Source organism: Pan paniscus, chromosome 10, assembly GCF_029289425.2.
Source record: "Pan paniscus chromosome 10, NHGRI_mPanPan1-v2.0_pri, whole genome shotgun sequence".
Classification (NCBI taxonomy): Eukaryota; Metazoa; Chordata; class Mammalia; order Primates; family Hominidae; genus Pan; species Pan paniscus.
The window spans coordinates 98,932,944-99,077,122 of NC_073259.2; the positions used below are offsets into that span (position 1 = coordinate 98,932,944).

General features: G+C 35.9%; 2 protein-coding genes and 1 pseudogene across 6 annotated transcripts; 1 reads left to right on the plus strand and 2 right to left on the minus strand.

The window, feature by feature from the left end:
- Window positions 1-4,409: 4,409 nt before the first annotated feature.
- On the minus strand, window positions 4,410-55,594 carry CCER1 (coiled-coil glutamate rich protein 1). Of its 5 annotated transcripts, XM_055095979.1 has the most exons (6): window positions 53,737-55,497; window positions 53,077-53,217; window positions 41,312-41,350; window positions 37,864-37,907; window positions 19,205-19,292; window positions 4,410-6,137 (listed from the first exon to the last, which is right to left on the minus strand). In XM_055095979.1, exon 1 carries the CDS (start codon window positions 55,029-55,031, stop codon window positions 53,820-53,822), a length of 1,212 nt encoding a protein of 403 aa, XP_054951954.1. In that variant the 5' UTR covers window positions 55,032-55,497; the 3' UTR covers window positions 4,410-6,137; window positions 19,205-19,292; window positions 37,864-37,907; window positions 41,312-41,350; window positions 53,077-53,217; window positions 53,737-53,819. The 5 variants fall into 5 exon arrangements, with proteins under 5 accessions (XP_054951954.1, XP_054951953.1, XP_054951951.1 ...); XM_055095978.1 differs by lacking the exon at window positions 37,864-37,907; XM_055095976.2 differs by lacking the exons at window positions 19,205-19,292; window positions 37,864-37,907 and having other exon boundaries at window positions 4,416-6,137.
- On the plus strand, window positions 18,297-48,198 carry LOC100971724 (putative uncharacterized protein encoded by LINC00615; annotated as a pseudogene).
- An 8,388-nt stretch (window positions 55,595-63,982) lies between the features above and the next one.
- EPYC (epiphycan) lies at window positions 63,983-105,304 on the minus strand. Its single transcript, XM_003823404.4, has 7 exons — window positions 105,279-105,304; window positions 102,733-102,910; window positions 78,396-78,570; window positions 73,121-73,279; window positions 72,100-72,302; window positions 70,372-70,467; window positions 63,983-64,633 (listed from the first exon to the last, which is right to left on the minus strand). The coding sequence occupies exons 2-7, from the start codon at window positions 102,895-102,897 to the stop codon at window positions 64,463-64,465; spliced, it is 969 nt and encodes a 322-aa protein (XP_003823452.1). The 5' UTR covers window positions 102,898-102,910; window positions 105,279-105,304; the 3' UTR covers window positions 63,983-64,462.
- Between the last annotated feature and the right edge of the window lie 38,875 nt (window positions 105,305-144,179).

The following is a 144,179-nucleotide window of genomic DNA, read 5'->3' on the forward strand; positions in this document are numbered from 1 at the left end:
AGAATGTTACATGTGTAGAAGCAAGAAGTTGAGAGAATACCTGAACAAAAGCACAGATGGACAGTTGGGTGGACATTTGGAGTTTTAATGTGATTAAAGAGTGAGATGGAATTGTGCAGTAGGAAGGGCTAGAAAAGGTTCTTGCATCCATCAGACTACTTTTGGCTGTGAGGAATGAAACCATAAATGAAATGATATCCCAAAGAACACTGACCTAAGCAATTAGATATTTACTCTGTGTTACACTTATATACCCACAGCAGGGATGAGTCGAGATGAGTCAGCAGCTCAGTGATATAATCAAGGATCCAAGCTCTTTCCACCTCTCCACTTCCTTTGGTCTTTGCATAGGTTTCCTCCTAGGCCTGGTTCAGTCATGACTGCTGAAATCCCAGGTCTCATAATTTTAACATAACTGCATCTAGAGGAAAAAGAGGGATTCTTGTTTCTTCCCGTGGGTCTACCTTAGGTATGGTGAAGCTTGTTCAGAAAAATCTTAAAACACTTCCTCCCACATGTCATAGACCAGAGCTGTACCATGATTCCTGAGTGGTTTATCCATTTAACAAACATTGAGTGAGCCCATACAATGTGCAAAGCATAGCTCTGGGCACTTTTAATACTACAGCATTAAACTAAATAAAACCCTTGCAGTCATGCAGCTTATACTCGAATTGGATAAACTGAAAATACATAAATGAATAAAAATGTATAATGTCATATTATGACAAGTTCTGTGAACAAAATCAAAGTAGAGTACAAGATAAAAAAGAATAAATATAACACCAGGAAGGGATTTTAAGTTGGGTGAATAGATACAGTGGTCAGAGAAGGACTCTTTGAGAGAGGGACTTTTAAGTAAAGACCTTAGTAAAATGAGGGAGGGAGCCATGTGAATATTTGAGGAAAGCTGTTTTTATACAAGGAGAATTATAACTCCAAAGCCTTAGGACAAGAATGAGCTTGGTATGTCCCAGAAACATTGTGGAAGGCCAAGTGGCTAAAAAAGAATGAGAAAATAGAGTATGTAAGGAGCTGAGGTCAGAAAGTCAGCAAGAAGAAGAGATCGTGAAGGGTCTTACAGTTCTTGGTAAGGACACTTTATTTTATTCTAAAGGAGATAGGAGGGCATTGCAGAGTAGATAGGCATGATCTGATTTACATTTTGAAAAAAAATTCGTTCTACCTGCAAAGAATAGACTGTAGGAGGAAAGTGCAGAAGCAAAGATAAGAGGCTACAGTAGAAGCACAGATAAAAGAATAGTGTGATTGAAGTAAGATGATACTGACTGAGATCAGAAGTTCAGGACAGATTTCTGGGTGGCCTTGGATCAATGTAGTTCTCATCCTTTTCTCCCTGGTAGTTGTCAAGAAAAACTGTAGAATGTTCTGGGAATGCAATGTCCTGAGGTAAGGGGGAACTAGCAGAATAGCCTAGGTTCTGTTCCGGTCCCTGAAATCCTTTATTATAATGTATCATGCTGCTCCAGGGTATAAAACCAAGAGCAGGATGTTTTCCCAAGTCTCTTAGCTGCAGTGCAAGTGGAGCCCATGCAGATGAGATTCCATCTTTTCTATGCAACTTTCCTGAACTTTGGGGAACCAGCTTCTAATGCAACTTGCTGGGTTTTTTTGTAATTAATAAACTTGTTTCACTTAACTTGCTGTATATGAGTGTTCTGTCTCATCAGACTCATGCAAGTGATAGAAATTGGTAAAACTCAACGTGTACTGGATGAGGTGTTCACAATCCCTTTCCCCCTTAGCCCCCAGGATTGATGCCAGTGCACAGTGAACTGCTTCACAGGAAGTTGTTGGGGCTGGGAATACATTGTGAGAGTAGTGAAAGGACCGACTCCAGCCAAGGGAGTGGACTAACTCTGACGGTCTAAACGAATCATTGGTATGGGAGGGATACAGACTGGACTAACTCTGATGGTCTAACTGGATCATTGGTATGGGAGGGATGCATACTGGGAAGTCAGGCATAATGTTTGCTACAGAGTGTATTAGTATCAGATTATGAGAGAACTTTAGCTATGCGCATTTCAACAAATATTGGTTGAGTAGCTAGTATTCATGTTGTGGGTTGGTGTGTTGAAGAGGCACTGAAATGATGCTTAAGGTTCAGGATGATGATTAGGGCATCCCGTGGAATGTATACCTATGATAGCTGGACTTTCAGCTGTCCCTTTAATAGGAATTTCCAGTGTTCTATCAGGCTGCAGTATCTGGGTGGTTTGATATGTGATACGACTATAGTAGTTCTCGTAGTAATGAGCCTACTCCTTCTTCTTCTTTGATATAAAATGCATTGCCCTGATCTTATAAAATGATGTGTGGGAACTTGTGCTTGTGCATCAAACACTCTATGAGCCTTAAACTGAGGCTCTGCATGTGAGGAAGGAAAATCCGTATCCCAAATTAGTGCCTATTTCTGTTAGAATAAATTGCTGGGCCTTTCAGAGTAAAGGAGCAAAATGTTATCAATTTGACACCCTGTGGCTAGTTGGTCTCCCTGAGAGATGGTTTTACATGAGAGATTTAGCATTAGTCTTTGTTGCTGGCAGGTTGGCATTTGGTGGCAGCATTTGCTAGATTGGAATCAGTGAATGGAAGCCCACGCTACTGGGTTCAGACATAGCTTCCATCACTAACACTACCGCCAGAAGTCGGGGATAGATGGTGTCAAAACCGGGCTGCTTAATGACCAAATCTGAGTAGCATCAGTTGGTTAGGTTATTTTATCTACTTTCTTTATTGTGTCATTTCAATGGAAGATACTGCTCTTACACTCTTTGGAAGGCATCAGCATGTAATAGAAAGACTTGAAAGACTTTTAAACTTTTTGATCACTATCATATACCCATACACTCACCTTTAATCCTGGTCCACTTGTTTCTAATATTGCCGTCTTTCATCTTTCGGTTATGTCCAGCCAGCCGAGCCATTCACCATTGCTCATGGGTGTGACTATAACCTCAGTCGGTTCTCTTTTCACACAAAGTAGAGGGCCAGGTGCACCATTCAAAATTTTGCCAATTGGAATGTTTTTCTCATGCTTTTTTCTATCAAAGCCACCCTTGAGTGCCAAACATTTTTAACTTGTGAACACATACTTGGACTATCAATCCATAATCCAAGCTGGATATTTTTCTTTCACCTTCATCTGATAATAAAAGATCCCTCATAAGGCCATGTGGGTCACCTGGGGAAGTTCATTATTTCAACAGTAGTGAAAAATATGATAGTCTGTGCTACCTGCTCATGCAGTTTGCTTATAATCTTTTCTTACTTATACTTTATCTTGGGTGTGTCACTTCCATTCTTCCAATGTATGGACTATTTCTGGGTCTGCTAAATCTTATGACCTGGTAGGTCTGACAAAATGCAGCTCATAATCACTTGTTATCCTGTGGTAAGATTTTCCAACTTTACTAGGGCCCAGTAGCACTTCAGGAATTGATTTTCAACTAGTATTTAATTGTCCTCTATAGAAGGCATCACCTTACCCCAGAATCCTAAAGGTCTGTCTTGTGATTTTGTTATTAGGACTTGCCATAAACTCTACCAAGTATTTTTTCCCACGTATAATACTATAAATACTCTGCTGGGTCAGGGTCGTGTGTCAATTCAAAACTGGTGGCCTACCAGACATTGTGCTTTCTTCTTTGTGAAATGCTTCAAACCACTGTATTCCTTAAAAATTTGACTTATTCGGCAGACCTCTGAATTTTCATACATTTTATCTTCCCTTCTCTGGAGTGGGTTTGTCTTATCAAGGCTCCTAATGAACTAGTCACTTTTTGCTCCATAGGTCTAATTAACATGATGTCTGTCATCAATAAAATAAGTTTGATTTTCAGGATAACCAGATGTCAAGTTCCCTTCGTATCATATTATGACAGAGGATAGGGAGTTGACATAGCCCTGGGGCAGGACTCTAAATGTATCTTATTCTCTGTTTCATGCAAATGCCAACTTTTACTTTTTTATTTATAGAGTCAGAAATGAATGTATTCACTAAATCAATAGTCTCATAGGATGTACCTAATATTCTTCTAATGTGCTCTAACAAAGATACTTTAAGCACAGTACTATATGCAAATGGCACTACTGTTAGTTATGTTTGACAAATTAAATGGAGATATGACTGACAACCAACTTTGCATCTTTTAAATTTTTAAGACTAGTATTTATTTCCACCATCTGCCTGGAGGCATAGTAATTTTTTATTTGCTATTTTGGAGGGAGAAAATTTTAGAGGCTTCTACTTGGCCTTCCCCATTATGATAGCTCTTATCCCAATTATAGGAACTTGTAAATGAAGGTTATCCCAATTACCAAATATATCTATATCAATTATACATTGGGAGAGTTGCTAAATAACCACCATTCATACGCTTGGTCTCAGTGAATCCACTGGATATGTTTATTGGCCAGAACTCCATTTAGTACTTGGCTGACCCTGTATGTCCATACTCAAACAGTAGGGCCATGATTGGTATGTTTAATAGTTCTTTGAATGTATTAATATTGCATTTTTCACAGTGCACACTTATCTGAGTAAATGATTATAGTTATCTTTGGAAATAGTTGGAGAAATTACTACCGTGTTTATTTGTCAAAGCAGTGCAAGATCTTTCCTCTTGGCAATCCTACCTCTTCGTCAGACAATAAGGTTTGGTTTGAAATCTGGCTCAGATACAGAAAGTGGGCAATTGCTGTAGGCCACTGTCACGCCTGATCTTACAGAATTGTCACTGAGCTTCTGAGAAATGCTGGTGCCTTGTTCCTCAGAGGATTCCTTATGATCATCTTAAATTTTAAGTCACCTGACCACTCGTAATCATCTGGAGAGTCTTTTAGCTGGATATAATATATATATATATATTCTTGCATGCCCACTTCCTCAAGCATTTTAATCCCATCTCCTATCACCTGCTGTAGCAATTCTAGCATTCAGCTTCACTTAATGTACTCCATCATTTTTTTGTCTAGGAGCCATTCTATTAATGAGTTTGCACCATCTCCTGGGGTTCTCTCCAAAGTAGTAAATCCTGTATCTTGGGCAAATATTCCCAAATCACAAACTCTCTCTTATCAAACTATGTTCCAGCCCCTTTGATTAAACACCTGGAAAATCTAGTCCCACATATACTCTCTGGCTTTTGCTAGGTCCTTAACCTTCTTTAGTATGTAGTCTTTTTTATGCCTTCTCAGCCCCGATAGGTCCTTGCTTGGTTATTCTGTGACTTAACACTAACAATAGACTTAGCGGATAAGAAAGGATGTGGAGGCATATGGTGGTTGTTTGGGGGGACAGTGCAAATGTCTTCTGTGGAGGAGGATCTGTATTGTCTCCAGGGGAAGGGAGAAGCCTAGACTTTGATAAGGAGAGGTAACCATTTCTTGAGGCTCAGATACTTTACGGGAAACTATGGATTCAAAATTCAGGCAGAGTGTCAATCCAAGTGTCCCTGTGCCATATGTTAGAGCATGCGTTAAGGCATCATTCCTCCCCAGCAAGGGCCCTGACCCTTATAGCAGGCCTTTTCTGTTAGGGAACTTAAACTATTTTCTAGCTCAGTTATTCTAAAGATCAAGTCTCTAATCCTCGGTTTCTGGTCCTCAGTATTGCTTGCCCTCCTTCTACAGGAGATGAGAACTTCCTTGTATGCTACCAAAGAGGCCCTCCGATATTTATATTAGCTTTCAGTTGGTGAATAATTGTTTTCCACTTGTTATTTTCTAAAGTGTCAATTTAGCTTAGCAAGAACCACTCAATTCCATTGACCTTATAATTAACTGTTTTTTCATGGTTATCAAACTATTGACATAACGCACCAGCCAGTGCATTCTTTTCCACTACTATGCACCATTCCAATACACACTAGTGGAACTTTTAACAACTAGACTACCATTTTGTACCAGAGTCTATCTGTACCCATCAAATTAAATATTAGGATCCTATTGCTAGCTTGATGGTGAATAAGCATATTTTCCAAATCCCTATGAATCTCCTGCTGCTTTGAATTGTTCCTAGTACCAGTTGTTACTTGTTGAGTTCTTCAGGAAGTAGACTCTGAGATGGAGTGTCTCATGCAGATCAGTAGGCAGTGTTTTGTTATCAACACCTGTACAAGAAAGAGTAAGGAAAAAAGATTAGTCATGGGGAAAATTAAAAAGCATTCCACACCCAGTGACAGCTTCAGATAATACCACAGGAAGCTCTAAAGCTAAGCCTGCCCTTAGAGTTCCCTCAAGTTGAAGCAAAATGATTAGGGATTTATACCCTTTCATTGACTATTCACTGGATGAGGAACCCATGAAAGGGACATGATCTTGGCCAAGGTGGCTTTCTACAGCTAAGTCCATTCCTGAAAGTGCTGACAGCTGAACACTGTCATTTTCTCTTTCATCAGAACAAGTCCTTCAGTGAGTCACAGTGTTCAGAATAATGTGCAAGGTACTCAACTGGAGATACAAAGATAAATAAGAAATGTTGGGCCCTTTGGGAGGAAGACATATATCATTTTGCCAAGTTATAGTGATGAATAAAGAAAACACATGTTAAAAGTAATGGCAAAAACTGCAATTATGTTTGCACCAGCCTAATATAGTGAAGATTTGTAGATGGCCCAGAGATATTTGCTTCTCTAAATTTAATTTATTTCAAATTACTGGTCTCCTTTTAATTCATCTCTGACTTGAGATTTTACTTATCATGTGAGCTCTTCTTTATCTCGATACACGATACATTTTACCATGGCACGCTCTAGCAGTTAGTTATTCTACATCTCATACCACCGATGCTATATTGTAAAACTGGAAGAAATAAAAGAAGCCAAATACATAAAATGTGGCTATATCCTAGTGCTCAGTGAAAAGAACTCTACAAAGCAAACATAATGTAATCATGGGTCAATAAGCATAAAATTAAATGGTGAACTGCAATAGTATATTAGTATAAGGCTTCTCTGTGAATGAAGAATTGAACTTTATGCACTTGACCTCTAGGACAAAGGATATGGAGGACTCATGACCCATGTCTGGGTACCCTCTGTCTGTCATTTCTCTGTAGTGGACCACAAAGTGGTTTGAAATGCACAAGTGAAAAGTAAAGAGAATGCCTTAGAGATTATTAATCCTGGGTTTACACCCTACTCCTGCAAGAATGGCCATAAATAAAAAATAAGAAATAAAAATAAGAGATGTTGGCATGGATGCAGTGAAAAGGGAGCACTTTTATATTGCTGGTGGGAATGTAAACTAGCATAAACAGTATGGTGGTTCCTTAAAGAACTAAAAGTAGATCTACCATTTGATCCAGCAATCCCGCTACTGGGTATCTACCCAGAGGAAAAGAAGTCATTCTATGAAAAAGACATTTGCACACGCATGGTTTTAGCAGAACAATTCGCAATTATGAAAATATGGAACTAGCCTAAATGCCCATCAACCCACAATCGGATAAAGAAAATGTGGTGTGCGTGTGTGTGTGTGTAAGTGTGTGTGTGTATATATATATACACACACTATATATATATATACACAAACACTATATGTATGTGTATATATATATACACACACACACACACATACAAACACAAACACCATGGAATACTACTCAGCTATAAAATGGAATGAAATAATGGCATTTGCAGTAACCTGACTGGAGTTGGACACCATTATTCTAAGTGAAGTAAATTAGGAATGGAAAACTAAACATTGTATGCTCTCGCTTATAAGTGGGAGCTAAGCTATAAGGATGCAAAGGCATAAGAATGATATAATGTACTCTGGGGACTTGGGGGGAAAGGTGGGAGGACAGTGAGGGATAAAGGATGACCTATTGGGTGCAGTGTACACTGCTCAGTTAATGGATGCACCAAAATCTCGGAAATCACACCTGAAGAATGTATCCATGTAACCAAACACCACCTGTTCCCCAAAAACTATTGAAATATTAATAGTAATACTAACATAAATCCTGGGTTTAGCTAATGTATTCAAAGTTAAGGATGTAGGGATGTGGTGTTAATCTTGAGCCTGCAGGAATCAGTGGCTAATTTCTCTTCCTTTGGAAAGAAGTGAAGTAAAATGTCTATAGTTCTTGGCAAGCTAATGAGAGACCTGCGAAGCAAGCATTAGATTGCTGATGGACTCCTCAGAGCAAACCAACCTTAAAGAGAAGACCATTGTAGGAGCCAGGAGCAGAGAACTCAGAAATTCCCAGCTAGGAAATAACCAGTTCAAGAGATCCTCTTAGGATAGGCCAATCTAATCCTCTAATTTCTGTGGTGTAAAGAAGTCATTCTAACTTCTGCAGAGAGGCCATTTGACAAAGGCCATCAGCAGAGTGTTGGGAAGGTGGTACCATCACCAGCAATACAAGAAAGGTGTCTTCAAAATACTTCAATTCTAATTATTGAGGAAAAGCATTTGGCAGAATAAGAACATTGATAAATCTCCAAACACTGTAAGGAAAAAGAGGAAAGAGAAAACTTGTAGAGAATGTTCCAAGAAGGATTAAATAGTTCTTTAAAATATATATTTTAAAACTTGAGGGTTTTTAAAAATCAAAATTGATTGAGAATGCATATGCTGCTACATAAAGATCTGTACATATTATAAGTGAAAAACTACAAATAGCTTATCATGGGGATCACTTGTTCTCTCCTCCCTCAGGTCCTGCCTGCTTTTCTCTGCACGTCAGCTTTCTCATTATTTTCTGCTCTGTCATAACTTCAGTTTTTCTATGGCTTCTTTAGGCCTTTTCTCTAAGTCATATCTTTTCACTTTAAACTCCCAATGTTAAGTAGAAGACATTTAATGTTTTTCTTATTCCAAATGTAATCTCATAGAAGCAAGAATCTGACAGGCCTGAGTCATCTTTTCAAGTCAGTTCACAGAGGTCACTGTTGCCTGGTCAGCCCATAGTGAAGGAACCATTTGTTACATAATTACAGTTTGGGCAGCCAGGGCTGTCACAGACTCACTTACTTTCAGAAGTGAGTGTGGTCAGAGATGGTGTTTCAGCCCATATCTATGTAGCACACTGGCTAAAGTTTTATACGATGTTCTCAGAACCCTTTGATAGTATATATATGTAGATAGATAGATAGACACATATATATATACTATCTATACAATATATATAGTCTATTATATATATAATCTCTATATATAGAATATATATTTATATAATATATAATATATAAATATACATAATATATAATATATAAATATATATAATATATATTTTATATATATACACACACACACACACACACTCAGGCCATCCATACCTTTATTTATTCATACACTGGACATTGCAGGTAGAAAAATCCATTGACTATATCTTACAAATAAATTATTTCTTCAAATTGAGGAAGGTTTATACTGCATCTGCTCCCTACTCCCTACCATCCTCCACACCTTTTCTGAAACCCTTTCTAGAATAAGCCTCTGATTAAAGCAGCCTCAACGTCCCATGGCTATCCACATGGATACCAAGCAATTTTCTTTAGGAAGATTCAGGTCTCACTGCCCTCTAGTGGGAGTGGAACATGCAGCAGTTTTGCTGCTAATAATAGGGGTTGAAGTTTGGATAAATGGGATACACTTTATTGCTCACGAAGAACCACGTGAGAAAAAAGAAAGAAGAGGGCTTTCGTATGGAAGCATAAAAAGGCAATGTGTATAGAAAATCCACAACACTCTGGGAAGAAAGGAAGAACAAGGAGAAAAGCCCACACGCCAGGCAGGAGCCACAAGCTTAGAGAACAAACTCAAGTGAAGATGAAGTACAGCAGGTATTAGGCAATGAAGAGTTATCTGGATGCCCAGGAGCTGTGTGGGAGCAAAGTTCTCATTAGAGGACTGCCTTATCATCACATGAATAGGGATGTCAAACTCAGCAGTCACTCATTTTCAGTATTTTCAGACTTCAAACCACCTGCATTCAGGTATGAGTCAGATATAATGTCAAATTCATGCCACCTTTGATTTTCCCTTGGGATACTTCCCTGCAGTATCACCTCAGGTCTACCAATACCTGGAACATAAATAAATGCTTCTCAAAAGCTGGCTTCATGAGCTGTAAGATCAACAGGGACCTCTAGACCATATATATATATATATATTTAAGATGACCATACTGCCCAAAGCAATCTATAAATTCAATACAATTGTTATCAAAATACCAATTTTATTTATCACAGAACTAGAAAAAGCTATTTTTAAATTAACACGGAACCAAAAAAGAGCGCAAATAGCCAAAGCAATTCTTAGCAAAAAGAACAAAGCTGGAGACATCACATTATTTGAATTCAAATTATGCCACAAAGTTCTAGTAATCAAAACAACATAGTACTGATATAAAAATAGACACATAGATCAGTGGAACAGAATAGAGAACCCAGAAATAAAACCACGTATGTGTTACCCACTGATCTTTGACAGAGCTGACAAAAACATGCACTGAAGAATGGACACCCTATTCAATAAATGGTCCTGGGAAAATTGAACTGACATATGCAGAGGAATAAAACTGGGCCTTTCTCTCACACAACATATACAAAAATTAACCCAAGATGGATTAAAAACTTAAATGTAAGACTAAAACCTGTATAAGTACTGGAAGAAACTCTAGTTTCTATGAGAAACTCTTCTGCACATTGGTCTAGGTAAAGAATTCACGAATAAGACCTCAAAAACACAAGCAACAAAAATAGACAAAAGTGACTTAATTAAACTAAAAAGCTTCTACACAGCAAACAAAATAACAGAGTGAACAAACAACCTTCAGAAAGGGAGAAAATATTTGCAAACTATGCATTCAACAGAACACGAATATCCATAATTTATAAGGAAATCTACCCAATGACAACAAAAAACAACTCTGTTAAAAAGCAGGTAAAGAACATGAGCAGACATTCAAAAGAAAACATACAAAGGTCCAACAAGCATATACAAAAAAATTCTCAACATTATTAATCATCAGATAAATGCAAATTAAAACCATAAGGTGATATCACATTACAACAGCCAAAATGGGGAAAAAAAAAAAAAAACATACACTGGCGAGGATGCAGAGAAAAAGAAAATTTACCTACTGTTGGTGAGAATGTAATTACTACAGCCTCCATGGAAAACAGTATGGAGATTTCACAAAATACTAAAAATAGAACTATCATTGGATCCAGCAATCTCACTACTCAACATCTTCCAAAGGAAAAAAACAAGTCAGCATATGAAAAAGGTGTGTGTATGTTTATCATTTATTGTGGCACTATTCATAATAGCAAAGATATGTAATCAACAAATCTAAGTGTCCATCGATGGATTAGATAAAGAAAATGTGGCCTATGTACACAATAGAATACTACTCAGCCACAGGAAAGAATGAAATCATGTCTTTTGAGCAACATGGATGGAACCGGAGGCCATTATCTAAGTGAAACAACTCAGAAACGGATAAAGACTGCATGTTTCACCTATGACTGGGATCTAAATAATGTGTACACCAGAGTGTGGAATAATAGACATTGGAGACTTGGAAGATTGTGGGAGTGAGAGGGGAGTGGATGATGAGAAACTTCTTAATGGATACAATATACATTATCTGAGTGGCTGATACACTAAAAGCTCAGACTTCACCACTATTCAGTATATCCATGTAACAAAGCTGCGTGTATACCCCTAAAATGTAGATAAATTTTTTAAAAAGTTTAAAGAGGTTTGTTTGGTTCACAATCTGGGTGTAATGGCTATCTATATTTTTCTTAATAGAATATTGTGGGTTATACAAATGAAGGTTACTTATGTACTAGATGTCAAGCCTCAGTTGCTAGAGATGAAACATCACCCTACAATTTTGATCTTATTTTACTATTAATTATTTTCCAAAAAGCCTCTTAATTTCCTAAGTGGTTTTGAAACTCTAACCCAAGTGAATTGTGTGCAATATTGAAAATCAAACAAAACAGGAAAATTATATAAAATCGCAGCAGTTCTCAGGATAAAAGCTATTAATGAATCTAAATTGAGACCCTCCTCACTCATCCTAAGTCACTAACAACGACGATTTTATGATGGCATGTTCTGTAAAATTGTGGTGGTCTTCTTCTTTGGAATCTGACACTTAAAATATCATATGTGGATAACTGAGATCATAATGAGTTTGTGCCAGTGTAAGACACAGCTCTTAAGGAGAGAAAATAAAAATATTTTTAAAAAACCTCCATGGACTCTTGAAGATCAAAGTTTGTGCTTGTATATAAAAGATAACATTAAACTGTTATCTCTAGAGAATATTTCTCTTGAGAATCTGAAGAAAATTTTGAAGAAGATACAAATATATGTTGGTGTGAAGACATGCGGAAAAGAGGATAAAAGAATCCATGCCCAGATGCCGTTTGGCTTCATGCTCTTTATTGCTCCACTCTTATCATCTCTCCTACTAGCTCCCATCACAGGATTATTTCTATTCTTATAGTGGATCTAATTCGCCCCCTACCTCCTGGACTGGTTTAGCTCCAAGATTGTGTTCCCAAAAAACTTTATTTGGCATCAAGACTATTCTTGCTTCTGAGCCTTATATTTTGTTCAGTCTGTGCTTAACAATGCAGTCACTTTCTCTGGATATCAGTAATGAAACTTCCTTTCCTTGGTCCCCATCCCATGTTGTCAAGTCCCCATGCTATGGCTTTTGAGATTCTCAAGTCCCTGAAGGTGGATCTATTTTACCGTCCAAACCCATTTCAATGAACTGATGGCCTAGAATACTTTTACTGTCTTGGAGCCCGAGCTGAAAGCTCTCAAGGCCTTTATGAACTGCACTGGAGTCATGATCCTTGTTTCCCACGCTATGACCACCAGTTAGAATCTTGTAGTGAGACGTGCATTCTAGTCCCACACTCCTTTATTTTATAAAGTACCATCAAAAGTCTCAGTGTTGACTGCATGTGCCAAATAATCCCATCTTTATAAAACAGATCTAAATGTCAACTATAAAGATCCAAGGAGTCATGAAAATGAGAACTTCCGATGGTGCTTTCGAAGACATGGAATGAAATGTATGGAAAATTCACTGGGGAATGAAGAAGACATGAATAAAAGAGAACCAGGCAGTGGCAATGACCAGTTGAAAATAGAGGGCACAAATATCTGATTGTTTAGATCTTCATTATGTTTTCTTTTCCCTAAGGATTAGTGTGTGGGCTTGTGTTGTGGACTGTATGTTTGTGTCTCTCCAAAATTCATATGTTGAAGCCGTGTATTAGTCTATTTTTATACTGCTATAAAGAACTGCCTGAGACTGGGTAATTTATGAAGGAAAGAGGTAATTAATTCACAGGTCAGCATGGCTTGAGAGGCCTCAGGAAACTTATGATCATGGTGGAAGGTGAAGGGGAAGCAAGGCAATTTCTTCACAAGGTGGCAGGAAGGAGAATTGCTGAGTGAAGGGGGAAGAGCCCATTATAAAACCATCAGATCTCATAATAACTCACTCACAATTATGAAAACATCATGGGGTAAACAGCCCCCATGATTCAATTACCTCCAACTGGTCTCTCGATTGACATGTGGAGATTATGGGGGTTACAATTCAAGATGAGATTTAGGTTGGGACACAAAACTTAACCATATCATTCTACCCCTGGCTCCTCCTAAATCTCATGTCCCTTTCATATTTCAAAACTAATCATACTTTGCCAGCAGTTCCTCAAAGTATTTATTCATTCCAGCATTAACCCAAAAGTCTAAATCCATAGTTTCATCTGAAAAACAGGCAAGCTTCTTCTGTCTATGAGCCCATAAAATCAAAAGCAAGTTAGTTACTTCCTAGATACAATGGGAGTTTAGGCAATGGGCAAATACACCTGTTCCAAATGGGATAAATTGGACAAAACAAAGGGATTACAGGCCCCATGCAAGTCCAAAATTTTAAAGTTCCAAAATGATCTCCTTGATTCCACGCCTCACATCCAGGACATGCTGATGCTAGAGATGGGTTCCCATGGTCTTGGGCAGCTCTGCTGCTATGACTTTGAAGGGTACAGCCCCCCTCCTGGCTTCTTTCATGGGCTGGCATTGAGTTTCTGCAGCTTTTCCAGGTGCATGGTACAAGCTGTCACTAAATCTACCACTCAGAGGTCTGGAGGATGGTGGCCTTTTTCTCACAGCTCCACTAGTCAGTGCTCCAGTGTGGACTCTGTGTGGAGGCTCCACTCCAATTGCACATTTCCCTTCCACACTGCCCTAGCAGAAGTTGTCCATGAGGACTCCACCCCTGCAGCAAACTTCTGCTTGACATCAAGGTGTTTCCACACATCCTCTGAAATCTAGGAGGAGATTCCCAAACTTCAATTCTTGACTTCTGGGTACCACAGTCCCAACACCACATGGAGGCCACCAAGACTTGGGGATTGCACCCTCTGAAGCAACATCTTGTGCTGTACCTTGGCCCCTCAGGACCAGAGTTGGAGCAGCTGGGACACACAGCACCAAATCCTGAGACCACATAAAGCAACAAAGCCCTGGGCCAGGTCCATGAATCCATTTTTTCCTCTAGGCCTCTGGGCCTGTGATGGGAGAGGCTGCCATGAATACCTCTGACATGCCCTGATGACATTTTCCCCATTGTCTTGGTGATTAACATTTGGCTGCTTGTTATTTATGCAAATTTCTGCAGCTGGCTTGAATTTCTCCTCAGAAAATGGATTTTGTTTTTCTATCACATTGTCAGCCTGCAAATTTTCCAAACTTTTATGCTCAGCTTCATTTTTAAACCTCTTTCAATTCCAAACCATCTCTTTGTGAATGCATAAAACTGAATGCTTTTAAGAGCACACAAGTCACCTCTTGAATGCTTTGCTGCTTAGAAATTTATTCTGCCAGATACCCTACATCATTTCTCTCAAGTTCAAAGTTCTTCAGATTTCTAAGGCAGGGGCAAAATGCCACCAGTCTCTTTGCTAAAGCATAGCAAGAGTCACTTTTATTCCAGTTCCCAATGAGTTCCTCATCTCCATCTGAGACCATCTCAGCCTGGACTTCATTGTCCATATCACTGCCAGCATTATAGTCAAACCCACTCAACAAGTCTCTAGGAAGTTCTGAACTTTCCCACATTTTCCTGTCTTCTTCTGAGACCTCCAAACTGTTCCACCTTTGCCTGTTATCCAGTTCCAAAGTTGCTTCCGCATTTTTGGGTATCTTTATAGCAGCACTCCACTCTATGTGGTACCAATTTACTGTATTAGTTCACTTTCATACTGCTATTAAGAACTTCCTGAGACTGGGTAATTTCTAAAGGAAAGAGATTTAATTGACTCACAGTTCAGCATGGCTCGGGAGGCCTCAGGAAACTTACAATCATGGCAGAAGGTAAAGCAGAAGCAAGGCACCTTCTTTACAAGGCGCAGGAAGGAGAAGTGCTGAGTGAAATGTGGAAGAGCCCCTTATAAAACTATCAAATCTCATGAGAACTCACTTGCTATCATGATAACAGCATGGGGGAAACTGTCCCCATGATTCAATTACCTCCAACTGGTCTCTCCTTTGACATGTGGGAACTGTGGGGATTACAATTCAAGATGAGATTTTGGTGGGGGACACAAAGCCTAACCATATCATACCCTAGCTCCAAATGGCATGATATTAAATGGTGGCATCGTTGAGAGGTAATTTGCTTATGGGAGTGGAAACTTCACGATGCAATAAGTGCCCTTATGAGAAGAGACAGGACATAATTTGCTTTCTTTCTTGGTTCTCTTTCATGTGAAAATAAAGCAAAAAGAAAGCTATCTCCAAACCAGAAAGAGGAACCTCAGTAGACAAAGAATCTTTTGGCACCTTGCTCTTTGACCTCCTGGCCTCCAGAACTGAGTAATAAATGTTTGTTGTTTAAGCCACCAAGTCTATGATAATTTGTTACAGCTACCCTGACTAAGATAGCTGGTTAGGAGAGCTGAGGCAGTGGTTAGAAGGAAGGAATTCTGGTTTGAAATTGAAATAGATGGCTTAGAAAGTTTCAGGAAGGTAAGGATATTGACTGTGCAAGTCCTGAAGTAACTGAGCCAAAAGGTAGAAAAGTTAAGGGGTTACTGCTGCAGAGATCTCTAACTGCTATCTATGATTCAATATGTTTTCATTATATATTTTTGTTATTTAATTATAAAACAGCTGAGTGGGAGTATTAAATTGAAAGTAATCTGTGGTTGAACAGACAAGATGCTGAGCTGGAGATCTCAGAGAAGACACAACACCTCGATTGGCTACTTCTAGTGTCATGTGACATGAGAACGAAGTCCTGTGAGGGTTAAGCAGGCTCATCAAAATTGGAGGCTAGAATATATAAAACTGATGCAATGAACAGGCTGAGGAGAAACACATGAGGAGGTAGTGCCAATAGTGGTTCTAAAAGAATGATCCAAAAGAAAACATAGGCTTTATCATATATAGATAAACATATATCTATATATGGCATTTCTAATGCCCTGAAAAACAGTAATAGGAATTGAAGAGAAATTTGAGAATAGATTTGAGAGGTTTTTTTTTTCTTCAACCTGCAATGGAAGAGAGACAGTAGAAATAAGGTGAGGTGAATCAATGCAGATGCTATTTAAGTAGCAAAGTTATAATTGGGGTTGCTTATTTTCATAATAGAAATGACAAAAGAATTGAGGTGGACACATAATGTGAGACAAAAGCAATAGTTATTTTGGGGCTTACTGGAAATGCTTTTATACAGAGCCAAGGGGCGGGGGGTGTTTGAATATTGGAAGAACAAAAGATAGAGTAGATTCTATTAATGTCTGAAGTTGTGACCTTTTTCTAATGTAGAACTTGTGCTTATAAAAATTTCTTCAGTGTTCACCAATGTTTCAATTAATTGTTTCTGGAAAGTATATTTCCCCAAATCATCACATCTATTTAATTTTGCCCAGTTCTGTAACAACAACAACAACAATCTACTTCATCTTTTGTTCTTGCCTATCTTGGAAAAATTCCTAGAAAGTGCAACATACAAATTGTCTTCAGTAGTTTAACTATTTTTATACATGTTTGCATTAGAATCTGTCTACATCATAAAATTATTGCTTTGTAGGAGAGCCTGGAAAGTCATTTTTACTCTGGTTGAGATAGTATATGCTGGATCTCATATAAATATTTTAAAAAGACAAAAATTAAATGCAATTGAACAGCTGGTAACTCTAACAATTTCTGTGGCATGTATTGTGTTTTCATTAACATAGAATTCTTTTCATCAATTTAGATAATTCAATTGGTAGGCAGTTAACCAACTTGCTCAGGGTTCATACCTATTGAGTAATAATAAAAAGTTCAATCAATGAAACTGAAATTGCATATTAAGCCTTGTCACAAAAGAATCAAACAACACTACTATTATTCTAAAACATAATATTGATACAGTTGCTTCAATTAAGAAATAACCTTATAGACTGTATTCGTAATCTGACTGTGAGTAAGCAACAAAGAGGATCTAATTAAAGGACCATACTTTACAATCTTTTCCATAATACATTGAGATTAAAGCAGACTTTTGTTTGCAGGAAATTTGTGCTGATGCTAACATTCTTCATGATTTTCTTCATGTCTGAACAGGTTTATGTTGTGCAGAATGCAAAAATAGTGGTTGCATTTTGATAGGTTTCATATATATCCGAGCAATTTTCAATAAAATCTACTCTGATGGTATTAACATAGACACGACTTCAAATTTCTAATATCCTAATGTTACTGGGAAGTGCAGAAATCCTGGGTCCTTTGTCTTTCTTGGGAGAAAGAATTTGGCCAAGAGACAATTTAGCCATAAAAGAGAATTTATTGAAGGAAAATAGAGAGCAGAGTTTATTTAAAGATACAGCACCCTTTGAAGGACGAGGCACAGCTGGCTGCTGAAAGAGAGTGAGCCAGCAGCCCTCCAGAGAGCTCTGCATTGGGGTTTTTATGATGTCAGAATCTTTTTTTAAGTTCCTACCTCGGTCTGGGCTTCTTTTGTCTAGTTTTTTCCATTTCTGCCTTTCTCCACATAGTTCCCATCCCAGGTTTGTGGGACTCTCCCTTACTGTTGATTAATGAGCATGCTTCAGCTTGTGTTGACTACAAATTTTAGGTAATGGTTGCCTTGCTAATTACTGCTACCCAAGGAAGGTTATATAGCTGTTAAATCTATACTTGTTGCGCATGTGCATTTCTTAGGAAATTCTCCTTTGCCCTTTCTCCTCCATATCAGTATGTAGCTAGCTACAGTTTGACGGTTTGACTGCAGAGTGAGCCGTTACTGGGCATCTTAAGAGGCGTTCCTTTTTGCATAGGTATTTTCTCTTTTCCTTGCTTACACTTGACTAATTGCCCGCCCACTTCATCATTAGAGATACTATTAACATGCAGATTTTGGGTGGTCCCTGGGAGTGAGTGAGGCTTCCCAGACCTTCTTTTCTCAGGGCTTCCTCTCCTGCTCACGTATATCTATCTGCCTACTCTAACGCTAATACTTTTGCTAAAAACAAACAAATGGAAACAGTTATCTCATTCATGTTAGGCAAAAGAATCAGACTTGATAGGCTCCCATGAACACCAATATTCAACTATATTATTAATCCAACATCTTCCTGGGCTGGCTACTTGGGCAACACAGGACTGAATATCTACTTAGATGATGGAGATGAGCAAAGGGTCTCAGGGAGTAGCATTTGATCTGGAAGTTGTAGATTTCAGTAAGATTTTGTTAGGAGTGTTTGGTAGGGAGTAGGCTCTTGGACAGACAGCAGAACATTTCCACAGGTCTAAACATACTTTGGTAAGCCTGGGAAATGCCAAGTGCTCTGAAGTGAGTTTGGAGTCCAAGTTGGTGAGAATGAAATTAGATGAGACTTTAAATATTTTTATAAGAAAGGATGGACCAACAGACGTGTTTAAACAGAAGGGAAAAAGGTTATATCTAAAGTTATAAAAGATCAGACTGGCCTCTGAATGGAGCATCAGTGAGCTGGAAAACAGGAAAGCCAGTTAGAATCCTATACTATCAATCCAGGTAAAAATTAATAGACACCTGAATTTAGGCAAAAGTCAGGAAAATATTCTCTCGAATTTAATAGCCATTTCCACCACCCTCCTGGCCCATTTTCATCCTTCACATTCATATTTCTTAGAGGGAGAGAGTACATACTTCATTATTATTCTTTCTTTTCCAACTTCTGAGTAAAATAGTTCTTGTCTTCTTTTAAATTCTGTGGCTCCTGACCCACAGTATCGCACTGAGAATCCAATGAAAGAGCACATTTGAACATATATACTAACATGTATAAACTATCTATTTTATATATGTATATCTACATATATAACATACAGTTCAGTTGCTTTCGTTTTTTAGGATTTAGTATTATTTTTAAGAACATGTCTTCAAAATAATCCCATTCCAACCACTCTCATGATACATATTTACCAACTGTCCATTTAAATGTTTTCACTTTAATGTCTCTTGTCCCTTGAAACTTAATTTGTATAACATGAAACTCAGTCAGTTGCTTCTGAAGTTCCTATGACCATGAATGGTGCATCCATTCTTCTAGTAACTCAGACTGGAAGGTCTAGCTGACTATGTATGCAACCTCTGCAAAACTTCACACCTGTCCTCTTTTTCATTTTTAAATCCACCACCATTATATAGGCCACAAAATCTCTCCTAGGAACTACATCCAGAACCATTTACCTGTTGGATATGCTTCTTCCTGCACACTACCTAATAAGATGAAACTTCCTGAAGTTCTCCTCATAATTAGTCCCCTGCTCAAGAACCTCCAATTGCATTTAAAAGTGCAACCTGCTTTTCTAGTCACAATTCCTGCTTCTTGCCTTTAAAAAGTTTATAATAAAGCCAAACTGGGTGCTTTCTTCACTGAATTTAATGCCTTGGGTTTTCCTGACTTTGGATATGCTCTTTCTAAAGTATGGTGGAATATCATCTCCATATGAAGATTTTTTTGTGATATTCTTCTTCCCACTACCAAATAGGGTTTCAGTCACCATTAAAAGTTCATAGTACTTTAATTCATTCTCTTTAAGTTTTCTACTTGAATTTACATCTTGATAAGTAATTGTCTTAACATAAAAAATTCACTATATTGTAAACTCTTTGTGGGAAGAGATTGTTGTCCATAATTAATACTAGCACAGAGACGTGCATGCAGAAGCAGTTCAATAAACATCATATTTATATTTACTTAATTTTATGGACATGCCCTCAAAGCACATATTTTCCCAGCCTAGCTGCATTTGCTCTATTTTGGTTGAACATGCAACATTCGCTCATGCAACTTTTTGTCTTTCATTGTTAACATCACCACCATTATGTTCATCATCAATAAAAATTCATTGAATTAATGCAAATGCAAGACATTCCTATTTTAGTAGAGTTGTATGTAGTCAGCAGAGAATCAATACAAATAATAACTTGCACTCCAGAACTTCACTGATTGTGATGGTCAAAGTTAAGTATGGTTTGGCAATATTGGCAATGCATTTAAATCATGAAATATCTTCAGGTACCCCTCATTTTGATGGAATTTAGAAGTTTAGGCACTGCAATGCTTTTGTTTGGAGATGCAGCTCAGTTCTTGTTAGTTTAGCCTTTTTACTTGTTGTTTTGTTGTTGTTGTTGTTACCAGCTGGTATGTTGCACAATATGCAGTTGATTCTCCTTATTCATGGTAGTTATATTCTATCACATTGCTGAAAACACTGAATTAGCAAATGCTGAACTATTGCTCCTAGGGGAAATACAAAATTAGGTTTCTGCAAACTCTGGTCACAATATTTTTGGCAACCGATCAATACATAACTTTGTTTTACATATGTTTCTGTTCAAAGGCAACTAAATTTAATGTATATTGTTGATTTATTAAAATTAAAGTCACATCCAACAGTGTTTTAACTCAGGCCCAAAGGAAGCTTGTCTAACATACACATAGCATTTTGTCTATAAAGCACATTGCTACCTTCTTGTGCTTATGAATGCTAAACAGCACTTCCTATACTTTGGGGCCATTTTGAGCAAACAAATAAATAAATACATAAATAAATAACCAAAAAAAGTACAAAAATGCAAAATGTATGGCACAAAAAAGGCCTTGCAGAGGATACTTGTTTACAGTCTCAGAGCTGCAATAAGAAGATGGAGCATTGCCTTGTCTAATGTTCAATGGGAACATGCAAGTTGGGCAATCAGATTTTTCACCACTATGCGCCATGTACACTAATTCCCACAGAAGTGCTGGCAGTATTGATTGGGGAATTACAAATAAATTTTAGTATGTAGGTGAACTTACAAATATGGAATATATGATAATGAGGATTGACTGTACTAAAGACAATTCAACCATGAGACACCAAAGATAACATGTTATTAGGTTGGTGCAAAAGTAATTGTAGTCTTTGCTAGTACTGGTTTTTGTTTTCTTTTGTTTTGTTTTTATGCCTATCCTCTGAGGCCTCTCTCCTTTGCTTGTATGTATTTATTTAGAGACAGAGTCTCACTCTATCACCCAGGCTGGGGTGCAGTGGCATGATCTCAGTTCACTGCAACCTTGCCTCCCAGGTTCAAGCAATTCTCGTGCCTCAGCCTCCCGGTAGCTGGGACTACAATCACGTGCCACCACTCCCAACTAATTTTTGTATATTTTTTTAGTAGAAATGGGTTTTTTGCATGTTGACCAGGCTGGTATTGAACTCCTGACCTCAAGTAATCCACCTGCCTCCACCTCCCAAAGTGCTGGGATTACAGGCGTGAGCCACCATGCCCAGCCCTGCCATTACTTTGAATGGCAAAAATTGCAATTACTTTTGCACCAACCTATTATTAGTTCTTCAGTGAGGTTGAAATAATGTTTTTAACTTTTTCACCATTTTTCAGCTTGCATTTTACACTAGTGGTAAGAAGCTGTTTACAGTTTCCAGATACATTTGTTCTTACAAGCCTCTACATTTTTTATTGCATGGCTCCCTCTGCCTGGAATGCTGCAGTCCTATTTTCTCTCATTACTTAATTTTCATGAAATCTTTAAAGCTCAATTCAGCATAATCTCCTCCAGGAAGCCTACTTCCAAGCTGACCAAGGGTACTCTGAATTTTTGCATTCCTCTATTTCGCACTTGGAATTTAACAGATTTTTCTGTCACCTCTACATTGAGAACTTCTTAATAAGGCCTGTATTTACAATTTTGTAGACTTAATATCTAGCACAATGCCTGGCTGATAATAGGTGATAAATATTGACTTGAACTGAGCTGAATGAGGAAAAGCATTGGAAAAAAACTGCTAATTTAAAAAAGGATGATAATTCAACTTAAATATGTTTTTAAAAAACCTAGGACTGAATTAAACAAATTTAAATTAAAGATTACAGTGAGGAACAAAGTATAAATTTGACTGATTTAAGAAAGGAAAGATTTTGTGTGCTCAAGTACAGAAGAAAAAAATGACTTACACTCATCATATAATACAAATCAGATGAGTCAGCTGCATAAAGCAATTATTTATAAAGGAAACATTATGCTGGAATATATTAATAGCAGTATGACTAGCTTATCATGAGTGAGTAGTAATCTTTCTTCCATATTTGGCAATAATCAAGCCTTTCCTAAAGTATTTATGAAAGTTGTAGAGAAATTGGAGCACATTCAAAGAAGATCAACAAAAATGAAAATAAGACTATTAGAAAAGATGAAAGGGACTCCAGGACTCCAAGCAGGGCAGAGTACAGCAAGAAAGATCATGAATTAAAACTTGTCATCAAGCCCAGCCCAATACTTGGCACAAAGCTCAATAAGAAACTTTTTGATTAATTAAAGTACTTAAATTGAGTCTCAAAGGACAAAGATCAGTAGTCCTACATTAGCATAGTGGCCAAAACTGTATGAAATATATTAAAATTCAAGAAATAGATTAAAAGTTATTTGAAGGAGAATCTCCTGATGGTACCAAGCAATTAAATACTGGAACAAAAACTTCAGGGGAATCATGAAATATTTCTGCATCCATATCAATTAGAATCATTTAGATGATAAACCGCTTTGAATGGTGTAAGTTTAGCCTAGAAACAGAGAGCTGGGCTAGTTGCCCTTTTAACCACTCTCTCAGAATGATAATGTTGATTGGTATACCTAAAAATCTGTTACTATAGTTTTATTTAATCAATTTAACCTGTATGTTAAAGAAAGAAAGAAACAAGAAAGAAAGAAATATTGATTGGGAGAGTAGACTATATCTCTTGTATAAATAGAAAAAATAATTATTTTTATAGTGTCTATTAAGAACATAATTTCCAGGCCCTATGATTCTGGCTTTATATGCTTCATCTCCTTTAATCCTAAAATAATCTGAGAAAGGTACTATTGTAACCACTTCCATGGATAATTTTAAGCAAATTAATCTAAGTCGCAGGAATTAAGAGAAAGAGTGAAGATTGCAATATAGATTTTTTTGACTCCAGAACACAGATTCTTAACATTTTCTATTCTAGTCCATTCTTTTCTATTCTATTTTATTCTCTATTCACCCATTTATTCAAAAAGTATTTATTGAAGCATCAACTGCACATCATGCTTTTTACAGGTGCAAGGGTATAGACTGGGTTCCCCAGGAAACAAAGTCTGAGATGGTTTGCCTGCAGGAAGTTTATTGAGGAATTCTCTCAGGAACAACATTTGGAGGGAAGTGAAAGAAGCAGATGTTGGCAGAGGGAGAGCTGAATCATAGCACAGTTGCAAAAAAGACCTCCACCTTTGAGCTGAGCTCATGAGCTTGAGCTCCATGCACCTTGAACATTGTCCTTAAATGTGGCAAGGAGTCTTGGCCTTCATACTCTCATCTACCAGTCATGGAATGGTGGCTTCTCCCAGGGGAAGCACTTACCTTGCTGAGGTATATCCTATTTGGCCAAGGGCATTTACAGGGAAGAGATTCAACTGTGGGCCCACTCCTAAGTGGATACCACAATGCACCAAAACAGAAGAGTACCTACCCTCATGATGCTTATTTACCAGTGGGGAATGGGATAAACTATCAATTAATCAGTATGTTGTTTTGTATTTTTCCTATGGCAGATGGTGAAATGTTGTAAGGAGAAAAAGATGAGAAGAGGTAGTTTAAAAGGAGAGGGCTGAGTGTGATAATATTTAAGTAAAGCTTCATTGAGAAGGTGATATTTGAGCAGATTTGAAAGAGATGAGGAGGAGATACATGAGTACATATGGGGGAAGATCATCGTTGGTGGGGAGAATAGCTCCATGCACACACTCCAAGAGGGAGCATGCCTAGAATGGTTGAGGCACTGCAAGGAGGTCAGCTGGCCAGTGTGGATAACAGCCTAAAAGTAACAGAATTATAAGAGATAAAAGTCAAAGAAATAATAAGAGACAGAAGCCTAAATAATGCAGGAACTCTATGACACATTAAGGACTTTGCTATTTATTCTGAATGAGGGAAGTCCTTTGAGAGTTTTGAGGAGGGGTGTGAATGATCTGACAAATTTTAGAGGGCTCCCTCTTATGTGTTAAGAACAGACTCCAGGGAGATGGCAAAAATAAAGTATGAGTTGAACTACTGCAATAGTTCAGGCAAGAATTGGTGGTAGCTTATGCCAAAGTGGTAATCGTGAAGATGGTGAGAAGTAGTTAGATTCTGGACACATTTAGAAGATGGAATCAGCAGAATTTGCTAATCACAGCTCCACAATTTACTGTTTAGCCTTAAGCAAATTAGTTAATTTCTTAGAGCCTTAAAATCTTCTCCTTAAAATAGGGATAATATGTCCATTCTACAGAGCATATTGTGAGGCTTAAATTGAAAAGATATGTGATGTGCTTGGCATTGTGCCTGAAATACAGCAGATGTCCAATAAACACGACTTTCTCTCCTATCTTGTGACTTATATTTTTCACTGTGCTTTTTCTTTTATCACTACATGTGGTCTTAAAAAAATACTCTAAGGTACCAGAATACCTCAATAATACCTTAAAAATAAAATACTCTAAGGTGCAATACTCTAAAATACCAAATCAACCTTGATTTATAAATAAGGCAATCAATACCATTAATTTAAATGATTTATATAAAATTGCATCTAAAGTTAATGAAAACATCTCCGGACTTAACTCCCCATGCAGTGTACATTCGAGTGTAGAGTGAGATTTCTTACACGTTGATGTTTGAATCTTTTCAGATATCTCAGAAGAAATTAAACTCACTCTGGTGGATTTTAAAAGAGTGCTCTCCAAATTTTAAATTTTAAAGGTTTCTTTTAAAGAAACATATGCTATCCCAGCTGTCTACATCTAATAAAGCAACCACTGACATAAGGGGGAGAAAAATGGAATATAACATTTCAGAGGTTTTTCAGATACACTGGGGGCTTTTGAATAATATGAATGCCATTAAATCAAGTTAAAATGTATGTATAGGAATTATGGAAGGGTGAAAGTCTCTAAAAGGCACATAGTATCTAAGACTTTCAAAGGCAATACTGTCTACAATGCATATATTATTAATGAACTAGAAATATCACAGGTTATTAAAAACAAAATCTCAGTTGTTTCAGCTATTGACACATTTAAAATAATGTGTTTTTCAAAAGATTCTTATATAAGATTTTATTATAACAAGATTTATAATCTTGTTCATCTAACTTTTATTCACTATGTGAATAATTATGCAGAGTACCAGTGCATATCTCTGTGTGTTATACTTGCTCCTGGTTAGAACTAGAAGTATTGCAGCATTCTGTTGGTAATATTGCCACCAAAAAAAATTTTATTGAAGGCCACAATGGTCAAAATCTGTGGTAGCTCTCCTCACACCGGGTACCAACTGTGGTAGCACTCTTATATAGGCCTAAGACTAACCTTCTTCCTACCACAGATGCTTAACTGCCTCCTACTGGGGGGTCGGCAGAAGTTTATTACCCTCAAATGGTGTTTGCTTTAGGCCTCAGGACCTGACCTTTAATCTTCACCCTCTAGTGGTATTTACTCACGACCCTTTAATCTTTACTAAATAAATGCAAGTCTCACCAATGAAGGCTGAGTTGCAACTGTTTACAGGACTCTGCTGGAGTCTGTAAGTGGCTCGGACACACTCAGTTGGACTGGTAAAGCCGAATATCTGTGTGTCTGTGTACTTGATTCATCAGTCCCTGGGTCAAGGGTCTGCAAGGGACAGAACCCCCGCAGCTGTTGCCCCCACGAGAGGAGCGCTACCAGAAAAATCAGTTAAAAAAAAAAAAAAGTAACAGTATTATTAGACTTGCTAATAACTAATGCTTTGCTTTCAAGTTGAGTCAATAACTTAAGTAAAACAATTTTTCATATAACTGATTGATCATGAGAGCTAATATTTTCTGTTATTCATTGTATGACTTAGTTTTCAAAGTCAACTTAGTTTCTGGCACAAATAATTCTAATCTTAATTTGCTCACAAAGGGCAAAATTAATGAGCCAGGGCTGAAAAGAAAGAATACGGGCTCCCCAAGCTGTCTACTCCCTCTTGATAGTCTTTCTTCTGTTGGGCAAGTCCAAATAAAGACCTAATGAAAGGAGCGTTATGAAAGGCCCAAGTGAGCCTCACTATCAGAATCATTTGGAGGTTTATTAAACATACAAATTCTTATACCACACCCACCCGTCCAAAATCAGAATCTCTAGGGTGGGACCTAGAAATATTACTCAAGATTTTAGATGGTGTTGGTCTACAGAACTCTCCACCCCAAATCAACAGAATATACATTCTTCTCAGCACCACATCGCACTTATTCTAAAATTGACCACATAATTGGAAGTAAAACACTCCTCAGCAAATGAAAGAGAACAGAAATCATAACAGTCTCTTAGACCGCAGTGCAATCAAATTAGAAGTCGGGATTAAGAACTCACTCAAAGGCGCACAACTACATGGAAACTGAACAACCTGCTCCTGAATGACTACTGGGTAAATAACGAAATTAAGGCAGAAATAAATAAGTTCTTTGAAACCAATGAGAACAAAGACACAATGTACCAGAATCTCTGGGACACAGATAAAACAGTATTTACAGGAAAATTTATAGCACTAAATGCCCACAGGAGAAAGTAGAAAAGCTCCAAAATCAACACCCTAACATCAAAATTTAAATAAATAGAGAAGGAAGTGCAAACAAATTCAAAAGCTAGCAGAACACAAAAAATAACTAAGATTGGAGCAGAAGTGAAGGAGATAGAGACACGAAAAGGCCTTCAAAAAATCAATGAACCCAGGAGCTGTTTTTCTGAAAAGATTAACAAAATAGATAGACTGCTAGCCAGACTAATAAAGAAGAGAGAAGAATGAAATAGATACAATAAAAAATGATAAAGGACATATAACCACTGATTCCACAGAAATACAAACTACTATCAGAGAATACTATAAATACTTCTATGCAAATAAACTAGAAAATCTAGAAGAAATGGACAAATTCCTGGACAGATACACCCTCCCAAGACTAAACCAGGAAGAAGTTGAATCCCTGAATAAACCAATAATAAGTTCTGAAATTGAGGCAGTAATTAGTAGCCTCCCAACCAAAAACAGGCCCAGGACCAGACAGATTCATGGCCCAATTCTACCAGAATTACAAGGAGGAGCTAATAACGTTCCTTCTGTAACTATTCCAAACAACAGAAAAAGAGGGAATCCTCCCTAACTCATTTTATGAAGCCAGCATCATCCTGATGCCAAAACCTGGCAGAGACACAAGAACAAAAACAAAAATTTCAGGCCAATATCCCTAATGAACATCGATGCAAAAATCCTCAATAAAATACTGGCAAACTGAATCTTGCAGCACATCAAAAAGCTTATCCACACAGCCAAGTTGGCTTCATCCCTGGGATGGAAGGCTGGTTCAACATATGCAAATCAATAAACGTAATCCATCACATAAACAGAACCAATCACAAAAACCACATGATTATCTCAATAGATGCATAAAAGGCCTTCCAACATCCCTTCATGCTGAAAACTCTCAATAAACTGGGTATTGATGGAATGTATCTCAAAACATTAAGAGTTATTTATGACAAACTCACAGCCAATATACTGTATGGGCAAAAGCTGGAAGCATTCTGTTTGAAAACTGTCACAAGACAAGGATGCCCTTTCTCACCACTCCTATTCAACATAGTATTGGAAGTTCTGGCCAGGGCAATCAGGCCAGAAATAAAGGGTATTCAAATAGGAAGAGAGAAAGTCAAATTGTCTCTGTTTGCAGATGACATGATTGTATAATTAGAAAATCCCGTCGTCTCAGCCCCAAATCTCCTTAAGCTGATAAGCAACTTCAGCAAAGTCTCAGCATACAAAATCAATGTGCAAAAATCACAATCATTCCTATACACCAATAACAGACAAACAAAGAGGCAAATCATGAGTGAACTCTCATTCACAATTGTTGCAAAGAGAATAAAGTACCTAGGAATACAACTTACAAGGAAAGTGTAGGACCTCTTCAAGGAGAACTGCATACCACTCCTCAAGGAAATAAGAAAGGACACACACAAATGGACAAACATTCCATGCTCATGGATAGGAAGAATCAATATCATGAAAATGGGCATACTGCCTTAAGTAATTTATAGATTCAATGCCACCCCCATCAAGCTACCATGGACTTTCATCACAGAATTAGAAAAAACTACTTTAAATTTCATATGGTACCAAAAAAATCACATGCATAGCCAAGACAATCCTAAGCAAAAAGAACAAAGCTGGAGGCATCACACTACCTGATTTCAAGCTATACTGCAAGGCTACAGTAACAAAAACAACCTTGTACTGGTACCAAAATAGATATATAGACCAATGGAGCAGAACAGAGGCTTCATCCCTGGGATGCAAGGCTCGTTCAACATATGCAAATCAATAAACATAATCCATCACATAAAGAGAACCAATCACAAAAAACACATGATTATCTCAATAGATGCATAAAAGGCCTTCAAACAGAATGCTTCCAGCTTTTGCCCTTCATATTTGCTGTGAGTTTGTCATAAATAGCTCTTATTGTTTTGAGATACATTCCTTCAATACCTAGTTTATTGAGAGTTTTTAATCACATGAAGGGATGTTGAATTAACTCCACACATTTACAACCATCTGATCTTTGACAAAGCTGACAAAAACAAGCAATGGAGAAAGGATTCCCTATTTAATAAATAGTGTTGGGAAAATGGGTAGCAATATGCAGAAAACTGAAACTGGACCCCTTCCTTATACCTTATACAAAAATTAATTCAAGATGGATTAAATATTTAAATATAAGACCTAAAACCATAAAAGCCCTAGAAGAAAACCTGGGCAATAATACCATTCAGGACATGGGCATAGGGAAAGACTTCATGACTAAAACACCAAAAGCAATGGCAACGAAAGCCAAAATTGACAAATGGGATCTAATTAAACTAAAGAGCTTGTGCACAGCAAAACAAACTATCATCAGAGTGGATATCCAGAATCTACAAGGAACTTAAACAAATTTACAAGAAAAAACAAATGACCCCATCAAAAAGTGGGTGAAGGATATTATTGGAGGAACCTGCCCCCAATATTTCAACATAGGTTCTTTCTATTTTCCATAAGTGTTGGCTAGCTGAGAAATAAAGAGAGACAGTACAAATAGAGGAATTTTACAGCTGGGCAGCCAGGGGTGACATCACATATCGATAGGACTGTGATGCCCACCTGAGTCTCAGACCAGCAAGTTTTTATTAAGGGTTTCAAAAGGGGAGGGGGTGTAAGAACAGAGAGTAGGTACAAAGATCACATGCTTCAAAGAGCAAAAAGCAGAACCACTAATAAGGGTCTAACAAAGATCACATGCTTCTGAGGGAACAGGACAAAGGGCAAAAGCAGAACCACTGATAAGGGTCTATGTACAGCGGTGCATGTATTGTCTTGATAAACATCTTAGACAACAGAAAGCAGAGTTCGAGAGCAGAGAACCAGTCTTGACCACAAATTTACCAGGGTGGAGTTTTTCCCCACCCTATTAAGCCTGAGGGTTCTGCAGGAGACCAGGGCGTATCTCAGTCCTTATCTCAACTGCATAAGACATACATTCCCAGAGTGGCCGTTTATAGACCTCCCCCTAGGAATGCATTCCTTTCCCAGGATATTAATCTTAATATTCCTTGCTAGGAAAAGAATTTAGTGATATCTTTCCTACTTGCACGTCCATTTATAAGCTCTCTGCAAGAAGAAAAATATGGCTCTTTTTGCCCAACCCTGCAAGCAAACAGATGTTATGGTTGTCTTCCCTTGTTCCATAAAAATCGCTCTCATTCTGTTCTTTTTCAAGGTGCACTGATTTCATATTGTTCAAACACACATGTTTTACAATCACTTTATACAATTAACACAATTATCACAGTGGTCCTGAGGTGACGTACATCAGTTTATGAAGATAACAGGATTAAGAGATTAAAGTAAAGTCAGGCATAAGTAATTATAAAAGTATTATTTGGGGACGATAAATATCCATATTAATATGAAATCTTCACAATTTATGTTCCTCTGCTGTGGCTCCAGCTGGTCCCTCTGTTTGGGTTCCCTGACTTCCCATAACAGGATATGAATAGACACTTCTCAAAAGAAGACATTTATGCAGCCAACAAACATATGAAAAAAGGCACATTATCACTGGTCATTAGAGAAATGCAAACCAAAACCACAGTGAGATTCCATCTCATGCCAGTTAGAATGGTGATCATTAAAAAGTTAGGAAACAATAGATGCTGGAGAGGTTGTGGAGAAATAGAAAATGTTTACACTGTTGGTGGGAGTATGAATTAGTTCAACCATTGTGGAAGACAGTGTGGCAATTCCTCAAGGATATAGAACCAGAAATACCATTTGACCCAGCAATCCAACTACTGGGTATATATCCAAAGGATTATAAATCATTCTACTATAAAGACACATGCACACATATGTTTATTGCAGCACTATTCACAATAGCAAAGATTTGGAACCAACCGAAATGCCCATCAATGATAGACTGGATAAAGAAAATGTGGCCATATACACCATGGAATAATATGCAGCCATAAAAAAGGATGAATTGCTGTCCTTTGCAGGGACATGAATGAAGCTGGAAACCATCATTCTCAGCAAACACAGGAACAGAAAACCAAACATCACATGTTCTCACTCATAAATAGGAGTTGAACAATTAGAATGCATGGACCCAGGGAGAGGAACATCACACACTGGGGCCTGTTGGGGGGTATGGGGCTAGGGGAGGGATAGCATTAGGAGAAATACCTAATGTAGATGATGGGTTGATGGGTGCAGAAAACCACCATGGCACTTGTATACCTATGTAACAAACCTGCATGTTCTGCATATATATCCCAGAACTTAAGTATTTTTTAAAAAGAAAGATTTTAGATGGTATTTTCTTTTTATAATATAATATCATATATTTATTATTTTTCCATAATTTATTGGGGTACAGGTGGTATTTAGTTACATGAGTAAGTTATTTAATGGTTATTTGTGAGATTTTGGTGCACTCATTACCAGAACAGTATACAATGAACCATATTTGTAGTGTCTTATCCCTGAATTGTGCCCCTGTAAACATCCATGTCCAAGTATTCTTTTTGAATAATGACTTATTTTCCTCTGCGTAGATATGCAGTAGTGGGATTGCTGGATCAAATGGTAGTTCTACTTTTAGTTCTTTAAGGAATCTCCACTGTTTTACACAGTGGCTGTACTAGTTTACATTCCCATCAGCAGTGTAGAAGTGTTCCCTGTTCACCGCATCCATGCCAACATCTACTGTTTTTTGATTTTTTGATTATGGCCATTCTTGCAGGGGTAAGGTGGTATCTCATTATGATTTTGATTTGAATTTCCTTGATCATTAGTGATATTGAGCATTTTTTCATATGTTTGTCATTTGTATATCTTCTTTTGAGAATTGTCTGTTTACATCTTTAGACCACTTTTTGATGGGATTGTTTGTTTTTTTCTTACTGATTTGTTTGAGTTCACTGTAGATTCTGGACATTAGTCCTTTGTCAGATGTATAGATTGTGAAGATTTTCTCCCTCTCTGTGGGTTGTCTGTTTACTCTGCTGACTGTTCATTTTGCCGTGCAAAAGCTCTTTAGTTTAATTAGGTCCCAGCTATTTATCTTTGTTTTTATTGCATTTCCTTTTGGGTTCTTGGTCATGAATTCCTTGCCTAAGTCAATGTCTAAAAGGTTTTTCCCAATGTTATCTTTCAGAATTGTTATAGTTTCAGGTCTTAGGTGTAACACCTTAATCCATCTTGAGTTGATTTTTGTATAAGGTGAGAGATGAGGATCCAGTTTAATTCTCCTACATGTGGCTAGCCTACCATCCCAGCACCATTTGCTGAAAAGGGTGTCCTTTCCCCACTCTATGTTTTTGTTTGCTTTGTCAAAGATCAGTTGGCTGTAAGTATGGGGGTTTATTTCTGGGTTCTCTATTCTGTTCCATTGGTCTATATGCCTATTTTTATACCAATACCATGCTGATTTGATTACTATGGCCTTACAGTATATTTTGAAATCAAGTAGTGTGATGCCTCCAGATTTGTTCTGTTTGCTTACTCTTACTTTGGCTATATAGGCTCTTTTTTGGTTCCATATGAATTTTAGAATTGTTTTTTTCTAGTTCTATGAAGAATAATGGTGATATTTTGATGGGGATTGCAGTGAATTTGTAGATTGCTTTTGGCAGTATGGTCATTTTCACAGTATTGATTCTATCCATCTATGAGCATGGGATGTGTTTAAATTTGTTTGTGTTGTCTATGATTTCTTTCAGCAGTGTTTTGTAGTTTTCCTTGTAGAGGTCTTTCAACTCCTTCATTAGGCATATTCCTAAGTATTTTATTTTTTCTGCAGCTATTGTAAAAGGGGTTGAGTTCTTGATTTGATTCTCTTTTTGGTCACTGTTGGTGTATAGAAGAGCTACTAGTTTGTGTACATTAATCTTGTATCCAGAAACTTTGCTGAATTCTGTTTTCAGTTCTAGGAGCTTTCTGGAGGAGTCCTTAGGGTTTTCAAGGTAAATGATCATATCATCAGCAAACAGTGATAGTTTGACTCCCTCATTGCTGATTTGGATGCCTTTTATTTCTTTCTCTTGTCTCATTGCTCTGGCTAGGACTTCCAGTAGTATGTTTAAGAGGAGTAGTGAGAGTGGGCACCCTTGTCTTGTTCCAGTTCTCAGAGGGAATGCTTTCAAGTTTTCCCCATTCAGTATTGTGTTGACTATGGGTTTGTCACAGATGGTTTTTATTATATTAAGGTATGTCCCTTGTTTGTCGATTTTGCTAAGAGTTTTAATCATAAAGGGATGCTGTGCTTTTAGAATGCTTTTTCTGCATCTATTGAGATGATTATGTGATTTTTGTTTTTAATTCTCTTTATGTGGTATATCACATTTATTGACTTGCATATGTTAAACCATCCCTGCATCCCTGGTATGAAACTCATTGGATTATGGTGGATTATATTTTTGACATATTGTTGGATTTGGTTAGCTAGTATTTTGTTAAGGATTTTAGCATCAATGTTCATCAAGGATATCGGTCAGTAGTTTTATTTTTTGGTTATGTCCTTTCCCGGTTTTAGTATTAGGGTGATGCTGGCTTCACACAATAAATTAAGGCAGGTTTCTTCTTTCTCTATCCTGTGGAATACTGTCAAAAGGATTGCTACAAATTCTTCTTTGAATATCTACTAGAATTCTGCTGTGAATCCATCTGGTCCTGGACTTTATTTTGTTGGTAATTTTAAAAATTACCACTTTAATCTCGCTGCTTATTATTGACCTGTTGAGGGTATCTAATTCTTTCTGATTTAAGCTAGGAGGTTATATTTTTCCAGGAATCTATTCATCCCTTCTAGATTTTCTAGTTTATGTGCATAAAGGTGTTTATAGTAACATTGAGTGATCTTTTCTATTTCAGTGGTGTCAGTTGCAATATCTCCTGTTTTGTTTCTTAGTGAGGTTATTTGGATTTTCTCTCCTCTTTTCTTGGTTAATCTTACAATGGTCTATCAATTTTATTTATCTTTTCATTTATCTTTTTGTATTTTCATTGCTGTTGCTGTTTCAATTTCATTGAGTTCTGCTCTGATCTTGGTAATTTCCTTTCTTCTGCTGGGTTGGAGATTGGTTTGTTCTTGTTTTTCTAATTCCTTGAGGTGTGACCTTAGAATGTCAGTTTATGCCCTTTAAGTCTTTTTGATGTAGGCACTTAGGGCTATGAAACTTTCCTCTTAGCACTGCCTTTGCTGTATCCCAGAGGTTTTGATAGGTTGTGTCATTGCTGTCATTCAGTTTGAAGAATTTTTTGTTATCTTTATTTCGTTTTTGACCTAATCCTCATTTGGGAACAAGTTATTTAATTTCCATGTATTTGCATTGTTTCTGAAGGTTCCTTTTTGAGTTGATTTCCAGCTTTATTCCACTGTGGTCTGACAGAGTGCTGATATAATTTCAATTTTCTTAAATTTATTGAGGCTCATTTTATGGCCTATCATATTGTCTATCTTGGAGAAAGTTCCACGTGCTGTTGAACAGAACGTGTACTCTGCAGTTGTTGGATGAAATGTTCTGTATGTATCCGTTAAGTCCATTTGTTCCAAGGTATAGTTTAAATCCATTGTTTCTTTGTTGACTTTCTGTCTTGATGACCTGTCTAGTGTTGTCATTGGAGTACTGAAGTCCCCCACTATTGTTGTGTTGCCGCCTATCTCATTTCTTAGATTTACTAGTAATTGTTTTATAAATTTGGGAACTCCAGTGTTAGGTGTGCATATGTTTAGGATTGTGATATTTTTCTACTGGACAAGGGCTTTTACCATTATATAATGCCCCTCTGTCTCTTTTAATTGCTGTTGCTTTAAAATTTGTTTTGTCTGATATAAGAACAGCTACCCCTGCTAATTTTTGGCACCCATTTGCATGAAATGCCTTTTTCCTCCCCTTTATGTGAGTCCTTATGTGTTAGGTGAGTCTCCTGAAGGCAACAGATAGTTGGTGGGTGAGTTCTTATCCATTCTGCAGTTCTGTATCTTTTAACTGAAGCATTTAGATCATTTACATTCAATATTAGTATTGAAATACGAGGTACCATTGCATTCATTGTGCTTTTTGTTGCCTGTGTACTTTGGGATTTTTGTTTTATGTTTTTGCTTTTTAATATTTATTTTTGTTTTATATGTCCTGTGTGATTTATGCTTCAAAGAGGTTCTGTTTTGATGTGTTTCCAGGATTTGTTTCAAGATTTAGAGCTCCTTTTGGCAGTTCTCATAGTGGTGGCTTGGTAATGGCGAATTCTCTCAGCATTTGTTTGTCTGAAAGCAACTGCATATTTCTTTCTTATATGATGCTTAGTTTTGCAGGTTACAAAATTCTTGGCTAATTGTTTGGAGGCTGAAGATAGGGCCCCAAATCTCTTCTAGCTTGTAGAGTTTCTCCTGAGAAATCTGCTGTTAATCTGATAGGTTTTTCTTTATAGGTTACCTGGTGCTTCCGTCTGACAGCTCTTAAGCTGATAACATCAGATGAAGCTCTTAATCTGATGACAATGTGCCTAGGCAAAGATCTTTCTGCAATGAATTTTTCAGGTCTTCTTTGTGCTTCTTGTATTTGGATGTCTAGGCCTCTAGCAAGGTCATGGAAGTTTTCCTCGATTATTCCCCTGAATATGTTTCCCAAGCTTTTAGAATTATCTTCTTCCTCAGGAACACTGATTATTCTTAAGTTTGGTTGTTTAACATAATCCAAGACTTATTGGAGACTTTGTTCATATTTTCTCCTTATTTTTTCTTTGTCTTTGTTGGATTGGGTTAATTTGAATACTTCGTCTTCGAGCTCTGAATTTCTTTCCTCTACTTGTTCAATTCTATTGCTGAGACTTTCCAGAGCATTTCACATTTCTAAGAGTGTGTCCAAAGTTTCCTGTATTTTTAATTGTTTTTTCTTTAAGCTATCTATTTCCTTGAATATCTCTCCCTTCACTTCTTGTATCATTTTTTTTTTATTTCCTTGTGTTGGGCTTTATCTTTCTCTCATCCTTCCCTGATGAGCTTAATAACTAACCTCCTGAATTCTTTTTCAGGTAAATCAGGGATTTCTTCTTGGTTTGGATCCATTGCTGGTGAACTAGTGTGATTTTTGGGGGGTGTCAAGAAGCTTTGTTTTGTCATATTACCAGGCTTGGTTTTCTGGTTCCTTTTCATTTGGGTAGGCTCTGTTGGAGGGAAGGTCTAGGGCTGAAGGCTGTTGTTCAGAGGCTGTTGTTCAGATTCTTTTGTCTCATGGGGTGTTCCCTTGATGTAGTACTCTCCCCTTTATCCTGTGGATGTGACCTCCTGTGAGCCAAACTACAGTGATTGTTGTGTCTTTTCTGGGTCTAGCCACCCAGAGAGTCCTGGCTCTGGGCTGGTACTGGGGGCTGTCTGCAGAGTCCTGTGATGTGAACCATCTATGGGTCTCTCAGCTGTGGATACCAGTGCCTGCTCCAGTGGAGGTGGTGGTGGGGTGCAATGAACTCTGAGTGTTCTTAGCTTTGGTGGTTGAATTCTCTTTTTTTGTGTTGGTTGGCCTCCTGCCAGGGGGTGGCGCTTTCCAGAAAGCATCAGCTGTAGTAGTGTGGAGAGGTACCAGCAGTGGGCGGGGCCCTATAACTCCTGAGATTATATGCTCTTTTTCTTCTGCTACTAAGTTGGATAGGGAAGGACCATCAGGTGGGGGCAGGGCTAGGTGTGTCTGAGCTCAGACTTTCCTTGGGTGGCTCTTGCTGCAGCTGCTGTTGGGGAAGGGGGTGAGATTCCCAGGTCACTGAAGTTGTGTACCTAGAAGGATTATGGCAGCCTCTGCTGAGTCATGCAGGTTTTCCAGGAAGTGGGGAAAAGCCAGCAGTTGCAGGCCTTACCCAGCTCCCACACAAACCAAAGGGCCTGTCTCACTCCCACCGTGCCCCCGCACAACGGACCCAAGTCTGTTTCCAGGCAGAGAGCAAGTTGGGCTTGAAAACTTGCCTGAGGCTACCTGCCTCCCAGCTGTGAAAGAAAAGGGCTTGGTTCTTCCCATGCCTGTGGAGTCTGCACACCAGATATGTGCCCTCCCCCAAGTTCTGGCCAGAAGGCTTCTCACCTTGTTCAAATTGTTACAAATTTCAGCTAGAGAATTCTTTCTCTGTGTGGAGTTTTACCCCCTGCTCCTCTGGTCACCCTCCCTATGGATCCCTGCGGTGCCAGGCAGGAATGGCCTGCTAGGGGATGCAGCAAGCTCCCAGGGCCTTTCTGCTGCTTCCTCTACCCCTGTATTTCACTCAGCTGTCTAAATTGACTCAGCTGCAGGTAAAGTCAGAAACTTGTCCTGCAAATGGACCTTCAGCTTCTCCAGTGGGGGTGTGTGTTTGGGAGAGAAGGGTCTCCCTTTCTCAGTTCTGCAGCTGGGGCCTTCACAATATTCGGGGTGTTTCACAGGTCCTGCAGGGGCAGTCTGCTTCATTCAGAGGGTCTGTGGGTCCTCTCGGGATTGCTGGTTTGTTCTCACAGTCGATCTGGAGCTAAAATTCATAAAGTGAGTTTCCACAAGATGCTCTGTCCTGAGCTATAATCTAGTCCTTCCTCCTGTCTGCCATGATCACTTCTAGATCACTTTTAAATTCTTAGATGGTATTTTCACATACTAAAGTTTGAGAGTCACAAATCCTAACTTCAAAAATAACACAAGTCATTGAAATTTGTTAATGCACAATTACCTTATATGTAAATTGGGGATAACTGCATTCACCTCATAAGATCACTGTGAAGATTAAATCAGATAAAACCAAGATAAAGCACATGAAAGATGCAATGTTTGGTACTATTTTTTGTCATTATTATTGACTTCGAGTTTATGGTTTCCTGGGCCAGTTCAATGGAAGAGAAGAGATAAGATATTTTGAAAGACAAGAGACAATATATTTTTAAGAAAGCAATTCGAGTAAGATTGTGAAATGTATACATTACTGATTACAGTGAAGCCAGAAAAATTTGGCAGAGTGAAATAAAAATGAGTTCTGGAGGGTCTGAGACTCTTAACAATTTCAATTTCAAAGAAAATTTGTAATGAACTTATCTGGAGAGTTAGCAGGATGGAGAGTGGAAAGAAAGCCTGTGCTCCTTCACCTTAAATTTCCAGAATCAAAGTGTGTGTGCATGTTTGTGTGTCAGTAGTATGCATATAAATTTGTTGGAAATGTGATAATACTATCAAACGTACATGAAATCTACTACAAAGATACAAAACATATGACATTGGGCATTTGATATGTGATGATTTAAAATCCTTGAGAGAAAATAAAATCCTATCTCTATTGCATCCAAATAATCTTTTTCTCTCCCCTAAAAAGTTGTGTCAGTCTTTAGGACAGTAAAGGGTTAGAGAACACAACAGGGGAAAATTGTCAAAGAACAGGAGGTTAAAATGTAAGATTTCCTAGTTCTAGTGCCTCTTGGCTATGTCAAGGTGCAAGATATAACCTCAAAATTAAGTTATTAAAGTGGAGTTGAAGAGCAATGGGGCTGCGGTCAAAGGCCCATGACAGAGATTGTTGCATGGATTTTCAACATAGCTGGAGGATGACAAGGTTTGAGGGTGAGAAGAAGATTGTACTCTAGAGGCAAAGAAATAATCAGTGAAAGGGGGAATAGAATACAGGAGGCTGACTGATGAAAAGTCGTAGAGTGTAGTGGAACCACAGTCAGGATATGCACCTCATTGACATTAGGTAGAAAGAGTAATGCTTTATAAGTGAGTAAGCATTGTGAAGTTGAAAATTCTTCCTGCTTCCCTTTCCTCCAGTTCCCATGAGCATGAGAGAAGAAGCAATGCATGCTCCGGCAGATTCCTAGGAACCAAATACCTCTGAGGAGCACCAGATTTCAGTAAGACAGAGATCTGATCTGTAAAATGGTTGAGAATGTGGGGAAAGCCATTTATTGTGGAAGGGGCAGGCACAATTTCTTGACTGCTCTCAGTGCCCTCAAATAGAGCCTCACTCTATAAAAGGGACCCTGCTTTTGGGGCTTAATGCTCTGTGGACATATCTTGAAATTCTTAACAAAATTATCTTGGAATTTGTGTTCTGTAAATGGAATCTGATGGAATATTAGTGGATGTGCCAGAACTTGGAATCTTGGCTCACCTGTGGTACTGCCTTTCCACTGCTTTCCCGCCTCCTCACCTTCTCAGGACAGAATCACAGCTATCTGCTCCCCCTCACCTGCGCAATGACCACTGCTACCCATAGTGGAGGCCTAAGCATGGGTCTGGGAAGGGACAAGATCAGGTGTATGAGCCCCACAGTTTGAGTTGTGGGCAGGACCCAGGTACCTGTGAGGGTTTGCACTTGCCTCGCATGTATTTCCATGCCCCAAAGAGCATGAGATTAAATAACAAAACAAAAGAACAAAAATGCCACATAACTGGTTTAGAGATAAATCACAGGAGGAAAGTGAATTTTTTTTTTTTTTTTGCCTACTTTTTGTACAAAGAGGCTTGCGTCGACATTTTGCGCTGGGCTCCACAAATTTTGCAGCTGGTTCTGATTGGAGGTTTCCAAAGGTCACAGTGGAAAGAGTAGAGAAGGCAGGCAATGGTGAAGAGTTGGGAAAAAGGAACATCAACAAGACTTTATGAGAGGATGGATTCATACATTGAGATAATGGAGCTGATGAACTTAACATTTTGAAAAGTGGCCAAGGGTAAGTTTGCAAGATACAGGAAGTTAGTCTGTCAAAGATCCAAATGGAACTCTGGCCAAAATTTTAGTAAGTACACTGAACTCCAGTGCTTAATTCTATTGCCCATGGCCTCTGCTCAGGGTACCAAACATAGAGTTGAGAGGTTCTTATAAGTTGCTTCAATAAATCCTTTCCCAGGGGCTATTTAGAGACTTCACTTCAAATTTGAAACCACTCCTCATAGTGAATACAGGAGTAAACTCATGTTATTTGTGAGCAGGATGAAGCCATGGGAAGGCAGTGGAGACATAGTATGAGTCTCATTGTGAAGAGCTGGTTACAGCCAAAACATTAGTGAACTTACAAAGGAATCAGAAAATTCTTTGAGTCTTGGGTTTCCAGTGGCCAACTTTTTAACTCTAATGAAAGACCTTAATTCTTCTCTGGTTTATCTGTAAAATGGGGATGATGATGATTCCTGCTTTTTGACTGCTCAGGGCTGTTGCAAATGTCAAAGTACATAATTAATATAAAGTTTCTTTGCAAATAGCAAATATCGTTATTTTAATTCTATACCTTTTTTTTTTGAAGGCTTATGGGAATCTTTGATTGCTCTGTGGCTGCATTTAGGAGAAGGAAGCTGCAGTCATGCGTCATCACTGCCAGCCTCACATCTCTTGACAGTTAAAAGCCTTAGGGTGGAGAAAGGGAAAATTTAAAATAACAAATGAAGCAAAAGCAAGAGGTGATGTTCCAAAGCAGAGGAAGGCTAAGTTTATATATACAAATGTCAAGTGTGTATAGGTGAGTGTCTCAGAAGGTTTATATGTTCTATATAAATATAGAAGTAAGGAGACTCCCTGAATAGGAAGAAAGGTCTTTTTCTTCTGAATTTTAGAATATTTTCTGCTCCATATCATTTATCTACATCTAAGTAGTCTGTTTTTCTATTTTAATGTCTCCTCCTGTCTTTCAATATATTACGGAATGGGCTAAGATGTAAGCGGGCTTAACCTTTCCTAGTCACCTGTTTCATTCACCAGTGGGGTATCCCACCTAAAGGAGCTGTCACAAAAGAGCAGCTATGAACAGCATGAAAAACAGCAATAACAATTATAACTCTAAAGAGGTGGATGAAACCCATTGTTATTTCATTAAACAACAATGTTGGAGTTTTAGGAAAAAAAGCTGTAAGCAATGAGTCCAGAAACTAAAATTTTAGTATGATTTATCATGCTACATCCATAATTAACCAATATCCCAGAACTAACGTTTTTGAAATATCTTTTCTCCAACAGACATTTAAGTTCTTAAAGTAGATAATATCTATATATCCAGTTTTATAAGGTTTTTGAGAAGAGACTTTAAATTTATATTGTGTCCCCACCAAAAAATTGTATTTCCCTTCTGTGTAGATGAAGGTAGTATTATTAACAGCTAGAGTGGGGTATATATACATTTATATTAACTCAATTTTCTTACATGGAAGTGCCTGTACAGCTTCTTTGAAAAGATCGCCACCTAGGGGAAATTAACAAGAGTTAATGTAACATCTGCAATGCACCACATATGCTGCGTAATATCTAATGGCGTATGTATTTAAGGAAAAAAAAATATGCAAAACTCTGTCATATTTCAGCAAATGCGGTGGGCCACCTAGGAAAAATAGACTACCTTGTAGACCTAGAAAGTGTGCTTGTGCACAATTTTATTGTTATTTCTAACACAGAACTGCATGTAGCTTTTGTTTATTCATTAGGGCTTGATTTTAATGACTTTCTCCATATCCAGAGAGATTTTTGAATATAGAATTTTTTACAAAATAGATGTCCATTTGATTATGAGTATAAAACTTATATTTTTGACAATTTTTACAATTAAAAATAATAGTTGTAATTAGTACAATTGTTAAGATTCTTACATGTAAAAGAATTTCTATCTCAATTAAGCCTCAGAAATTAACAAAGATGTTTCTCCTTAAACTCATTTATTTGTTTCTGAGAATTTATAACAAGATCTCCAAATGAGAGCAAGTAAAGTGGGAAATAATTTAGTTGGTTCATTCAAGTAAAAATGGGTTATTTTACTGTACTTGAATTTCTGATGTTTTTGATAAATGTCTTAGAGAATCACTGCATTTTCTGTAAGCACATTTAACATAAAATATGATCCACGTTATAATCTTTACATGCTATGTTGCAGATATGGGAACTTGAAAGAATGCAACATATCTTTAAGTTGAAATGGATACTTTAGCAGCCATGAAAAATTTATGTTTTGTTTTATAAAAACAAGCTACTAATTTCAAAATCAACTTTCTAAAAAGTCAAAGTATAATTTTAAATTAAATCACATGCTCTGAAGATAATTTTTGGTTAATTAGATACTTTTGGATCATAAATTTTAATGCATCAAGATTATAAAGTAGGCAAGAGTCTAATAGGGAAAAACTTAAGGGATTATTTGAAAAAGTTTTATGTATGCTGTGTTTACAATTATTAGAACAGTTGTCAAACTGTCTAGTGACTGCCTGTTAACTCAGTCTTCCCCATTAAGTGGAAAACCTCTTGGTAACAGTGAGTATTTTTATATACAATTATTCCTGAGGTGCTATTTGAGCAGTGTCTGTTCTGATTACTTGGTGCCCGTAGAACCAGTGGTTAAACAATTTGAATATAACTCCTAGATGTATCAATAGCATTTAGAAGAATGCCTGGCATTTAGAAGGAACATGCGACACAATGGGTAAATGAATGAATAAATAGCCCCTCAAATTAGGCCTGTCCCCTGCTTTAAGTATATGCTTATAGAATCTATAACCCTCTCACAAAAAAAATGAGTCTACTGTAGAAGGCATAGTTAATCTTTGTAAGGTAAAGGTAAATATGAATTATTCTATCCCTTTTGAGATTATCCCTGCCATAATCATCTTGATAGATAATCAAGAGCTAGTGGTACACCAAAGGAAACTGTTATGTCATATGAAATTATATGTATGTAATTATTTATTTTGTGTATATATATACATATTGTGTGTATATCTCTCTATATATAGATATAAAATTTTAGAAATCAGTAGTATATTTGATCATGGAATAGAAAAGATTCTTTGATGAACTAAGATGAATTTATATACCTGGATAAGTAAACTTGATATTTTATCCCTGCTTATTAAAATCATTTAAATTATTTGGCAATCCATCTGTAACATTCCTTAGCTACGCTAAATTCAAGAAGCACTAATTATCTTCACTTTGCAAGGTGAATATGTTTTAAGGTACACCAACATTTAAACTCTCTGTCTTTTCCTTTACTTCTGGCTGAATCTGATGGTACTTTTAGTGAAATAGGAGTTATAATATCTTACCTATAATAGTGTTCTTAGACGAGTTCTTATTTCTTACTAAATCTAATCCATATTGTCTATTTAGATTTTTGCCTGCCCTGAAATTTGATACTTTCATGGCAAATCTTTTCAATCTTTAACTTTCATTCTTCATTATATCCATTTTCTTTCAACAGACCTCCAGATAGTGCTATTACTTTGCTTTTATACTGTATTTTATTTTTTTCCTAATTGTGACTGCCACATAGCAGCTCTTGGGCTCTTCTCCTGCCAGTAGCTAGCAGTTTTCCATTTCTACCTACTTCCATTAGTAAAGGCTGATTCCTAATTTAGAGAATTAAGAATTCTGCAATCAGAGTGAACTTTATACTTTCACCTTAGAAGAAAGGGAAAAGGGGCCAGGGAACCGTTTTAATGATGTGAATATTCTAGCACAGTTTTGCACTCTGCTTCTTTACTCTCTTTAAAATGTCTCATCACATAAATAATTTATCACAGAACTTTTGGACATCAATTACTGAGACTCAGCACTTTTTCCAGGACAGCATTACAATATGCGGTATGACTGCAAAAGTTTAGCTTCGGCTATTGACTCAAAGTTATGTCCTTGAATAATCTGAGCTGAATCTAAGATTTCATCACACTCCCATCCATTTCAGAGTGGACTTAATGATATAAGGAAACAGACTATGTGGTTTCCAACCTCTTTCACCTATTATCTGTGGGATCCTGGGTAACTTGGTCAAGAGCTCTTAGCATTGGCTTTCTCACTGCTAAACTAAGCATATGTTCTTAGCACAGGTCCTACACAAGGTAAACACTCAGCAAAGTGAAACAGAATAAAATAAGTGTTGGCTACGTTAAGCTTCACCAGGTACTCCAAATTGTAAAATTATAATAATCTAAAAATGTATTTTCATGTGCCTTTTAGAAACAGGAACATTGCCATGAGCATTTTTAAGATGGTTTATACTCATGGTGATTCTGTGGCCCAGCAAGTTGGAACTAAGAGCTTCTTGTTACATTAAAAAATTTTGTGTTCAGTTCCTGTGCAAATCTATGCATGAGGACAGGGCTATTATACCACACAGTTTAGAGTACAAGAGATGTGGCTGAGTCTCTACTTACTCTTTCTTCTGCTCTCCTAATGAAGTAGGTTTTAGTACACACATGGATAAGTAATTATGCTTCTCTGTTGGAACTACCTAAGAATCATAGATCATTTCATAGATTTATTTTTATTTTATTCTTTTTTCAAATATTGAAATTATGTATTAAGGGCTTCTTATGTGCAAGATTGTGCACTGGAAGTAGAAAGATGATCAATTCCTTGACCTATAACCTTTTTTAGACAAAAGAGAAGCACAGGTAATTAACGATAATTTAGAAAGGATAATGGAAGTATCAATAAAGTGAAGTGTTAAGGAAGTACAAAGCAAGAAGTACAGAGCACCTCTTTCTAGAAGCGCTGTGGAAGAACTGATGAATGCATCACTAAGGCAGTTGTAAAGGCAGAAACTATCTCTCAGGCTAAGGCAGAGCCCACTCGTAGCATTGATTTGTGCTCCCACTAGACCTAGATAGCAGCTGGAAAGAGCTGGGAATCAGGCAGCAATAAAAATATTAATTATCTTCTGGGTGCCAGACCAACAAACAAGCAAGTTTGTTTCTTTCCCTAACAAGATGTACTCTAATTTGTGGCCATGATCATTAACAGATTACACCGTGTTTGAGTCCCAGGAGGTGATTGACTATCACAAGTCCTGCTTTCACCACCAGGCCAATGGATACATACTCTCATTTTTATTGCTTGAGATTAAAGTGTTAAGCATTATTTAGTTTAGCAATTTCAAATTTGATAATTGTCTTGTTTATTGTCACTATTTAAAGGAAAACAAATACACTGTCAGTGCAGATTGTGAATGTTAATTAGTGGTGTTACTGTCAAAAGGAATTTGAATAGACAGAAGTATTGTAGAAACACCTTTAGATAAAATATGATTCATGGAATAAAATTATTATAACTTTATCAAAATAATAATCCACAGACATACAAGGATTCTTGTGGGCCAATGTTTTCCCCCTTTCCTTCACACACTTAGGTAATTTATGTTTATGGCTTAGTCTTGTAGTTCAAAAAGATACTAACTTTTAAACACCAAGCCGTATAGCAGCATATTCAAATAAATAATTTAAATATCTATCTTAATACGGTGCTTTGTCACAATACCATTACAGTACTCTTTTTGCATTTGTATTAATGTATTATGTGTTCTAAAAAATGCATCTGTGAATATAGTACAACAGCTCATCTATCATTAGCTTACATTTAAATGTTTTGCCTTTGCCACTAGGTGGCAACTATATATTAATAGTTGTAGAGCATAAGTTCTACATAAGAAGGCAATGTAGACAGTGAAGGAGAGAAAAGTAAGCTATTTTATTAAATTTGTTTTGTATTTAAATATTTGTTCAGGAAATAATGTAGAATTCACAAAATTTTTTTAAGACTAGGGGAAAACATTAAATACTCATTATTCTTTTTAAAAAAAAGATGAACATTGATTTTGGAAAAATCCACTGGAGGTTGCCAGGGGAACATATACAGCCACTTAGTCTTGACCTCAGCTTGCCATCCTATATTATAATCTCCCAGTTCAAGGAAATTCTGCAATCAATAAAAATTAATAAAAAATAAGAACTGTAATTATATATGGCAGCATTAAAATTCTGCTTTTGGTGGTACTATTTAATGATAAATGTCATATGAAATGTGTAGTCTAATAGAAATTTTTGTGATAAATGGTAAATTAACACCAGTTAAGAGTCTTAAATTACTAGGACTAAAAGTGACATGCTAAAAATCTAAATATATTCATAGGAGAGGATACACAAATAATGCATGATAACAGAACTATCAATCATTATACAAATTTCAAATGCCCTCTGAAACCATCAGGAGATGCCAATATTAATAGCTTAAATAACAGCTAAAAATGCCAGTTAATGTCAAATCTAAATTTTTAAAGAGAAATGTGGATTTCTAGTCTTAGGTGTTAAAAGTTTACACAAAATAACCTTCCTGGTATAATAAAATATCACCAATAGAATTTGAAAGAAATCAAAAAGTAAGAGAACATGCAGTAATCATTAAAATTTTATTACAACTCTTGGTACTGTCTATGCTTCACTAAATATTGCATTGTATTTATTTATTGAAATCACAGTATTGAATTTAGGCAGCACAAGGTTAATAGCTAGATAGAAATACAGTGTGCAGCTCATGAGAAGAGTGCATGGATAGTATGTGATTAGTGTCTTAAGTTGAGAATAACCATTCTAAAAGCAACATCCAAAAAAGAAAAAGAAAAAGATTTAGAATGAAACAAGCAGCCTAGAAAGAAGGTAAGTCAAAACCTATGTAACATGAACAATGGTGTAAATAAGTAGGGGAGCTTCTCCAAAAGATAGTCCAAATACAGCCAAGTCCTTTTTGTGTTTGAAATATAATACCTTTGTTTATTTTCCTATAGTGCAAAACTAGGACCAGTTGGTGGAATCTGTGGTCAAAAACAAAAGCCTTCCTTTTTTTTTTTTCAAGGTAAGCATCTTGCTCTGTCACCCAGGCTGGAGTGCAGTGGCTTCATCTCTGCTCACTGCAACCTCCACCATCTCCTGGGCTCAAGCCATCCTTCCACCTCAGCCTTCCGAGTAGCTGAGACCACAGCCATGGGTTACAATGCCTCAGATAACAAACATTACTTTTTTTGATAGGGATGGGGTTTCTCCATGTTGCCCCTGCTGGTCTCAAACTCCTGGGCTCATACAATCCCAAAGTGCTGAGATTACAGGCATAAGCCATTGCAACTGGGCAGGACAATTTTTTTTTTTTAAATTAAAACTAGAACTTCTTATTGAGGGAAATACGACCATGTATTTTAAATTGTAAAAAACAGTTCTGCATGTGATCTTCATATAGAAAACATTAATATATTTTCTGTATAAAAAGAAGGGAGGAATAAAAGATTTGAGCTGATGACCTTTCAACATACAAAGTCTACAAGCTTTTTATTTAAAGCCATTGTTTGTATGTTAAATTTTACAATAATTGAGATAATTATAGATACTTTAGTAGTTGGAAATGAGTCAGAAATACATGCATGGTCTACATGTTGGAAATAATTTTGTTATACTAAGGTAGACCCACTAGGGTACTATAGCATCTGCAGTGGAGAAAAGACCCTAGCAAGTTGTCAAAAGTCACTAGGGGCTCAAAGTTGTAGGGCATTAGGACCTAGTGTTCATAGTTACAGAGAACATTTTAGCTCTATTATGTAGTATCCTATAGCTGCCCATTATTCAAGGAGGGCAATTGTCAGTCACTCCCCTTGGGAATCCTTCTGAATATAGGATTTTTCTGTTAGAGAAACTCTGCTATGTACCTCTATTTATACAAGTATTTATATGTAAGCGGATTTCTAAAATGGTTGACATCTAAAAGTTAAATTCTGCACTTGTTATACCCATCTTGACTGGATTTATCTTGAAATGAAAGTATACTTGATTTAAGGCAATGCCAGAGAAGTATTTAAATGTAGTTTGTTCCAGGAATACATTTGTCTCCAACACTCCCTCCCTGCCTCTCCCCCTGCCCCTTGTAGTAGAACTACTAGATCATATTACCATGCAGCAATATATAGGTAGAGCAGTAAAAGATTCTCGCAGGGCCTGAAAGCTTAAGGGAATGAATAACTCCTCCCTTTTGAGGCCCAGTCCCAAGAAGCAAGACCACTTGCGCCAGCAGCGTGCATCAGCAAGATAGCAAAAGCAGGACGAGAGCTGCCCGAAAGACATCTACCTGGCCAGAAGACACCTACCCTGGCCGGAAGACATGTACCCCTGAAGATAGAGAAAGAGGCCATCCGTGTACTACGTAGCAGTCATGTCAGACTGGGACACTTCCTGTTTACAGAGGACTATAAAACCCCTGTCCTGTCCTCACTTGGGGCTGACGCCATCTTAGGCCTCAGCCCACCTGCAGCCAGGCGTTCGTTAAAACAGCATGTTGCTCCACACCGCCTTGTATTGTTTGTTGGTCCCACTCTCTGGGCTCGAACCAATACAAGCACCTTTCAAGCAGTATATTCTTCAGTGTCTTGATCCTCCAAATAACTCTCTTCTAATTCCTCCTGACCACAAAAAGCACTTATACTCTAGGATGACTGATTCCAGCCCAGTGGCCTGGCAAGGGTGAATTACACCTTGCATATCACACTCTTGACATTTGTGTGTGCTAGCATAAGAATTATAATTGAAACAGGGATTTAAGTATCTCCTCTCTAGGTGCCTACCCTCCTTGGACTCAGGTCAAATTTATTAAAGGAAGTTTTGTTTCTAGATAGGTTGTTTGAAATAAAATAACAGAATGTTCAAGTAACACAGTGTACCTACAGCTTTTAACAAAATTGAGGACTTGGGTCTCGAAACAATTTCCTTTGATTTTCAGGTATTTTATCTATAAAAAGGGAGATAAAGCATTAGTTCATAGGATAGTTATATGTTTAAATGTGATAATGTATATTAACCACCTTGCATGTACTCAAATGTGTTTTGAAATCTAACGTCTACATTTTGATAGTTTAACTGTTCTACCTAAGTGACTTACAACAGGCATTAAATATTGTTTGGCATTTTCATATATCTGTATCTGTATCTTAATCTACAATGAGCTTAATTTTAAGTGTAGCATAAAACAGAACCTTCAATAAAGTGGTAATATTAGGAATGATATCCAGTTATCTTATACACCTATAAAGTTACCTATAAATTCTTATGAATATTTTTCTAAAGTAAAATTTTGATTTTACTTTAATTATAGATGAGAAGCAACAAAGCAACATTTATAACATTTTATCCCACTCAGGCATTTGTTCCCACCAAATGTGTATATTGATATACATACACATAAAATATTCCTGTGTTAGATTGTCATCGCATCACTTATATAAACTATTAACCCACTACAAATTTTTTTTTCAAGTATTACAGTTGCATTGATTTTTATTTTGAAAATATGCATTCAACTATCCATTGCTTCTATGGAAAAGGACGGGTTATTCTTAGCACCAACCATTAGAGCATTAATGTCAACCGTAAAAGGAAACATCATTGACCCGGGGCAAGGGCAGAGGCAGAGGGGAGATAAAGGACAGAGAATATTATCTTGGGAAAGAGTTCAACTCTAGAGATTTAACTGGTTCTCATATAGTCTGCATAATGGTATCTGCAGCTCAAAGGTAATGTATCTGATTAGAGTTACACTAGGGGAAATAGGGCAGAGTTAATTAATCATTTTGTTATTTTGGGAGATTTTACACTTATAGTTGCTTGCATCACTAACAAGTAACTTTTAGACACCACATAACATGTCTATGACCTCATTTGTGTATTTACTGAATACTTATTGTAACTAGGAAGTATTGAATGCCACTGTTCGGAGTGCTTGGTAACTATTATCTCACTTAGTCTTTACAATCTCATTTCATCCATGAGGTAGGTACTATAGATGAGGAAAATGAGATGTCAAAATTTCAGTAACAACCCTGAGGTCACACAAGCAATAAATGATAGTTTTGAATGCATAAACCATAGTCTTAAATCATTAAATTCCCATGAGGCTTCTGCAATGGATCTAACACCTGGGTGTCAGTGCTGCTGGTTCATAGACCACACTTTAAATATCATGGCAGTAGACCATGTGAAGTGTCCATTTACACACTATTTTACCAGAAGCCAAAACTACACTTCAAGGACAAGCTTGTTCATACTTAGTTCTGTGGTATTAATAACAACTGAAATATCTGATATGTCAGCCCAATAGAATTGCTATGAGACTTTCTGGGCCTTGCTAATAAATTTAGACTGAACTAATGTTCAGAAATTATGTGAGATAACTTTATAAAATGTAGTTTAACATATAATGGTCAACAGTGTTTTGCAGTTATAATACAATTCTTCTTAAATATTGAGTATTTTGTCTTCACAATATACCTAAGTGATAAAGTATAATCACTAACACTGAGGAAACAGAAACCCAAGGCAAGTGGCCACCATCACAGGTCACTTAGGCAGCAGGACAACACACATACAGGCCTTCCCATGCCACATCCAAATCTTTTCTTCTCTTCCATTAGCCGACCTTGACATTGGACTGTATTCCACTAATTAACTAAAACTAAATAAAGAAAAATGCTACTTAGCTACTGAAACAGCTAAGATAGCCACATTCTGATTTCGATTTTAATATATAGATAATCAAGGCCAAGGTGATTTGACAACATTGAGTAATTTTCGGTTGTCTTATATTACCATAAACCTTATTGAATACAAAACATGGCTGCATGTATCATTTTATTATGCTGCTAAAAAAACCCTGTAATTTAAGGACTTTTTTTAGTCTTATCGACTCCCTTAACCCAAGGTCACCTATGGGAGATGTATCATTTATTTCCTAGATCTGTAGGTTTGTGTTAACTGGAGGAGATTGGTTATTTCACCTCTACATTTATTTTAATGGAACTAAATATGTTACAAATACTGTCTTCCTCATATACGGATGTTCTAAAATTTTATAAAATCATACTCAGAGTTCAGAGTTGATCTCTAGATGTCAAGTGTATTTACCATCTTTAGAGGGCTAATATTTTCATGTCAAATAAAATTCCTCGAAGTTACTGTGGAGACAAAGTAATGAAGACAAATCAAGAAATGCTGTCAGTCTCTAGAGGATGAAAATGCCAGAATCTCTACATGAGAAAAAAACCTCAGAATAGACAGCAACAATGCTTATCAAGTCCAGGCCCTATAATCATGTTTTATGATTTATAATGTTATTTTTCTGACAACTGGCAGAATAGCTCCATTCTTGAAAGAAATGCCTAACTGGCACCTCATCCTCACTGTGCTCACCCAATAAAGTTTGAAATTATTTTAATAATAATGAATTTATTTTGGAAAATTGTATTTTCTCTTCATGTGTACACATACCTCTAAAACTAAAGACTGTGCAAGAGGCTCTCCATGGGAGTTGAGAACTGTGGTGCTCCAATCATGCTGAGCAAGAAACCCTAAGATCCCCCTCATTACATGATAGTGGTTGGTTAGAATGGTGGGTGTCCCGGGATGACCAATCCCTTCAACCCCTGACATGGGTTAATTATTTCATATTAGCCGTCAGGATTAGTAAAGCAAGCATCACAGTATCTGGCTAGTTAAAAAAAAAAAAAAAAAAAAAAAAGGTCAGGTAGAGAATCATCAATGACTAATAGTTTTCTCCTCTCATTAATTTTTGCTGGGGTCTATTCCAGAAGATATGGATGGCATAAAAGTCAATAGAATAGATAATATGGATTCTGCATACTTCTCTCACTTGTCATTGGCCGTTGCTTCCAGACATGCTGGTCTTTCTATCCTCAGTTCCTCAAAGGCATCAAGCTCCTCTCAGCTCTTGGCCTTTAGACTTAGGGGTCCGTCTGCCCACAATAAACATCCTCAGCCTTACTCCTGGGTTCTCTAGTGATCTATGTTTTTATAGTGGTACATTTCCTTCAGACCACTTGCAATGAGCAATCCATCTAACTCATTTAATGTCTGACTTTTCTACTAAACAATAACAATGTCAGAATGGTGTTTTGCTTATTCACCATTGTATTCTTATCACTGTTCACAGTGCTTGGCCCCCAGTAGTTCAATATTTGCTGAATAATGGTTCATGCACAAGAATGTAGACTCCTGAGGCATTGCACATGTTTACATCGCTTAAAATAACTAGTGAATAACATCTTTGCATATGAAGGCAATTAATATGTGGTGAATTCTTAAATTTAAAATATTTTGCAGGAAGAAATAGAGAAATGTCCAGATGGGATTGTAAATAAATTCAATCCTAAATGAAAAAAGGCTTCTCCAGTGAGAACATACTTAACTTTGACCTTTTGATTAAGTGTCATGAGTAAAGTATTTATGGGCTATGACTTGCATGGATTTATTACCTAGCTTCAGGAGCTGGATTCTTGATTTCCCTCTACTTATCTATATTAGAACAGTAAAACACATAGGGATGGCTACTTTTAATTTTATAGGTCATTCAGAAATTGCATCTTGTAGAAAGTAATGATTTCTTAGAGTTTTGGTTATTCACCACTGCAATTTGGAATGTTTGGTGTAATTTTAAAATTCCTAAGTTTTTTCCCCCTTTCTTCTATTCATCCTTTTGGCCACTGAAGCATTGCTGCATGGATTTGTGATATTTCAATAATGAGAAATGAGAGGCAAGGTACTTTAATACTTTTTATTATTTAATAGCTCAAGCTTATCACCTTGAAAATTGTAATATATCAGTAACAACCAACATTCAGGTAAGACATCACCACACATTCTTCTCTTCAACAAATAAATGCTAACTTGTGGTTCAAAGTCAAAAGATTTAATTTCTGAGAAGGCGTGTTTAAATTCATCATCTAGGGATATTCTGGAAATATGCTATGGATGGAACTTTTATCAACTGTCCAGGAGGATATGTATTATTACTTCCTAAAAATGTTTGAACAAAAGCTATTATTTTGAATGATGTATTCTCCATAGGTAATTGCTGTTTAGACATCAGAAACTAGCTCACACAGACTCACACTTACACATCTTTGTTTTACTCTTCTTTATAACAAAGACAAATTCAAAAACAAAATAAGATATTCCACCCCCAAAAGGTAGATAATCTTTTTATCTAAAAAAAAAAAAATCCATTCTGGAAAACTATTTTTATGGCTCCTCAGAACTTAGGATAAAGACTATATCCAATAACGAGGCTTCAAAACCTAAGCCATGTTCCATTGCTTGCAGTTACCTTGGACTTTAACTAGATGTGCAAGTTGACTTCTGACCATGGGGAATCCTCTCCATGACTGGATTATGGATTGTTGAGGCCATGGCAGATAACCAGTTCCACAGAAGCAACTTCATGTTCTTCTGAGGAAGATCCATAGCACTGTGGAACAAGGAATATCAATAAGCGATGACACAAGAGACTGCAAATGAGGTTAACAAAATACAACCCTCAAAAATGAACTCTGATGGTGGAAAAATCTATGAGGAAAAATATTGTTGAAAAAATACAGGGATTGAAAATGGCTTCAGTTATGTTAAGAGCACTGGTGAACATTTAGTAGCGTTAGAATGTGCTTCTTACGCATGTAATAAATTATCTCTTTATTCCAAGCTCATTAAGTGGCCAAGTTGTATAAATTTGTTTCAAAAACAAACGCTTTTTCAGCATTGCCAGATTTAAAAAAACTACAGCAACTCTGTTTTCTAGAGGGGAAAACACCAAATGAAAATATTCAAATGGTAGTAATAAAATACTTGGGCTTTAATCAGTTCCAGTAAAATTATATTTGAAAGCTCCCCCACCACCCACCCATAGTCATACACATACACATCAAATTTTAAACATTTTATAATGGCCAAAGAAGGTGTTTACATAGATCTGTTTATTAATGGAACTCACTTTTTAATTAGTTTTTAATAAATTGCTAATCCAGTTTAGCCTCAAATCAGTTCCATCCCTTTTCTCAATCCCTTTTCTGATGTCTAACAGTTAAAGTCCTGTGCCATGAACAGGGATTCCTGTGGCACTTTGGGAATTATCTGCTCTGGGTTTAAAAAAGTGCAGCTTATAAAGTTCTCTCTCTTTTCTTCAGCCTCTATGAAGATTGATAAAGGCATTTCCAGAGGCAAGTGAAATTCTTCCCCTCTCTGCTCGTTCTCCTCCAGGACCTCCTCTTCCTCTTCCAGGACCTCCTCTTCCTCTTCCAGCTCCTCCTCTTCCTCCTCCTCTCCCTCCTCCACATATTCAGCCTCTTCGACCTCTTCTTCCTCCTCATCTTCGACCTCTTCTTCCTCCTCGCTCGCCTCCTTTGCATCACACACCTCCTGATCATACTCCTCCTCATCATCATTTTTCTTCTCCTCCTCTTCTTCCACCAGCAGCGGGGCAAGAGACTGGTTTTCCTCTGGGTTGGGACTGAACGCTAGAGAGGGATTCTGCACAAAGCCATACAGAGTTTCCTGCAGTCCCCAGGTTTCCTTGCTGCCGCCAGGGGGCGCGTCGTTTCCGGAGGATCTGGCTGGGGAGGCCTCGCCGCTCACCGTGGCCTTCTGCGCCCGCAGCGCCTCCTGCTGACGCTCCACCTTCTCCTGCTGCCTCATGTCCTCGTAGATCTGGTTCATGATGAATTGGGTGGTGTTGGGCGGCGCTCGCATGCCAGGCTCTCTCCACTCATACAGCTTGACCGGCCGCGGCAGCGTGCTCACATCCGCTGGCGGGCTCCGCGGGGAGGAGCGGCGAGGGTGGTGGCGCAGGCCGCGGCCTCTGCGGCCCCAGCGCTTCTTCCTGCCTGGGGGCCTCACCCAGCCAGGGTTCCAGGACCCGCTCCAGCAGGAGCAGCAGCAAAAGCAGAGAGGGTGCAGGCCATACACCCGAAACAGTTGCACCGGGCAGGGGAACTTCCGGAATCCTGGAGGGGGTGGGCGCCAGGGCCCTCCCCAGCACCCCCAGTTAGAGCACACGGGTGGTTGGAACCAAAAGCCCGGGCCGTGCTGTTGCTTCGGCTGCTTCCTTGTGGGCCCGTACTCGGTCTTGGGGCTATATCGGTGCGGCCTATTGTACACTGGAGCACCCGGGCGCCTTCGATGGCAGGACGACCAGGAGCTCAAGGAGGCCGAGTGTGCCCAGCCACAGCCACAGCCGCCGCCGCCGCCCAGGTTCAGAGGGTCTTCCCTTGTGTCGAGGGTCTGAGTCATGGTTCAGGGAGCTCCGAGAGGTCCAGATGGTAGCGACCTGAAGCTGTCGTCAAGTTTTGCCAGATAGGACGGTCAGAAGAGCCTCGTCTCGTCAACCTGTCTCTCCACGCAGCGCCACGTGTCTACCCCTGGGATCACGTTTTCCTCTCCAGGAGGCTGCTCTCTTCCTGGTTTGCACGCTCTTCGGTAGTAATCGCTTGTCCTTCGCACCTGGGTTGTCTCGCCCAGGTGTGCTGGGTGGGACTGGGGCTGGGTAAGGATGGTGGGGGAGGAAGGTGTTGGCAGGCGACACGCAGTGAGACCCACTCCCGGGTCCCCGCCACACCCGGCTCTGCTGAGGCACGGGCTGGGGCCGGGGGAGGCAGGGGTTGCGCAGTTACCTCTTGCTCCCTCTCAACCCAGGTGCTTCACTGTCGCCGTCCTGGCAGGACTGTGGTGGCGAGGGCAGCGGCAGCCTTTAAATACTGGCTGTGGTCTCCCGCGTGCCCACCGCGTTCTTGGTCACCCAGGGCAACAGCCAATTGGGGTCGAAGTCGTCCTCCCTGTGTGCAAGGCCGGGTTCTGTCCGGAACCAGGCTCCAGGTGAACATTTGCAGGGGGCTTGTGACGCAGCGTTTGGGGGAGGTGAAGAGGGGCCCAGGCTGGGTTTCTGCTGCTCAATTCAAGCAAGTCTGGAGGCAGTTTATCCGAAAGCTTTGTATCACCTTGAGGCGGGGGTTTAGAAGATGGGCCTTCATCTGAACCCGGTGGGGGCGGGAGAAGTTGAGTTTTGAAAACCCCACATTCTACACCTTTGGAGGGCCTAAGGGATCATGGAAAATTACTGGAGAAAGAAAACTTTGCCCAACCTCTTACCTTCTGGCCGGTGCCAACTCTTCTTACTCCTGAGAACTGGGATTCATAATAAATAAAACAAGACCACAAACATTTATTATTGCATGTGCTCACTGACAAATAATCCTGTCATCTACCCTGAGAGGTAGGCGTATCTTATCACCTGTCACAGATGAGGGAACTGAGAGGTTAATTTCCCCATGGTTGTGGGGCTAACAAATTTCCAGGCTACGATTTAAGCCTAAACCTGTTTGACCCAAAAGTTAGGTTCCTAATGACATTGCTATGTGTTCTACCAAACCCCCAGTAGGACCCTTGTGATAACTAAATGACATAACATTTGGGAAGGTACTTTGCTATTGGTAATATACCGTACATGTGTACCTCAATTAAACAAATATTATTATTACCATAATGAATACCACAGGTTTGTCCTTGGGAAGAGGAATATTCTGATTGTCTTTCCTTTTGTCCCTTCACTGACCATACAGCATATACACGGGAAGCCTTTAAAGCATTGTGGTTAAGCATATGGGTTTTAATTTAAATAAATGGGATTCAACTTCAACTCACCAATTATTAATCTCTGTAAGCCTCAGTTTCCTTACCCATACCATGATTATACTACCTTTTCCATACGGTTGTGTAAAGAATTAAATGCATATAGCAGGTCCTCTAATATTAATGTTTTGCTCAATGTCATTTCCTTATAACGTTGCTGAGGCAAAACAACAACAATAACAAAACCACGTTTCATTATATGTCTTCTCATTTAAAAGTAGCAGTTTCCAAGAACCTATGATGCTAAGTGAGGACTTACTGTAATTCCTTCAAGTACTTAGTGCAGGTACCCTGTAAGTACTCAGTAACTGTTAACTATCATCCTTATTTGTAAATACTTCATGACTTCTAAAAGAGGTGATATAGTATATGTAAAGGCACTTGTTCTTGATGCAAAAATAGGCATCCCCACCCTGGCTTGTGTCCTTTTCTTGTCCTTCTTTGTAAAACGTCAAGGAAAGTGCTACCATACTTGGTCCTAGAGAAAACCGTCTCAGTGTATATCCCTTTATTACTTTTCTGTGCTGAGTGGAATTGCACAAAATGGAAAACTGCCTGCTGGGAACTTCAGTCTATATAAGGCTCCATTAAATGCCAGAAAAGCAAAATGTGTGAAAGCCCTGAAGCTGGCAAAGGTCATTTATGCATTCCTGGCTGAAAATTGAGAACATTATAGGGGGTCTTGGATCAGGACTCCAACATTTGCCCTGAGACCTGTAGAATCCACAGGCTTCATTTAATTTCATTTGCTCTGTGGTTTGCTGAGGACACCCCTGCTTGACTCAGAGTACAGAATGCTGACATGTTTAGCCTGCAGTATCCCTTTCTAGATATGGACTCACCTTTGGCAGTTATTCTGACCCTGCTCTGTGTACTCAAAATGGAATGGTGAGAGCCCAGTTTTATTTTTTTCTAAGGACATGTGTGTTATGCAAAAATGGGTTTTAATTGAGAGCATTACAGATGGACCATGTTGCTGCGTTGAAATTCCAATCAGTTTCTTTTTGTTTTAAAAGAGATGGTTAACTCATTTTACAGGTAATTAAGGACATCATTTTTTGATCAGTTGATGTGACCTTTATACAGTTAATCTTGGCATTGTATACCTTTTGCATGGTGAGAATATTTATTCTCCCTACTAAACAACATTGACACGTTATTGGCTTGCCCGAATTTTCTTAAGAGAAGGAGCAATTTATTATTTTGATTACAATTTTAAGTTTACAGAGATTGGAATTATAATACAAGTTTTGAATGTACTGGTAAATCATCCAAGAAAATTTACCACTAAAGCATGTTAAACAAAAAGTCAGACATTTAATTAATTTTTAAAGACACTTTTATAGTTATTTTTTTAGTGACAAATGATTGTATATATATATGGCAGCATGTGATATTTCCATACATATATACTTTATGAAATGATCAAATTAGGCTAATTAGTATATTACTTCAAGTATTTGTCGTTTAATTGTGGTGAGAATTTAAAATCCTCTCTTATAGCTATTTTGAAATACACAATACATTAGTGTTCATTGTAGTCACCTTGATGTGCATTAGAACACCAAAACTTACTCCTTCTCCCTACCTGTAACTTTGTACCTGTTGACCAATGTAAGGACACATTTTTAATTGACCCATATTCTTTCAATACCATGAAATGAAATATTCTGATTCAATATTGAAATATAACACATTCATCCTGTTGTTGAATATTGTATTAGCTTTCTGTTGCTGCATAACAAATGATCACAACCTTGGTTACTTAAAACAACATACATTTATTATCTCAAGGTTTTCAGGAATCAGGGGTCCAGGAATATCTTAGTGGGCCCTTTGTCCATGGGTTCAACAGGCTGTGATATGGTTTGGCTGTGTCCCTACCCAAATCTCATCTTGAATTGTAGCTCCCATAATTCCCACATGTTGTGGGAAGGAGCCAGTGGGAGATAATTGAATCATGGGGGTGGTTTCCCCATACTGTTCTCCTGGTAGTGAATAAGTCTCACGAGATCTGATGGTTTTCTAAGGGGAAACACCTTTCTCTTGCTTCACATTCTGTCTTGCCTGCCACCACTTAAGACGTGATTTTGCTCCTCTTTTACCTTCTGCCATGAGTGTGAGGCCTCCCCAGCCAAGTAGAACTGTGAGTCCATTAAACCTCTTTTTCTTTATAAATTGTGCAGTTTCGGGTATGTCTTCATTAGCAGCATGAGAACAGACTGCTACAGGCTGTTATTAAGATTTTGAATGGTTTGAGTTCTCACTGATGTGCTCAATTCAGAAAAATTCACTCCTAAGATCATTTATGGCATTGGCAGAATTTATTCCCCGTGGCTGTAAGACTGATGGCCCTGCCTTTTAGCTCTCTGTTGGCTGGAGCCCAGCTTTAGGACTTGAGGCCACCCACTAGTCCTAGAGGCTAAGGGCAGTTCTTAGACACTGCCCAAAGCAAGAACTGTGGGCTTCCTCAACGGGGCTGCTCACATCATCAAACTGGCAAAAAAATCTCCATAGTTTCTCCTAGCAAGATGGAAAGTTACAGATGTAAATACAGACATATACACGTGTGTGTGTGTGAAAGTGTGTGGCTGTTTATGATAATCCTGGCCTTGACATTCTTGCCTTAACATAATCCTGGGTTTTCCATCACCTTTGCCATAGTCTGTGGGTTAGAAGCAAGGCCCAGGTCCCCGTGGACACGCTGTGTGGAGGGGTTGGGGGAGTGGGTATTACACAAAGGTGTGAACACCAGGAGACCAGGAGGCAGACAATCTTACCATCAGTTTCCCACATATATAAAGTAAATTGAGTCAAATATGTTGTTCATACTCACTTGTTGCTACTTTATTTGGAAGATTTTAATGACACTGTTGGCCTTTTTCAAATTGTAATAAGTGCCGTATGATGGCGTAGGCTCTGCTATGTTTTATGTTGTGCAGAGCATTATGTTTTTAAGTTGAAAACATACTGCAATTTTGGTGTTGGTTTTTGTGCATTTTTGTGACTTGAAAAGAAGAATTGTAACACTTGATGGCAGTAGTAGCTCATTCAAAATACAGTCAGCAACAATTCCTATACAAAACAAACTGACAAGTAAACAACTCATTTTTGTGTTTTATCATGAATTCCATTTTTAAACAATTCCAGGTTGCAGTATTAATTACCTTTTATTCTTGTGCGTAGAATTGGGTGTTTTTGTTATACTTTAGCATTTTTCAATTGGCTTTGAAAAAGCAAACCTCTGCCAATTAAACTTGTAAATAAAATTCTTCAGAGAAAAGTTGGATATGCCCGATCCAGTCAGATAAATGAAATTCAACAAATATTTTTTAGATCCATCTATGTCACTAATACAGTGCTATGTGATACAAAAATAAATAGAATGCATGCTTGCCTATAAGTAGTTTTAAAGTATAATGTATTCTGGGGCAGTAGGACGCAGTGCTCATTTTTTTCTTGGCAAATAACCTGTAACATTTAAAGAAAAATAAACATATATAGCAATTGAATAGTAAAAAAAGCAATTTGATGCTTAAAAATACATGTTCTGTCAGGCTTGCCTTTTCCTACTGCAGACATCCACGCAGCAGAATTTTAAAACCAAAGGGTCAACGCCATCTTGTGGTCACAAAGGCTAAGTACAAAGTATTAAGCCTTTCTAGCTTTTCAAAGCTGAGATAGAGATTCAAAGGGCATATTGCTTTCTCTTAATAATTTGGGAAGTTTTGGGGTTAGTTTGCAGATTTTTGAGGTGTGTTGTACATCAGGGAACACCATTGTGGTTTTTTCCATTTATGAATCCTCGAGTCATTTTAAGCAAATTTTGAAGAGGGAGTTAACTTTGTAATGACAATGTTTCTATAGATTCAGAAAAATAAGAAATGCCAGTTTTACAAATCATAGTACTATGTGTAGATATTATTTGCTACCACCTCTTGAAATTATTATTGATCCTATAACAATTCAAGATTTGCAGAGGATTAACACAACATATTGTAGTTATCACATCTGAAAAACCTGGGCACTCAGAAATACTTAGATAGGAATTGTTAGCCTGGTCATATTTGCTTATAAGTAGTTTTAAAGTATAATGTATTCTGGGGAAGTAGGATGCAGTATTCATTTTTTTCTTGGCAAGTTACCTGTAATATTTAGAGAAAAATAAACATATATAACAACTGAATAGGAAAAAAAAACAATTTGATGCTTAAAAATATATGTTGTGTTTTAATCAGAAGTCAGTTTTAAATTTAGAGTTTTCAGATAAGAATATGAGGTATTTGAAGTGGCCACTTAAATATGATACATTTAGCAGGATCACTAAAATATTATCATCACAATTTAAGAGTTATAGTGAACACTTTGTTCTTCTAGAGTTCATGTCAAACTACATCTGCAAAGCCACCTTGTCAGTAGGCAGTCATAATGCCTGTGAGAATGTCAGTTAGCACCATAACATTTGTATAATATTGCCCTTTTTATCCCAGTATTTTATTTATTTCATTTTATTTCTTGCTAAAATCTCTTCTTCCCCCAGATTCTGTAATAATTGTATGCTGAGTAGGCTGTGAGGACAGAAAGTTATTCTATGCCATTTGTGGGGGGAGATCTGTTATCATCAATAATGTTTTTGTAGGCAGGACCTCATTAAGACTTCCATGGACCCCTTTCTTCATAAAAAATTAATTAAACTCTATTTTATGGCTTGTTGCTACAGAGAAGAATATAATCCAGGTTTGACTGATTATTGCACATATATTATTATTACCACATTCTCTTTATTTTAAAAGAAACTAAATATTTTCGTATGTTCCGAAGGCTCTTGCAAGCTGTGGGCACTGTGCCGACTGTACCTAATGAATAAGTCAGTACTGTCTGCTGGGAGTCTCCACTTACCCTGATGGCACTAAGTATCTCAGTCCGTCTTTTTGCTGATTTTCCAGAGGCCAGGTATCTGGAGGACTACTCTGGCCTCGGGAAATGGTCCCTCCATGGTGCTTGAAATAAGGCACTAGACCAGTGGGAAGTCACTGTTGCATACAAAAAGCCGGTGCTGATCTTTGCATCTTTGTCCAGCCTGTACACCATTTTCTTTATTTTATAAAACTGGAAAAAGTCATATCTGTGGTACTTTAGGTGCAACAATGGAGTCAAATAGCACAGGATTTAGGAGTCGGCTGTGGATCCAGGCCAAGTTATTTAAGCTCTCTTCTCTGATTTGTGACTTGGAATAGTGATTATCTCCAGCTCCTAGGATATTGTGAATTAATACATGCTGAAAACCTTAGTAGATGCCTGGCACATAGTTTGTATCCAATAGTTGGTTGCTATTATAACAATGTGTGTATACATGAATTAACTTTAAAACAACATTTAGTATGCTTCAAAGTTAAACGCCAGGCCTAAAAATGATTTTCTGACACTATCCTCTAAAGTATACTGTTATATGGCTCCTTCTATTTTATAGCAGTGATGTTGTATAGCTCTTATTTCTATTTTAGTAAGAGTTGTGCAAAGTTGTCCTGAGATTGTATGGACACTCTGGGAGCTACAAGTTTGTCCACTGACAGTGTTAATCATTTAACCTCATTAAAATGCGTACACAATAAGATATAGCAAACGATTTTTCTTTTGCCCTTATTACTTTCATTTATATTTCCCACAAAAGCAAGCAAAAGTAACATTAGAAGATAGTTTTGGCTAAAAATATGTCTACATGTTTAAAATAACTTAATTTTTCAAAGAATCATTGCAATTCTTTTTCTTAAACTATAACAAGAGAATCAAAACCAAATCATCCACTTGTCTACCTCATTGGCACAGCAGAAATTGAAAAGTCAGTGACATTGTATATTTCTTTGTCCACATAGAGACATCATCAAAGGATGACTATTCCATCCCAGAGAAACAATAATAAAAGGCTTTCATTAAATGTTACTGTTTCCCTATTATTCCCACTACTATCATCACTATTTTTTTTATGTGTTTCTAGGAGGATTTAAGAGTAGAGAAAGAAGGTCATTATCTATGGTGCATCACCACTTGCTTATACTACTAGGATTTGGAGATTGTGTTAGGTAGAATTTTAAAGATAGGTCTCTGAGATTCCTGCCTTCCGGTTATTCAAACATTCTTCTAGGTACTGTTAAAAAACAATTACAGGTCAGGGCGCAGTGGCTCATGCCTTTAATCCCAACACTTTGGGAGGCCAAGGCATGCAGATCACGACTTCAGGAGATTGAGACCATCCTGGCCAACATAGTGAAACTCCGTCTCTACTAAAAATACAAAAAAATAGCTGGGTGTGGTGGCACGCACTTGTAGTCCCAGTTACTTGAGAGGTGGAGGCAGGAGAATCGCCTGAACCCGGGAGGCATAAGTTGCAGTGAGCCGAAATCACGCCACTGCACTCCAGCCTGGCCACAGAGCGAGAGTCCGTCTCAAAAAAAAAAAAAAAAAAAAGCAGATTAAAGCACCAAACCAGTTGGCCTTTTTAAAGATCATATGGAGGTTACCTGGATTAAAATTAGACAGATGGTTGCAAAGCTCTGTTGATATACTACAAAACAATTAATTGTCTCTTTTTTAATATGTTAATTCAGAAATAGACTATGAAGTGATGAAAAGATTCGATACTAAACCATCTTAGTGAAGTTCTAGAGAATTATGTACTTTCCCACACTGTTGGTGAAAGTGTAAGTGGTTACACTGTCTTTGAAGGGCAATTTAGTAATGTTTATTAAAATTCAAAATAATAATCTTTGACCTAGAATTCTACTTGCATGATTTTATCGATACATGTACTCTCACATGTATACAAACTTATTCATGTTCAAGTAAGGGTATTCTTTGCAGTTTGGTGTAAATGAAAAAAATGTACATCCATGTGATGGACTGATATGTGGTTTTCAGAATCAGTACAGCTATATGTGCTGATATGGAATGATCATCCAGCAATAATTTTAAATTAAACAAGCAAAGTTCAGAATAGTGTTTATCTTCTGTACTTAAAAATGCATATTTTATGTATAAATACACACATTCTGGTGAAATGCACATGTAGCATGTGCACATATGTATTTGTGTAAAAAAGAAAAAGTTACTTATATGCAAGTTTTTGTTTCTTGTGGAAATGTTTATAAAATTATGCAAGAAAACATTATTTCTGGGGAGTAGACCTGGAGGTGTTGCAGCTGGAAGGAAACTTACCTTTCATTGAATACTCTTTTATTGTCTTTCAGTTTTGAACCATGTATGTGCCTGTATTATGATTATACATTTTAGAAAGACGAACTCTCCTTAGAAAGTATTACTTCTTCCCTAATATGATTATCATATCATCTTCTATATTTTCCATTTTCTATATTTTATTTTTCTTACAGGCACACAGAAATACACTATATAACTAATCAGTTTATCGAAAATCTAAAATGAGTTGTCAACTCTTTAAAATAATAAAAAGTTATCATTCAAAAACTGCAGGTTATGTGTATTATTGTTGGATATGATTATTTGCATGGTGTCATTATAATGACTATTTCACAAGGCCATTATAATTTTCAAATACATTTATTCTTTTTTTCATGCTCTTTAATGGATTAGGGGAATAAACATGCTTTAGTGAAAAAAAAAGGAAGAGAAAAGTTTAATTAACAACATCTAAATCTTGGCAAAAATACCTAAAGTGTTCATTTCAAAATTTTACTTTATTATGTACTTAATTTGAAATGATATAGGATATGAACTCCTAAAACTTGCAAGTGATACATGATCTATAAGAACATGTGTGAAATATTTTCTATCACTTAGTTTTGCTCTTTTTTATAAATGTTATAGGTTTATTCCTAACTCATCTGGTGTTTTCTTAAATTACTACATTTTCATTATATTATAACATTTTTAATTGTAGTTTATGTAGTCATATCATCTCTCAGAACACAATCTCAAAGTATCATGCTGAGTTTTGTTTTGGAAGAGTGCAGTAAGAATGGTTTATTTATAGTAGCCATCATAATGCTAACCATTATCTGAAATTAGACAAGGCTCCCAACAGGCAGACGAGGTAGACACATGTATGCTTGAGGAGTTTTGCTGAGATTAATAGGGTTTCCATCCAATCGAATGTCCTCTAGTGCCTTACGAATATAAGTCAAATTTTTAACATTGCAGAACGTATCTTCGTGCATTTCCAGAATGTTGTTATTCTAAAAAAGATGAAAATAAATTATGACAAGATATAACACATTCTTAGTATTGACTGATAGTGCAGTCCACTGTGCTTCACCCTTGTTTTTATTCTTTTGTTATTTTCCTCAATCAAAATTACTTAATGTATATGCCAAGCACTTTCTAAGCAATGGGGGTAAATTAGGAAATAGACATGCTCCTGTTTTTAAGGAGCTTATACTTCAGTAAGAGAAATACAATTTGAGGTGAGAAAACTACTGAAAGAAAAACAAGTTATTTCCAAAAATGATGAGTATTGTGAAGAAAATAGGATGACTATGAAAAGTTATCTTTAGAGGTAACAATTGAACTGAGAATGGATTGACAAGAAGAAAAAGGCATGGAAAAAAACAAGGGAAGAACATTCTAGGCACAGAGAACATCAGGTTTAGAGTCCTGAGGAATCAACATGGAATGCTCCTCCCTCAACATTCGACATTCAAGTCAATGTGGCTGTAGTGAGGGGAAGGAAGGAGGGAGCAAATATCTGGAAGATAAGCAGGGCCCAGGACTGGATTTTTAAACCTAGGTTTATTTACTGTATCTCACATACCATAAAATTCACCCACTTAAATGGTACAGTTCAGTGTTTTATAGTGTATTAACAGAGTTTTGCAACCATCTGTCTAATTTTAAAGCATTTTCAACACCCCCAAAAGAAAACCACACATTCCCCTCCTCCCACCCCAGCAACTGTTAATCTATTTTCTTTTTATATAGATTTTCCTATCTGGACATTTCACGTAAGTAGAATTATATATAAATTTTTTGGTACTGAGTTCTTTCGCTTAGTATTGTGTTTTCAAAGTTCATACATGTTGTAGGATGTATTGGTACTTCATTCTTTTTTGTTGTCCAATAGTATTTCATTGTATTGATATACCACATTTTTGTTTATTCATCAATTAATGGAAATTTGAATTATTTCCAAATCCAAATTATGCCTCTTATGAATATACTTCTGTTAACATTTGTGTAAAAGTTTTGTATGTACATACGCTTTCAGTTCTTTTGGGTATATACTTAGATGTTGAATTGCTGAGTCATATAGTAACTTCATGTTTTATTTTGAGGAAATGTCAGACTGTTTTCCAAAGTAGGTGCACCATTTTACACTTCTACCGACAATGTATGAGGGTTACAATTTTGTCTGCGTCTTAACCAATGCTTCTAATTGTCTCTTTTATTTTAGCCAAATAAGTGAGTATGAGTTGGTATCTCACTGTGTTTTTGTTCATTGTTAGTGTATTGAAACATAATTGATAGTTTATATTGATTTTATAACCTATAACATTGCTGAACTTATTTATTAGTTCAAATACTTTAGTGGATTCCTTAGAATTTTCTATACCTAAGATTTGTAGATTAATTTGGGGACCATTTCCACCTTAGTCGTAAGTCTTCTGATTCATGAATATGGAATTATGTTTTCTTTATTTAGATCTTAATTTCAACAATGTGTTGTAGCTTTAAGTATACAGAGCTTGTACTGCCTTTGTTAAATTTCTTTTAGATACCTTTAAAATTTTGTGACTATTATAAACAGGATTGTTTTCTTAATTTTTTTTCAGATTGTTCATTGCTAGTGTATAGATATCCTGCATACAATTGATATTTGTATATTGATTTTGTAACCTGCCACATTGGTGAACTCATTTATTAGTTCAACTAGTTTTTAGTGGATTCCTTAATATTTTTTATATGCAAGATTATGTCATCTGAAAATAGAAGAATGACCTTATTTTCAATTTGGAAACTATTTATTTACTATATTTTATGTATTTATTTTTCCTAATAGTCCTAGCTATAACTGCCAGGCTCAATACTGAATAGAAGTGGTGAGACAAACAATTTTAGTCTTGTTTCTGTTCTTAGGAAGAAAGCGTTCAGTCTTTCTCCATTGAAGATAATGTTAGCCTGAGTTATTTATAGATGTTCTTTATTGGATTGAAGAAGTTCCTTCTATTCCTAGTTTTATTTTTTTAGTAATATTATAATAAAATGGTGTTGGATTTTGTCAAATGCTTTTCTTGACATCTATTGAAATAATCATATGGTTTTAAGCCCTTTATTCTATTAATATATTACATTGGTTGATTTTTAAATGTTAAACTATTCTTATATTTCTGCAATCCCATTTGGTCGTGATGTGTAATCTTTTCTATATGTTGGTGAATTCAGTTTGTTATGTTTTGTTGAGACGATTTGCATCAATATTTATAAAGGATATTGGCCTGTAGTTTCATTTTCTGGTGATGTATTTGTCGAGTATTGTTATTGGGTAATATTGGCTTCACAGAATGGGTTAGGAAGGAAATGTTCTCTTTTTTGTTGTTATTTGAAATAGTTGTGAAAGATTATTATGAATTCTTCTTTAAATGTTTGATAAAGTTAACCAGTAAATCCATGTGGGAGTGGGTTGTCTTTTTTGGAAGATATTAAATTGCTAAGTTAATATATTTGCTTATTATAGCTCTATTCAGATTATCCATTCTTTCGTCAATTTCAATAGCTTGCATTTTTCTGGAAATTTGTTCATTTAATCTAATTTGTTGGCTTACAGTTGTTATAGTAATCCTTATGATCCTTCTTATTCCTGTAAGTTTGGTAGTAATGTCCCCTTTCTTATTCCTGATTTTAGTAATTTGTGACTTTTTTCCTAGGTCATGTCAGCTAAAAATATGTCAATTTGTTGATCTTTTAAAGAAACAAATGTTAGTTTTGTTTCTCCATTATTTTTCTATTATATATTTTACTTATTCTGCTTTAATTTTTATTATTTCTATCCTGCTTGCTTTGGGTTAGTTTCCTATACTTTTTCAATTATCTTAAGGTAGAAGGCTAGGTTATAGATTTGAGCTCTTCTTTTTTAATATACATATTTACTGCTGAAAATTTCCCTTTAAGTGCTGCTTTAGCTCCATCCCATACATTTCAATGTGTTTTATTTTTGTTTTTATTTATCTCTGATTTTTTTTAACTTTCTTGAGATTTCTATTTTGGCCCATTAGTGATTAAGAAAAATTTTGTTTCATATCCACATATCTGTGAATTTCTTAAATTTTATTTTTTGTTGATTTCTAATGCAATTTCATTGGAATCAGAAAACATACTTTGTATAATTTTAATTATTTTCAATTTACTAATACTTGTTTTGTGGCCTAGTATGTGGTCTACCTGGGAAATGTTCCTTGTGCACTTGAGAAAAATGTGTATTTTGAAATTGTTGGGTGGAATGTTCTGTCGATGACTGTTATGCCAAATTGGTTTTCAGTGTTGTCCAAGTTTTCTATTTACTTAGTGATCTTATAGATAGTTGTTCTATCCATTATTGAAGCGGGGCCAGGTGCGGTGGCTCATGCCAGTAATCCCAGCACTTTGGGAGGCCAATTCAGGAGGATCACTTGAGGCCAGGAGTTCAAGACCAGCCTGGGCAACATGGTGAGACCTGGTCTCTAAAAAATTTAAAAAGTAGCCAGGCATGATGGTTCACACCTAAAGTTCTAGCTACTTGGGAGACTAGGGTAGGAAAATTGCTTGAGCCCAGGTGTTTGAGGCTGTGGTAAGCTATGATCATACTACTGCATTCTAGCCTGGGTGACAGAGCAAGACCCTTTCTATAAAAAAAAATTAAATTAAAATTAAAAAATAAAAATAAGAAGATGGAATACTTCATTACTATTGAACTGCCTGTTTCTCCTTTCATTTCTGATAGTTTTTGCCTCATGTATTTTGGGCCTCTGTTGTTAGATGCATATATGTTTATAATCATGTATGTATTGACCCTGATGTATTAACCCTCTTATCATTATAAAGTGTCAATGAGGAATAACACATGTTTTGTGCCTATTAACTCTGCTGTTCCCTTTGATATGTGATAGATATGTGTTGTTAATAACTGTGACTTACATTTAAGTATTTATTATATATCAGTAGCTATATTAAATGCTTTATAAACATTGTTTCATTCATCCTCCCAGCCATCCTGTATAGAAGATCACCTTTTAATCCACACGATAAATCAGAAATGCAGGGAGTTTCAGATAGTTTTGGGTCTAGAATTGCAGCCCAAGGCATATGCTTTTGCCAGAGCCTTCAGTTTTAACTGCTATACTACATGTTGGCAAACATTTTCCAAATGAATAAAAAAGGGGATTTATTTATGTATTAAAAATATAGAAGTTGAAGACAATGTAAGCTAAAAACAGACATATATATATTGGATGTTGTGAGCTGACAGTGACGGAGAAAAAATTTTTAAGTTGCACTTATTGACTTTCAAAGCTTAGAATGGGAATGTAAAAGCTGTTACTTAAAAAATTCCCTCATATTATATATACAAACAAATTATGTTTAAATATAACATCAAAGACTTGTTTTATTGGTAGGATCAATACCATCCCAGATAATAGTAATAAAATTTAATTCATAATTGGAAAACACATTCTAAAATCTCTAAGTACTCCCTTGGAAATCTTTCCTTCAGTCATAAACAAGGAAAGACATCTTTATATGCATAGAAATTCACCCCCAGAAAAAAAGAGAGAGCCATCCAGAAATCAAACCAAATGGCTAGAAAATACATATACAATAGGCAAGTAAACAAATCAGACAAACCCACAAAAGAGACAGATATCCAAGACACAGACATATATACATATATATATAGTGTGTGTGTATATACATATATGTATAGAGATATATATTTATATATATGTAGACACCAAAAATATGAAAATATTTATATTAATAGGAAAAAAAGAAAAGGCACAAAGGTAAATATTCACAAAATCCACAAGGGGAAACACAGGAATTCATGTCCAGCTCTTAAATAGCAAAATCACTTTTTGTACATTTTCTGCCATAAAAGATAACGTTAAACTATAATGTTGTTTCTTTGTTTCCTTGTTTCTTTGAGCATGAAATGGGTGTTTTCTCTATATATTTATTCCATAGAACAGATCAATTTATTAGATAATGTTGATTATAGCTACAAACTAAAATTTACAACTGAAATAAGAAATAATTTATATTTAACAACCAAAAATATTCATTATGATTGAACAATTTTTTAATCACATAGGTGAAAATAAAATATTATTCATTCATTAAACTAATCAAACTGAATACTTCAAAGATAACATGTAGCTTAATGGGCTTTAAAATAATCAAAACTTTCAAATATGGTGTTTAAAAAAAAAAAAAAAAACCTGCACTTTTTTATCCAGAGAGATGGAGCTTGCCATCTCTCAGCACATAGGAATGCCTTAGGACTGAATTAAATTCAATACATAAAACCTAAAATCACAGGCTGAAATTGATGGGTTTTTTTTTCCCCTGACAGCTAAATGTCAAGTTAGATTTTTATTTCTCCCTTTTCTTTTCCACTTCTAATCTTTTCATTTTCTTCAACAGGTGAAACTTTCAGTGGTTTTTTTTCTAAAGAAGATTTGTGTACCAAAAGGATGCATTTTGCCTTGGAAAATAAGAAAAAGAGTAAAGTTATCGGAATTCAATTAGAATAGATAGAGCTATCAATGTATAAAGATAGCTTTGTACTCAGATAAAGAGAGAGAATAAATGAGAAAAGAGAAAAAGAAGAAAAGTTATCACAGTGTGTCAACATGCCATTACAGACAAATTCTTGTGTCCTGATGTCCTTTTTGGCTTTGCTTTCTCTGAAGCCCTTGGGCACACCTTACTGGTAGACTCCTACCTGGAGGTGAAGGGCTTGTAGATTTTCTGGGAGTGGCAGAGGGATGTGGTCCAAGTTGTTATCAGTGAGGTACAGATGATGGAGATCATACATGTCCTGTAAACATTCCAAATGTGGGAACTCAATAAAAACTCAATAAAAAATAAAAAACACAGCTGTATTCCCCATTCCCTCTACATGCAGATATTTGTAAAATAGCATGTTCCAGTTCAGGTCTTGTTTTGTAAAGTTGAGGCAGCTTAGTTTTCTGAGTTACTAGACAATTCAGATGAGTTTTGGAAAAATTGGCTACAAGCAAATATTTCTTCATAAAAATACAATGTGTTTCTCAGTCTCTAGGAAGAACCATGTTTTGTTCAGTCTGACTTTCTCAATTTAAGCAAGGCTGCTTCTTCCTATGAAAGGCATTCTGCAGTGGGATTTTGGGACTTTGATGAGGCATAGCAAGCATTTCCTTTATTTTATAGGCATGGAAACCAAGAGTTCCTCCCCAGCAAGGGCCTGGTAGCCCAACTACCAGAAAAGGGCAGCCTAGCAAGACAAAAAACATTTAGACAATAGCTGTTCTACTCTAGCCAAACACCCTAGAATAAACTGTGACTCATCACCACCTGTGCCAACACAGGCAGAGTGGGCAGACTAGACTATGACCCTTGCCTGGCTATAGTGAGATGCCCTAACTCCCATAGCTACCATTGATGGTATCACTGGAGGCCTAGCAGAGAGACAGGGCATTTGCCACCACCCAGTGGTTATGAGGCCACACTATCCCCTGTGCCATCCCTGAGAATACTGTGGTGTCTCTCTAAAGAGTATTTTACAATTACATGTTCAGTGTACACTGAGAGGGGCTGCTTGAATGCCGTAAGAGGAGGCAAGAAAGCCAGTTGGTTACTGTTCTCAGACCCTATGCTGTTTTTCAAAGCAAGTCCTCTAGCCCCAAACCTGCTTGCTTCACATAGAAAACAAAATCTCTAAGGCTAACTGAATCCATCCTCTTTATAAGGTCATTTAGTAGCCTTCTGTCTTCAAGACACTGCCCATTCCCTGCCAAGTAGCTATCCTTTTAGCCAGATAGTCTTTCTGAGTGTAGGGTCTGATCAATACAGATTCTCTGGCTTGCACCACTTCCAGGTGCTCCTGTAGATGGTGCTTCTGTAGATGGTGCTTCAGGTAGCCACCAACTTCTTATTCTGGCCCTGCTTTCTGTTTTTGGTACTTGATCACCCTCACAATGTACCAGAATATGGTGTTTCTCAGAAGCATGACAGATGCAGTTGGGAAGTTTATCTTGAAAGTTAAAAGTCTCACTAAATTAAATCCCCTTATAGAAGTTGAGCATAGTGACTCACACCTATAATCCCAGTACTTTGGGAGGCCGAAGCGGGAGGATCACTGTAGCCCAGGAGTTTGACACCAGCCTAGGAAATATGGCAAAACCATGTCTCTACAAAAATATACAAAATTTAGCCAGGCATGGTGACACGCATCTTGTAGTCCCAGCTACTTGGGAGGCTGAGGCAGGAGGATCATCTGAGCCCAGGGAGGTCGAAGCTGCAGTGGGCTGTGATCGCACCACTGCACTCAAGCCTGGGTGACAGAGTGAGACCCTATCTCAATAAATAAATAAATAAATAAATTTATTTTCCCTACACGAATAAAAAAGGTAGTCAATGACAGCAAATAAAATTGGAAGATAAAAGTCTGCATATCAAACTTAAAACTTACTTTAAATGCTTCTTGCTTTATCCCTTTCCTTCCAAGTCTATTGTTGCTAATATCAATAAATGTCAAAGTGGTTGGCAATTCTGGGAGCTGCCTTATTTTGTTGTCACGCAGGACAAGCTCTCGAAGTTGAGGCAGTTTTCGGAATGCATCTTCATCAATCTCAGATATTAAATTTGATGTCAGATCAATCCTTTTTAAATCACCTAGAAGAAAAAAATAAAGGAAGTAATTAAATATTCTTGTTTTGCTCACATAAAAATATAAATGTAATTTTCCTTTATTTTGCAAATATAAATTTAGCAATGCACAGTTAATGAGATGATTATCTTTCTTTTTATAAAAAATTATTTCCTCCAAATACTATTCATATTTATGTACTTAGGAGTATAACTTTAGCAAAGAAATTGGTACACCACGTTTAAAATAACTGGTCTTCTCTCCATAATCTTCATAAAGTTTGTCTGAATTTTGTCATTTAAAATTTTTCCCTCAATGATAAAGACTGTTGTGTTTTCTAACAGTCAAAGATACAGGCATTAGAAAGAAATCTTCAAATGATTAAAACACTTTATGAGAACACATACCAAAATTCTTCTAAGTTGGCAACAACTTTAAAGTCAGAATTTAGGCTTACATTCATCCATCATAAAGCAACTATGCTTTAGTGGAAGTTTATTTTTAAAAAGCCAACTCCTCATAAATATGACCATATATTTTACTCAAAATGTCATAATATGATAAAATATTCCAGCATGTACAATATAATTATTTATCATGCATATTTAGTTTAAATTGCTCATTTGAAAACATCACCTATGTGGTTTTGAAATGATCATTGCTTATTTGTTGTTTTTCTTATAATTGTTAAAGCAAACTCTCAAATTTTTAAATAACAAAAAACTATTGATTCATGAACCAGGCTTTGGCATTCAAGTTTCATTCTCAGTGCTAACATTTAACAATGTAAAAATTTAAGGGAAGTGTGTAAAGCGGTGAAGGCCGTTAAGGCTGTCATCCATACTTAGGCTTGCAAAGTCATTTTTGTTGATCTTTTTAATTCTGTTAAAGCGGGAATAGAAATAAGCGGTGTTCTTGGGCAGCGGAGGAATAGCATCAAGTTCATGGTCATCACAGTACACGGTGGTACTTATACAAGTACACAGAAGACAGGTTGGAAAGTCTAAAAGATAAAGGAAAATAAAATTAAATGTAAGTACCAAATCAATTTCTGAGAAATAATGTGGAATGTTTGATACACAAGATTAGAGTCTCCCACTAACCAAGTAGATTTTATATTTTCTCATAATGCTTTCTGTAAATAGAATATTCAAGTCAAGCATACCAATTAAAATTGTCTCAACAATTAGTATATTCAATGTAACATTTTAAAAATAATTTAAAATTAGTACTTTTCTATTTATTAGAAATTCTATATTCAAAATTTAAACATTATTATTGTGCTTTTCATAAAGTTAAAATATCACATGTAATATTTTCATTAAATCTTTGGTTTAATAATGAAACATTTCACTAAAACAACACTTGCTTCAAGAAAAATAAAAGATAATAATTATTAATATTCAGTTGCTCAATACATATTATTGAATCCTTTCTATGTAAATGGCACCATGGTAGCTGGTGAAACAGTGGTGAGCACAAAGAACACAGTTGTGTTTTATGATCTGCTTTGTGAAATGAATGTTAATCACACAAATAAAATTATGAATGTGATAAATGTCATGAAGTGTCATCTGAACATAACATAGGGGGATTTGACCTAGTCTGGAAGTCATGGAAGGCATCTCTGAAGTGAAAGCTGAGCTGAGATCAGCAGAAGAGGAATAATTGACTATGCAGGTAGGACAGGAATGGTATGCCAGGCAGAGGAAGCAGCATATGCCTTCACTTTGGAGGGACTGAAGGATAGTCCATATGGCTAAAACTCAGAGAGCATTGGAATGTATGGGACATAACATGCAGGGGCCTTGTAGGCTGTGCTACAGCTTTTATTCCTTCCCATAAGGATGGGCAGAGGTATCATACGATGCGGTTTGCATGGTAAGAGTTAAGTCTGCTGGAAGATGTAATGGAAGACTGAAGCAGGGCAACTGGAAAAAGTGGAAGTGAATCATAGTGTAGACAAAAGATGGTAACTTGGCTAGGGTAATGGTGATAGAGGAGGCAATGGAGCCAAAAATGTTTCTGAGGCTGGATTTTATCTTGACATACTGATTTTTCTTTTCTGTCTTACACACACACACACATGCACACACACACACACACCCCTACCTCTCCACCCCTTCTTCATTTTCTGTTTAGTGATCATGGAGAGGACAGTAAACTTCTAAAGGAGATGGAGAATTAATGATCAGAGGAAAGGAGGAGAATCAGGATAGGGCAATGTCATGGAGGCCATGTGGGGAGAGAGTTTTAAGGGAAAGGAAATAATCAACAACCTAAGCCTCCTGAGATGTCAGGTAAGTTAAGGACTGAAAAATGTTCTTGGATTAGTTATTGCAGTGGTTATCGGAGCATTTACAAGATTTGCAAAGTGAGGGAGCTGAAAGCCAGATTACAGTCCATTAAGGGAGAAGTTGGAAGTAAGGGAAAAGTTGCCACAAATGTTGAAAATGCTGAGAGGTTTGTGAAGAGCAAGGGATGAGACATAGTGATATCTATAATAAAATATGCTTGGGGTTTGTTTGATGAAGGGAGTGATTAACGTGGAAGGAATTTGGAGAAAAAGATCCAGAGAAGGTGAATTTGAATATAAAAAGGATCATGAGAGGACAGTAGGAAATAGAACTCAAAGAACATGGAAAGATTTTCATCCCACATATGGAAGGACAGAGTGTCTTTGTTGTGCTAGAAGGAGAGGGAGATAGAAGAGCACAGTGATATAGATGTAGGTAGATTATTTGTCTGGAAACAGGAAGACCAAGGAGTTGCTGACTGAGAAATTGCATTTTCTTTGTGAAGTAGGAAGTTAAGTTATCTGACAGCCTTGAGGGGTCTAGGGATGAGGTAAATAAGGATTGTAAGCTGTGGAATGAATGGAGAAAGTGAAATCTCTATGACATAAACTAGAAGAGAAAAGTGGTGGAAGAAATGTCCTGAAATTTCTCAGTGATCAATTTGTCTTAGTTTACCTGAGACTTTCATGTTTATAACATTGAAAGACACTTGTGTTGGGAACTCATCACACCCAGACAAACCAGGATATTTGATCAACCTAGTTGAAAGGTCTGTTTGTGGTTTGTAATCAAGAACTAATAATGTACCCATTAAGGTCTTATTACTATCATTAAATACAAAAGTCATTTCCATTTTAAGAATGGAAAGCCAGGAAAAAATGTTTAAGCAGGAGCTGTAAAATATTTAATATGTGCTAATTTCTCCAATCATTATAAATTAATATTTTCTACTCATAAAAATTTTAAGAGTTAAGGCATTTGATTCTTCTATATATTTATCACCTTGATAATTAAGCAATGATTGCTTAGGGTAATTTATATATATTCGCAGTAGTTATATTTTAATTCTAAGTTTTTCTACACCTAACTCAAGGCTATATTACACGGTTTTAGAATGTTATTTTTAGAAATTTGTTTTAGTAGTAAAAATATGGTATTTTTATTTTTAATATTCTAAATATTTCTAAACTAATTTTGATGAATGTGTGCCTCTTCTTTGGAAATTAAAAAGTGAGTTTGAGTTTTTAACTTTTTTATCCTCAGAGTACTTTAGAAACAAAAATTTTCTTTAAAAGTCTTAGTTTTTGTTATGTTTCTAAATTGACATTAGTGAAGCATTACTTGACTCAAACTTTTGAAAGGATTGGGCATTCTGCTTTTCTGTTGTTTCTGGCTAAGCTGAGAGATCCAACGTACAGGTACTGATACAAGATTGGTCAACTTTTGAAGGATCTGAAATCATTTAAATATAAGTAATGTTCTAGGGATATTTAATTTTCCTATTTTGGGTGCTTTATGCTGGATATTTACATTTCCTTCTCATTGTGTCTCTTCCTTTTTCTACTTGTAGAGTGTTCTGCTACACAGAAATTTAACTACACAGAAAGAATATAATATATTCATTAATGACACTGACAGGATTTATTGGTCTATGTTGCATTCCACATATCACCTCTGTGTTACTGGACACATTTTATAGTATGTCAGAGTTTTAGTTTTCTTATTTTTAAAAATGGGTAATCAGTGCCTAGTACATAGTGTTTTGACTCTTCAAAAAGTTAATGTAGATAAAACAATTCAAGTGTCTGGCATATAGAAGGCATGGGATGAAAGGGCAACTTTTCATATTACTTATTGAAGAATAGTTAAAAACTCAAAGAGGCAAAGAGTAAAATGGTGGTTATCAGAGCCTTGGGAAATGGGGAGTTGTTCAAGGGGTATAAAATTTCAGTTATACAGGATGAACAAGTTCTAGAGGTCTGCTATATCATACTATTCATAGTTAACAATACTGTATTGTACACTAAAAATTTTGAGAGAAAAAAATGCATGAACTCCTTTATCAATAGAATTTTCATAACTAACACTATGTTTACTATGGGCCAGTAACTACATGTATTCATTTAATCCTGACAACACCTCTATAAGGTAAGTTCTATTATTTATTATCCCATTTTTTTAGGTGAGAAAACTAAGGCAAAGTAATATTGAATGCCTTACTCAAGACTATAAAAACCCCACAAGTCACAGTGCTGGGATTTGAATACATATGTTTTGGTTCCTCTGTCTCTCCAAGAAACTCTCAGTTTTGATTCCTGTACTTTGCTCTTAGTCATGCCTTAGGTAATATTGCTCCTCCCTCTCTTTTTGTCTCCCAATGTGTTCTGGACAGACTTTTCTCATAAGACCTGTAATACAGTGATATTGTTTGGCTGTGTCCCCACTCAAATCTCATCTTGAATTGTAGCTCCCATAATTCCCACATGTTGTGGGAGAGACCTAGTGGGAGATAACTGAATCATGGGGGCGGCTTCCCTCATACTGTTCTCATGGTAGTGAATAAGTCTCATGAGATCTGATGGTTTTATAAGGCGTTTCCCCTTTCACTTGGCTCTCTTTCTCTCTTTCCTGCTGCCATGTAAGATACGCCTTTTGCCTTTCACCATGATTTTGAGGCCTCCTCAGCCATGTGGAACTGTGAATCCATTAAACCTCTTTTTTCTCTATAAATTACCCAATCTTGGGTATGTCTTTATCAGCAGTATGAAAATGGATTAATACATACAGTATTGCCTCTAAATTTGTTTCTATGTCTATCTTCCTGTGCTAGGCAGAAATATTCATGAGAACAGTAGTTATTTGAAACTAAGTTTTGTGTCTACAGAACTTGGAATACAGAGACACTCTATATTCACTCAACCTTTGCAGTGGGAACTCTCTATTTTTTTCTATACTCCCTAACTATGCCATTCTCTGTGTATATAAAAGTATTCCAGTGTGAGTCCTCTTGAGTACCCCCAAGGTTGACAGTGACACATTTGAACAAGAAATACAGACATATTATAGAATCACATGTAGCACTAAGAATTCCTTCTCATTAACTAAAAGGCTCTGGTTTCATCTGCAGGCCATGCAACATGGTGTCTGATGTTGTGCAATATTTTCCTCTCTCTGTTGCTTCTTAGGATTGAGTGAGAAGAAGCCTGTTTTTAAATAAATAAACAGCCAAGAATCTGAACAGGCTGGCTTCAAACCTGCTATGTAACAGCTTTGTGATGTCTGGCAAGTTACTATCCCCTTTGAATTATGGTTTTCTCCATGATAATGAGAAGAGTAATATTAACACTCTCACAGGGAGGTTTTAATAATCCAATGAGATAATGTGAAGTGCTGAGCATATAGGCCACAGATAGTATATGCTCAATTAGTGCAAAATATTATTACTATTACCATCATCTTCATCCTCATCATCTCTTATCCCCTTGAACTGCTGTGGCCTAATCTCAGAGGCAAAGATTTTATCCTGCTCATCAATTACTCTCTGTTCTACAAATACATTCCACCACCAGGTTTCGAGTAATGATACACAATATTTTCATCCCAAATCTTTGGTTATTTGATCATTTTTATGAGACCAAAGCTGAATTATTAAAACTGCTTTATATTTGAATATAAAATCTATGTATAAATATGCTTCAAACCTAGCCTATTCCAAAAATTTTTCTTGGGTCATGTCATGTGGTTTCCCTGTAGAGTTGAAGCTGTGCAGTTTTGAGGATGACAAAGTGGACTCAATTGTAATTCTGCTTTGAGGTACCTGACCTTCATTTGTGTGTGGCCCCAGAACCCCTGTGAATTCAGGCTCCTGGGGAGAAGAGCCATCAATCAGCCTGGGAGTAGATTCCTCCTCCTCTTCCTCTTCCTGGGCCTTCTCAGGCTGTGGGGGTGGAGTGAGGAGCTCTCTGTTCCCTGAAGGCATCACTGTGGCTATTTCAATCTGAAAAAAAAAAAAAAAGAGAATTTCTTCAGGCCAACTTCTCAGTCACTCTGTGTGGCAGTGACACAAATTTAAAATGTACCCATATTTGCCACAAGAGGACACTCATGTTCTAAAGTTCAATAGTTTGACCATCCTGCTTGCTTGGAGGAACACATGGTTCTAGTAACTGTTGTTTTTAATTAGTTTTGTTTCTCAAATCTTAGAAGTTGTTTCCAATGCCTTTTTTTTTTTTTTTGGTCTTCTTGTTCTTTAATATCATATATGTTTGTTCATTTCATAGGTTTAAAAAAAAGCTCATTTATTGTTTTCTAATAATAAGTAGCATTATAAGAATGCATCAATGTTGTGAAAGCTTCACATTAATTCAGAAGTGTACAGAGTAAATTCAAAACTCCCCTTTACCATCCAGCTCTCATTCTACTCCCCTTGAAGGTAATAACTGAGCAGAAATTGATACATATTATCTTGTCCTTTCAATCCTTGATTTCCTAGGTTCAAATATTCTGTTCCTTACCAATGACTTATACTGTCTCTAATGGCATTTTACTGAAAAGTATCCTTTATACTAAAATAAAATATATAGTGACATAAAAACTATGATTTGATTGTGATATGCCATTTCTCATGTGTTTTCAATATTATTAAAATAACAAATATTGTAATGATATCTAGGTATGTTAAAATGGACTTCTTTGAGAACTTTGACACTAGGAGGCAGTTATAAAATTACAAAATTATTCAAAGGTTTTTTTTATATTATATTTTAGATTATAACTGCTTTGCTCTTATCTAACTTGTACATTTTAAGTAATAGAGTCACTGCTTTTAAGAATACTGTTTGGATTTAGGAGAAATCTTCTCTTTCAGATTTCTTCCCTTGTCTGAATGTCTATTTCTTTGTGGTACTTAGTAAATGTCTACTTCTCTGACGGTCTCGTAAGCTTGGGCTGAAAATTTACTCCAGGCAATTGGGATGGCGGCATCCAGGACCCACTTTTTGTGGCCCAGTGTCCTTGTGGTATCCCCAGAAATCCCAGATTTTCCCTTAACCACACCAATATGGCCTTTTGCTTTTTTCCACCCTTCTTTATTTGCTTTCATTAAGAAAGTAAAGAAACACATTAATTATTTCTGGATTACTTAATACCAAATGATGTGCAAACTATTCCTTTCATCTATAACACAGGTATATTTTCAGACCGGATATTTTCTAGGTGTTTGAGTAACCAAAAAATTTTAGGAATACACTTATGATTTAATATCACTTATAATAGATTTAAAAGCATTGCAAATCACAAATGAAAATTATTCTTTTTAAGGAACACTAAACTTTCTTTTATCAGTTTATATTTCTGAATTGTGCATCCTTCTGTGCTTCCATAGAGTCTCCCTATTTCAGCCTTTTCTGTGCTGTATTACATTGGTTCCATTTGTTTTCTGCATATCCAAGCCTGCTGGATGGTAAAGTATGTCATGTCTTTTATCTGTGTACCTCTAGGCTGTAAGCATAATAGGCAATCAGCAAGTACTTATTGAAGTATAATTTTTTCCAACTTTGCTTGTCCAAAATATATCTGATTCACAGCTCTATGTTTAGAGATTTTCTGAGACAAATCAGTGAATGTGCTAATACTTACTTTAAATTATTTAAAGCATGAAATCAAAACAAAAACAGATTATACTGTCTTTGATACTTTAGGAGCAATACATGAAGATACAATAAAGCTTGACCAGAAAGCTCCAGCTGAGAAGTTTGGGCACATTTTCTTAAACAGAAAGACATACGGTTTCCATCTGTAGGTCAGAATAAGGCAGATTCAGAAGGAATGGATTTGTAGAGAGACCAAAATGAGGCTCCAGGAAGAGCGGAAATTGAGACAGATGTTTCATGGAATGGAGGCAGCCTAAAGGGAGAAACAAATTCCAGACATGTTGCCTTGAATCTTAGCTTTATAAGAAAAATGTTTGCACATACTTTTTACAGATAATTGTTTTTCCACTGATTTGATGTGAAGCTGTAAGATCTCACTTGTCATCCAATATAATGAGGCAAAACAGCTTTTCGTGTTTATCAAAAATTGTTTTGTTCATGCTTCCTTGCAAATAAAACATAAATGCAATACAACTTTGAAAACCAAGAAAAAGGAATGCCTTTTCACGTCAGCAAAATTGAAGAACCTCAAAATACTATGCCTGGAGAGACTTTTGTTTTGTAGACACATTTATTTTCACCATTAAATAGAAGAGATTTAGGCATCTTTTCCCCCTCTTCAACCATCTTCATACTGTGATATGAAGTTATGAGGCAATGCACACATGCACAAAAAATAGTCCAGGGAAACAAGACCACCTGGCCTTCTGTGTGGCAGACTTGTATGCTTATGTTGCAGAAAACTAAATTTGAACGTAAACACGAATGACCAGAAAAAAATCCCTGCCCTTTTTCTCAAGCTACAATTAGTAATACTTGAATGTAAACATAATTGAGCCTCTTCTACAAATATTCATAAATTCTTTCAGCTTTATGCTCTATTCTTTTTTATTTGACTGCTTGTTTTACTCTGACTTGCTTCTTCCTGAATTAACTTTTAAATCTGTTCATTATATTTCCCTAAAGTTTAAAAATATAATACAAATGATCATTACTACGTATGACTTTGATTTCAGTCAAAGTCACTGCACTTGTGTGTCTTCTTAACATAGTACCAGCAGGGTACATCTTTGAGTTGACTGGTTTGCAGTAAGTTATCTATTTTTATTCTCTTCTGTACCTGGTCTTAGAACTGTAGATAACTTATATCATGGTAGCCTTTGCTTAGGGAGTACATTCTGTGTCCATGAAACAGTATATCTATTCCAGAGATGACAAATGGATAGCTCACAGTGGCCTAGGCTGAGTGAGATATCAGCAGATGTCAGTATGAAGAGATAACTACCAAGAGAAGAAGTACTTAGGCCTGTGCCAGTCTCTGCACCCTGCACAGCCCTGACTCCATGTAAGCAACATATCACCTCAACCCAATCTCAGGGTAAAAGCGGTTGAAGTGACCCTGAAGTGTCTCAGACTAAGTTTCTGCTCCCTGGAGAAATAAAGACTCTCTGCAGAAAATCATCCAATTACATTTATTGTATCAGATTGAACTGGGACTTTTACTAGCAATATTTGTGTTATTATTAAAAATATGACAAAAGATTTAAAACTTTTATTTTCTAATAATCACCATTGTTGTCCACAGAAGATTATCTCTAAAAACACTCAGAACCATTTTAAGTGACAATAAGATTTGGTTTACGATAATTTTGATGAAATTCATTTGCCCCTTAGCAGAAAGTGCATTTAAATGATCTATATAATTATATTGCTGCCACTAAGCCTACTTTTTTGTCTTAATTTCTGGGTAAAAATATGAAAAACTGGTGTGTTCAGAAACAGCAATCACACATCTTCCTGATTGCTTCATTATCCGCTGAGTCCTTTTAGTACATATTTCTTGTTGAACATGTTAATTATACCTGTTTATGAGGATCATAAACCATTTTCTGCCATTCAACATTGTGTTTGAATTAATAAAACTCTTTTTTTAATATTTTAATTTTAGTTAATCTACAGCTAAGTTTCTAATAAGGAAATCAATGATAATGTAATATATGTTATGGGAAAAAATGCTGTTAAGAAATTCAAATAAACCAGATTTGATTCCTACCTTTATGAATGAATAAAAGGATCACCAGGTGAATGTGTGAATTTGTAAATGATGGAAGGTTTGCCAGTCTTTATAATTATCTAAAATGTCTATGTCAAACATTATGCTTAAGTTATGATCAAGTCTTCATTTTATTTGTCAATATTGTTTTCTAAACATCTATCAATATCATTACTTTCACTCCCTCTCTGCCATCATCACCATTATCTAAATTACTACCCTCTCTTAGCTGGAATACAGCAATAGACTACTGATATAAAGTTAGGATGTCCTCTAGTGTAGATGTAGTAAGAATGGAATCTTTTAAAAACAGCTTTATGGAGATATAATTCATATATTATACAGTTCATCTTTTAAAGTATACAGTCCAATGTTTTTTAGTATGTTGACAGTTACGCAACTATCACCCAATTTTATAGCATTTTCATCACCCAAGAAAAAAACTCTACAACCATTAACAGCCATTTCCAACTTCTCTCTTCTCATCCTCTCTCCTTCCCCTCTCCAACCTCCTGGCCCCAGGCAATCACTTACCAACTTTTTGTGGTTGTACTTTTGCCTAATATTTGTATTAGGCAAATAATTTCTGTATTTGCCTATTCTGGACTTTTCTTTTCTCTCCTCTTTAACTGTAATTATGTATCTTTCAACCTACATTTCCCCATTTCCCTCTTCTGCCTAACTACCTAAGCCTCTGGTAACCATCATTCCACTCTGTCCTATGCAGTTAACTATTTTAGATTCCACATACACTGAGATCATATGGTATTTATCTTTCTATGCCTGGCTTATTTCACCTAACATAATACTCTCCAAGTTCATCCATGCTATCTCAAATGACAGGAGTTCATTCTTTTTTGTGTCTGAATAGTATTCCATTGTGTGTATATACCACATTGTATTTATCCATCCATCCATTGATGGACACCTAGGTTGATTCTTTGTCTTGGCCTTTGTGAATAGTGCTGCAATAAACATGAGAGTACAGATATATCTTTAAAATACTGATACATTTCTTTTGAATATATACCCAGTAGTGGGCTTCCTGGATCTTATGGTAGTTCTATTTGTAATTTTTTAAGGAACCTTCACATTGTTTTTCATAGTGATTGTACTGATTTACATTCCCAACAAAGTATGCAAGGGTTCCCTTTTCTCCACAAACTCACCAACACTTACATTTTATCTTTTAGTAGCCATGTAGTCAATGTGAGGTATGCATTTGTCATCTCCGGAATAGAGATACTGTTTCATGGACACAAAATATACTCCCTAAGCAAAGGCTACCATGAGATAAGTCATCTACAGTTCTAACTACTAACAGTTCTAATATCACCAAGCGGTGAGTACCATTGGACCCCTTTAGCTTGCTATTCTGTCCTATTTTTCCTTAGAATTCGGAGGCTAAACACCAGGCACCTGTTGGCCAGTTAAAAGCAACTAGTGCGGCTGCCAGACTAAAGACATGGGTGTCAGGCTTTCTGGGAAAGGGCTCTTTAACTACTCTTCGGAGTTGAGAGCGTTGGTTTGCTTGAAACCAGCTTCTGCTTTTCTTGTACTTCCGGGCTGAGCTGAGGGTTGACAGAGAGGAAAGCCATTCAGCTCCGGGGTCCCAACAAAATGTTGGTTGACCCTGCAGCCATGTGAGGAACTCTCAAAGTCACGTCGCCCAAGTGAGACTCGCCCATCTATTCTATGTATCCTGACCCTTGACTCCTGGGTACTAATGCCTGTCAGACAAACTTCCTCCTACATCTCTTCTCTGAGGCTAGTCCTGCTTCTAAAAACCACTCCATCTCTGGTGCTTTTCTATTTTTTCCTATAAGAATGATTTCTAGCATAAATTTTGGGACTCTGTTCCTTTCTTTAGGCACTCAGGCTCACCAATCAGAAAAACATAATTTTTGCCCAAAGCCCCATTGGAGGGGGTTACTATCTGGAATTTTAGGATCCCTCCTCAGACAAGCAGGCCTAACAAAAGCTATTCCTAAAGCTAGGATATGGGGAGCCTCAGAAATGATATCCTTCCTATTCATATGATGAGAAGTGAGGACAAAAGGCATCACTCTTCCAACCCTGGAGATCCCATCCCTCCCTCAGGGTATGGCCCTCCACTTCATTTTTGGGGCATAACATCTTCATAGTACAGGGGTAAGGTCCCAATACTAACAGGAAAACGCTTAGGACTCTAACATATTTTTGAGAATGCATTGGTAAGGACCACTAAATCTGACCTTCCTTGGTCCTCTTTGTGGTATAAGAGGAAAACTGGTGTTTCTGCTGCTGCATTGGTGAGTGCAACTATTCCAATCAGCAGGGTCCAGGGACCATTGTGGGTTCTTGGGTTGGTGGTGGGGGGAACAAACAAACCAAAACCACAGGCGGTTTTTTCTTTCAAATGGGAAACATTCAGGCATCAACAGGCTCACTCTTAAAATGCATCCTAAGCCATTGAGACCAATTTGACCCACAAACTCTGAAAAAGATGTGGCTCATTTTTTTTCTGCACTATGGCCTGGCCCCAATATTCTCTCTGTGATGGGGAAAAATGGCCACCTGAGGGAAGTATAAATTATAATACTATCCTGCAGCTTGATCTTTTCTGTAAGAGGGAAGGCAAATGGAGTGAAATATCTTATGTTCAAGCTTTCTTTTCACTGAAGGAGAATCCACAACTATGCAAAGCTTGCAATTTACATCTCACAGGAGGACCTCTCAGCTTACCTCCATATCCTAACCTTCATACAGCTCCCCTTCATATTAATAAGCCTCCTCTAATCTCCTCCACCCAGAAGGAAACAAGCAAAGAAATCTCCAGGGGACCACAAAAACCCCCGGGCTATCGGTTATGTCCCCTTCAAGCTGTAGGGGGAGGGGAATTTGGCCCAACCCAGGTACATGTCCCCCTCTCCCTCTCTGATTTAAAGCAGATCAAAGTAGACCTGGGGAAGTGTTCAGATGATCCTGATAGGTATATAGATGTCCTACGGGGTCTAGGGCAAACCTTCAACCTCACTTGGAGAGAAGTCATGCTATTGTTAGATCAAACCCTGGCTTTTAATGAAAAGAATGTGGCTTTAGCTGCAGCCTGAGAGTTTGGAGATACCTGGAAAGGGACAAATTCCTTACTGGTCAGCAAGCTGTCCCCAGTATGGATCCCCACTGGGACCTCGACCCAGATCATGGGGACTGGAGTCATAAACATCTGCTGACCTGTGTTCTAGAAGGACTAAGGAGAATTAGGAAAAAGCCCGTGAATTATTCAATGATGTCCACCATAACTCAGGGAAAGGAAGAAAATCCTTCTGCCTTCCTCAAGTGACTATGGGAGGCCTTAAGAAAATATACTCCCCTGTCATCCAACTCCCTCAAAAGTCAATTGATCCTGAAAGATAAGTTTATTACCCAATCAGCCACAGATATGAGGAGAAAGCTCCAAAAGCGAGCCCTGGGCCCAGAACTAAATCTGGAGGCATTATTAAACCTGGCAACCTTGGTGTTCTGTAATAGGGACCAAGAGGAACAGGCTGAAAAGGAAAAGCGATATCAGAGAAAAGCCACAGCCTTAGTCATGGCTCTCAGACAAACAAACCTTGGTGGTTCAGAGGACAGAAAATGGAGCAGGCCAATCACCCGGTAGGGCTTGTTATCTGTGTGATTTGCAAGGACACTTTACAAAAGATTGTCCAACGAGAAACAAGCTGCCCCCTTGCCCATGTCCATTATGCCAAGGCAATCACTGGAAGGTGCACTGCCCTAGAGGACAAAGGTTCTCTGGGCCAGAAGTCCCTAACTAGATGATCCAATGACAGGACTGAGGGTGTCTGGGGCAAGCACCAGCTCATGTCATCACCCTCACTGAGCCCTGGGTAAGTTTAACCATTGAAGGCCAGGAAATTAACTTCCTCCTGGACACTGGTGTGGCTTTCTCAGTGTTAATCTCCTGTCCCACACAGCTGTCCTCAATGTCCGTTACCATCTGAGGAATCCTGGGACAGCCTGTAACCAGGTATTTCTCCCACCTCCTCATTTGTAATTGGCAGAATTTGCTCTTTTCACTTGCCTTTCTTGTTATGCCTGAAAGTCTCACACCCTTATTAGGGAGGGACATATTAGCCAAAATTGGAGCTATTATCTATATGAATATGGGGAACAAGTTACCCATTTGTTTTCCCCTGCTTGAGGAAGGAATCAACCCTGAAGTCTGGGTATTGGAAGGACAATTCGGAGGGGCAAAAAATGCCTGCCCAGTCCAAATCAGGCTAAAAGACCCCACCACTCTTCTTATCAAAGGCAATATCCCTTAAGGCCTGAAGCTCACAAAGGATTACAGGATATTGTTAGACATTTAAAAGCTCAAGGCTTAGTAAGAAAATGCAGCAGTCCCTGCAACACCCCAATTCTAGGAGTATAAAAACCAAATGGTCAGTAGAGACTAGTGCAAAATCTTAGACTCATCAATGAGACAGTAATTCCTCTATATCCAATTGTATCCAACCCCTATACTCTGCGCTCTCAAATACCAGAGGAAGCAGAATGGTAGGAAGCAGGATAGTTGTCCAGAAACATTGCAAACTTTCATTTGTCCTCTATGAACCCTATTTAATAACCATATAAACAAGCTGGGGCCAGCCTGTTGGAAGATGAGAGAGCACACGGTGGAGGGGAGGGGAAAGCCACTTCAGCTGAGGCCAAGCTAGTCCAGCCAGCACTGTACCAACCTAGCATATACCTGAGTCAACCCAGTGCAAACCAGCAGCACATCGGAACCCATATATCTGAACTACAGGACTATGAGCTGAATAAATGGTTGTTTTAAGTAACCAAAATTTGGGATTGCTTGTTACACAGCAAAAGCTAACTGATACAGTTTTTTATATTGTATCTGTGAGTATTTGATTAATCTCTCTCTCCCCATGAGGATAAATACTACATATTTCTTTTTTTTCCCCATTATACTCCCAGCTGCTACTCCAGTATGCCTAGCAATTATTAGGCCTCCTGAAAAATACAGTTGAATCAGTATGGGTAAATCATGGCAATTTTTGATACATTAAATGATTGTTTTGTGTATAAGAGTAAGAAAATATTATAAAATGGTTAAAGTTGCATGAGAGTGACAGAGCAGGAGTATCACCATCTTGGACAAGCACTGTCATTTTAAAATTTACCTTGATCAAAAATGCCTAAATTCAAAGGGTATCAACCTAAAGGCTAAGGTCAGCATAACCATAAACCACAAATAACATCTCTGACCAGAAACATTCCAAACCTCTCCCCAACCACAGACATGCTAGCCCTGAGATAACCTCCCCTCTGCCCAGAGACATTCCAACCACACCATCAAATTTCCCCCCCACAGAAACATTCCAAGCTTGTGATGGGCCCTGTCACCCTAAAACCAATATATACTCTTAGTCTGTAAGGGAGAATACTCCTGACCAAAATTGGCCAGAAGCCCCTCTCAGGTTTATTTCTCTAAAATAAACCTGTCTTTTATTGTTAGACCACATTTCATGTGTCTTTCTTATTTATCTCATAGGGAAAGCAGGTATGAAAATACATTAGCTATGGCTCAGACATCTCCATGTCTGCCTATGGACCTTCATTATACATGCTAACATATTATGAAAGGAAACTAAAGAAGATGTGCTTCAACTTTTTTAGATGAAACTAGCTTTGAATCTATTGCTGAGCCAAGAATTTTAGCTAGATATGCTCTATATTTGAGAGAAAGATGGAAAAATTATACACCTAGTGGTAGAACCACTCCATTGCACAACTCTGAGAAGCACTATCTATGTGGTATTCTATGTGAATGGTTCTTCCTAGATGTGTACAATGTAATAGCCTTACCTGAGTACATATTAACTCTAAGTGAACAGTCAACCAGTCTTCACACCTAGGTTTCTCTTTTCTTTCTCTATAGCCTCTTTATCTCGGTCACACTCCTTACAATTTTGACTTAAAACCCCAATTTAGTCAGGGAAGGATAATTTTTTATTAATCTTTCCTTTGCCTGTATGTGCAAATGGGAAATAAGGATAGTCCAGGAAATCCTTGAAGAAAGAGAAAGTAAAAACATGTATACACTGAGATCCTTATTGATTCATTGATATTTATGAGGATACCATTGTTCCTATTATAACAGGAAAAACAAGGCATATTTTAGTGTAGATACACCTAAGGCCAGAGATAGTCATATTAAGGTCCCCTTGCCAAGCAATTGAAGTTACTTTCACTTGTTCTCATCATGGAAAAGTGATATTTAAAATGCCCAATGAGAGGAAATGATTCTTCTGAAGCCATTAGGAGCAGCTTCTTTATTCTTGACTCTAGCTGATTAGTGATGACGATATAGCTAAAGAAAAGAAAGTAAGCTAAGGAGGTAGCCTAGAAAAACTGTGTTCAGAGAGGAATGGTTTGTTATTATGGTCAGGACTGTTTGGAGGAGGGAAATATTAAATTTGTTGAAAATGAACAATTCAGTCCAGTAAAGAGATTATATCTGACATGGAGAAGAAAGGTTTCATTGGATCTCATCATGGGCTAGATGAAATGTTCTCCAATTATGAAAATAACTAGCATGAATTCTGTACTCAGCCAAGTATATTTCTGCTTAAATCATCTACAAAAATGTTAAAAATTGCTCACTTTATACAACTGGGAAATGAATAATAAAGCAAAAGTTGAAAATGTCTATATTATGGCAAGTCACATTAGTAGCTGTAACAAACAAGTCCAAAATCCCAGTGGTTTAACACAATAAGAGATTCTATCTTGCTGACATGACTATCTAATGCAGGTAAACAAGTTTATGACTTTCCTCTATGTAGTTACTCAGAGATCCAAGTTTCTTTCTTGCTAGGACTTCACCATTTTCAACTTGAGACTTCAAGGTCCACTGGTATTGTCTATCCATTGACAGATTAAGGGAAGAGAACTAGCCACATGAGCCAACTTAGAAAAAGTAAACAATGTGTTTTAGCTAAGTGCCCAGAAGGAAAATGAAACAGCTGAATGCATGGAATTGTCTCACCCATCATGTAGATATAGGTTAAAGTTTCATTGTGACACAATACTTATTTCTCATAAAAGTAAGAAAAATTATAATGAACACTGACTGTAGTTTGCAAACCTCCTATATCAATGTTAAATAAAAGTTTTCATACTTGTCAATTTTAAGGGATGACTAATTACAGGTTGATTTATCTAGTACATATCATTGACATTAGAAAAAATAAAAGCATATTTTTGTTGCTTTATCCTCTGATTTCTTTTTTATAAACAACTGTTCTTAGATCTTATTTGTTGTAGTACTTACTGAAATATAATATCACCAAATTTGTGTAAATTCACTATTATTTCCATTTATTTATTGTTAAATCTCAGTTTTTACTAACTGAAGTCAAAATTAACAAAGTTATGTAATGAATGAATATTTGCAAGTCAAATATCAAAATAGTTAATGGCCTTTTGATTACACCAAATATCATAAAATCGTATTTTGTATTGACTTGCTAGGATATCAAGTTTAGAACATGTAAATGCTTTTTTTTTTAATCTATCCCAATGTATATTTTTCATAGATTCATAACTCTAAAAGATAATGCTTATTCATACACAATGCAATGTTTAAGTGAAAAATTCCATGCCAAAGAAATAAGAGCTGATTTTAAAGTTTCATTTAATCATACCGTCTAGTCTTTGTCTCTTTGGGGACTTTAGTATTTTTTCTTTGCTCACATACTTCTCTTCTTACTTCCTTTCTTATTGTCAGAAAATGGCAATATTCCATTTTTAGTCACCAGAAAGAGTTTCTACTTCAGCTTTATCCCAGTTTATTCAAGACTCCATTCACCATCATCTCCTTAGGCTCCAGAAACTTAATAAGTTTCTTAAAATGTGTCATCTAGTTCTAATTAAATGTCTCCAAATAATATTGGTAGGGAACTTTGGCAAACACTTTAGACACATTATCTAATAGCAAAGTCAGTTCATATTCCCTACCCCCTTATTGCCCTTGTTCCCCATGTAAGGATGCCAGAAAGACAATTTAGGCAATTTAATGTAGGCTGAAATCAGTAATCTCATGAGGATGGGAGGAGGGGAGCGAGTCAGTCACAGTAATTGAAAACAAAGAAGTTGGACTGAAAACGAAGATATTTGGAACCTTCAGAACTCTAGCTCTTTATTTCTGATGGAGTAATTTAGTATTTTTTATTCAGTTTCAATCTTTCTCAGTGTAACACAAAGCAAATTGTTTCTTCTAACACAGCCTTTATTGAGGCATAAATCCATGCCTTTTAATTTGTAGAACTTCTTTGGATAAAACTAGTATTTATACATAATGACAATGACAATGATGATGCACATATTGCCACAGGGTAACTACACACATTTTGTATAAGAAAAAAATGTGTATTTACAAAGGATATCCCAGAGAGGACCAGCTAACCGCCAATTGCCTTTGAAAAGGATAATCATTACATGTTAATTTTTTATTACTGTCCAGTATCACTGGCAAATTCTTGCAAATTTTACTAACTTAGAAACCTGACTTTATCTCCTGGGGCAAAATTATCTTAAACAAGTTCAAAGACCACATTAAACCTAAAGGTTAACCTTCATCCTCTTAGTGCCACCACATTCTCTGTAGGTAGTCCCACTTGGGAAGCTAATTATAGTCAAAAGATTGTTGATGACCATAGAACAAGTACAAAGGATAAATCAGCTCCATAATAACATAAGGCAAAAGAAGGACTCTTTTCCAAGGGATCGAACTCTTTAAATATATTAACTCTCATGAGTTTTTGCAGTCATTAGCATGATAAAAAAACACCCTGCCAAAAGATGACTGCTGAATAGTGATTTATTGGACTTGACAACATTACCCTCTGGGATATTCTTTTTTTCTCTCTACTTCCAAAATTTACTGATCCTCTTCAATGTCCATTCTATCCTTTTATACATTACAGATTCAGTGTATTTATCGTAGAATAAACTATTTTATCTTAAATGGCCTAGATTTAATTTCTTTCAATTTTATGTCTTTAATCAGAGTTTTGATATTATAACTCTAGAGAGAACACGCTGAAAAAAAGATTTTATCCAGTCTCAATATTTTTTAGATATATTTCTTTGTTCTTCTCAAACGTGTCAAGGAATGGAGTATATAATATATATTTGCATACATGCTATTTAACTCTTTAAAGCCCACATTGAATATTAGCAAGGAGATATTCATGCCTATATGTGTACACATTAACCAACAAAGGGTAAGTTTCTCTGTCCCTGGAAAACTCAAGACAGGGTTTACTAGAATTTGCCCTAGGAGTGAGAATGAGAAACGTGGAATTAGGGAAGATCCAATGAAAATTATGCATATTAATGGAGGGCTAGGCAGGACAATAACAAGTGAAGTCCCAATTCTGGCTTAGAAATTAGTCTGATGGGACAACATATCCAATTAAGAATATCCAACTCAGAAATGTGAAGATTTCCAAAATGTTTTGGACAGTGTTACTTTTAGCAGATTCATAAGTTACTGATTTATGAAATGTAGTGAACTATGCCTGAAAATGAAGGTGTGGAACAGAAAGAAAATAAAAAATAACTTAAAAAGAAAGTTCTTTTTCTAGACGACACAGTACTAGAGAAGTAAAGAGATAAAATTAAGAAGCATATTAATTTTTTTAAAACAACTGCATGTGACACTGAAAATATAGATGAGGAAAGTCAAACACCAAACCTGGGTCTCATCCACAAATCATTCCAATTTCAGTAGTCCAGGGTATGGCTTAGGCACTGGGATTTTAAAAAGCTCTAGAGCTGATTCAAATATGTGACCAAGGTTGAGAATCACTGCACCAGAGAAGTGACTTATGATGCAGACTCGGATGTAGGAGACAGAAACACTAATTAAGTCTGGAACATTGAACTATTGAACAAAGTCTTGAGGAGAATGTGGTAAGTTTTTTACTAGGCTCCCGGGGGCACAGACTTCAAAAATATCAACAGCAACTTCAGTTTGAAAATATGCTGAGGTTGATTCTTCAGATCAGTAGCCTCCAACCTTTCTGGCACGAGGGACTGGTTTTGTGGAAGACAGTTTATCCACTAGGGATGGTTTCAGGATGAAGCTGTTCTGCCTCAGATCATCAGGCATTAGATTCTCATAAGAAGCAGGCAACTCAGATCCCCTGAATGCACAGTTCACAATACTGTTTGCATTCCTATGAGAATCTAATGCTGCTGCTGATCTGACAGGAGGTGGAGCTCAGGCAGTAATGCTGGCTGGCCTGCCGCTCACCTCCTGCTGTGTGGCCTGGTTCCTGACAGGCCTCACAGCTTGTTAAGAACTGCACAGGCAGGGGATTAGAAATTCCTGCTTCAGGTGACAAAAGCATGGGGAATGGAGAAAACTCTCTGAGAGGTAGACTTCTTGAAATCCATAGCAGGAGGAAAGGGAGAAGCCACTGGGCATATAACATCCAGGCTGGAGAACCCTCTGGCTGAAAATACATGCTCACTAGAGAGTCTGTCATATGATAGAACACATATGCAATGCAGCATCAAGTGCCAGAAAGATAGGTCTTAGCACAAAAAGGGGAATTCAAAGCCTTCAAATATTCAGAAAGAAAGAGAAACTTCAGGTAAGACTGGATGACTGATTCTGCCACCATTGCATATTTACAAACTGTGCCAGAAAACAGAAAGATCTCAAATGTTACTCTGAGAGAAGGAACATTATATTAGGGAGAATTTTCCTAGTTCAATTCTTCTTAAATCATAGGCTCATCAGCATGATCTGGCTTGTTCACGGAGCTCCTTCCCTAGAGTTTCGGATTCCCTAGGTCTGGAGTGGGATCTGAGTATTTGCATTCGTGACTAGCTCCCAGGTGATGCTGATGCTGCCAGTTCAGGGACCACACTTAGAGAAGAAGAGCTCTAATATTAGTCAAATGTGGCATCATAATTTAACTCATGGTGGGGCATTTCTCCAAATTGTGTTTGAGTACACAGGTTACAGACCAGAGTCAAGGGACATAAACTGACCAACATCTGGATGAGGCTAAACCAAGTTGGTTTCCATCTTATGACTTTCTTCTGGAACAATCAAATCTCTTCTTAGATCCTCTGTTGATCCCTTTTCTCACTCCTAAGCTAATTGATGATTGAGAGAAGGAACTGGCCCCAGATGGTTCCCCTTCCCTTTTGCGGATAATTGACTATCAATTGCATACATTTCATTTTGCCCCTGCATGAACAAAGATTTATGGGGGTAGACTTTGTCCTGAGGCTTGTGGCTGGCCAGCATTGCCTGTGACTGATGGCATAGTTTATTTCTGGAGTTTTGTATTAGGAAGCGCTTACTTGCTTCACACTGAAGTCATGCATTAAATTTAGGGGGTACACCTCACCTTTATCAATATAAAATAGAACATTTTGAGCTCTATTTCTGTGTGAATCCCATTTCTCCTTCTCACCTGATCCTGAATTTAGATAGGACATAGTGGGAACAAGTATAGGAGTTCCCTAAAACTTAGCATTACTGCCCAGAAAAACTTTACTATTTTCATGCATCTCTATGAGTTATAATACAAAATGGTTTCAATTTTGATGTATCTATCTGACTCCTGGCTTTGTATTATGTTCCCAACTGTTATTTTTTCTTTGTCTCACTTTCTTAGTTTGTATTTGTCACCTCATAACACATGATCAGTAATATATATAAGATATGATATAGCAGATAATATAATAGAAAATTATATATAATACATTTATTATGTATAATATTTTGAGATAAAATTATTGTACTAAGATTTATATTTTCATCTTTTTTATGTTAATTTGTGTGCACATTATAGCATTTATTCATGTAAGTAACCTTAAATACTGTTAAGAAAAGGTGATGGATAAATGAGTAAATACTTTATATCTCAGATTAGCTGCCAGATTTAAAACTAATAACAGATTCAAGAACATCATTTCTCAGCATATGTATTTTGTGAGTGAACTCATAAAAACTTACATTCCAATAGATAGCTACAGATCTCGTATACATATATCTTATATGTGTCTTTTTAAACTTCCTCTATTGTGCTGAAAATACTTATAAGACTACTAGACTGAGAATGCCAAGGCACAGGAAGAGATTTGGTCTAATTTGCCTTCCCAAATTCTTGGCTCTCAGCAAAAGATTGGTAAGTGGATCTAATGTGAACCCAAGCACGATGGGGTTAGCCTTCATCATAGCCCAAATCCAATCCGTTCCTTTAAGGCATCTGTGATCATCAGCACATAAGCTTCAGTGGCTTTTAATTGAGTGAGTGATTCAATGGTAAAGTTACTTGCATTTATTAAACATTTGCTATGTACCAGGTTCTATATTAAACAACTAACATGTTTATCTTACTTAATCCTCAAAAGGTATCTTCTAAATAGAAAACTGAGGCCCAGAGAGGTTGTATGACTTGCCCAAGGTTATACAGTTTGTGTGACAGACCTGGCACTTACATCTAGAAGTTTGACTTTAGGCCCTGGGTTATTCAGCATTATGACAAGACTGTCTCCCAATGAGGAGGAAATGGGTGTAGAAATGAGCAACACCCAAAGCCAATAGTTTCTCCCATTATTCTTTAGTGTGTGTGTTAATGGTTATGTGCTCAAGCAGAGCCAAATTGGAAAGGAAACATCTGTACCTATTTATTCACTTAATTTAGGATACCCATTGTACCAGTCAATTCCTATTGAGAAAGCCCAGACCTAGAGCAGATAATATTCAGCTGATAATATTTAAATTACTGGTCTTCCTTGTTTTGTTTTAAAAATAAAACGCATTTGAAATCCAGAATATTTGGACTTTTACTCAAGCACAGAATTAAGGTTTTTATTAAACAAAATGAAATTTTGAATTTATTTGTCTCTCAATTTGTTCTACACAGTTGAATAAATTAATCTTGAAGCTACTCCTCTGTATTACCACTATGGCAACAATTGACTTCTAAAGGCATTAAAAGGCTCTGCACTGTTTGGCCTGAGTTACTAAAGATGTATTTTTATAGGTTTAACATACTGACATATAGATATGTTAAGCACAGTGAAATTCTGCTTTAAACATGAGCCTGGTGCTCACATTTGTTTCCGTGATCTACATTAATTATCTAACAGACCGTAACCATGAATACCTGGCAATGAAGCTGTATCTTACTTTCTATTTTATCTTGAAAATAGATGAGGAAGAAATGTATTTGGCAAAGCTTGCTCAATCCTCATATTCCTGACAAAGCAGCTTTCAGTTCAGAAGGATCATATTACCTCTTGCCCCTTTAAACACTTTGACAGCTAACAGAGATGTTTGAATATTGTGTTAATTGTAATCACTTGGAAATGGCTGTTTTTCTGATTCTTAATAATCAAATCACTTAATTTCAGAGAAAAGAAACCTCAATATTGGACACAGCTCAAAGAAGTAAAGATTAAACAGAAGAAGCAGAAAAAGAATGGGGGCTTTTAGTGCCGAAGTCTCTCTCCTTTAGCATTAAAAGAATGGATTAAATTTTACTTAGAAACTTACTAGATGAAAACTCGGGGCAAAATTCTGTTCTGCAGTTATCCTTATCAAATGGTTACAATATTACCTTATTTCCAGGGTTAGTTATTTGAGTTATCTTATGTTTGTGGTCTCATAAATAATATATAATATAAATACAAAGAAGTCACCGGCAAAGATTATCAGTATTTGTTTTCCCAATGAGCCTACATGATTGTATATTTTTTTTTTGCTTAAGTTTTTAAGGTTCTTAAATACTATAGCTTAGGATGAGAATTAAATAGTTTAACACTGTTTTTAAAAGAATCTTATGGAAAGTCAATGAGACAACCATATTAAAATCTCATCAGCAAAATTCTTTCCTCCCTTCCTGTAGATCATCTTTAGTAAAGAGAGAGATTAGCTTTTATTTTTCACATACTCTGGAAAAAGATATTTAATTCAGGCTGATTGTGTTAAAGTTTCTTCTTCCAACATAAAGTGTTGAGTATGCAAACCATATGTATGAAACTTTAAAATATACTGTATAAATTGGCCAAAGTAGGGTATATTTTTAAATATAAAGATAAGTATTGCATATCTTTTGCCACCAGAATAGTATAAATATTACTAATATAAGTACTTTGTGTTCACAAAATACAGAGACAATTTCCTAGACTAATTACCCTTTAATATCAATGCAGTCCTATACCGATTTATTATATTTAGAAAAACTAATGTTAAGATACTTTTTATATATCATTATCTAAAATGTACTTTGATTTCTGGAAGTTGTCCGGAGTTAGCTTGATTCTCCTTAAGCAATTTCTGGTGTTACAGAGCATCAACATATATTCTAAAGTTATTATCTATTTATTTTTTTAAATTTTATTTTTATCTTAAGTTCAGGGGATACATGCACAGGTTTATTATAGGAGTATATTGCTTGGTGCTGAGGCTTGGTTAGTTTGCATTGCACCATATTATAATAAAGACAAATAAAAAGAAACCATTCCTCAAAATTTAATTGATACAACTGCCTTTATTGAGTTCTCTACCATTCCTACAATTTTGCTAAATATAATTTTCATTCCTTTCAAAAATCTTCTAGAGTTTTAAAAAATTCATCATCTGTAACTGCTGTATTTTATGGCACTTCTCTTTACAAGGATGATTTTAAACAATCTAGCCACTTTATCTGTCCATGGAAGAGAATTTGCCTCAATTTTAAGATCACTGGAGGGTAATATCAAGGAAAGCATCTCTCATGCAAGAAATTTTCTATGACCAGTTTTTACTAATATTCCTTTATTCATTGCTGCTGTTATTTACTGATGAATGCATATACCATATCATTCCAGAAAGGATACGGACAGTTTTAAAACAACATATGGTAATACTTTTTAAAAATCTACATAAGTAGTTGAGGTGACAAGAAAATAAAGGTAGGCAAAGTTATATGAAACCAGGGAAGACTGAGACAAAAATTGGGCTCCAGGTTGCTGAGCAGGCAAGCCATAATGACAAGCACACTCAGTTACCAATATAGAACCCAGAAAGTAAGCAACTGTTTTTAGAAGTTGTAACCCATTCTGACACTGAGACCTGAGAGAAATTTTTCTTACACATCCCCACAAAGACCATCGCTTAGTGTCATTGTAAATGCCCTCCATGTCATCATACAGCAAATACAATTAACAGCTCTATAGCACTTTGTAGTATAACATTTCTTGGTGTTTATTGAATACACAGGGGTAGTACAGGAAAAGTAAAAGTAATTATATAAGGCTACATTAATTAATGTAGTAGAGGTGAGGAGCAGTTTATTAATCTGGATGAAGCCAAGAAAATTTTACTGGATGAGTGGATGTTGACATCCTTCTATAGAGCCTCTATACATCTTAATATTGCTACCAAGCACTTTGCTGGAAAAATGCATTACACATAGGTAGGGCTAATGTTGTTCTTAGAAAACAAGTTGAAGCCCCCTCCAAACTAAGCAAAATGAAATATAAATAACTTAAAACTGTAACATGAAAATGGAGACTTCAAATAACCACCTTCATCAAAAAGACTATCTCAGTTTAAAACACTCAAAGAATATCAACTTTTGAACAATGCAGTTTTCTGATGAACCCTTTAAGGCACATGGAAAAATGTTTTCCTAGACTAGTAAATATGTGATAAATATAAAATTATAGTCCAGAACTTAGATATATGTTGAAGAATGCATACTTACAATTAGAAGTAGTCTTATGCCATTCTTTCTTACAATAATTAGATAACAGAGTCGGTTATCTATAAAGGTTACCTCTAGTTCACATTATCTACCCATAGAAAAAGGCTTTTCTTTTCCTTTTGGGAGTCATAGAGTACTTGGCATTCAGTTCAACTAAAACAAATATCAAGTTAAAAGAACAATTTAGAGCTTGACAGAAAATGGGGGCAGAATAATAGTCTTTTATCACCCTTTTGGAAATTATTTTGTGATATGAGAAGACAGCATCACTATTATGATATATAATTACTAACTGTTTAATCTTAGTCAAGTTCCTTACCTAACTACTCTTTGTCCAAAAATCCTCATCTATTCAATAGGAATAACCATAGCAATTCATAATTTTGTTGTGAGAAATAAATGAGATAATATATGTAATATGACTAGAACAGTACCTAGCACATAATAAATGCTCACTTAAGGTTAGCTGTAGTTTATCAGGAAGCAAAAAGTCTACATTTTGATCATATAGCCTACAACCCATTCCTATTCACAGCACTAGAGTAAAATGAAAGTGCAGTAAAAGCTGCAACCATTTTATGTCACACCAATAAATGTACTTACTGGGTAATATATAGCACTCTGATGGCATTGTTGGGTCTAAAACTTGCTTCTAATATAGTAAACAATGGATCATAGATATTCTAGATCATGAGAAATCACACAAATCATCAGTTTGAAATTATATTACTGAATATAATTTTCAAACACAAATAATTTAATGACCCTTTCTCAACAACTCAGGAGGCAATAAATCTACCACCATCAGTAGAAATCAACAAAGCTCAATTGAGATTCTTCCCCTGGGTTTTGAGGATGGTTTGACTTATTGACCACCTAAATCCCTAGACTCACAAATGCAAATGCAACACTTACAGTGGAATAATTCAAATTTGATTTTCAGATAAAAAACTTTTAAGTTGTTCTATCTTGTTTTAATTTTTTCACTGCTGCATAACAAATTGCCATAAGCTTAGTAAAGCTATACCCATTTTTTTAGCCCACAGTTTCTGTAGGTCAGAAGTTCAGGCCTGACCTGACTGGCTTCTCTCCCAAGGGTCTCACAAGGTCAAAGTCAAAGTGATGACTAGGGCTGTGGTCTCATGCAGAGCTCAGAGTTCCTTGTGTCTGTAGGCCTGAGGACCACATATGCTTACTGGCCATCAGTTTCTCTCACCATTTACAGGCCTTCTACATTCCTTACCAAATTGGTCCTTCTATCTTTTAAGTCATCAACACACAGTTCACTTTGCTTTGAATCTCTGTCATGCTTCAAATTTTGACTCTGACATCAAGATGCTGATTTAAACATCTCATGAGTTTAGGTCAGGCCCTTTTAGGTGGTCTCCCTTTCTTAAATTCAACTGTGCCATATAGCATAGCCCAATTATAGAAGTGATATCCCCAAATACCCATGATATTAAGGATTATAGAGGGCATGGGTATAGTAGGAATGGGCCTTTTAGGGAACATCTTAGAATTCTGCCTGCAATATAATCAAAGGCCTTAAGAATTAATCTGCCAAAGCCTAAACCAAGGGTCTATTACACTAGTCCAAAATGCCAAGTCTTATAACTTATAAGAAACTGGTACATATGTTAAAGGCATTGTTCAGTTATCCTATAAATTTATAATTTTAGAACAAAGGTTTTCTATTCTACAGATGAGGTAAATTCTAGGCTGAAACAGGCAGAAACACACACATTGGAGATTTAAAAAATTATGAAGAATCTCATCCTACCATTTTCCATGTGCTTTACTTACCATGGATTTTTTTCTTTAACTGTACCCTATATTGGTTATGTTAGTAGTATTTAGTCAGAATGTTTCATATGAAATCAAGAACATTTGAAACAACTCACCTTAATATATAAAAATGAGATAAATATGCTTACCACGAGTCACTGAAATCTGGACTTCCAGGACTGCATGAAGAAATTCATGTCATGAGTAACTCTATTAATCTATTCACATGACTGGATCTATCATCTTTACTTTACATCACCCAATAAGAAATTGTGTGCTGTTTTTTTTGCTTGTTTGAAAAGCAATTCATTTTAATTTGTTAATATCTGAGCTAAAGTTCTTCTAAATTTTGTTCCTCATGTCATCTTATTTACTTTATCATATATTTTTGTTTTTGTATTTCTTTTTTTCTTAGATAATGGATGAGTGAGTTGGTTGATTTCTTGTTACTAGGTCTACCCTATAAATATTTTTAAAAACTACAGATTTTATTTTAAGTGCATTAGAGTTATTATAGCATATGTATATGCCTATTTATATCTGTATCTATACCATCTACCTACAAACTGGTTTTTCTGATCATGAGTTCATCACCAAGGAATGTTAAGTAAGGGATAACTAATATATTTCAGTCAACCACAAGGGATTGTTAGTGGCTCTCTGGATCCTTCACTCACTGAGGATTCTAAGTTTGGTTTGAAGTAAAATTTCTCAGAAAGGACTCTGTGTAAAATTAGAATTGTTTGTATGTGGTAAAGGCTGAAGTATGTAAAGACGCAATGCTTTATATTTGGTATTTCACATTATATTTGGCATTCCACAGGAAGTTATTGTTCCAGAAAACACAGATACTAAGATAATATTGTATATTAAGTAATGTTTATACAGATATGTTTGTTAGCTTAAATTTCTTGATGTCATGAAAAATGTCCGAACCTCATGAGAATGCCTACAGCTTTATGGGCAGTGAAAATGATCCTGATGGTAAGGAATGGGTTAAAAGAGCTCTGCAGATATAGTCATTTTTTTCATTTTTGCCTAGAGAAGCCATGATCCCAAACAGCATTTTTTTTCTATTGTGTATTTGGACTTGTGAAAGGAATAAATAGCACCCTTGAAACCATTCCCAAAACCTACTCAAAATAGAAGATTCAGTTATAGTGATCATCAAATCTCTCTGATCCTCTGGAATAGTTTGGGGGGAAATGACAAATAAGTTTGAACTAAAATGTTTAATTTGATAGATAAATTCAGAAATGCACTAACTTTTTTTTCAAAAAATGTGTTTTTATGCAAGATGAAAAAAGAAGCAAGGCAGATGAGTTAACCACTGAAAAACTTTCATCTTATATTCTACATTGATGCATCACATTGGAGATGTAGAAGTCACATAGGGCAAGATTGTTGTTATCAACCATAAATTCTCAACAGAAAATCCTGTTAACAGACAGAATCCATACAGTGAAATAAATCAAACAGTGAATATTAATAAAGACTTAGAGTCACAATCAAATGTGCAGAAGAAAAATAATCTGCTATAGAGCCTAAACTTTACTAAAGAGAGGAAAAATGGGAGGGAAAGATGAAATGAGGGTCAAAAGAGGGTGAGGGTGAAAGTAAGAGAGAGAAAGAGAGAGAAGGGGGAGAGGGGAGTAGATTTTTAAAATCTATCACATTGTGAAAATCTGACTCTTGTATTCATAAGGCAACATAAACAATGTTGAAAAATTTTAGTATCTTCTTAGTAAAGATATATCTAAGTTCAATACAAGTTAAATATATGATTTCATGTAAATATTTTCTATCCTTGGTTATCAAAAGTAGTTATTCTAAGAAGATTTACACTGTAAAGATTGCCCAAAATATGTTATGATCCTTTAAAGGTGATGTAATTTCTCTTTTTGTTTATTTATAGTTAATTAGTCTTTGTCAGTGTTGCACATTAGTTATACTCCTGCATTTCAAGGTCTGTTTGCTTTCTGATTCATAAAAATTAGCCTGTATCCTTTAGTTATATTAAAAGACTTGTATTTAATTAGGAACATGTCATATCAGATTTACGGAATGGGCTACAACCTTGCCAATTTCTACATTACTGCCGGAGAGACAATCAGTTATTTAGGGAAGCACATTCACTGTTGAGCTACAGTGGAGTTCCAAACTATTGTTCTTTCTCTCTATTATTATTTTCTTCTAGTTTATTTCAATCTCACATCTTTCTCCTTTACCCCAAATTTTCCTCATCATTGCATGCATACCATTTTAACTCTTTTCCTTGCTGATTGACTTTTTCTAATTTTCTCTGTTCTAACTTCACAGAAATACATTTTTATGTTCAATTTGGCAATAAAATTTGAAGGAAATAACATGAGCTTTAAAAAAACAAAAGACTAGCCAGGTGCAGTGGCTTACACCTGTAATCCCAGCATTTGGGAAGGCTGAGGGGGGTGCATCACGAGGTCAAGAGATCAAGACCATCCTGGCCAACATGGTGAAATCCCATCTCTACTAAAAATACAAAAATTAGCTGCGTGTGTCCTAGCTACGAGCCTGTAGTCCTAGCTACTCGGGAGGCTGAGGCAGGAGAATTGCTTGAACCCAGGAGGCGGAGGTTGCAGTGAGCCAAGACTGCGACACTGCATTACAGTCTGGGAGATGGAGCAAGACACTGTCTCAAAAAAATAAAAAATAAAAAATAAAACAAAAAAGGCAAAAGACTGTTCCGGTATTAACCTCCAAAAGATTGAACATGTTTTGGAGAAAAGGTTAATATGAAATTATTAACATAAAATCTTTCTACTTATAAAAAAAACCCAAACATCTATTTGAGGAAAACAGACCCAAGTCATTCCTCATCCTATGCTTTTTAAAGTTTCAAGAGTAGGAGGATCGATTACCTCAACTTGATCAACAGGTATGTTTTCATAGTTGTACAAATTATCCAGGTCTTCTAAGGTGGCATCATAGGTTTCTGAGTCATAGTTGATGGACTCTAGAGTTGGGGCAGTCACAGCAGCATCAAAGATGACAAGTCCCAGAACAAGTCCTGCTAATGTCTTCATTTTTCAAGCTTTTCTAATTATAAAATATTAAAATGCATAAATATTTAATTGATAACTTATGAATAGTTTGCACTAAATAGAAATGATAAATTAGTGTCAATATCAAAGAACTCAAGCTGGTAGCTTTCCTTCCATGGATAATTTATAAACATAACACACAAAATCATCTGATTTCCTAGGACCATTGCTGCCAGATGTTCAAATTAATTCACAAACCTGTCTCTAATTTTACAGTGGATATTTTAATTACAGTAAAATTTTATTTTATTTTATAGAGAAAAACAGAGCTTATTCACAAAAGCTTTTTCATCATCTAATAATTTTACCATTTAATAAATATTAAGATCCTTCATCAACTCTGGGATATGAAGTTGAAGATGATAAGGATAATGATGATGACGGTGATGATGACTGCAACTGTCATACCATTTTATAGGTGAAGAAACTGAGACAGAGTTGACTGGTAATGCAACTAGGATATCCACAAATAATTCCAATTTCAGTGATCCACAGTGTGGCTTAGGCATTGGGGTTTTAAAAATAATTTTAAAAATAGGACTCATAACTGTTTCTTGTACATTTAAGTCTAAGACCTTCTTCAGAACAAAGTAACAAAGTTTTGTTTGTTTTTTCTGTTACTTCTTTGTAGCCTCTGGACATATAAATACATACATTGTTTAATATGTACGTTAGTATTTCATGCAATATTGTTCAAAATGCTCCTAATGAAATAGAATAGAAAAAAAAATTCCTTTAGTCCTCAGTATTTTATTTAATTCTTAATAGCTATCTAAGATTTGAACTCAGAACCAACAGGAATACATGTTTAAAAGGCACTATTTGGTAAGATTCCCTTGTATGCCTGTGAGATTATAGCCATCTTTGTTTTTTAATTCCTTAATAAGCACAATTCTTATTTTCCAATATAACATTATGCTTTTTGAGGATTCAATCAAGATCCTATAATTTAATTATTTTTTTAGTTCTGTATGTACTCATTTGAATACATTTTGGTTTAGAAAAAAAACTTCACATTTAATTTGAAACATTTAAGTTAGTCTTACCAAAATGTTACCTAGTGATCCCTTATTGAGCAGGCAAAGTATTGTAAAATTCTGTATCAAGCATGTCTAATTTTAGAAGCTTTTACATTTGGACACACTTCTTGGGTTTACTTTAAGAACAGTACCTGTGGTGTTACTACCTATGCATACATATAAAAGGGAATTCATGATAAATATTACTTTTAAACTTGAATGCACTGGCAGACAAAATGACCTTCAGTTACCTGAAAGAAACTCTTTATGAAGCAGGTTTAGGCAGAAGGATATGAAATTCCTCTGAGAATAAGAAGCAGTACAAGGAGCTCCTTCTTAGCTCTCCTGTGCTTTCTTCAAATAAATTTCTTATTCACACAGGATAAACTAAGCCTCTATTTCAGTTGCCTTTGCAGAAGTCTTTGCAGGATTGCAGATTTGGAACTGTTCTAGGCAATTACCAACAAAGTCCTACTTAATAAAACAGTGGGTTTGCAAATCTTCCAGGAACCATTCTCCCATAATCAAGTTGGAAACATTAACAGAAGCTACTACCAACTTAAAAAAATTTTTTCCTTATATGTTTCTGGCAACTTCCATTGTTCAAAGAAATTATACACTTGCTGGCCTTTTTTCTCACATCATACTATATTTGATTACTTTTAGCTACATCTCAGAATTTGCTTGCATTTTGCATCACTCCTAGAGCTATTAACTATAAGGCAGGCTGTGTGAATCTTAAAAATATATACAGCATCTATCTATGTTTAGTTAAAAAATTTATATTCCTTTCTTCAAGTAATTGTATTAGCATTTAATGTAGTTTCTTAATTAACACTTTAATTTTGTGTTCACTTTATACCATTTCTTAATATTTTAAAATTTGTGTATTTAAAACTTTCAATATATAGCTCAAAAAAATTTTAAATGCATAATGTCATGTAATCATTACAATACTTTTAATCTCAGGAAATTTCACTATTTCCTCCCTTTTCACAAAATTTCAATTAATATCAATCAATAGTGCCTGTCTATACTGGCAAAGAATGTGGTCTGTGTCAGGAAACTTTACTTAAGGCATATATTGGAAACTACTCTAATTTTATTGGCATCTGTCATGACTATTGAGATTAACTATTTGCTGTATGTTATTAATTCCTAAGCTAATTCAAAATTTTGGATTTTCCAAGAATAATATAAATACAAAGTCAATAACAAAAATAAACCAAATCCATTGAATCAAAATTCACCAGACGACATTAAGGCAAGTTAAATTATTTTTTAAAGGTTGTTATAGTAGGGAAAGAACTCTGACCCAAGAAGAAAGCAAGTATAAAAACTTACCTTTGGCTCTGACCTGATGAAATGGCACAAAGTGACTGAGGATGCAGAGCTAGTGGTATTTGCCCCTGACCAATGGATGTGAATTCTGGTCTGTGGGAGGTGGAATTTATAACACTCAACTTTCTGTTTGCAAAACCTAACGTTGAGAAATACTTCTCAGTCTTTAAAAAACCTCAAATTATTTTATAGTCACCCAAACTAAGCAGTAGGATCCAAATCACATAGTATACAAAGTTCTTGAAATTATGTTAATGGAGTTATAATTGCCAAAGTATCACCTTAAAATTTTTAAATGGAAAAAGTTGGATTTAACATACCTCATCTGTAACAAATTCACCAATTAAGAAATGAAGTTCATGTATACAGTGATACTATAGATGGATATTTTAGTTCTAATAAGAAATAATTTTCCCAAAACTTGAAGTCTCGAATTGCTTTCTTCACTTTTCATTAATGTTAAGTGAAATTTGGTAAATGTTGCAGAAACCTTACCTGTTTAATATTGGGTAAGTAAAAAAAGATATCCCAATTATTTTGATTGCATGGAATGCTTTGATAGCAAAACAGGGAAAAATGAACCTTTTGCATAACTTAAAAAAAATTACATCCAGAAGTGATGCATAAATATGATCTGCGTGTTTTGGGGAGAAAAGGGGCTCTTTTTAAAAAAAGTTATTTTATCTATCACAGACAAATAAATCAAATTACACATTTTTTCCTTAGAATAGAAGCTTTATTTTAAGCTCTTGTTAACTTCCATGGTTTGTAAAATTGAACTTTAATACAAATATGAAGAGAAAAAATATGCTTTAAATTTCCATACCTCAATTTTACATTGTATAAGTCCTAGAGAAAGGTGAAAGTTGCATCTTGTATTCTGGTATGCTTTAGATAAATCTAGGAGTTTGGTTCTCACTTATGCTTCAGGAATCTTTTCCTTCATGTCTGCAAGTGAATAGATGTATTGAATTTTGAAAGCGGGATTAATCCTGGGCCAAGTGATGGGAGAGAAGAAGGTTTGTCTTTAGGATTCTCTCACTCCCCTTCCTGCCTCTGCTCCCATCTTCCCTGCCCTCAAAATGTCTTTGCCCATCTATTCAGGGCATTCTTATTTGTCATCCCCATCATCTAACCCTGTTTCCAAATGATTTGTTCTTAGTATGCATTGTTTTTCTCAAAAACAATTTTATTTGGAGCAGAAACAGTGATAATGGGTAATGCATGAAGTCTACCAAGACCTCTCAAAAAATAGAGAGGCCATCTTGGAGACAGAAACTTATTTCTGGCATCTGTGAAGTCTCACCCCACCATATAAAGGCCACTTTTAGAAGCAGTGCTGAAAAGATGCCTGAATCCAAGTTTCTAGGCTTGTCCTCTTTAGCAGCAAGGTCCACGTGGGGTGTCAGGTGATTTCATATATGATTGTTAATCACCTCAACACATTCTTAAGCAGCGTGCTTACCACTCTTCACAGATGAGGCTACTGAGACTCAGATGTTAAATGATACAGCACCATGTGTGATACAAAGAAAGAGGAAATCAACTTGGCTTTTCTCTGTGTCAGGTCCCTAGACATGATTGAGTCTGTCTGAGGGATACGTGTATACACAAAAAGGCAGTGTTAGCTCTCAGTTCCACAGATTTCTGATTCAAAGCCTATTTATCTGTCACTAGCTTCAGGCTCTGCTGAATGTTTTAGAAGAAACAACAGATTCCTTGAGTATCTATGAAAATACCTAACTTTATTCCTTTTCCCTCAATATTTGATCTAGTACTCTGTGCACCTTGTTAGGTAACAGAGAGGTGAGAGCTACCTAGCTTCTTGCTTTCTGGAGGTCTCTGGTTAAACTTACAAGACTATTTCCAGAAATATTGTTTCGACACTATCCTTTGTTGAACTGTTGGTGTTTAAATTGTGTCTTCCTTAGGCTTCAGAACACTGTGCAGTTGAAGTCCGATTTTCATGACAATTTAAAGGCCAAACTACTTGCCTTTGTATAGCATTGCAAGCAGAAATGATCATTCTTGAACCTTTTCTTCCTCCAAATAAATACGATTTTTACATTTCCTTGTAACAATTGATTTCTTAAATCATTTCTCTATCTTATTGGGACCCTCTCCAATATTTCAAAATCTGTTTTGAAGTGTGAGCCCTCAAATTGGTTACAATCACTCGAGGACCTAATCAAGACTGAGCAGTGAGGAAGGATAAGTTACCAGCTCCAGCCTTTCTTATCCTTGGTGAATATCTTCTAGTCTCATGATAATTTTCTTAATAGTGCCCATTCTTGGTTATTAGAAACCCTTGGGTGATCAGTTATTATGACTCCTGGCATTATCTAGAAACAGAGGCTTTGTAGCTTTATCTCTTTAAGCCCCAAAACACTTTACAAAACCTTTTGACTGTAACTCTTTACAAAATTAATTAAACACTACTCTGCTTGCTTAAACAGAATTAATTTTAAACCAAACACAGTTTTCTCCCAGTGATTACTTTCTCTCTGTTCTACAGCAAAGGTGAGCAGACACTGTGAGGACAGCCCCCTGCTGCCTGCCCTTGCCCCTGACTTCAAAAGGTGACATTATTAAGAGCTATGAGAGGGTGTAGATATTCCACCTCACTGATTATAAGGGAAAACAAAAACAACAACAACAACAAAAATTCACTGCAATGATTACCTATCTTCCAAAAAAGAACTATTAAGATAAGCCTCATGTTGTCTCAGAGGCTTCCTACTCAGCAGAAATCCAAAGCCCCAGGCCTTCATATCACCATAAACCCACATGTACCATGCTGATTTTATCCAATCTTCTCCTCCCAGTATCTTTCAAGCCTTCTCTGCAATCTTTGTCTCAGCTTCTTTCAGAAAATCTTCCTTTATTTCCATTACCTTAAAAGAATCTGGCTGTCTCCTGACAAAGGTTTTCCTCTGCAGTCCTTTCAAAGTGGTGGTTGGTTGGCTGTTCGTCCTCCCCCACATAATTTAAGAATGGAGAGTTTTTTTGTGCTCTGCATTTTCTCTCCCAAATGATCTCTTTACTTTTTCAAAAACATTATTCATTCTGAAACTCATAACATGTGGCTTAGTTACCCACAACATCCTCCCTGTCATCAGCTGCTAGACATCCTTGTCCAGCTCTTTTATGGTTGATGACTTTTGCAACTGGTTCATTCATTCCCTCCATACATGTCCATCATCATTCACAGTTACATGAACCTCCATGTGTGATCCATCTATCATGGTGGCCTGGTGGTTGCTTTGTCTTCTCACGTGTAGAAGTTACCACATTCCTACCCAGCCTCTCACCATCATTGTTGAACCCATCAGCTTGTTATCACCAGGCATTATATAACCTACCAGTAGGGTACTGTTATCATTTGTCTTTTTGCCTCATAAGACTTTCATTCCATAGACCTCATCACTTTTTTACCATCCATTAAAACTTCTATCTTCACTTTCTCCTTACCCTTGGATTCCATGGGCCATTATCATAATTACTCCCTTTCAAACACTTTTGCTCTTTCTCTTTTCCCTTCTATTATACTCACCAGGGAAAACCTCAACTTTGGTTTAGCACAACTCCCAAGTGTCTCCCATTCTGCATCTGAGAAACTGTATATTACTAGTGAAGATCACATACAATGACAATTGGTTTCACTTCAAGTTCTTTCAGATAAGCTTCAACCTTGGCTGGCAGATCTAGTGTGTTTCTAACGTTGATCCCCTTTCCAACATTAAGATGAATATTTTATAACATAATTTCTGTCTTCAAAGATCCCATATTCCATTTCTCTGCACTGAAAAGATAGAAGTCATCAGAGAAATAGTTAACTTTCCACTATCAAATTCACCTGCACTTCTGTGTATCTTCTTTGACTTCCCTGTTACAACAGTGCAAGAAGTAAAAAATAAATTCCCATTCCTAGGCTCCTATTCCCTTTTCTCTTCTCAAGGGTTGTGTTTATTCAGTTGTCTCCTCCTTCTACGTAAAGTATCCCATGCTTCTACTAGATCGATTCCACGTAAATGCACACATTCTCTGAGCATGGGGTCAGGCAGGTATTCTATATAAACCAAATGAACTGAATTAAAGTCAATCGAAAGTGGTAGATACAACAGCAAATTAGAGAGAACATGCTAAGTCTAAAGGAATTCAAAATCAAATGATTTAAAATTACTATAGAATCCAAAAATGTATCTGCAGATTTAATTCAGTCTATAAATCCTTCAAATTTGGTTTCTGCAATTATGCTTTTTTTAAACAATGTAATGGCCCTTGAAGTCTACATTTTCACCTGCTACAGTCCTATTTTTAAGTGCCCTTTTTCAGAAAAATAAATTCCCAAATAAACAGTATGCATTGGCTGTTTCTGCTTGCTCTGTTCCCATTCACTCATCATTTCACTGCAGTCTGGGTTCTGTATGAATGGTTTTCTGGCTTTGTCTTAATTAATGTCCCAGCAGCCTACCTTGGTCTTGATGTGGTTTTTCTCTGACCACATGAGCTATGCTTTCTCAGTTTCTTTGTTTGCCTTCTTTTTCTTGACCCAACCTCTAACTTTTAGAGTGCCTCAGGTTTTAATCATATGATTCATCTTTTCTCTAGTTATCCTTTCTCTGTGGGTGACCTCATCTGCTTCCATGCTATAATTACAACAAAAACAATAATATGTTAACAATAACTAGTTTTGAATACATACTATGAGCCTGACATTGCTTATTATCCTCATCTATGGAAGAGGAAACTAAGGTCCAGGGAGGTTAAGTGACTTCAACAAATAAGAAGCAGAGCCAAAATCAAAGCTGAGGCAGTCTGGCAGCAAAGCCCAAGTTCTTAATCACAACACTGAGCTAACATTTTATGTGTAAATTGTCCAGCTTTACATCCTCAGCCCTCATGTTTTATTCTGAGTCAAAGATTCATATATGCCGTTGACTACTTAGAACTTGACATCTTCACTTGGATGTCTAATTAGAAAATCACAATACACCTGATATGATGGCTTTTAGACCCACTCTAAGCTTTGACCGTCTCCTCTTCCCAGTGATTAGGTGGTATCACATTACCCTAGTTGGCTCCAGCCCAAAGCCATAAAATTGCTATTGATTTCTTCCATTTCCTAATGTTTCCCCCTCCATCCAATCTATCAAAAGAAATTAATTCTACTACAGATGTATCTCATTTCACAATCATCTCTCTCTGGTACTACCAGAAAAGCATATTACCAAGTCTTCCTGCTTCCTTTTTTTTCTGTTTCTATCATTCATTCATCAAACACGAGCCAGAGAGATAAAGAAAAAAAATACATAAAACTCCACATTTTCTGTCTGTGTGTTTTATCTACTTTATTTTATTTTTAAATTATATTGCTTGATTTTTTTCATTATAAAGTTCTGGGATACATGTGCGGAATGTGCAGGTTTGTTACATAGGTATTCACGTGCCATGGTGGTTTGCTGCACCCGTCAATCCGTCATCTACATTAGGTATTTCTCCTAATGCTATCCCTCCCCTAGCCCACCACCCACTGACAGGCCCCAGTGTATGATGTTCCTCTCCCTGTGTCCATGTGTTCTTGCTGTTCAATTCCCACTCGTGAGTGAGAACATGTGGTGTTTGGTCTTCTGTTCCTATGTTAGTTTGCTGAGAATGATTGTTTCCAGCTTCATCCATGTCCCTACAAAGGACATGAACTTTTTTATGGCTGCATGGTATTCCATGGTGTATATGTGCTACATTTTCTTTATCCAGTCTATCATTGATGGGCATTTGGGTTGGTTCCAAGTCTTTGTTATTGTAAACACTGCTGCAATAAACATACATGTGCATGTGTCTTTATAGTAGTATGATTTATAATTCTTTGGGTTTATACCCAGTAATTGGATTGCTGGGTCAAATGGTATTTCTAGTTCTAAATCCTTGAGGAATTGCCACACTGCCTTCCACAATGGTTGAACTAATTTACACTCCCACCAACAGTGTAAAAGCATTCTTATTTCTTCACATCCTCTCCAGCATCTGTTGTTTCCTGACTTTGCAATCATCGCCATTCTAACTGGTGTGAGATGGTATCACATTGTGCTTTCGATTTGCATTTCTCTAATGACCAGTGATGGTGAGCTTTTTTTCACAGGTTTATTGGCCACATAGATGTCTTATTTTGAGAAGTGTCTCCTCATATCCTTTGCCCACATTTTTTTTTCTTTGCAAACATTGAATAGCTTCACATTTCTCTTTGAGTGAAATCAAAACTCAAGCCATGGCCTGCAAAGCTCCCCATCAGCTAGATCCTCCCTATTTTTCCAAGCTTAGGTCAAGCACCTTTTCCTCAGTCACTCTACTTCAGTCATATGGGTGACCTTTCTGTTCTGTAATCAAGCCAAATCAATGTATCCTCAAAATACTGCACTTAATATTTGTTTCCACACTTTAGAATGGCTGCCTCACTTTTTAAACTTCTGCATAAATATCCCCTCAAAAGAGGCTTTCCCTGACCCCCTCCACATCAAGGTAGACCCTCTTCCTTCCCATTATTGTCTACACACCCTCCACATTTGTTTCTTCATAGCCCTTGCCATATTCTGTTATGTTTTTCTATTCTTACATATGTCTGTCCAAGGTGAATAAATATACTTTACTGGTCAGATTTACAGTTGTATTCTCAGTGCCTAAGATAGTCCTTGGCTCAAAGTTTATGCTCAGTATTTTTGAATGAATTAATCAATTAATGAAATCATGAATTAATAAATAATCAATGAATAACCATTATGATTTGCTTGAGCTATTCTAATATATAGAAGGTTGTTTGTATTTATGATAATGATAACAGGTTCTTGACCAACACACTAAATTAATTCCTTTTCCTGTTTTTTTAATTACTTTTTTTCTGTTATTTCTAGCCAAACTACCAAGCTGTTCAGTGACACTTTTCAAGCTGCTATTCATGGGCCTCTGGAAGTGAGGTTTTACTTTTATTTGCTGCTAAGACTTTCTTATGTCACCTACAAAGATACATGGCATGAACTTTTGATGAGAATCTGAAAGAGTTTCTGTACCACTTAAGACTCTGTCTGGCTAAAAGTTAAGAAAACCAAAAATCAAACTGGCTTAGGAAAAGATAATTGATTTGCCCAAGTAACAGAAAAGTACAAGTTTCTTTTTCAAGAAAGCTTCCTTTTGTAAGCATCATTCTCAGATGGGTTTCCAAATGGAGGAGATGGCTACAGCTGCTCTGTATCTTACAATTTTTTTCAGGTTGAAATCCGGAATTGAGGAATTATTTATTCTAGAAAGCCCTCCAAAATATTTTCTTCGTGTAGTCGATTCTGATCAAACTACATACTCATCACAAAAAAAGCGGGGGGGGGGAGATTTGGGGGAATTAAGAGTCCTAATTCGCTGAATCCTCATGTCATTCAAAGCTCTACTTAAATGTCAAATGTTACTTCAGTTGCTTCTTCCTTGACCACTTCATTTAAAATAGATCCAACTTCATTATAACACTTAAAACTATATGACATGATTACATAAATTATTAGTTTATGTATATCCTCCACCAGAATGTTATCTCCATGAAAACACGGTTTATCATTTTTGTCTACTGCTGTATTCCTAGCCTATAATACATAGCAGGCATTCAGCAAGTATTTGTCAGTTAAATACATGAACTGACTTAGACCTTAGGACAAATGCTTTCATCCCTTAGTTTTAAGAGAACTAAAAAAAGGGTGGAGTGGTTCTCAGCAGGGACTAGTAAAAGAATAGCAAATGGATCATGAGTAGTAGTAGTCTTTGAACCTTAGCACGTGGCCTTTCTGACACCTGTTTTGGCTAAGCTGAAGCCTCTAGCATTTCTCAGTCTTATCTGTGTTCCAAATGAATTGGATGCAAGATACTCATAGTTCAATTGATAAACAATATGTTATAGTAATATTATTAAATCTCTGCTTCATGAATAGCATGTGGTACACTGTATTTATCATATCACTTTTCACAATACACATGCTATATCAATAATAAAATAATAGTTACAGTCAACCACTATGAATACTCATTTTATCATTATAATTTGGGCTTCAGATTCTTCTCTTTTACTTGCCTTTTTTATATTACATTTTTTTAAAAAAGCTTATTGTTTTGGTATACATCATGTCTTTTATCATTATAAAAAGAATAAGAACTAGATATGTTATTCTCTTTGTGGCTATTTTGAATAGGATTGCATTTTTTGATTTAGCTCTCAGCTTGGATATTATTGATGTATAGAAGTGCTACCGATTTTTATGTGTTGATTTTTTATCCTGAAACTTTGCTGAAATCTTTTATCAGATCTAGGAGCCTTTGGGCAGAGCGCAGAGACCATGTGGTTTTCTAGGTATAGAATCATATCACCTGAAAAGAGAGAGAGTTTAATATCCTCTCTTTCTATTTGGATGCCTTTTCTTACATTTCTTTCTCTTGTCTCCTCTGGCTAGGACTTCCAGAACTACGTCGAATGAGGTGGGGAAAGTGGGCATCCTTGTGTTGTTGCAGTCCTTAAGGGGAATGCATCCAGCTTTTGCCTGTTCAGTATGATGTTGGCTGTGGGTTTTTTCATAGCTAGCTCTTATTACTTTGAGATATGTTCCTTTAATGTCTAGTTTGTTAAGCGTTATTAACATGGAGGGATGTTGAATTTTATTAAAAGCCTTTTCTGCATCTATGGGAATGATCATGTGGTTTTTGTTTTTCAGTTTTATGTGATGATTTACATATGTTGAACCAACCTGGCATCCCACGGATAAGGCCTTCTTGATTGTGGTGGATTAGACTTTTGGTGTGCTGCTAGATTCGGTTTGCTAGTAGTTTGCTAAGGATTTTTGCATCTATGTTGGTCAGCAATATTGGCCTGAAGTTTTCTTTTGTTGTTGTTGTGTTTCTGCCAGGTTTTGGTATCAGAATGATGCTCGCCTCATAGAATGAGTTAGGAAGTAGTTCCTCCTCCTTGATTTTTTGGAATAGTTTCAGTAGGATTGATACCAGCTCTTCTTTATAAATCTTGTGGAATTTGGCAGTGAATCCATCTTGTCCAGGACTTTTTCTGTTTTTTTTTTAATTAATGATTCAATTTAGGAATTTGTTATTGGTCTGTGAAGTTTTAATTTCTTCTTGATTCCATCCTGGGAAGTTATTTGTTTCCAGGAATTTATCCATTTATTCTGAATTTTCTAGTTTGTGTGCATAGTGGTGATTATAGTTGTCTCTGAGTGGTTTTTGTTTGCTTGTTTTGTATTTCTATGGGGTCAGTGATAATGTATCTTTTGCCATTTCTGATTGTGCTGTTTGAATCTTCTCTCTTTTTTATTAGTCTAAGTAGCAGTCTATCCATCATATTTATTCTTTCAAATATCCAGCTTTGAGTTTTGTTGATGTTTTGTATGGGTTCTCACATCTCCATTTCATTCAATTCAGCTCTTTTTTTTTTCTCCTGCTAGCTTTGGTGTCAGTTTTCTCTTGATTTTCTAGTTCCTCTAGGTATGATGTTAGGTTGATCATTTGAATTATTTCTAATTGTTTGATGTGTGATGTAGAATATCTCTACTATAAGAATTACAAAATGCTGCTGAAAGAAATCAGAGATGACATAAACAAGTGGAAAAAACATTCCATGCTCATGGATAGGAAGAATCAATATTGTTAAATGACTATATTGCCCAGAGGAATTTACATGTTTAATTATATTCCCACAAACTACCAACATTTTTTTCACAAAATTAGAAAAAACTATTCTAAAATTCATATGTAACCAAGAAAGTGCCTGAATACCGAAAGCAATTCTAAGCAAAAATAACAAAGCTGGAAATAGCACACTACCCAACTTCGAACTATAATAAAAGGCTACAGTAATCAAAACAGCATGATACTGGTACGAAAACAGACACATAGACCAATGGAACAGGTTAGAGAACCGAGAAATAAAGGTGCACACCTACAACCATCTGATCTTCAAAAAACTGAAAGAACAAGTAATTAGGAAAGGACTTTGTATTTAATAAGTGGTGCTGAGATAACTGGCTAACCATATGCAGAAGATTGAAACTGAACCCCTTTCTTTCATCATATACAAAAATCAACTCAAGATGGATTAAAGACTTAAATATAAAACCAGAAACAAAAAAAAACCTAGAAGAAAACCTAGGAAATACCATTCTTGACACAGACCCTGGCAACATTTCATGATGAAAACTCCAAAAGCAATTGCAACAACACCAAAATTGACAAGTAGGACCTAATTAAATTGAAGAACTTCTGCACAGCAAAATAAACTATCAACAGAGTAAACAGACAACCTACAGAATGGGAGAAAATATTTGGAAACTGTGCATCTGACAAAAAAGCTAATCTGGAATCTATAAGGGATTTAAACAAATTAAACAGCAAAAAGAAACAAACCCCATTAAATGGGCAAAGTACATGAACAGACACTTCTGAAAAGAAGACATACACATGATCAACAAGCTTATGATAAAATGCACCACGACACTAATTATTAGAGAAATTCCAATTAAAACCACAATGAGATACCATCTTATATCAGTCAGAATGGGTATTATTAAAGTCAGAAAATAACAGATGTTAGCAAAGTTGTAGAGAAAAGAGAATTCTTATACAATGCTGGTGGGAATCTAAATATTTCAGCCTCTGTGAACAGCAGTTTGGAAACTCCCAAAGAACTTAGAACTATCAGTTGACTAACAATCCTGTTATATGGGTATACAACAAATTAAATATAAATTGTTCTACCAAAAAGACATTCTCTCATATGTTCATTGCAACAATATTTACAATAGCAAAAACATGGAATCCACCTAGAAGCCCATAAACAGTGGACCGGATAATGGATAATGAAAATGTGGTACATGTAAATGATGGAATACTATGCAGCCATAAAAAAGAATGAGATCATGTCCTTTACGGGAATGTGGCTAGCACTAGAGGCCATTATCCTAAATGAATTAATGAAGGAATAGAAAAACAAATACCACATGTTATCACTCATAAATGGGAGCTAAACAATGAGTACACATGAACATAACGAAGGAAATAATAGACACTGGGGCCTACTTGAGAGTGGAGCTTGGGAAGGGGGTAAGGATTGAAAAACTACCTATTGGGTACTCTGCTCATTAGGTGGGTGATGAAATTTGTATACCAAACCCCAGCAATATACAACTTACTCATGTAACAAACTTGCACATGTACCTCCTCTCAATCCTAAAATAAAAGTTGTAAGTAGAAGTAAAAATTCAAGAACTATAATTATTTTGAGAAAAAGGAAAAGTAATCCACCTTAAGTATTATTTGCCACCTTAAGTATTATTGTCTCTGCATATCTACAGATAAAAGAGGTGATATATATAGCTACATGTAAATAATATACAAAATGTAAGATATCTGATTTAAAATATGTAATTCTACTTATATTTCATATTAGAAAAATACTGTAATTGAAGGAATAGATACGAGTCATATAAATGTTTCATTACAAGAAATTTTATTTTGAAAATTATCCATTCAAAGATTAATATTAACAGTAAAATTATTTTTAAAATATTTCCAAGTTAAATGCACCTATTTACATTTACATTTTACTCTACTTTACAATGTTTGTTATGTTTTTAGTTTACTGAGATTGGCTAAAATTTTCCTATATCTCAAAGCACAGTGTTTGCTTGCTTCAGCTAGTATATTTTGAAGAGTTATCTCTCCTGCACTTTTATTTATATATTATAGCACATTTAATCTTCACAGAAACCTATGAAATAGTTCTATTATTAACCTTCCCAAGATGATACAGCTAAAATGTTTTAGAGCTGAAATTATAATACAAAATTGTGGATCCAGGCTATTCTCTCTGTCCAACTATACAACACGGTATGTTTTACCTTTGATACACACATACTGATGTTTGACCTTAGATAAATAAAACAATGGTTTATTTAAATTGATTATTTAATATTAATAATATATTTTTTGTCTCGGCCTCATTTTTGAAATGCACAATTTTGATACAATTTTCCTTTTGAGCTATATTCATTTCCAGATCATTTTCTTCCAAAAAGTCTTATATGTACTATGTTCTTTGAGTCCTTGCATGTTCAAAAATATCTGTGAAATTTTTATTCTGGGGACAAATTGTTTAATGGAATACTATTGGGTAACATTTTTCTTAGGACACTGAGACATTGCTTCATTTTCTTCTGGCACTAACAGTTACAGTGGAAAAGTCTGAAGCCAGCCTAATTATTTTTCACTGTTTAGGTCACTTGCTGTTTCTCTCTGGAGGCTAGTAAGATGTTTAGTAGACCTTGAACCTTAGTAACGTCACCAGATGTTGACTGGAACTTTATGTTTCCAATCTTTTCTGGAGAATTTGCAGTTTGTTATGCTTAATATATTTCTTTTAAAATTTGCAGTTTCTTATGCTTAATTTCAACACAGACCTCTTCTACTTTACCTTTGAATTTTTATTTCTGCTGAATTCATTGTGATCTATTTTCTGAGATAATAATTATATTGTGTTGAAATTCACAACATAATTATGGCAAAAATTATTTTGCTTTTTTCCCATAACTATCATTTTTCTCTCTAGTCAGTTTTATTGTTTTAGAATTTTATGAATCCTGCCTTTCTTCTACTGACTTTAGCAAATATTTTGAAATATGCCCAAAGAAAACATAAAAAAGGCCTGCCCTTCAAGGAAACCTACTCTAACAGGGCCGTATCTGGTGTGAACTAGGGGCAACCAGCCAACTCTAGCCCCATCTAAACTTCCTATCTCATATAAGGAAAAGAAAAAAGGGGGCTAAGGATTTATTCTGAATGTTACAGCCCAGGAACACAAATCTACTGAAATTATATATTTAATCATAAGATGATAGAATGGTTACCCTCCCAACACCTTACCACTATATCAACAGGGCTTCTGTATAAAAACAAGAGCTCACAACTGAGAGAGGTTCAAGATACAGACTCTGTTTAATAAGGAGTTTTTAGAAAAACCCAAAGACAAGAGGAAGAAAAAGTTCAACAAGGAAATTACTGGAAACAGAAGGTCGTGGCACCTGTAGCTACTGCAGACATTCAACACAGCCCAACCCTGCCAGATTAGCATAAAACTTTTACACCAAATGCCTGTTTACTTTAGTGCCTATTACATAATACATCATGTCAAGTTTTCAATAAAAAAATTACATGGCATTTTAAAAGGCAAGATAAAAAGTTTGAAGAAACAAAACAAGCATCAGAACATGACTCAGGTATGACACAAATTTTGGAATTATCACATAGAGAATTTAAAACAATTACAACTAATTTGCTAGTAATTAATAAAATGTAGACAAAATGCAAAAACAGATAAGTAATTTAAGCAGAAAGATGGAAATTCTAAGACAGAATCAATAGGAAATTCTAGAAATCAAGGACACCGTAATATAAATAAAAAATGCTTTTGTTGGGCTCTGTAGTAAACAGATGGCCAAGGGAAGAACCAATGAGCTTGATGATATGTCAATGGAAACTTCCAAGAGTGAGATATAAAGAGAAAACTTTTTTTTAATGCAACAGAATATCTAAGAAGTGTAAGACAATTACAAAAGATGTAACATATGCAGAGTGGAAATACCAGAAGTATAAGAAAGATAGGAAGAGAAGAAATATTTGAAATAATAATACAGTATTTTTCAAAATTAATAACAGACACCAAACTACATATTCAGGAAAGTCAGAACACTAAGTAGAGTAAATAACAAAAATCTATACCTAAGAATATTGTATGCAAACTTCAGAAAACCAAAGACAAAGGGAAAAGCCTGAAATAATCCAGGCCAGGGGGTGGGGGCCTTATCTTTAGAGGAATAAATGTAAGAATTGCACTGAATTTCTCATCAGAAACCATGCAAGTGAGAAGACAGTAAAGTGAAATATTGAGTTTTCAAAAAAAAGAAACCCAAATTCTAGAATTATGTATTCATTCAGATTAGCTTTCAAAAATGAAGGAGAAATAAAGACTCATTCAGTCAAACATAGATGGAGGAAATTTGTCACCAGCAGGTCTGCTTGCAAGAAACCCTAAAAGTTCTTTTGAGGGAAGGAGAATGATATAAGTCCGAAATGTGGATCTACATAAAAAGTGGAAGAGCAGAGGAGAAGCAATAAATTGAGAGAAATTAAAATGTCTTATTTCTCTTATTCTTAATTCATCTAATAATAGTTTTTCAAAATAGTAATAGCCACAATGTATTGGGAGATTATTGTATGTAGACAAATGAAATAAATGGCAATGCTATAAGGAATGGGGGAGAGAAATCAGGAATACTTTGTTTATAGCAGTTTTATTCATAATTGTCCAAAACTGGAAACAATAAAGATATTCTTCAATGGATGAAGGATAAACACATAGTAGTATATCAATACAATAGAGTGTTTTTCAGAAATTTAAGATAACTGAGCTATCAAGTCATGAAAAGACAAAGGAAAATTTAATGCGTGTTGCTAAACGAAAGAAACCAGTCTGAAAAGCTTACATGTGGTATGATTTCAAACATATGACATTCTGAAAAAGGCAAAAATATAGAGACAGTAAAGAGATCACCAGTTGCCAGTAGTTGGGAAGGGCTGGGTAGGGATGAATAGCGAAGCAGTGTGCATTTTTAGGGCCATGAAACTGTTGTGTTTGATACTACAGTGGTGGACGCATGACATCATGCATTTGCCAAAGCCCATTTAACTGTACAACAAAAGTAGTGAACTTTAATATAAACCATAGACTTTCATTAATAATGATGTATTAATATTGGTTCATTAGTTGTAACCAATGTCTCAAACTAACGCAAGATACTAACAATAAGGGAAGTCTATGCAGGAAGGGGGAGGGTATTTTGAGAATCTCTGTACTTCCATTTCTATTTTTCTACAAATATAAAACTGTTCTGAAACCCTTCACTATTTGTTTTAATATCAATAACAAAGATTAATATATTCATTTACTCAGTAATTTGCCCTAATTTTTAAGTACCTGCTATATCTCAGACACTGTACTTGGGGCACAAGCCCTTGTGAAATAATGTAATGAAAACATAGACTAATATAATATCATACTGGATTAAAGAGAGACCACATCTTAACATGAAATGATTATTCTTAGGTGTACTATCAGTCCCGCTGTTACTACATCTAGTTATGGATGGGTTGCCACATTCATCTGCAAGGGTAACCACACACTATGTACATTTCACATAGACTCAATAAATTTTGTGTTCTTTAGCAAATTTTTTTTTTTAAGGAAAACATTTGAAATCAAAAGAGGCTTTTACTAGAGCAGGAAACTGTATCACACAGTGCATTAATGGTGTTCTTACTACAGAATATTCTCTGGTTTCCAACTTTTGAGGTCTACACATGCATATAAATGTCAGCAGTCTTAACACTTTTCTCTCAAGTTTTCCAACTCTGACATTTGTTGGCTCTGTTATGAGTAGTATCTAGTCTTTCTTGGGCTGAAGTTTCTTTGTGTTGTCTAACATAGTTAAATCACTCATTCTAAATTAAATAGGCTAATTCATGTACTTGTTTACAAAATGGTATGTTTTTCATTTTGGTTTTCACAGCTGGTGTAGGTGAATAGGGTTTTTGCTTTAAACTTGATTCTGATTCCAAAACATCATCCAGCTTTCACTCTTTCTACACCTCAACTGTGAATTTTACTCTGGCGTTTGCAGCTTGAGATAGCATTCAGTACAGTTTTTACAAGCTGCTACTAAGTTTTTCCTCTCTCAAGCTTTAGTTTTTTAAAAATATTATTGTCATCGTTGTTAATGAAAGGAATACTTAGATAATATAAATACATATACTTAAGAATTAAAAGTAGGATTTTAGTGGGTTTATTAATACTTATCTAAATATTTGTAAAAGTGACTATGTCATGGCTTAGGTAACTTAGATACCAAATAAACACATCAAAAAAATCAGAAATGCTTTCCTTTTACAAAGGAAAATTTAGATGTTTTGTTTGTGACAACCAGGGATTTTTTCCAAGTAAAGACTATAGAATTGTATTTTCACTTAATGCATTAGGTCTAGTCTGAGCTTCTTTAAATTGTGTACAGTGCATCGTTTTATACTGCTGTTATTTTTTAAAAATTCTCTATTGATATTGTTGGTCATTTATGACAAAGCAATAACTCTTTCTTGTGCTTAGAATTAAATAATGAATCCTTTATGTAGCCTAAAATATATTTTGCAACATGGCCTCTTGCCTTTCCAACCTCATGCTACCCTGTCACTTGACTCACTTTCCATGTATTGAATGACGCTAGTCTTTCACTTCCTCCAATAAGCCAAATTATTTCTCACTACAGTTTCCTTATCTATGTTGTTCCCTTTGTTTTCTATGTGCTTTTCCTCCTTGCAAAATACCACCACTGATCATTTATGCCTCAGAGAGACCTTCATAGTTTCTCCTCACTCAAATATGTTTCCTGTTGTTTTTTACCTCCATAGTATCCTGCTTTATTTTCCATATCACTTGTTGAATATTTTGTATTTATTGTCCAATTTAATTTCCCCAAAGTGGAATTCTATAGTGACAACAATCATGTTTTACTTTCCCATCTCTGTCCCTGGAGCAAGGAAATGTTCCAATCAATGTTTGTTGAAAGAAGGATGATTAGCTTCAACTCAATTTCGTTGAGTGGAATTAGTGCAGAAGTACATCAGATCCAAGTAAAGACCACCCAAATCACCTGTTTCCTCCAACATCCACAGCTTCTATGGCTAGAAACAGTACTTGGTACTGGTGACTATTTGGTACACCTCTTGTCCTCTTGTGAACACTTCTGGTACCACTTACTGAATGCTTGCTTTTATGAAGTACCATTCTAGCCACTCAGTGAGAAATACTTTGAGTTTTCCTAACTTTTCTCCCATTCATCATTTTATAATAGCCTTTCCTTTATTCCTTTAAGAAGTGTTTATTGAATGTTGACATATAAGTCATTGATTGGTATTTTGAAATCTAAAATGAATAAGAAAAGATAAAAGCTGCAGAGCTGGAGAGATTGGAAGAAGGCAGAAGAGAGAATGTAATACCAATTCATCATTCTATATATGTGTGTGTGTGTGTGTATACATATATATATAAAATTCGGTCCAAATATACATACATACATGCATGCACATGCACACACGCACACACACACACACACAGAAGACTAGAGGGAAATACACCCAGAGATTAACAATGTTTATCTATATGTGCTAAAATTACAATGAAAATGTAAAAAGTTCTTTTTTATGCAATTTCCACTTTTCAAAGATTTTAGGTCCTAAATTAAAAAAAAATGTTATCTGCCTTCAACCCTTTCTAGATCTTAGCAAATTATCTATTGAACTATGCTACCTGGAAAATCCAAAGCTCTTAAAGTTTTCAGTTATAGTTTATTATAGTATTCAGATCAGTATTAAAGTCAAAAATCTCTGGAACGTATTAATTATTTTATAAATATTTTTCATGATGAAGATTATTATTATTGGAAACAGGACCTCACTTTGTCACCCAGGCTGGAGTGCAGTGGTGCAATTATGGCTCACTGCAGCCTCAACTTCCCAGGCCCAGCTGATCCTCCTGCCTCAGCCTCCCAAGTAGCTGGGCCAACAAGCCTGAACCACCATGCCCAGCTAATTTTTGTATTTTTAGTAGAGACCGGGTTTGGCCATGTTGCCCAGGTTCTTCTTGAACTTCTGGGCTCAATCAGTCTACCCTCTTCAGCCTCCCAAAATGCTGGGATTACAGGTGTGAGCCACCATGCCCAGCTATTGATTCTTATATCAATAGCAAATGTAATATTTTACTCTCATGTCTGATTTACCCTGTAATTGTATTTCTCAGTTACTATTGAGTATTACCAGGCTTAGCAAATAAAAATACAGTATACCCAGTGAAGTTTGAATTTCTAATAAATGACCATTTTTTATTATAAGTATGTTCTGTGATATATTTGGAATGTATTTATACTAAAAAAATTACACATTGCTTACCTAAAATTCAAATTAACTGAGCATGCTTCATTTTGCTGCAAACTCTAATTAGTTCAGGACTTGAATGGGAAAGAGGAAAAATAAATTTTTTCACACCCTAACAAATCACTACGAAAGTTGCTCATAGAAGCTTGCAAATCTTGGAATCTCTAGAATGGCATGGAATATAAAATTCATCAACAAAAGTAAATGTACAATACTTAATACCTCTCATGGGGAATTCAAATGAAGTTTCATTGAAGGTAACTGAATCTAACTTAATCAAGGAGAATTTGGGAGAATATGTGTAGAGGCTTGGGGTAGTGGGAGTGGGTCAAGGGACCCACTCCCTTGACCTTTGAAGTCTCCCTTTTAATCCTTTGAAATCTAAGGTGATATCCTTGAAGTAGCCTGAAATCTTAAAGGCATGTGTTTTAAGGCATAGCAGAGGCTAGGATTTCTGTAAAGTGTGCATAAAGAATTTTCTGTGGTTTATAGTGGCCAGCATGAGTCAGTATGTAACATAAGAAGGTATTTGTGGGTTCTGTTATAGCAAAGTCTATTTTAAGCAGATTTGTGACCAACATCCTCCTGTAAGAGTTAGCTAGGTATGTGATATAACTCAGGGTAAGTGTCAATGTCCCTTATGTCAGGGTTCTCCTAAGAAACAGAACCATCAGAATATATGTATATATCTCATAGAGAATTATTTTAAGAAATTGGCTCACAGAATTATGGGGGCTGGCAAGTTCCAAATTTCTAGGGCAGGCCAATAAACTGGAAACAGGCAGGAGTTGATGTAGCTTTGAGTCTGAAGTTTGTAGGGCAGGATGTCATGCTGGAAGCTCAGGCAGAATTTCTATATTACAGTCTTAAGGCAGAGTTCCTTCTTCTCTGCCAAACCTCGGTTTTCCCATTCAAGGCCTTCAACTGATTGGATAAACCTCACCTACATTATGGAGACTAATCTCCTTTATGTCAAGTCAACTGATTGTAGATGTTAATTACATTTACAAAATACCTTAGTAACATCTAGACTAGTGTTTGCCCAAACTACTGGACATTTATAACCTAGTTAATTTAACACTTAAAATTAACCATTACACCAAGCTAGATGCTGACATTCTGCCTTGACCACTATTCCTCTTCCTGGTAGATTTTCCCAGGGAGTTCCACATATGAGGAATATCAAGAAGAAGGAAGTTAAATACGGCATTATTATTAGCCTGTATACTTCCTGATATCTTTGGTAAGCTTTTTGGGTAATCTCAGTCATCATCCTAAAATGTGACCATTCAGAAGAATAATTTACCCTTTGGGGGTGGAAGAGCTGGAAGAAGATGTGGAAGAAAGTGTGGGAGAAGCTTCAGATGCATGCCTTTAGCAGAGATATCTGTGAGCAGACTTATGAGAAGACAACCTGTGCCTGAAGGGGTTGCAGAATATAAGTAAAATTAGAATGTATTCAAAGTCCAACTAATCATTGCCTTTCTCAAACCGGCCACTCCTTTTGAAAGAACCTAAATCCAATTAAAACAAGCTAAGACATAGAATCCTTATCTTTTTCCTCCTGCAGACCCTCTTTTAAGTCAGCAGTGTGGGGCTGCCTTGCTGAGGGCCTGAGTTCCCATTTTCTTGGTTGAAGATAGTAGGTAAACAGTGGCAGGGATAGGGATCTTACAGGATATTTGGAGAGAGACGCCATGGGAAAAGGCTGTCTGAGAAGGTAAGAGATTGGGGTAGTTGCAATCTGAATAATAAAGAAAGGTAATCTCATTTTATAGTTACAGGCTAGTGTGGCTTAGTAATGCCTTGTTTAAATATATGAATCAATGCAACATTTTCCAAAATTCACTATTTCCAGACCATTTTAGTGATTTTCATCATATCCATATAAATCAATTATATCACTTAATCTTTTATAAAATCAAATGCAATTTGATTCCTTTAAAAATGTAGCCTCATATTGTCTAACAATTTATGTGAAATCATGGGTGATGTTGTGAGTGTATGTATGACATTAAAAAATAAAATTTAAACTTATAAATGCAAACTACCTAAATCTGTAGCTCATACAACGAATTGGGAGTATACCTTACTTTTAATAAAACATTAGTTTTATGTAAGTGAAAATTTAGGTTTTAAACAGGTATTTCCTAAACGCTAACTGTCTCAATAAATATGTCAATTATGTTATTAGTTTTCCTATGCACCGTGATTGCAGAATAACTGAGGCAGTCAAAATTCCTGTTTTAATTGAGTTTACTTTTCAAGTTGGGGTAACACACGAAAAAGAATATTTTAAATAATGATATAGTCTATAAAAAAAACAGGTTAAAAGAAAAGTAAGTTACTGAGAGGGTGAATTTTTATATTTAATGTGGCTGGGTAAAATCAATATTCCCTTCTTGAAAATCATTCAGAGGCAACATGAGGGATACAAAATAGAAACATTAAGTCTCTTCTATAAAAATAAATGAAAAAAAGCACAGATGTATTAGCAAGAACTCTAACATATTAAAGAGAAGAAAGGATTGTCCAAATAGTGCATACCAATAGGGGTATAGAGAAAGTATCCTTGTGGTTGCAGAACTTAATTAAAAAGCCATAAGCATGGCTTACTGTTAAGTAAGTGGCACAATCCTAAGATTCAAAAGCAACAGTTTCTTGTTTGCCAAATTGGCAATAGGGTGCCTGGACTGATGGGAGTGGGGATGCTTCTCCAGGGCTGGCTTAGTTTTAAGAATGAAAAGATGCAGAATGGTGAGTGGGAAATCATACAGACAACACACAGGCAGGTTAGTTCAAGGGGGGATGAGAGATTCTTCACATCATTGTAAGCTGCCTGCCCCTTGTTAACCTCAATATTTTTTGATAAGTAAAAGCTAATAAATGTTTCACAAACACCAGCCTAGGGAATAAAAAACATTTCCAGCCAGCCTGGAATATAACACTGGTACATCCTTTGGAAAAACCTCCTTCAAATAATCAGGCTAGCAGAAAAATATATTATTCACACATGAGTTATCATAATGGAACCAGCAACAATATAAACTCTAAAAATTCCAGGCTGCCTATTCTAATCCCTAGAGCAACCCCTAATAATACAACAGAAAAGGCTGGATGACTAAAAGGTAAATAGATACATTAAAATAGAATTTTAAAACACACTCAAATAATCAAAAATAAAAAAATGAATAAGGAATAGAGGATAACAAAAGAACAAAAATAGAATACAAGCAGATCATAAAGAGCAAAAAAGTCATAGACCTAAAATTAAGCACATCAATTCCTTTAAATGTGAATCAACTAAACAATTAAAAAGCAAAGGCAGAGGTTATCAACGTAGATTTTTTCAAAAAAGGAGAAAATACTACATAATAACAAAAAAGAATGCACTATTGGCAAACTCACATTGAAGCTGAATTTTTAAAAAAAGCATTATACTGATTTAAAGAAGCCTTATTTTTATTAGTCTGTTTTACGTTGCTCTAAATAAATACCTAAGACTAGGTAGTTTATATAGAAAAGAGACTTCTTTGGCTCATGGTTCTGCAGGCTGTACAATCATGGCACTGCATCTGCTTAGCTTCTGGTGAGGCCTCAGGAAGATTTTAGTCATGGCAAAAGAGAAGGGGAAATGGTGTGTCATATGGCAAAAGAGGGAGCGAGAGAGAGGGACAGGGGAGAGTTGTCACACTCTTTTAAACAATTAGATCTCACATGAACTCATTACCACTTGTTACTGCAGGGAGGGCACCAAGCCATTCTATGAGGGATCCATCCCCATGACCCAATATCTCCCACTGGGCCCCACTTCCAAAATTGGAGGTCACATATCGACATGAAATTTGGAGAGGACACACATCTAAGTCATGTCACTTATACAATGGATATATATTCTATGATTATATTCATATCAAATTCTAGAATAGGCAAATTCTCTCAGTCTGTTTGAGTTACTATAGAAAATACTTGAGACTGGGTAATTTATAAACAACAGAAACTTATTTCTTATAGATCTGGAGGCTGAAAGTCCAAGATTAAGGTGTCTAGTGAGGGCCTTGTCTCTGTTTCCAACATGGTGCTTTGTTGCTTCTTCCTCTAGAGGAGACAATTGCTGTGTCCTCACATGGCAGAAGAGATGGAAGGAGGTGAACTCACCCCCTCAAGCCCTTTTGTAAGGGTCTCGTCTCAACCATAAGGACTCCACTGTCATGATTTAATCACTTCCTAAAGCCCCACCTCTTAATATTACAGGTTGAGTATCCCTCAGCAAAAACTGTTAGGACCAGGAGTGTTTTGGATTTGGGATTTTTTTTCAATTTCAGAATATTTGCATATACATAACTGAGGATGGTACTGAATCTAAACACAAAATTTATGTTTCATATATACCTTATACATATAAACTGAAGGCAATTGATATAGTTTGGGTATTTGTCCCTTCCGAATCTCATGTTGAAATGTGATCCCCATTGTGGAGGTGGGGCCTGGTGGCTGGTGTTTGGGTCATGGGGACTGATCCTTCATGAACATCTTGGTGCTGTCCTCATGGTAGTGAGTGAATTCCCATTCTATTAGTTCCCACCAGATCTGACTGTTAAAAAGAGCCTGGCACCTCCTCTCCTCTGTCTTCCTCCTCTCACCATGCAATGCCTGCTTTCCTTTCCCTTCCATCGTAAGTGGAAGCGTACTGAGGCCTCCACTAGAAACAGATGCTGGTGTCATGCTTCTTGAACAACCTGCAGAACTGGGAGCCAAATAAACCCTTTTTCTTCGTAAATTATTCACTCTCAACTATTCATTTATAGAAATGCAAATGGACTAAGACAGTAATTTTATATAACACTTTTAATAATTTTGTGTATGAAACAGTGTTGACTGTGATCCATCACTTGAGGTTAGGCATCAAATTTTTTACTTGTGGCAATGTGTCAGCACTCAAAAAGTTTCAGATTTTGGAGAATTTCAAATTTCAAGTTTTCACATTAAGGACGCTCAGCCTGTATCACATTGACAATTGAGTTTTAACATACAAATTTTGGAGGATACTTTCAGACTATATCACAAATAAATCTATAATAGAAAAAATTAGAAGAGTGGGTGTTTATACGAAATCGAGGGCAAGAGACTGGGAAGGCCAATGAAGGAAATTTCTGGGCTGTTGTTAATATTCTATATCCTAGTAAGAATTTGATACACAGATGTATATGTGTGTTAAAATTCAGCAAATGCACACTAAAGGTTTACATATTTCATTGTATGCAGACTTTATAACAAAAGGAAAAATACCCTAAACTATAGATAATACTATAATATATAACATATATCAATATATAGTTATTACATATGCTGATATAATAATAATATCAGTATACCCATATCTGAGATTTATTTTGAGAAGTGACAAAAAAATGAAGTGGTTGATGGATGGCTAAAAGAATTTACATATGATAAATATAAAAACAAGTAGGTTAGAATGTTAATTCTGAAATCGTGGTGAATATATGAGTATTCAATGTAAAATTCTTTCAAATCTCTGGTATATCTGGAAACTTTTGAAGTAAAATGTCATAACACAGGCCAACATGAAATCTATAGGATGATAAAATTTTGAAGCAATATTGATAAACTCAATGTCCAAATGCATTTTTGGTGAATTAAATTGATATGGAAAACAGAAATAAATATTAGGATTTAGAAAATTTGAAGAACAAAATTGTAACAGCTAGCTTTATCACAACAATGTTACATAACAACCCACTGAAAATTTCATATCTTAAAATATCAGTTATTTATTGTCATGGATCTGAGGTTGCCTAGGACTCCTTCGGGTTGCTTTCGGTTTAATGGCTTTGCCATACCTTGGACGGATAAGTTAGATGGAGTATGCTTATTTCATGAAAATGGAAAAAGTACAACAAAACAATTGGAAATTTGTGAGATTTCTTAAGGCCTAGCTCCAAACTGGCAGACTGTTACTTCTGCCCACATGAAATTCACCAAAGCAAATTATATGACCAAGGCCAAAATCACCTGACAAAGACATACACTCTTTTCATGATGAGGCCATGAAAAAGATGAAGACAAAGAGAGGGAAAGAGGATTGGGGCTAATTGTGGAGTCTACTACAAATACAACAACATAACAAACATAGAACATTGCACCCCAAATAGCAGAATACAGATTATTTTTAGTTTCATACGTCATATTTACAAAAATTGATTATTTGTTGAGCTATAAGGCATGTCTGAAGACATTTTAAAGCACCAAAATCATGTGGAATATAGTCTCTGACTAGACGAAGTAAGCTACAAATCAACAACAAAACAATAACTAAGGCAATGAGAAATTAGAAAATACATTTCTAAATGACTCATGGCTCAAATGAAAATATTTTGAACTCAATTATAACAAAATACTATATATCAAAGCCCATGGAATGTAGCTAGTCATTAGTAGGAGGAAATTAGTAGCCTAAAGTGCATATATTTAACCTGAAGAAAAGATAAAATATCAAGGATGTAAATATTTATGTAAAGTGTTTAGATACAAGGCAGAAAAGTTCATCAAATGAAAGAAGGAAGAAAACAATGAGAATATAAAATTAAATAATAAAGTAGAAAACGAAAATAGAAAAAATCAAGAACACTTAATTTGGTATTTGAAAAACTGATCAAATTGGTAAATTTCTTATGAATTTTATCAAGAAAAAATGTGAGAAAGGAGACACAAGTTGAAGGATGAAATGGAAAAAAATTACAGTTCCCATAGATGTTCAAAAACTAAATGAGGATTTTTAAGCACATTTATGTCAATAAATTTTGTTCACATCTTTCATCATTTAGCTAAATAATTTTCTATGTATGGTTATGCTTCTATAAAAATGTTTAAAAATAAATAAAATAACAACCATGATAAAGTAATAATTAGTGACCTTTACTGAATGCTGATTTTGTGTCAAAAATATTTCTAATGTTTTGATTGACATATATCTCATTTAATTCTCACTAAACCCCTATGAGGTAGGTAATTTTGTTATTTCTACATTAAAAATAAGAAACCTGAGGCATAGAGAGTTTAAGTAATTTGAGACTAATTTGACCTAAGTCACAGAACTAAGCAGAATATAAGCAATCAAAGAAAAAACAGCAAGACCACAGAAGAGCAGAGCTAAGGAAAGTGAAAACATAAAATAAAATCGGTACCTAAATGAAGACAAAGTGAAAGCAACACAAAGCAAAGCAAAATAAGTATGACAGATAACAATAAGGGACAGAGAGGAATGAGGAAAACAGATGTATTAATCTGTCACAAACAAAAGGAAGATCGTGATTCCATAAAAAAGACATTGTGAATTAAGCAAAGAGGTTGCATCAGTTAAGGATTCTAATATACTATATGTAAAATACGGTTTTTATGTGAAGCTGTAGTAACAAAATGCTTCACCATCTCTAACTTTCTGTTCATTTTACAAGCAGAAAAAAGATGGAAGCAACAAAACAATGGATATGGTGCCTATATCTGTAATTTTAACATACTCTGAATGTTGTCTTCAATTTCCATCTCATCGGTCGGACATCACACAAGGAAACACTACTGCATTGAAAATTAGGAAATGTAGCAGGTGGCGGGTATTGGATAGAACATTGCCACACCAAAGAAAATTGCAATTCTCTTTGTACAGAAGGAGAGAATAGATATTGGAAAGAGTATTAACAGCCACACTTCAAGTTAAAGATAGAAGTTAGCAACATGGATGTCCCTGGTGATAAACAGTTCCAGTAATATGGTAGGATTAGGAGCCAAATTAGAGTTACTGGGGTTAAAGGAAGGGTAAAGAGAAGTGAAGAAGTGTCAAAAGCATGCGAGGACAAAATTTTCATGAAATTTTACTCTAAAGGAAAGAGTAACTAAAGAAAATCTGAAGTACTGGATGAGCTTTAAGCACTACACAGTTATATAGACATACAATGTTTCACTTTTATTTGTTTTGTTTATAATGTTTTGAATTAAAATTTGTTCCAAAATCTCAAAATATGTTTATATATTCTCAAATATGAACATTAATATGAACACAAATGTGTATATGCATAGACATTTCTGACTTCAGCTGCAAAATTTTCTATTTCTTAAATTGCAAAATTAGGGAAAGTATTCATGAAATGAAATAGAGATCATGACTTATACAAAAAACAATTTACCACAAATGTTACCTTTGAGAATATTAATACAGCAGTGGCCTGTGGCCTGCTTGTTGACTTGAAACCATGTGGTCTATTGGGGAATCACTTTTTATTTCTCATTTGCAGAAGGGAATATGTGATCCCTACATGAGTATTTTGTAAATATTATGCCTAAGAAATGAAATGATGATGTGGCACTGCTGCTATTTTAAAAGATTTGTATTGAAAGTGGCAAATTTTTAAAAATTGGGGAAAGTTGATAGTGACAGTTGGAGTCTTCTGTTGCTGTTTCCCACTGAAGGTAAGGGCTGGGGAACATTTCAAACATGTGGACTAGGATTGGGAAGTAGGGTGAACTTTTTATGAACTTTCAGAAAAAACTGTGTTTAGACAAGTGTTTATGATCAGTAGGTAGATCAGTCCAACCATATCTTTTATTGTAAGGAATGCATGAAGAATATTTAGTTGAGGAAAAATAATTTCCTTTTAATTTTACTGAGAAATTCAGAATTATTGAATATTTAATTAATAACTTAGATTTCCAAGTTAAGCCTTTTCTAGATTTAAAGACAGAACAGAAGGAAACATTTGTTCTGTTTTGTGTTTTGTTTTTTGAATGTAATACTTTTTCTATGACTTGGCATTCAAATCGTGATGCCCCAATTGTTTTGCTGAAAATACTTAAAGATAAGAAGGTTAATTTTACCCAGTTGGTATCCTATTTTGTATTAAAACCAACTAATTAAATATTTTGTGTTTTACTCTTTATTTTTCTATGCATTATTCTTCTCCTGTGCAACAATACTCAGCATTAAGCTCAAGATGTTTATGAGTCCAATAAATATTAGCTTATTTGATTTAAATATTGACATATCTTTATTGAACACTAACATTTGAAGTTATAAGGTCATTCAGAAGTTTAATGCACATTGGAGTTTAGTAAAAAATAGTAATATAGTTATTCTGTATGAAATTTATTCTATCTCTTCCTATGTTTTAGTGGTCATTTTTGCATAAGGGTTATCTTTGGTTTCAATAAAAATTTATAATTCTGGAATTGTTTAATTTTATGGAATGAATCACAGTCAATCCAGGAGTCCAAAATGTTCATTTTAAAGAGACAATTTGTTGGATCCAATTATCTTACCTCTCCAGTCCAGCTAATTATTAACCCTAATCAAGTAGAGCTACACGCCATATTATCATATTTATAAAATGTCAATATCTTATAGCTGTAGTTGTAATAAGTATTAAGGCACCAGTGTATAAACATATTAAACAGAAATTTGAAAAGAGTAATGATATATTTGGCATTTGTAATAGAAATATAACCAACTGACTTTATCTAAAATAATATTTATTCAACTAGATATGACAATAATGATATTGGCCAAGCCCAGAACAACTTGTAAGGGAAGCAGGTTCACTCAGGGCTTTTATGACAGTGAAAGCCTGTGCCAAATTTTGTGCAGTGGGACACTAGTCATAAGCAATGCCTAGTTTTGTACAGTGTGACTTCTCTATGCCTAGTTTTGTACAGTGTGACACCACTCATAAGCACTTATTACCAGACTATGACTGAATGTTGCATCCAAGAAAAGTATATCCATGAGAGACTATGAGGGTGCTCCATGGAAAATGCTCTGAACAGCAACATAATCATTGTCAGAATCTGAGTTAGGTACTACAGTGTATGGTTGCTTTCTTTTCTTTTTGTTAATGTCTAATAATTATTTCCAGATCCTTTTCTAGATATAGAACAATCTTACTTATGAGAAACCTGTTGAATATGGTTCAGGAGGGCCTGAAACTGGTCCTGCCCCCACTACTACAGGTATGACACAAAGATTGGTTCAGAGATGGGCTCATAATATGTTATGTCCATCAGAATCCTCCTTGAAGATATTATGTTGAAGCAATTGGAATATACATTCCCTTCCACTAGGTCACTATATGAAATGCAATTCTAAAAGTGGTAGTGTCAATCTAGTCCATTACATGGAACAAACTTGTTTGAGACAGAGAAAGAGATTATTTAAGCCCCTGTTACAACTATTCCAGAATTCAATAATAAACTTTTACATACCAGTTCTGTACACCAATAAATTGTGGTTTCTGATAATGCTAATTTGCTCTGGGTTTCTATTAACTGTAACTGCATGTATCTCAATTAATGCAGAACCTTTATTCATAGGCAAAGTGATCTGAAGCTTAAAAGGCACAGAAACATGAGAAATCATAAGAAGCGCAAAGTTAGGAGGAAGCAGAAGCAATTCAGGAAATAAGTTGGTTTTGGGGAAAGAATGAAGAACAGATGTCTAGAGATAGTAGCTATAAATTAAAGGCTAACCAGTACTGAATTATCTAAATCTTCTTAGAATCTAGTTTCAGTCTTTGTGATGCCTTGTACAACTATGATTTTTCTTATTCTAAGGTTGCATGCCTTAGTTTCATATTTCCTCACAATATATTCCCCATTGGATCCTTGTAATAAGCTACCCCTAACCTCACTGTTTGCAGCTAACTTGAAAAATTATATTTTACTTGCATCTACAAGGGATAAATTAAGATAAATTATTTCTAAATTTTTAACAAAATACTGAAAATTTCCATACTATGAATTGGTGTTGGTTATAGAAACATTTCAAACAGAGAAATTGTCATTTTTTCTGAAAAATTTTATTTGATGGCAATCTATAAACAATACATTTTATGTAAAAATTCTCAATCTTAACAACTAAATTTATATCAGCATTTTTGTTTACATATTCTTTAGTCAAAATGCTATGAGACAAACAAAATTTTCAATTTGACTCAAATTTATGACTGCTAAGGTAATATTATATAAATCACAACTCAGAGTCTAGAGGCAGGCCATGCACCAAACTCTGTATGATATATCACTCAATAGTGCAACCAAAGGCTCAGAATACATACAAATACATTTTAAAAAATAATGTGAAATAAACAAGTACTTACAACATACAACTTACTAAAGACCACAAAAAAAGAGAAAGAAAAGAAAAAAGTGAGGAAATTTGATGTGGCCAAGGTACTGTTAAGTTGATATATAATACAAGCTGGAATTTTGCTGAGTTGGGAAGAGTAAGAAAGGAGATCCTGAAAGAAGGAATAACAGAGTAAAGAGCCCCACATCTGTACATGTATTCCACCAAAATTATTTTCTAACTACTGAACTGCACACATGCAGGGGAAACTTCAGAGAACTTAGTGAAAAGCAACAGCTGGAAGACTGAGATAAATGCATAGTTTCAACTGATGCCCACTTCTAGAAAATCAGAATTTTGAGTCTGAATCAAGCAAGTTAATAATTTATTCTACTAGAATAAAAAAAACTTTTAAAAAAAGGTAAACTGCAGTCTCTACAATGTGTCATTAACAATATTCACGATGCAATGAAAAGGTAGTAGACAATGGAAAAAATGAATTGCAACCCATATTTAAGAGAAAAAACAGTCAACAGAAACCAATGGTAAAATACCTTGAATATCAAAATTAAATTACAAAAACTTAAATAATTATAGATTAAAAAGTTTGAGAACTTGAGCAAAATATGGTCATAATAAATAGGTAGATAAGGGATCTCCAAAAAAAAAAAAAAGACACTCTAGAAAATAGCCCAATGGAAATTTTCCAAATGAGCAAAACAATATGTAGTATTAAAAATGTTGCTATATACGGCAGAATAAATGGTTACTAAGTTTGAGAATATGTGAATTTTAAAAATATATCAGATTTGAATAGCAAAGACAGAGGAGAAGTTGGAAATAAAACAGTAGTCTCAGTGATTTTTGAGATTGTATCAAGGGGTCTAAGATATACGTAACTGAAATCCGAGAAGGAAAGGAGAGAAATAACGAGTTGGGGAGATGTTTAGAGGACATAGTAGTGTCCTTGGGACACAATGCCACAGGTTGGGTAGTTTAAGCAACAGAAATTTATTTTCTCACAATTTTAGAGACTAGAAGTACAAGATCAAGGTGCTGGCAGGTGAGGGTAGGTTTCTGTTGAGGCTTCTCTTCCTGACTTGTAGATGGCCATCTTCTTGCTGTGTCCTCACATATGGCCTCTTCTCTGTGCATGTGAGAGGAGAGAGAGAGAGAGAGAGATCTGTGTTGCTTCTGTCTCTGTCTCTCTCTTTTTTTTCAAGGCCATCAGTCTTATTGAATTAAGGTTCCACACTATGACATTATTTAATCTTTATTACCTCCTTATAGTGCCTGTGTCCAAATATAGTTATATTGGGAGTTAGGGCTTTAACATATACATCTGGGGAGAATATAAATTAGTCCATAACAGAGGAAAGATGCCTGAAATTTTTTCTAAAGGTGGTGACAAACAGCTACCATCATATCGAAGATTCTCAGCAAACCCCGAGCAAGATACATACAAAACACACACACACACACACACACACACACAACTAGTTTTATTAAGTGATAAACTGTTAAAAATAAAACAATAAAGAGAATATCCTAAAAGAAGACAGAGGAAAATATGTCAGATTTGATATATTATCTATAGGGGACTAACAATACAAATAACAACGGACTTCTGATAAAAAACAATAGAGGTCAGCTGATAGTGGGGTGACATCTTTAAGTGCTGAAATGATGTCTACTATGAAGTTAATATACAGAAAAAAATAATTATCCAAAAATAAGGGAAGTAAGCCAGGCAGGAAAACACAAATATCACATGTTCTCACTCGTATGTGGGAGCTAAAAAAAAAATCAAACTCACAAAGATAGAGAATAGAATGATGGTCACCAGAGGCTGGGAAGGGTCATGGGGAGACAGGGATAAAATGAGGATAGTTAATGAGTACAAAAATACAGTTTGATAGAATGAATAAGATCCTGGATTTGGTAGCACAATACTGTGACTACAGTTAACAGTAATTTATTATGTATTTTAAAATAACTGAAAGAGTGAAATTGGAATGTTCCTAACAAAAAGAAGAGCTAAATACCTAATGTGATAATTACCCTGATTTTATCAATACACAAAATATCACATGTACTTTAAACATATATGTAACCATCATATACCCACAATAATTAAAAATAAATGTAAAATAAAAGTAAAATAAAGGCATTTTCAATAAATTTTCAAAATGAGTAGGTCGGCAGTGTTCAGTACTTCTAGAAGAAGTGCTAATACTTTTTTTCAGTCTGAAAGAAAAGTTTGAAGCTGCAGAAAGAAATGTGGCACATCATAAATGAAAAATATATACATAAGCATGCAACAATATTTTATTCTACTTATTTAAAATAATTATATATGACCCTAAAGCAAAAATTATAATGCTCTTCTATGGGAATTATAACATATGTAGATGTAATATATGTGATAACAACACACAAAAAAATGGGGATAACTGGAACGATACCCTCTGAAGCAGGAATCTAGAGTTTAGACATGCTACACTTCACTTCCCCCATCTCTTTGATTGGTTTATACTGTATCACTGCTTCTCTTTGTAGTCTGTGAAAAAGTCATTCAACTTTGAAGTCATTTGACTCTATCCAATGTACCTTCCTGAGAATTTTTAGAGTAAACAAGTGCTGTAGGCTTCATTAACACCAATGATGTACTTGTTCCATTGTATTGTAACTACCATATATGACAATCCTCTGCTAGACTCCTTGAGAGCAGGCACTATAATTCCATTGTTCCGTGTACATGCTGTAGCTTTTACAAATATATCTACTTCCTGGAAGACACTAAATGTTCAATGACTAAAGAGATGATTAAATGAAGGAAAAAATGATTGAATGAAAATATGCATCATTGATTAAAAGAGAAATTAGCAAGAATAAAGAACTTTTAGGGAAAAGAAGCTAAGTTTGGGCATACCAAACTGGTGGTGCTTAAGTAGCAATCATGTCAAGATATTACAAAAGCTCTGCAACATGGATTTGAATTATAAGGGAAAGGCAGAATTTAGAGATATAGCTAGTGGTGATAATTGAGACTAATCGCATTACAGGAAAATAAAGTGCACAGAAAAGAAACACTCTTAGAAATCTCTTAAAAGTAACCTTCTTTTAGCTTTAATCATATGGCTGCTAACCTCTGGCAGCCTAAAACTCTATCCAAAATTTATGTATTTCATCCAGCAAAAAAGATTTTAACTATATAAACTATGGTTGTCAATGGAAAAAATGTTTTAATATGTTACAGAAGGCTTATTGCCTAACCAGACTTGCTCTGGCTCTTTATTTTCATAAGTTAACTTCCTACTGTTTAAAATGCGGCTTTCTCTCTCCATGAGTTCTTTATTATCTGCTTTCATGATTAACATCTGGCATCAATAATATGGTATTTTGGGAAACAATTTTAATCATAAGTCTTTCTTGAGGATCTGGGTTTGTTTGGGATTTTTTTTATTACTTACTCATGCTATCATTCCTTTTCTTTCTTTCTTTTTAAAATTCAAAATTAAACATTGAGTAACTTTTTTCCAAACCTTGAGGTAATATTGCTTGTACTACATGAACTATAATGAACATTTGTGAGCTTGTCCAATTACTTTAACAGATGATTTGTCTTCTCCTGTGGAGAGATTTTGTTTTAGCAGTGATAATTTATTCACTTTACAGATGGTTTCCTGACATTGGAAAGACATTCTGTTTTCTATTTAATGAAAAAAGGTAAATGTGGACATGAAGATTTTGGGGCCCAAACTAGAAAGAGTAGAATTATTGTAAACCTCCTAAAAATGTATTCAATCAAATACCCTTGGAACTTAGAACTGGAAGAGCAGTTAGTTTCATCAGTGTTTCAAGCTCACCATTATTTAATAAAAAAAATTCTAAGGCCCAGACAGAAAGACTATTCCATTTTGCTATCAGCAAGTGGCAAAGCCAGAATGAGTTAAAACTCGGGTACCCTATTAAATTCTGTACTGTATCTACTACCGGGACAAATTTGCAATGCTATATACACATTAAAGCACATATTTTAACATGACATTTTTCAAACTATGCCTTCACCTCCAATTACTCTTGATGCAGTCATGTTCAACTGCCCATTTTATAGAGAAGAGAAATTGAACTGGTAACAATGGGAGTAATTATATAAAGTCCATAGCTTCCCCACCCCACACTGGATATTTCCAAGAGGTGTCCTACATAGTCTTTCAGACAGCCCCCACTGTGTTTCATCCTCAGTTGTCGAGCGTGGTACATTCATTACCACATTCTTCATTAATTTTTCTGGCTTTTCTGCCTCAATTACCCCTTAATTTACTCCAGGGATAACTTATATTAGCTGTCCACACCTAAATCCTTGTCTCAGAATCTAATTTATGGATATATAAAATTAGGACAAAGGGAGAATTGGGAAGTAAGTAATTTATCCTTTCCAGCCTCTATAGAGAAATGGGAAATAGAAACTCGGATTTGGGAATGGATTTTAGTGTAGCTAATCGATGATTTTTACTATAGCATCTGTTATTAATCACACTTAACTAATGAAAGCATTATAGTCTAGATATGTTATAAGGAGTCTGAAATCAGACAAGAAGTGAGTCAGTGCTGTGACTGACAAATATAATCTATTATTTACTTGTCAACAATTATAGGATGTGAGAACACATTCCCTGTGGCTAAAATAAACTAGAAATAGAAGTGGATCAAATTTCTTTTGTCTTATTTGATTCTACAATTTATTTTCCCTACTTTGAAGACTGAGAATTAACATCTTTGATTTCTTATTTATAATAATTTTACTGGCTTATTTACATAGTTAAAGTTTCTATTACTATTTACTATTCATGGGCAACATGAATTAGATCCATGTATACTTACAAAGTTATCTATACACTTTCCAGTTTACTTTTGGTGATTAAAAACAGCATTTTTTTCTTTAAATTTATTTTTCATTTTAATCTCAGCTATAAACTCAATGACTATACTACCCTCTTAGACAAGGGCCGAACTGATTACAGGAAACTTATTCTACTAGGACCTAAGACTCTGGTAGGAGTTCTAGTTTCTGATTTTTTTAAATGTCATATAGGCATAGCATAATATTTTTGACAAATTATCTTCTGCTCACTTTAGACTAATTGTTTTCTTTGCCCTTTCTGTCATCTTGATGATTTTTGTAGCCACTGTATTACATAGCTTTTCACACTCCCTTTAACAAAGTATATGGCTCAATAAATGCTTATTAAAAGAATTGTGAGTAGAGGCTGACTTTCTACTTAGAGAAAAAGAATACCGGTCTCTGAATATTTATTTCTTTTCAAATATACTATTAGATGTCACCCTATCAGAAATTAGTATCACCACTACCACCACAAAAACAGGGGGGAAAAATAGAATTTTAAAAAGGAACAATTCAGAGAATTTTTTTTTGAGATGGGGTCTCGCTCTGTTGCCCAGGCTGGAGTGCAGTGGCGCGGTCTTTGCTCACTGCAAGCTCCGCCTCCTTGGTTCACACCATTCTCCTGCCTCAGACTCCCAAGTAGCTGGGACTACAGGCGCCCGCCACCACACCTGGCTAATTTTTTTGTTTTTATAGTAGAGACGGGGATTCACCGCGTTAGCCAGGATGGTCTCGATCTCCTGACCTCGTTATCCGCCCGCCTCGGCCTCCCAAAGTGCTGGGATTACAGGCGTGAACCACCGCGCCTGGCCCAGAGAAGTTATTTTTTAAAGAGTTTTATGTGCTTGGAATAAATACAATTTTGATAAATGACATTGTGTAATATGTACCATCTGGAATCGAAATACTTGCCATTTAATAAAATAGATACAGAATGAATATTAGGGCATTTTTACAATATGATTGTAGAATAAGTATTCTTCTGATTTTAACAAATCATACATTAAAACAAATTTTGTTTGCCAACTTTTTTTGGAGGTACATAAAATATGAGAAATTAAATGTAAAACTAATTTTTCTTGTGAAATTTTCCTTTAGAGTTGCCAATAATGGAGACCATACAATTCTTTCCAGATTTGCATTGGTTTGATTTTGTTGTATATGTGTGTATGTGTATGTGCATGCATGTGTGTGCAGTAAAATATGCAAAATGGGCTATCATTTTGGAACATTCATTCTCATTTACCACTGTGCACAATTTAAATTTAGTAAAATTACAACATACTTTTGGCATGAAGTCCCTGAACTAATTATATGGTATTTAATTGCAAAGCTGATTGGTATATATTTACATGGCATCTGTAAAGATCATTTCAAATGACTGTGAGCTTATTATATTTTCTTGCGAACATGTTCAAATTCATAACTCTGTTTGAGAAGGAAAACCTTGAATATTAATTCATTGCCCTCAGGCCCCTTAGTCACAGCTGTTTCTTTTATAAACACAGAAGCTTTGATGTGGCAATTCTCATTTTATTCTGTTGAGATCTTTCACCAAACATTTGGAATTATTCCTTAGGGCCAAAATATTCTGTCAGATAACTTAGAAATTATTGAAATATCTTGATCGTTAGTGCTGAAAATTTACACTGATCATTCTTTTAAAAGTTTGTTTGCTTAGATTGTGAGGGTAAAAAGCTTCAATTTTCATAAGCAATTGATTGGTTTTACTCACTTTATTAATTAGTTTTATTTCTATCAGAAATTATGTATGCCTATATTTAAAGATTGACATATTTTGAAGGATTGATAACTGAGGTTGAATCTAGACATGACTGATGTGTTTTCCTTTTTCTGGGATGTCTTGCCTTTAACCTTTTGAAAAAAAACAAAACAATTGTATCAATCTTCAAACTACACCAACTTAATGTTGTCTGTCCTGTAAGCACTAAAACTTCTAGCATGAATTCTTGTGTATAGTAGTAATAATTGATCTGCCAAAATATGGGTAATACACACATGTAATCTAACTTTGTGTACCTTTGTTAGTTACTCAAAATGTTTAAATTAGTAAGTAAAGGAAACACTACATTTTCGGATGCTGTCTTAGTCCTTCTGAGCTGTTCTAACAATACTTGAGAGTGGGTAATTTACAAAGAACAGAAACTCATTTCTCACAGTTCTGGAGGCTGGGAGTCCAAGATTAAGGTATCAGCCACTGAAGGCCTGGTCTTTCCACTTCCAAGATGGCTTCTTGTTGCTGCATTCTCCAGAGGGGGGAATGTTGTGTCCTCACATGTTGAAAGTCAGAAGAGCAAGAGATCAAACACTGCTTGATGTTCCTTTTATAAGAATCTTAATACCAATCACAAAGGAGGAGCACTCATGGCTTAATCGCCTCATAAAGGTCTTTAGAGTGGGTCCAGTTTGACTCTTGTGCTTACAAGCGGAGGAAATTTGAATATGCTGAGAACCCCCAGGGATGTGCACATACAGAAAAAAGACGCTATGAGACACAAAGAAAGACAACCATTTGCAATCCAAGGAGGGAGGACTCAGGAGAAATCGAACTGGATCCTAAATTTTCTAGATCCTAATTTCTAGATCCTAAATTTTCAGAACTGTGAAAAAATACATTTCTATTATTTAAGTCACCAAATCTGTGATTTTGTTATGGCCGCCCTAGAAAGCTAACACACCTACCATGTTAAAAAAATCTATGAATTCTAGTGTTTTGAGAAGAAAGAAGCACATTAAACAATACATTTGGAAAGCAGTTGTTTGGAGTTCCACAGATTTGAAGGAAAAATGGAAAGCAACTCAAAGTAGTTTCAGTATTTAACTGAAACAAAAAATCTCACAATTAGAGGAAAGAGGAATCCTACTACTATTAGGCATTAGAGAGTGAAAGTATAGGGAAAGGAGGTGTGGGGGTGGTTGTTGGGTTATCAGTGGGACATTTGAGCAAAGTTTCTTATGTAGACCAAGTGGAGAAATAAGACATTTCTAAAAGCATAAAAATAATATTCACTGAAAGGTACTTACCTCTCAAAAGTGAAATTAATATCTACCTCTACATATGCAAGTCCAAATGTAGTCAGAATTCATTCAGGTTTAGTTAGCTCAGTTAAGCGACCCATGGTACCATACATAATCGCTTTCCCTTCTGTCTGTAGCTCTCTTTTGATGCTTTACTCCATGCACCTTTACCTTTAACTCCCTATTTTTAACACTTTCACAAACACTTCTCCTTCCTTTTCCCAGGACTCATGAAGATATTTCAAGTGGGAGGTATCAAACACCTGCATGGCATTAAGTCTTTAATCAAGTTAATAAAAAACAGAGAAGATGCTGTCTAAACATATTTGCCTCATATTCCTCCTAGAATCTCACCGAAGTCATTGTGCAGAATTTTTATAAGGAATAAATCCATTACTGCAAAGAGAATTGAAGGGGAGGTCAACGGTGGAAGACAGATTTCAACATTTCTTTGGATGATAATGGAAACAAGGTGGAAATGTGTTAATTGGTTAATTAGAGAGGACAAGGCTGCAGTTTAATGTCTGCTCAGGAATGAACACAGAAAAGGGATTCAATCTCCTATTGGAACCCAAGAGAAAAAAAACAATGTTTAGATACTCATACTGTGACTGTCCTTTTTTTAATCTTTCACATTTTAGAATCAATTTATAGGAAATGTATTGCAAACCTCATTGATGCTTTAGTACAGTATAAGTTTGAACAACTTTGACCACGAATATAAAGGTATATCTGACAAAAGATGATGTCAAAGTAGAGAGGATGGTTAGAAAATTACCTCCTCTCACAAAGAGAACAATTGAGATGGACTTGTAGAGTTGTTGCAACTGGAAATAGAAGTATGAGAGTTTTTTTCCTCCCAAAGTTTATTAACTAAGTTAAGAAATTCAAGTATTAACACAGCTATCAAAATATAGAAAGAAGGGAGTAGATAAGCATACGTGTGCTAAATGATCTTCCATAACAGAATCAACACAGGTTGCTTAAAGCTGCCAAATCAAGAAAGATAAAAACATATTATTAGCAGTATGTAGATAACTTCACAAAAACAGTAAATACTAAGAACTGTTATTTCTAGGGAGTAGGACTGGGATAGAAAAGGTAGGGCAGTAAATTACTGTTCTCACTAGAAGCTTAGCTATTGGACTTTTACAAAGCTCACGCATCATTTAGAGACAAATTTAACCTTAAATTGGAAATGCTGTACTAATTTCATAGCATTAGGTTTTCATAATTTATCAATTCCTGTCACTAAAAAGATATGCAAAATATGAATGAATTATTCATGATAGACTGTTATGATGTAATGACATATACTACAAAATTCAGTGGCTTAATACCCCCCCTCCAACAAAAGTTAATTTCTCTCATGTGGTACACGTTCTTGTATCAGTCAGCAGAGCAGGTCTGCCTTATGTAATCTCTCAGGCAGCCAGACTAATAGAATGGCAGACCTTCTGCCATCTGTCACCTGAAAGGTGCAGACTTTCCCTCTCTCCACAACAGTGGAAAGGAAAAGAGAGTTGCACCTGAGCAATGCAATTCTTTGACCCGGAAGTAATATCTGTCACTTCCAGTTACTGCACAGTGACCAGAAATATTCTTATGGTTTCTTTGTTTTCTTTCATGAAGATGAGAAAGTTTAATTCCACAATGTGTCCTGAAAGAGAGAAATATGGTCTAAGTAAACACTGGACAGCTTCATTAAAATAAAGAAATTTGCATTCAAAGATTTTAGGTAAGTACAGTATTGTGATCA

What these genes read in the sequence shown, in the direction of transcription:
- CCER1 (XM_055095978.1), bottom strand. Translation starts at nt 55,031, where the DNA reads ATGACTCAGACCCTCGACACAAGGGAAGACCCTCTGAACCTGGGCGGC.
- EPYC (XM_003823404.4), bottom strand. Translation starts at nt 102,897, where the DNA reads ATGAAGACATTAGCAGGACTTGTTCTGGGACTTGTCATCTTTGATGCT. An exon ending in TACCTGTTGATCAAGTTGAG is followed by an intron (nt 78,571 to 102,732) that starts GTAATCGATCCT and finishes TTTTTTTTTCAG; the next exon opens with ATTGAAATAGCCACAGTGAT. An exon ending in TACAAGCCCTTCACCTCCAG is followed by an intron (nt 64,634 to 70,371) that starts GTAGGAGTCTAC and finishes CATCTTTTTTAG; the next exon opens with AATAACAACATTCTGGAAAT.